A 106070-nucleotide genomic window follows, 5' to 3' on the forward strand; every position below is an offset into this window, starting at 1 on the left:
TTTCTCATTAAACTAAGTCTTGGCCTCTACGCTGCCGGATATAATAGCTCTCGTCTTACCTGTAATATCATTAACAGTGAAAAAACAAGATAATATTTTGCAGTTTTCATCCCACACTGTCACTGTCTTCACTACATCACACACACACACACACACACACACACACACACACACACAGTCTTTACTGTAATAAATCATTGCCAGAATTTCTTGTGAAGCAAGTGATTGGTTCAAGCAGCTGACTTTGAGACCCTGATCCTTTGTATAGCCATGGCAGTCAGAACTGCTATGAATAGGTCAATGCAAAGCCCCATCCCAACTCCCCCCTGCATTGCATGGGGCGTTTGGGTGAGAAATGGCTCTGTCCAGCACTGACTTGTTATGGGTTGTTTGTCGCCAACATTGTCCCAGCCCTGGATCTGGTGCTCGGCCACGGTCTCAGAGGCTCTTGCTGGGTATTCGTTCAGCTGGATCTAGGCAGAGCAATTGTAAACCCAGATGGACCGAACCCCGTGTGTGTGTGTATGTGTTTCTCTCCATTAACACCTGCAGTGGGTTTAGAAGCACAGGATCCCAGGGAGCCAAAGGCACTAACCCAACCCTCATGCCCCTACACAAGGGCTTGTAGAAAAGCTTAGGGGCCCCAACCTGCTATCAGCCCCGTGGCAGCCCATTATGGGGCCTGGCCCCCTCACTCTAGGGTGAGTGAGCAGGAAAGCAGGATCAGAGGGCAAAGGAAGAAACTTTCCCCCAAAGCATCAGTTGGACCAGGCCCATTCTGTTTGGACTCAACCCTGAGGAGCCCTGGGGTGAAGGGGATCTGTTCATCCCAAACCCACCCTGCCGAACCCCTTGGTGCCAGCAGGACCCACAGGCCATAACCCAGCAGGACGGGGCCATTGGGCCAGTAAGAGCCAGCACTGAAAAGAGTCCCATTGGTTCTTGATGGCCCTTTGGCTCATGGGGTGTCATGTGACTTGACTAGAGGTCCCAGTGCCCTGAGGAGAGGGCTAGAGGGTGTGGGAGAGTTAGAATCATAGAATATCAGGGTTGGAAGAGACCTCAGGAGGCCATCTAGTCCAACCCCCTGCTCAAAGCAGGACCAATACCAACTAAATCATCCCAGCCAGGGCTTTGTCAAGCTGGGCCTTAAAAACCTCTAAGGATGGAGATTCCACAACCTCCCTAGGTAACCCACGGCAAGGGGGGGAGGGTGAATGTGAGGGGTGCACTGTGTAAAGGGGCACACAGTGTGGGGGAAGGGGTGGATGTAGGGCACACAGAATGGAGGGAAGGAGTCTGTGTGGGGTGCACAGTGGGGAGGAGGGATGGGTGTGGGATGGAGTGGGACTCGGTGTGGGGTGCACGGTGTGTGGGAGGGTTGGGTGTGGAATGCCCACTGTGGGTGGGAAGCATGGGTGGGGGTGGGATGGAATGTGTCCCTGTGGTTTGCAGGGCAATGATTCTTTCAGGGACACATGGGGTGCATCTGCACTGCAACGGCGGGAACCTCCCAGCCTGGGCACACAGGTTCTTGCTAGCTGGGCCTAAGCCAGTGCCCCAAAAATAGCCATGTGGCCCTTGTGGCTCTGGTGCAGACCTGGGCTAGTTACCTGAGCTCAGACCCAGGGGACAGGGTGGGCTTGAGAGCCCACGCAGCTGCCTGAGCCACAAAGTCCAAGCTGCTATTTTTAGCTGCTAGCTCAAGAAGAGCTAGCTCAAGCCTCTGTAACCGGGCTCACTCCCCCTGCAGCATAGACATGGCCACGGTTCCCTGTGCCTGCCTTCCTTCCTGGATTCCCCTCTGGCTGAAGCGTGTGGAGCTGGGCTGGCTCTAGCAGCTGTGCCTGCATTCGCACGAATGCCCTTCCTTTTCCCACCACTCCCTGCCCTGTGAGTGGGTGCACCAGTGGGTGATGAGGTCCCATGCTGGGGAGACAGTGGCCCCCTTTGCCCCACCCCCCAGCTGGAGGAGGCTTATTTATTAAGCAGGAGCTAAGGCCTTCCAGCTGAGGTTGGTGTCACTAAGGATATGTCTATGCTGCAATTAGACCCACTCGGCTGGTGCATGCCAGCTGCCTCAGGCTGCGGGGCTGTTTCATTGCAGTGCAGCTGTTTGGGCTCAGGCTGCAGCCCGGGTTTCGGGACCCCCCACCTCGCAGGGTCCCAGCAGCCTATGAGCCCAAGTCAGCTGGTACAGGCCAGCCCGGGTGTCTAATTGTAGTGTAGACATGTCCCAGAATCCCCAAGTCTGGGGGAGGCAGAGAGGGGGGCATTCTGCTCCCAGGGGCTGCCAGCTTGCTGGGAGTGCACACTGATTCCAGGACTGCTGCAATTCCAAGCTTTCAGCTGCCCCGAATCAGCATGTAGACACAGTTCAGCACAAACGAATAACAGCAACAAGCTGCTCTCCAGAAGCAGCTCCCTGCCTAAGGCAGTGCTACAGCAAAGGCCTCTCCTAGCCCCATGCTGGGGTCACAGCTGGATCACTGGGGGTGCCTGACACTTCACAGCCATGACACTCAGGGAAGGGCAGATTTCATAATGATGCTTGTCCTGCCAAGAGACCTCAGCCAACCAACCATCTTCCCGCACCACCCGCCGGTCCCAGCAACTGCCACCAACTGTGATAGCTCAGAGTAGAGCCTGACACAGCCTGAAGCCAGAGCCCTCTTATTAGCCAAGACACAGGGTCTGATAGGACAGGCAGGAGGAGAGGGGCTGGTACATGCCCTCATCCTGGGAAGGAAAGAGCCAAGGGAACATACAGCCAAGGAGACTGGGGAGAGGGGACGCTCAGCACAATCCCCTCTTCCTTTATTACTGGTGTGTAGACGGGATCAAATCTCCTCCCCTAGCCATGGTAGAGATGGTCTCTGTCTTCTTCTGGGCCATTGATGGCTTCAGCATACGGTGCCACTGTCTGCATGGGGCCTTCCTCTTCCAGAGCAGCGTCCGGGGGGTGGTAGATCTGGTCTTGGTCTTCCTCTGGTACCGCTGCAGACTTGGCACCCAGCGGGGCTGGCGGGTCTCCAGCGCTCCTGGGTGCTGCAAATGGAGGAGGCAGGGGGAGCGTTAGATTTCTGGGCATGCTGAGGACGCCAGCGGGAGAAGGAGTGTCATCCCTCAGCTTGCTTACCTCTTCTGCCTTGTGCGTCACTAGACAACAGCCTCATTCCAGGATCAATATCCGCCATTTGTTCTTCATTCTTGGGTGGCTCAATAGCTTTTATGCCCAGAATACTGAAAAAAAGAAATATTAATAATAATAGCTTGGTCTTATATAGCCCTTTCCAGTTGTGCTTTACAAAGGAGGTCAGCCTCATTGTACAGCTGGGGAAACTGGGGCACAGAGAGGGGAAGTGACTTGCCCAAGGTCACCCAATGCATCAGTGGCAGAGCTCACAATAGAAGCCAAGTCTCCTGACTCCCAGAGTTTTGTAACCCCTCCTCCCCCTCCCCAGTTTCAGCCAGGAAATCCCTAACCACATACATGTTTGAAATGCTAATGAGGCAAATTTCTCCATCTTCTTACAGGAACGTTTCACCAAATATCCCCTTGGAAGAGGCCTGGTTCCTTCCCAAGACCTCTACACACTGGTGAGTCCCCACACACATGACCAGAGCAGTACTGCCCTGTTAGGAACATGTTCCAGCTCCTACTGGCCGTGTGATATTCCCTCACCCTGTGACTGGACAGGAGTAAAGCTGGGTGCATTATTCATTGTGAACAATATTAGATGCACCAGAATTTACTCTGTTTTGTTTGCATAGTCACAGATTGTAGCATTGGCCTAATATGCTATTTGCTGCATCGCTTGGTTGATAATTTTCACGGAATTCATTCAATGCTATATTTTTATTCGTAATATGTGATTGGGTACCTAAGTCACATGGCATTGTTCCTACTCCTTGACTGGCTACTGAAACCTATTAAACAGGAGAATAAAGAGTAGCCAATAAGGAGTGTTAGGCCAAATAACTGTTAGTGCTACAATTGGTGACTATTTCAGGATTCAGAAACATTTCCATGGAAACCCAGTGGTCATCTGAATTCTTGCAACTAAAGAACAAATAAACATGAATAATGCTTGGGAGTAGCAGAGACTTGTGATTTGGATTCATAAATTCATGAACTAGGATTTTCAAGACTCAACCAGCTTAATTATAACCAGGAGAGAATTCAAAAGGCAAAATGATGACCAGAGGATTAATTTTGGGCCAGTACCAGATACACCAGCATGTTCATTCAAGCTGATTGTTCCTGTGATGCTTGTGAAGAACAAAAATGCCACAGGCAAAAATAAACAAACTCTTTTTTCCACATAATAAAATTACAAGTGTTAGCCACCTGTGAGGATGCAAACATCGTGACTGACCCCGAGGCAAATAATGAGATGAAATTCACTAGACTATCATAAATCTTAACAATGACTGATATGGAACCAACGGCTCAGTGGACAAGGGGACTTGTGTCTGTTTAGGCCTTTGGTGAATTTGGCCCAATATCTCTGTTGTTACATATATCCTGATTTCTGAAGGGCACCCCTTTAAAGAGGCCTCTACCCCACCTCTAATTTTGTGCTTGCATCAGATGGCACGTGCAAGTAACAGGATTTAGACCTTTTCCTATCTGCCTGGCAAATACAGAGAGGGAGTGAAACACACAGATACAGACCCCACCCCCCGACTTATGCAATTGTTCCATTCCAGAAAGCCTTGAGTAACTCGAATTTTGCATAAGTCGGAAACGTATACCCGTACATTACGCAAACATTTCCACAACTCGAAAATCCTATTTCTGGCTTATGGAACTTTTTCTGTAAGTGCGACTTTGTGTAAGTCGGGTCTTGCATAACCCGGGGAGCGTCTGCATATATTTATTTTGGCACAGAAGCCAATTAGGAGACAGTTATTTGCATATATGATCTAATTAATTAATATTGTCCCAAGACTCAATACACTGCTATGCCCCTGTGAAGGGGTAAATAGTTGTAATTTATTGATATCACATGACTGTTTTCAGCCAATCACAACCCAGGGTTTTCTGCTCTTCCAGGGATCGCTATTAAAAAATATGCCAAATTTTGGAAAACAAGCCTCTGACAACCCCCACAAAATCAATATCATTCTATTAAAATTTCCTGCAAATTTTATTGTGGTTTTTTTTGGAAAACAAAAACACTTTTGGTTTTCATTTTTTTTCTTTTCTAAAACCATTTTCAGTAAAAAATGTTACTGAAAAATATTTGGTTTTTCAGAAAAAAAAAGGGAAATTTGATTGAAAGTGATATTTTTGCCATGACATTTTCATTTTTGACAAAAGCCATTTTTTTGGTAACGTTACTTTTCAATGAAAAAACTTTGTCATGCTCTAAACAACCCTAACTAACCCCAGATCTTCCACAATTAACAAACAGGCAGGATATGGCCAAATGGAAAGCAGTCATTAACCCCCCATGGCAAGCTTGGCCTCACTCATTTTTGTCTGACTGAGGAAAATCTGGGATTACCCAAGAATTCCCTCCACTACAAGAATCACTGGGTGAGGTTCTCTGATCTCTGTAATGTAGGAGGTCAGGCTAGATAATCATATGATCTCTGAATCCATGAAGAATGTGTCAAATAGATATTCATTCAAAAAAGAAAATGCAGAATTTCTTATGCATTGTAGCAGGGCATGCTCCCTCCTACTGGGGTTTTTCCAGGCTGCACAGTTCCCAGGCCTCCACAGCTCCTCCTGCTGGGCCCTGAGCACCTTCCTGCCTCCCTAGGTTCTGGGCACTTCTGCAGCTTGCAGAGCCAGCCATCCCTTCTCTGGGTGCAGCTTCCAAAGCCTGGATTTTTGCATCACCAGAGGTGGGGAATTGCATTCACTTTCTTAGGCAATCCATGCAACACTGTCTACCCCAAAAGTCCATTCACATCTGGCTCATTGTTCAGTACAGTTCTCTGCAGTTCATAACATTTCCCAGTGGTCATATCCCATCACCCCCTACAAAGAGGGTTACATTAAATCCCGACCCACAATAAAATGTAACCTTTGCATTTAATACAATGGACCTAAGAGATGCTTAAACTTAATTAGGTAAGGTTTTTCAAGGCTATTGCAAGAAATTGCCATATCAGTCACAGTGTCAATGATGATAATATTAACAATAACCATCTTACATTTGCTTCTTAATGTCCTGTTCCAAGGAAGCCTCCATTTCTTTGCCTTCTTTCAGAACCTGGAACCAAAGAGCAAGGCAGCAGCAGGGGACCTTCCCCCTTCACTGGACAGCTAACGGCCTCCAATGGGCACAGAGACAAGCGAAGCGAACCCCTCCCGCCTCCCCTGCCCTGGCCAGCAGTTTTGGGCTTTGCTGTAAAATAATCCAGTCCTAGGTGGGTCAGCAGCTGTACCCGCACCGCCCCCGTTGCACTGCGGGGGTGACCAGTGCACAGAGTGGCAGTGGGACCCATTCAAGGTTGCACATTCAGCCCGTGACAGATCCCGGAACGAAACGCACCTTCCTCCCCTCCCAGCCTGGCGTTCAGCCCATGCACCCAGACCTGCCCTGGCATTACAGCAGTGCAGCGCCAGGGCTCTCTGCCAGAGGTAGTTTAGGTGGTGGAGACAGCCATATTCCCAGTGGGGAGCTATCCAGAGGGGCCTTGTGTGGCGGAGGGGAACTGCTGGATCTTGTTGTGGGCCAGGAGGGTGGGGGACCAGGAGAACATGGAATAACTGTGACACTGGGTATGTTGGGTTATTTTATGTTAGGGAGTCAGGACAATGGAATATGCACCACTGTATAAGGACCAGACGGGTTGGGGGGGAGTCCCAGTGCACCAGCACAGCAGAGGTAACTGGCATGCCTGGCCACCCCATCCCTGCCAGTGGGCAGCGAGTGATGCCCTGTCTCAGGCCAGCAGCGTGCTCCTCTCATGCCAGCAGGCCTAGGGCTCGCAGAAGAGAAATGCTGTCTTCTCACAGCTCAGCCAGTACCCACTCTGCCTCTTGGGCTGGGGAGCCAGGACTCCTTCAGCTCCGATCTGGAAGGATCTGCCTTTGCTGCATGCAGGCCAGGGCGACGCAGACTGCAGTGACCATCATTTCAAACTTGTGCAGGACTTTCATCGGGTCAGAGCAAGGCCTTGGCCAGGTCCTGCCAACACCACAGTCGCTAGCAAGGCTCAGGCCAGGCCCCGTAGTGGAAGGGGGGACTCTCCAGCTGGCCTTGGCGCTGGCCTGGCGCACCAGAACATTCATCCCCGTAGCAAAGCAAATCTTATGAACCAAGCCAGCATCCTATGCTTGTCCATGGGCACAGACCCCAGGTACTTTGCCTCACCTGTGCTGTGTGAGTGAGAGGAGAGACTGTGTGGGCTGCTACGAAGGCTGGGGCCAGGCAGCAGCTGCGTCTGTCCATGCTGAGGGGAATGATGAGCTGTATAAGGCGGGGGCTCCTCTAGGGTTCAGACGGGCACGTGCTAGGGCAGAGCCAGGCCCCACGAGGCCCTGTGAGCAGCCTGTGATGAGCGCTGGTATTAAGTAGAGGGACGGCAGGCAACTGGCACATTACCCTGCTCGCAGCCTGGCCGCAGAGCCTGCAGTCGCTCCACGTTGGTGGTGAATGGCCCTGCTCCCGCTGCCTGCTGCTGGGGTGAGTCGAGGTGAGGCGCTAGCGCTTCCCCTGCATCCTCCCTGGACTGCGGCGCATGAAGCGAGAGGGTCCCAGTGCATTGGCTGCACCCACCATCTCTCTGCGCTCCTCCCCCAGACTCCCGTCCCCTGTCCCCATGACTCACTATCCCAACAAACCCTCTGAACCCCATGACCCCTCCATAGAGCTCCCTTCTCTCTGCGCCCTCCAATGGGCAGCCACCCTATCCCACACCACCCACCTCCTTTCGTGGGGCATGGCAGCTCTGCAGGCTCCTGACTGCTCCTGCTCCAAGTGCATACTCTTCCCCTTTAACTTACCAGCTAGCGGGGCCTGCAGAACACTTGCTGTGGGAAACTGGGCCCAGCAGTAGGGCCGCATCATGGGGAATGGGGTGGAGGTGATTACTAAAGGGCTCGGACCCTGGAGGTTTGGGTGGCACTGGGCATCACAAACCTTTGGACACGTATCTGAGCCAAACCTCCAGCTGTACAGTAGTTAGCCCTCATCCGGCCTCCCATTCTCCTGGAATGGGCACTCATTTTGGAGGGGAGGAACCTGCTTTTGAAGCACTTGTTGCTGAGAGCCAAAATAGCTGGCCATTTGCAAGTCTGATTAAAACTCAACCCCATGATGAATCCCCCTCCTGATGGGCAGTCTCTTCCTGAGCAGGAGAAGTCATCGGGAAGAGTTTTCTTTCTCCTCGTTTCAATAAGGAAGTAAAGTAGTTGGGGTACAATTTCCAAACGTGCCTAAGTGCACACAAGGACTTGCTATGACACTCCAACTCTAAAGTGCCTTTTGAAAAACAGGACTTGAGGTTCCTAAGTCAGTTAGGTGCTTTTGAAAATTTTCCCCTTGATCTCATCCACAGAGGTTCCTCTCCTGCTTGGCCTCAGGGAACTGTGTCCCCTCCAGAGATTTGCATTATTTTTGGTGTCGTTATTTTCACTGGCCAATGAGACGACTTTCTGGTCTCTGAGCTCATCGGCAGCTCAGCTTTTGTGGGAAAAGAAATGACGCAAAAGTAAAGTTCAAGGCCCTGATCCAGCAAAGGAACGACTCCACCATTGTTCTAACATGATGAACTCCAACCCTTTGATCTCTTCGCCCAGCACTGCCACCTGGGGCCAGAGTTCAGTAGGACCCAAGAGGGACATTTCTGGGCAGAACTGCAAGGACTGGCCAACCCACATGGGATCTCATGGTAGGTAACGACTGACCGCAGAGGACACCGCTCCAAAAATCTGTGTCTGCTGAATGCGTTTCCTCTTGCCTTGAGAGCCCATCGTGGCTCAAGGTCTCACTCATAAACACCACTGTGCTGTGCAAATAACTGTCAGGGGTTTGGTGGGAGATGGAAAGCTCTTAAGGGAGATGGGAAGCGCTCTCTTACTGTCTAGAATAGTCTAGGTATACTTAATCCTGCCTCAGCATAGCGGAGTGGACTAGGTGACCTCTTGAGGTCCTTTCCAGCCCTAGATTTTTATGATTCCACTAGGAAGGTGCCTTGCATTCCTAGCTTGCTAGGGAACTCAGGTTCACCCTACACAGGGAAAATTCCTGTGTCTTTTGGTCTCTCTTTGTGGTCTCCTCTCTGCCCATTGAACCCCTGGCTGCAAAGCCAGGAGTTTTCTGTAGTGCAGACTGTGTGGGGAGTGCATAAAACCTAAGTGGTACTGTGTCCCAGATAATGGATGGACTTGATTCTGTGCACTCCTAAAACCTTAAAGAACAGGCACCTAACGGGCTTAGAAATGGTGGTGTTAATTCTAGTGCTTGACTGATGCTGTTGGTTTTGTTTTCCTCAATCAGCCCACCTCACTGCTTTGCTGAGCTGCTATCGCCTCTGTGAGTGGCGAAGAGATGCTTGCCCTGAATATTCCGGTGTCGTGGAGACAGGCTCATGTGTATGGGCACGATTTCACTATCTCCCATTGTAGAAACATGACCCATTATTACTGGGCTCCATGTCTGTGGGACTGTCATGATTTTGCTCTGCACCACACAGTTACACTGGTAGGTGTTTGCTGTTTGTAGGGGTTATGGCCATTTGGTGGGGCAGGGTCAGTGCAGCCTGTTGCCGAGCAGACTCGCGCTGTGTTGCATTTCAGAGCCACATTTTCAGCTACCACAGCTATCTCTGCACCTCATACTGGAGGACTCAGCCGTCCGGCTAGCAAACAATGCCATTTGTGACATGGGGACTGTAATGTCACACTGGAAACCAGTTTCTAACCAACTTTGATACTGGTATAAGAATGAGGAGGAATATTTTTGTTTAATTTGTAAGTAAGGGTGTGATGGAGTGGACTAGGCCCAGAAGCCCCCTGCTGGAGGCCTTAGGATCCTGCCACACCCATCCCAGAAAAGGAGGAGTAGAGGAGTCTTCCAGGCAGCCTAGAGTGGCTGTAGGGGAAGCAGCCAATCAGAGCCCAAAAAGGCCATATAAAAAGGAGCTGCAGTGCAGTGCACAGGCAGTTCCTTGCTGGAGTGTAGGTGGTATCCCTGGCTGGTCAAAGGGAACTGCAGTACCAGAGATAGCTCAGTGCTGGCAGGGACTGGGGGAGTGAGGAAGAAGATCTCCTGGCTAGATGCTGGGCCTAAACACATAAGAGCCCTGAGGTAAGGGAGAAGCATTGATGAAGGCTTGGGCTGTGGGGAAGTGGCCCAGGAAACTGAGAGCAGTTTGTTAAAAGGATGTGGTGGCATTTGGCTGCTATTCTTAGGGCCCCTGGGCTGGGACCCCATAGGCCACTGGGGAAGTGTCCTATAATTAGACAGCAAAAAATCCCCAGGAGGGGATCTGAACTGGATCCAGAAGGGGCCAGAGAGGGTGAAACCATTTCCTCCAGGGAGGAAGCTCTGGGGGTAAGGTCTGATACCAGAGCTGGGACTGTTTAAAGATGACAGACACACCCAACCAGAAGGGGTGCTTGCTATTACACAGGGTCCAAGGTCAGTGTCTCTCTGGGCCAAGTTCACTGATGTCTCAAGTAACACATGAGGCATGATTCTCATTTGCACTGAGGCCCCTTATGCTGCTCTGGCTGTGTAATGGGGCCTTTCAGTAGGTGTATGTCACCTTTACGTGCACTGTAAGGCCCAGGAAAGGGGCTTTAGTGTAAATGAGAATCTGGCCCATTGAATGTTAATGAAGGGAGCGGGGAAGGTGTGTTGCCCATACATTCAGTGGGTGAGCAAGAGGCAAGGACCAGGAAAAGCAGCAACCAGCGGGCTGTTATCCAGCAGCCATCCCACCCACCTTCCCTGGCTTGGGGAATTCCCCTAGTCTCTGCTCCCCAGGGAGCTTAGGTGGCTATGGGGAGCTGTGGATCCTCCATCTGTCCTGGGCAGTGAGCCCTTGGGGGCAGGGACTCCTCTTGGGCACTCCAGGGCAGGTGGAGGATCCAGGGCTCCCCACAGTAGCCTGGGCTCCTCTTACCACTGCCCAGCTCTGGCCTGGCTGTGGGTGGGGCATCAGGGGGAGGAGGAAGAGTGGGGTGGGGCCATGGAGGTGGGTGGAGCTCCTGTATGTGTCCCATTTTTGCATTTTGAAAAGGTGGGCACCCTTTCCTCGTGTCTATTCTGAACCAAACCAAAGGCCAAGCTCTACCTGAACTCTGCTGCACTTGGAATCCAGATCTAGAGTCATAATTTGCACCTGGGACTCCCCTTCATTTCCTCAAAAGAACCCAAGCAGCTGGCCCTCTGGGGAGTGAGGCTCATAGCTGCTTTGATGGGCTGGAGCACAGCTGGTAAACTTACAAGTGAAGTCAGCCAGAGGGGTTTTGCCCACATGCTCAGGGTCTAACTGATCACCATATTTAGCACGGGGAAGGAATTTCCCCCAGGTTAGATTGGCAGAGACCCTGCAGGGTTTTCACCTTCCTCTACAGCATGGGTCACCTGCTGGTTTGCACAAGAGTAAACGAAGCCTTTAAATCAAGACTTCAGTAACTCAGCCAGAGGTTAGGAGCCTACTACAGGGGTGGGTGGGTGAGATTCTCTGCCCTGCAATGTGCAGGAGGTCAGAGAAGATGATCATGATGGTCCCTTCTGGCCTGACCGTCTATGAGAGTAAGAACTAAGGTCGTTCTGCTTCTAACGGCTGCCTTGAGCCCTGCTCTGCAAGACAGTGCAGGCAGGGGCCCTGTGACTCTCTGCACTCTCTCACATGCTTGGTAATTCAGAGTGACAGAGGTGTTAAGGAGAGAATAAAGCATTCATCGGTGCACTGCTTGCATCACATGCTTCGGCAGAAGCATTTGAGCTGAACAACAAATGCACTGCAGCTACCAGCATTGGCTGTGGGGCAGTCAGGGATAACCAAGGTTGCCTTTTCACATGAACCAGGGGATGTATCAGTCCAGGATCCTACTAGGGTTTGGCACAGCGGATGTTACTATATCTGCTACGTTACCCTGAGTCAGCAGGATGGAGAAGGAATTGCAGATCCTCCTGAGCTATTGTGTGGGCTTGAAGGGAAGTTCCTGCAAAGTGGTGCCCTAGCCTATTGTAAGCACATGGTGGGGCTGTGATCACGGTGCGCAACAGACCGAACTGAGAGGAGTTTGGTGCAGACCTACCTGGGATGTGCTGTCGACTCGCAGAAGAACAGCCAAGCCGATGCCAATGAGGAGCCTGGAAGGATTCCCGGAAGGGGAAGGTTAATTTTGGCAAAACAAATCCATTGGTGCTGCATGGCTGTATCTGTCTGCTCCATTGGCTTCCACTAAACAGGTTCAGAAGTTCTAGGGCTATCGCTGTTTCTAGCAGAGTTTCCCCAGGATGGCTGACACCAGTAATATCCAACTCTCCATGTGTCTGGGGAGACGGCCTCTCACTGACAGTTTGCTATATGAGCAACTCCACAGTGAAGGTTGTACTGAGTTTCCATTTTAAACCAGGGCTGACCCTTTGTGTGTGTGTGGTCTGGAAGGGAAGATGGACTCTAACTTTGACATAACTCGAGTAAGTAGTTGGTGGTGAGTTGCTATTCCTCTGAAATGGGCCCTTTGGGAAAACTGTTCTGGCATGTCAGCCCACTTTTGTGTCACGCTAGCTAAAGCATATAGCCAGGCCCCCCTCCTCCCCATAGACTGAGAACTGCTCAGACATGGGGTGTCCACCCTGGGGGAGCAGTTTAGCGTAAACACTCAGAGGAGCAGTTTGTGGAGAGCACCATGGGGAAGCTGTTTAGGAGGACAACCCAGGGACAGAAGATTAGGGGGCGCACCCTGGGGCAGAATGACAGGAATGCTGTAGAAAAATGTCTGATCATGTCATTAAAGATTCTCATAATGAATATGCATGAGGAGGCAGAATTAAGGTTGCATAAAGAAAGGCAGCCTTCATTCTGGCATCTCCTAGCTTTTCAGAGCCTGGCTTTGCAGCCTTAATTCTTTACACATAGGTTTTTTTGTGAGTAGTAACCTCGAGAGCCTTGCCTGCCAGGGCTGGAGAGTGCAAGGTGGAGTCAGGTGTTCACCACGTGACAGCATGGCCCAGGCCCGTATCTGTTTAAAGCCTTACGTTGGTGCGGAACGGAAGTCCCCTAACGCAGTCCGATCAGAGTACAGCCCCGTTCCCGGTGGAACTGACAGGGCAAGAGAGATTGGCAGGCTGGCCTAAGTTAACTGTGATGTCCCCTCACACATACACCGCCCACTGTTACTAGAAATGGATGAACCCCACTCCCCTACCCCGTATGGCAGGAGCTTAGCAGTGGCACCTGAAGGTACAACAGTGTAAAATTGTGGCTGCTGCCCCCAGGGAGGTGGGGTCAGAGGTGCAGGGTGGAGGCTGGCTGCCCTATGCGATACCACTAACCACATGGCTAGCAAGCGCTCACACTAAGGCACTAGGTCTTCCAGCAGCTTGGCAGAGGGAGAGTCCGGCCCTGAGCTAAGCTCTGTGCCGTGGGAGGTGGCAGTGTTCCTAATGAGAGCTTTCTCTCTGAAAGAGGGGAGGGGGAGCCTTTGCCATGGGTGTGGCTGCATGTGGGCTCACACTGCCCTTTGTAACTGCAGACGCAATAGGACGCCAGTCACCTGATCAAAGTGCTAAAGCAGCTGGCTGGGTAAGGGTGGAGGCATGCCCATAGCTCAGGTACGCAGCTCCTGTCTCTGCTGTAGGAATGGCTGCAGGGCCCTGCCAATGGCTGCATAGCCTGGCTGCCAGACAGGGATGTTGGATGGCAAATAGCACTTGCCAGGACCTTGCCATTGGTTGCCTTGCAGACTTGGGGACACATCTGGCCAGATGCTAATGACCTTCACCACTGTTAGGGAGATGGGCCCAAGCAGCAAAGTACCCCAGGTCAGGGCCCCTCTCCAATTACCACCAGGGCACCTGCCTGTACATGCGTCATCAGGGCAGGCGGGCCGTGCTGTCCCCGGCTGGGGCTGGGTGGCGGGGGGGACAGAGGCACATTCCCACTGAGCCTGGCCCCAGATGCTGCATGGGACCGAGCCCCCAGCAATAGACTGTCAGTCTCCAGGATACCAGGCGCCAGATATCAGCCGGTAACTAATTGCTGCTCAGCTGTCAGCATCAGCTCATCCTATCTCCCCTCCACAGACTGAGGACCCCCGCCTCCCGGGTGGGAAGGTCAGGTGCATGGCGGCATGGAGTCTGGTGTGAGTGGTCTTGGCTCCCTGGGCTGAGCCCCCTCCCCTCACAGAAGAGCCAAGCCCCCTGAAGGAGCAACTTCCCTGTCCCAGCATGGGTCTGGTGTCACAGACCCAGAGAGGTTAGGACCAGAAGGGCCCATTCTCATCATCCTGTGTGAGCTCCTGCAAGATAGGGGCTGGCTGCAGGGTTCACGGGGTGGGCTCGTGCGAAGACTGCAGTCACCCAGGCCCGGTACCACCTTGTTGTGGAACCTGGCTCTAAGCAGGGCTAGAGGCAAGGCAGATGTGGGGCTGGGAGGCCCCGGATTAAGTCAAGTGGTGCTGGGGGGGAAAGGCACCGAATTAATGTGGGGCTGGGAGTGCCTGGGCTGGCTTCTGGGCAGGTGTGGGGCTAAGGGAAGGCACAGCTGGACTCAGGGACACCCTGACACCATCCACAGGGCTGTACCCCATGGGCTGTCAGTCAATCTCAGGCAAGGGGCCGAGATCGCATCCTGTGGTGCGCAGGGGGGACTGGCGATGCTGTGACCATCACTTACACTGGGGCGGAGGGGGCTGTGTCAACAAGCAGGAAACTCCAACCCCATGATTTCATCATTAAGAAATAAATCTGATTTTGGGGGTCTGGCTTGTGATTTCTGAGTGCTTGGGGCTGGGGCTTCTATGGCCATGAGGGAATTATGGCTAATGGGTCCGAGGCGCCCCAGACCCCGAGCCCAACGCGCTGCCCAGCCCTGTGTGCTAGAGAGACATCACACCTGCTGTTCCCCGTGGTCAATACAAGAACCCATTCACCAACCCACTGGTGGCCGTTCTCCAGCTGCTGTGCTCCAAACCAGCGCCACCCAGTAAGGAAGGGAAGGGTCTTACCAGGCCATGTCTGTTTTCCCTGCAGCAGCAAAGAGAGAGAACTCCGGTGGCTGGGTCGGATGTGCAGCAGCCGCTTGCTGCTTCCTGCCTTTTACGGCGCTGAGGGCTATGCAGACTGTCCAAAGTCCAGGAGCTGATTACAGGCCCTGATCTGCAAGTGCTGAGCTCCCTTCGCTCCCAGGAAGGGCAGGTGGGCTGGAGGTGCAGAAGCCTCTTCGCAGGCACATAGCTCTGTGCAGGATCCGGCCAACTACCCTTTGCCCCTTGGGCTGCGCTCTGCACAGGGGCCTATTCTGATCCCCGTGGATATTCTCCCTGCCCTGCCTTCCCAACACCCTGAGCAGCTGCTCACCCCTTCCCTCACAGCAACTCCTTTGCAGAGTCAGCAATGCAGCTGGAAGGAGCCCAAGACACATCTCCCAGCAGGCTTGCTGTGGCTGGCTCGCAAGGAGGCCGCTGCCTCTGCAGAAAGCCCTGGTGGAAATGGAAGGGCCCACTCCGACTGTCAGACCAGCCCGTGCACAGGGCGCTCCTGCCCAGGCACAGCTCCCGCTCAGAAAACAGGACACTGGCCTGGGGATCTGCTGCGTGGCTCTAGGAGCAGAGCTGGGCCTGAGCACCTGGCTGTGTGTGTGAAGATGGGAGGGAGAGGCAGTTTTGCTGCCATTAATTATTCCACAATTAATTTGCATCTGTGCATGAAGAGCAATTTTCTCATCTTACAAGAAGTGAGGTGTAGATTTTTCTGGCATTGCACACACTGCAGGGCAGGATGGGGTGCTGGTTTGAAAGGGGCGATGGTCACATTGTCATGGAATAATCTGATCCAGGGGCAGGAGCTGGGGATCGAGATATGGGGGATAGAAGATGGGAGAGGAAAGGGGGCAGAAGCTGTGGAGAAGGAGAAGGGAGGGGCAGGCGCCAGGGAGCAGAGACAAGGAAACCAATTAGCCATCAAGAGAGGGAATGATGGACAATCACAGCAAGTGACTAGCCAGCTGTGACTGTTAGTCTGGTAATCATCCATCTGAGCTGAATGAACAGACTGCCAGCAAATAGGCCTGGCTAGCACATGATCTGGGACCCCCAGGCTAGACAGACTCCTTCAGGTAGTTTGCTCATTTGCCAGCTCCTCTCGAGGGGCACAGGCGGAACCAAAGCAGGCAGGTTTAGCTTGTTGTCAGCCATGCAGAGACGGGACTGCTCAGCACCAGGAATGAGCCCTAGTTCAGGATCTGAGGCTGAGATGAACAACGTCTCTGCTTTTGTGGCCTGCCTTGCTGCGCGTCGCACATGTTGCGTTGGGCGTTCAATGACCGCGCCATTTGATGGCTCTGTGCTGGCTTCCTACACAGAGAGCAATGCTGATTGTCAATAACGTTCCCCAGCCAGGATTCCATCTTTCTAGTTACAAGATGCCCCTATGAATATTTTATGAGCTACGCTAACCAAAGGGGATAGAGGCATTAACTTGAAAGCTTGAGAACTTGATCAAAGAATATAATATGCCTGTGACCGTACTTCAAACACGGCTTAACCCCAGGGTAGCTGCTCATAAATATGTGCAAAGAAATCCCAGTTCCTGTTTACTGCACATTTCAATATTTATATTTAGCTGCTAACAGCCATAACATTTGCGGATTTAAAAATACGATAAGACTTTGTATTCTGGAGAGATGAATGACTGTAATAGAGTTGCAGTTATGAAATGCTCTTGGTATTTTTATATATTCTGGAGTCACCATAAGTAGCTCCATAGTTAAGGTTGAAATGAGATTTGCACTTAAAGCAGGAGATAAATGTCTTTATTTTGTGCAACGAATACAGTGTATTTCCCCCAAATTCACAGCACATAATCGGAGAGTAAGGACTACATTTTCTAAGGCTACTCAAGTGACTCTGTTAATTAGTTTCTGAGTAAAAATTAAATAAAGAGGGCCCTTTAAGACTTATTTTTGTGATTTTTAACAGTCCCTAAAGAGGCAAAAATTCACCATCATCATGAACCGCCAGGCCAGGATCCTACAAAGATCTATGAACATAGTTAATTTTACACTCTGTGATAGTCCCATTGATTTCAATAGGACAACCCATGGGGTGAAGTCCTGCCCCACTGAAGTCGGTGACGAAACTCCCATGGTTTGTGGAGTGTAAAGTTACGCACATGCATAAGTCTTTGCAGGGCCAGAACCACAGTCATTGCTGGCACAAGTCATAAGTTTCCTTTCAAGAAAACGGGCTGTGATTAAAGCTGGTTGGAAAACAACATTTGTAATGAAAAATGTTGAAATTTCACATTTATTTCCATTCCACTGGGTAGGAAACCAAGCTGGTTTTTGTTTTTTCAAAAGTTGTAGTGAATTTTTTAAAATAAAATATTTATTGAAATAACACAAACAACGTGGAGTCCGGTGGCACCTTAAAGACCAGCAGATTTATTTAGGCATAAGCTTTCGTGGGTAAAACCCCCCACTTCTTCAGATGTATGGAGTGAAAATTGCAGATACAGGCATAAATATCATATTAATTATCAGATGTTTATGCCTGTATCTGCAATTTTCACTCCATGCATCTGAAGAAGTGGGATTTTTTACCCATGAAAGCTTATGCCCAAATAAATCTGTTGGTCTTTAAGGTGCCACTGGACTCCTCATTGTTTTTGTGGATACAAACGAACATGGCTACCCCTCTGATTATTCAAATAATGTTGTTTACAGGAAAAATGTGGCTTTCAATAAACAAGACATGTCAATAACCACGTAGAGAATGTTTTTACACAAAAATTTCAATAAAAATATAATGAAAAATTTTTATTTTTTTTCAAAAAGGCCACTTTCAGGTGGATAATTCCCAATAGTCTAATTGTAACCAAGCCAATCTATTAATGATTCTTGTATGCGGTTGTTGTGATTATAATCAGGGCCAGGTCAATAGTTCAGGTCATTCTTAAGCCGTGTCATTGCTTGTGATATCAGAAGTCACTCAGCCAAACCTCGCAGTTCTTCTCCCGTTAATTTACATGCTCCCTCCTTCTCTCGCTTGTATGCTGCAGGGAGTGTGGGAAGGAGAGGCCCCAGGACAAGCCAAAGGATGCAAAGATCCAAATGGAAGATGTCTGGCCTCATCTAGGAGGCACAGGACAACAGCCCTCTCTGCAATCACTTTAACATCTGCTACGCTTTCATGGCATTGCAATCTGATGAAGTGAGCTGTAGCTCACAAAAGCTTATGCTCAAATAAATTGATTAGTCTCTAAGGTGCCACAAGTACTCCTTTTCTTTTTGCGAATACAGACTAACACGGCTGCTACTCTGAAACCAATGTAATGATGATTTTGCAATGCAAACAGAACCAGACATCATGGCTTAAACATTTATATGCCCAATGGCATAATGTGTAAAATGTGGAGCAACTAAAATGTGAAAAAAACCCGACCTTTACGAATCTGCAGATCACTCCTCCCTCCCCCTGTGTAGAGCCAGAGGCCAACCGAAAACCAGCCACAGCAACCACCAGCTTTATCTGGCCCAAAGTCACAGCAGACCGCTCTGTGCCTCAGTACATCCTCCGTTGTCTTGCCTTGGCCAGTAACATTTCCAGTGCTCCTTTCACTACTCTTTAGTCCCTCTAAGGGCACAGCTTTCCCCCCCTCCTTTTTAACAAATTTGCCCTCTCTGTGGCTCAGCTACTGCATGCAGTGTACATGCTTATGGTTCCTGCAGACTGGGAGCATCTGGATCTCACTCTGTTTGGATAAGGACAAAAAATGGATGGAACAGAATGGAATGATCCCATTTCAGTTTCAAAGGCTGGCTAGCAACCCCCGTCCTTAGCTACCTGAGGCCTGTCAGGTAGTTTACTCATGGCACCTCTTTATTTTAGAGTGTACATTTGTTTGTCTTTATCATTAACTTTACCCAGCGTCCTTCCAATTAGAACATTGTATTAATTAACCCTTGAGCATGTGGAAGCTGTACACTACAATGACGTGGAACTTTCCAGTCTGAAATTCATAATGACCAAATGAATACCAGGTTGCTGTTTCAACTCCAACATTTCATTTTAGAAATGGTCAATTTTCAAACGAAACGTCTGAAATAACATCAAGCTTCCATGCAACGAACTCTCCTACTGCCTGACCTCTCACATCACAACATCCACTGCCCCACGTGGCTAATGGGAGGTTGGTGTCCTGCTGGGCTGCGGTCTCATGGTCAGCTTCCAGTGCACCATCGCATCCAAACCTGACACCCCCTCCCGCCCCACCCCCAGTTCAGCCTGCTGCCTAGACCTGAAGCCCCAGCTTACACGTGGTGCTGATCCAGACGCGGGTGTTTGTCCTTTCGTTGCTTTCTCATCATATCACCCAGGATGTTACTTTCTATTCTGGTTTCTAGTCACGTCGCTTTCGGCACGACTGGCGGGCGCTCCGATATTACAGTGCTGAGCATGTTACTAGAGGAGAATGGAGACAAGACAAGCCTGTGATAAATGGAGCATGTAGTTTTGTGAATCAACATACTGAATTTAGTTCAGATCTGGAAAGTTTCCCAAATTTGTCCCAAAAGTTCATTTTTTATTGTTGTTGCTGTTCTCCTGTTTCAAACAGGATTGAGGAAGCAGGTGCAATATCACGTGAGCTGGGCAACCAATTGTACGACAGCAATCTAAATGAGGGATACTCAGTGTGACCTGTTTGCAAACGGTTACCGTCTGGTGACAGGTTTCAGTGTGGTAGCCATGTTAGTCTGTATCAGCAAAAAGAACAGGAGGACTTGTGGCACTTTAGAGACGAACAAATTTATCTGGGCATAAGCTTTTGTGGGCTAAAACCCACTTCATCAGATGCATGCGGTGGAGAATACAGTAGGAAGATATATATACATAGAGAACATGAAAAAATGGTGTTGCCATCTTCCTGGGGAATCCTCACAAATGATCAAGCTGGTTGCAGAAACCAGGGCTGTCTCCTGAGCCATTTGGAGCCCAAGAAAGGGACTCCTGTCAGGTGGGTTATTTTTTGAAAGGTGTATTGGGATCAGCTCCATTTCCATGCTTCCTTTGCCTGTGGTTTGCCTATATGTTGTTCTGTGATTGTGGGGTTCACCGTCCATGTCTAGAGCTTTTGGGAGTCATTCTGTGGTAGAGGAAAGATGAGGTGTCCAAAGAAATTCAGTGGTTGTTGGGTACTTACCCCCCAACCTCCCAACAGTTCCGGATGTCTCGGGACTCCCCCAGCCCCTCTGTCCCAGCTGAAGTAGAACATTTCCTGCACTCCGGCCTGGATTAACCAATCCGCACTCAGCACACTTGCACAGGGCCCAATTTTCAGGGGGCCTGCGACAGCCAGATTGGGTGGGAGGTGGTGTGATGGTCCAATCCTGAGTGGTGCTGCGACCCCATGGATCAGGTCACAATGCCACTCACTGAGATTTGGCCTGGCAGCCCTTCCATGTGGGGCAGGTGATGGGAGCAAGTGGAGCCACTGGGTGGCAGGGATCGGGAGGAGCCACCCTGACCCAGGATGGAGCAGAGCACTGAGCTGTGGGGTGGGGAGGGGGAGGAAGATCCCAGGGCAGTGAGTGAGGGGCTGGCAGTGAGTGAGGGGCTACAGGGTGAGGGGTTGGAGGCTATGGGGTGAGTTGCAGGAGCTCTGGAAGGAATGGGGGATGTTGGGTGGTGGTGGGGTGAATTGTGGGGGCTGTGAGGGAATGGAGGGTGTTAGGGGCTGTGGGGTGAGTTGTGGGGACTGGGAGGAATGGGGGATGTTGGGGGCTTTGGGGAAATGGGGGATGTTGGGGGCTGTGAGAAGAAATGGGGGTGTTGTGGGGGAATGGGGGGTGTTGGGAGCTGTGGGGAGATGGGGCTGTGGGGTGAGTTGTGGGGGAATGGGGGATGTTGGGGGTGGTGGGGTGAGTTGTGGAGGCTGTGCGGAGGAATGGGGGATGTTGGGGGGGTGGTAGGGTTGGGGGCTGAGATGTTTGTCAGTGATGGAGACAGATGAAAAATATTGCTTTCATTATTTTGAATGTGTTAATGTTATAGGCATTATACCAACCCTTCCCCAGAAGCATAATTACTGTATTGATGGTTTTTACTCTGTCCCGCTTTAGCCACTTGCAAAGTTGGGAGATGTGACTCCCTTAGGCACCCTTTAAATTCCCAGCCTTAGATATCAGTTAGCCAGTTCTTAATCCATTTAAAGTGTGCTATGTTAATTTTATATCCTTCCAGTTTATTAATCAATATGTTGTATGGTACCAAAGCCAACGTCTTACGGAAGTCTATTACATCAACATTCTTACCTTTATCAATCAAACCTGTAATCTCATTTAAAAAAAAAAGATATCAAGGTAGTTTGACAGGATCTGTTTTCCATAAATCCATGTCAATTTGCATTAATTACTTTATCCTCCTTTAATTCTTTATTAATAGAGTCCTGTATCAGCCACTCCATTATCTTGCCTAGGATCGATGTCATGCTGACAGACCTATAATTATCTGGGCCTTTCCATTTACCCTTTTTAAAAATTGGCACAATATTAGCTTTCTCACAGTCTTCTGGAATTTCCCCAGTGCTCCAAGACTTATTGAAAATCAGCACTAACAGTCCAGAGAGCTCATCAGCCAGCTCTGTTAAAACTCTTGCATGCAAGTTATGTGGACCTGCTGATATAAAAATGTCTAACTTCAGTAGATTCTGCTAACATCTTCCATCAATACTACTGTAATGGAAAGAGTGTTATCACCATATGATGAAGCTATATCATGCTTTTTCCCCAAATTCAGAGCAGAAATATTTACTAAACACTTCTGCCTTTTTTGCATTATAATTGATAATTCTACCATTTCCATCTAGTAAAGGACTAATACCATTATCAGGATTCATTTTGTTCCTAATATATTTTTAAAACTCCTTATTGTCCTTAACTCTCCTGGCCACAGATTTCTCCTTGTGTCCCTTTGCTTTCCTTATCAACTTTCAACAGTTCCTAACTTCTGATTTATATTTGTTATTATCGACTTCTCCTTTCCTCCCTTTGTTATATTTTATAGCCACCTTCACTTCCACTCTAACCCAGGTCATTTTTTTTAAAACCAGCATGTCCTTCTTCCTCAGTTGTAAGACTGTGGCTTTTTGAGCATAGGAAGGTGTTCTTAAATGATTCCCAATGATCATTTACATTTTTCTGGTTAAATTCTTCCTCCTAGCTGATTTGGTTCAATTATTTTCAGCTTTGTGAAATTGGCCCCATTAAAGCACCAAGTACATATATTACTGGTCTGGACTTTATTCTGCTTGCACATCATAAATGTGATCAAGGCATGCTCACTTGTATCTAAGCTCCCTTTAATTTTTGTTCTGTTATCAATTCCTTTATCTGTTAGGATAAAGTATAAGAAACAATTTCCCTGTGTTGGCTGCAACACTTTTTGAATTAGGAAATTATCCTCTATAACAGAGGTGGGCAAACTACGGCCCACAGGCCATATGCGGTCTGCAGGCCATATCCAGCCCGCGGGACCCTCCTGCCTGGGCCCTGAGCTCCTGGCCTGGGAGGCTGACCCCCAGACCCTCCCCCACTGTCCCTCTTCCCCTGCCGCCTCAGCGCACTGCGCTGCCGACACAACGCTCTGGGCAGCCACCAGTGCTCCAGGCAGCACGGTAAGGGGGCAGGGAGCAGAGGGGGTTGGATAGAGGGCAGGGGAGTTGGGGGTGGTGGTCAGGGGGTGGGGTGTGGATAGGGGGAGGGGCGGTCAGAGGGCGGGGAACAGGGGGGTTGGATGGGGCAGGGGTCCTGGGGGGCAAGTCAGGAATGAGAGGAGGGGTTGGATGGGGCGACGGGGGGCAGTCAGGGGTGGGGCTTCCTGGGGCGGTCAGGGAGCAGGGTGCGGTGGATGGAGTAGGAGTTCCAGGGTGGGGGGTGCGTCAGAGGATGGGGGGCGGTGTTGGATGGGGCAGGAGTCCTGGGGGAGCCATCAGGGGGCGAGAAGCGGGGGCAGGGGATGTCAGATAGGAAGCGGGGGCCGGGCCACGACTGGCTGTTTGGGGGAGCACAGCCTCCCCTAACTGGCCCGCCATACAATTTTGGAAACCCGATGTGACCCTCAGACCAAAAAGTTTGCCCACCCCTGCTCTATAATGTTTAGAAAGTCCAAGGATGTTTTAGTACTGGGAGCACAAGACTCCAGCCTACATCACTCAAATTGAAGCCCCCTGTGATCACCCAGCTTTGTTTCCTACACATTATAAATAGACACACAAGGAGGCAGTCATCCTGTTTCCTAGTGTGATTTGGTGGCCTGTAGCAGATACCAGCTAGCACTCCATCTTGAGGTATACCTGCTAGGACATAGAAGAAAATTATCTTGAATGCATATGGATCAGAGTTATTAGTGACTCAGAAACAGGTAATGCCATTTTTGACATGGAGTGCCACCCTCCCCCCTCACTTTTTGCCCACTTGATCCTTCCTAAATAAGTTATAACCATTGATTTTAACATTCCAATGGTGCAGATTGTCCCACCAGCTTTCAATAATAGCAACTAGAGTGAACTGAAGTGCATGAATGAGCAATTCCAATTCCTCTGATTTGTTACTCAAGCTCCAAGCATTGGTGTATAGGCAAGTCAATATTCTGACTCAGTTTGTTCTGACTGTCTTTGTTTATAGTGTGACAGTTCTCGGGGTGCCCAGGACTATGAGTCACTTTGTTACCCCCTTGCCTCTAGCGAGACTTGCTTGTGTTTAACTGGGTGTCAGTTCCCTGACCTCATCAGCATGTGTGCCACCCAAACACTCTCCTCTGGGCAATGCCAGCCCTTACTATGCTTTGCGGGTTAATGATCGGTGCACCCCTTTAAACATTCTCCAGTAACATCCAGCCTCTACTCCATTGAATACTCAGAGAAATACCAGGCCAGCTGTTCCCCAGGGACTAGTGTGCACCCCAGCTTGTATGAGTCACTCAGGACCAGCTCCTTGTATAACATCGCAGTGCTGAGATAGATTTATAGTGAAGACAGCCCTAAGTTTATTATGAAACATTTGAGATTCAAGAGATACTAAGGCCAGAGGAAAACCCACATATCCTCTGCAGCGTTTCAACCATGGTTGTGATCCTGTTTTCATGAGTGTAATTGCCCCACCAGATTACTTCTGAGGTGCAGGATGGAGGGCTGCCTTCCCCGCATATCCCCCAATGGTCTTTGTCTGTTCCTGAGTCAGGATAATCCTCCATAGCTTATTCTCCAGAGCGCTGCCTCCCTGGTGATTTCACATCACCGCCGTTGATGCTGTATGTAAAGGGGCCTCCATGGTGCCAACTTACAATGCTGATGTAAGCAGTGTCAGGATGAGCTCCACCCTGACATCTGGTGGTGAGGTGTGGCAAGTTGTGGAAAAGAACTTCAGGGGCCGATCTCATTTGCATAGGCACACCCACCCCGCCTAGAATGAGGCCATAGCTGCCCAAGTGGTCACTTTGGCTGCTGTGGGATCCCCAGTGTCTCTGTTATTGGGGCAGGAAGAATAAATTGTTATTACCCTGATTATGGGAACTGTGCTTGGAACTGTACTTGGCCTTTTGTTATGATGGAGGGACTCACCATCAACTAAGTGGCACTCGCTAGGCAAGGGTCATGGGTTCCAAAACTCTGTAAATTGAGAGAGGCTGGGGATAAGTATTAGTACTTGGTGGCATGGGCCCCTTGATGAGGGCCTTACATGCTAATTGCACTTCCTTCTCTCTCCACTGTGGAATATCAGAGCTAATTTTGAGTTCATTAGAAGTCTAGTTACAGGCTGCTGAGCTCACTTTGGGCTAACAGTGCACCAGCACTGAGGCTCCCCTACTACAAGCTGAATTCACCTAAGAGCTGAAATCACTGAGCGTTGTGTTAAGTAGTGGGGGAGCCTGAAGATATATTGTGGAGCAGTTTGCAGGACGGCTGGAGTGCCTTGTGGACAGGCTGGTGGAGCAGTTCATAGGATGGCGGGAGCTGCTGGTGGGATGCGGAGCAGTTTGTGGACCGGCTGGTGGAGCAGTTCATGGCACGGCGGGAGCTGCTTGGGGCCCGCGGAGCGGAGCTGAGCTGAGCGAAGGAGTTCGTGGGGCAGTTGGCGGGGCGGAGCGAAGGCCTATGGAGCTGTGGTACGGTCAGCATCAGATCATGTAAGGTGTCTCTTACCCCCGTCTCATCTCCACCCAGGTTGGGAGGTAAAGCTCCGCAGATGAACTTTCGAACTCTGGGGCTGCCCTGACCAGGGACAGAGACTTTTGGGTCATTGGACTTTTGGGACTTTGGGTGATTTGGGGTTGTTGGACTCAAGAACCAAAGGGAAAGGACATGCCCCAATTTGCTTGGGGTGGGTTTTTGCTCATGGGTTGCGTTATGAATCCTGTTGGTGGTGTTTCCCCAACATAATGCCACATTGTTTCTCTCTGTTATTAAAAGGCTTTTTGCTACACTCAGACTATGTGCTTGCGAGAGGGGAAGTATTGCCTCTTGGAGGCGCCCAGCGGGGGTGGTATATATTTGTCCCAGGTCACTGGGTGGGGGCTCGAGCCGGTTTGCATTGTGTTATTGGAATGGATCCCCTAGATATTGAACCCAGCCCTTGTTGCTGCCAACTCTGACGGGCAGAAGGGTTACACTTAGTTTACATAGCTGACCGAAAGACAGGTGAATAAACACCTTTTGTCTGGCAGAAACCTGTTTGTCAGCTCTGCCTTGATCCAGACTTCAGGAACATTTGTTCTGTATCTGTAGATAACTCCTTACATAGGATCTGTACATACCTGTCACAACATTAATGGCCAGCATGACCCCAGCTTTCACTTGAGACCTCAACCACATTCTGTGGTGAACCAGCATGTACAGACAGCCATCAGGACATTCCGGTAACCCCCTTGCCAGCAGGCATTGGGGGGCTTCTCAGGATCACATACAGGGACAGGTCTGAGACAGACACAGCCCCAATGTTGTGTGTGTGAAAGCAGGCGCAGGCATATGTGCCTGTGTATATATGCAGGTATTTGCATATATGTATGTGCTCATGTGTGTGTCTGCATAGGTGTATATCTACTCCACCAGGTCCCAGCCCAGGGCCCTAACAGTGGTGGATGGTTCCACCACTGGGTCAGCAGGGATCTCACCAAAACACAGCGACTCATTTTCCGGCAGCACAACCAGAATAAAGCCTGGTTTCCCTGAGCTACTTCCATCTGGGAGCAGGGCTCCATAGTCCAAGGGTCCGCCATCTCCTTAGGATACAGAGCTGCTGGCAATCCTGGCAATTCCTCTCCGTGGACAGTCTCCTCCAGGGGCAGGGTGTTGCACAGTGCAATTTTGGCTCCAGAGTTCTGCACCAGGCTGGAGACATCTACCTTCTTCCCAGGCTCCAACCCAACTGAGCTACAGGGCCTGCCTTTTATACTTCTTGCCATGCCACTCTGCTTTGGGCATAGGGGGTGGGGCTGGTTTGACTCCCCCCACCAGGGGGAGTGGCATGGTCCCTCCCTGTCATGCTCAGATGGAGGCCACTCTGCCTCACTACAAGAGGCCTTGGTTTAAAAAAAATAGCATTTATTTTAAAGTTGAAAGTTTATTGATTAAACATAAGAAATTAAAAGAGGTTTTTATACTGAATTAGAATAAAAAATACTTAATAGGTTTTAATGAAATTTGTTTTGCGTAATCACTTTGTTTTGTTTTTGGAGGCAAAATATTAAAGGTATTTTATGTTATTAACAGCTTTTTGTGATGAACAGGAAAGAGTTCATTTTCCTGCCAGTCCTGATGGGCGAAGGGTATTTATGTCTCCTGTTTCTAACACCCAGACTGACACAAGGCGGAGGAGATACAGGATAGAGAAGGTGGGGGCAGCAGGGCTTTTGGGGACACTGTTGGAGTGCTGGGCTGTTACAAATGGACACTCTGGCTGGCAGGTCAATTACGACACCTACTGTTTGGACCCTGATTCGTGTCCCAACCAGGGACGTTCTTGGGGTGGTTTTCAGGGTTTTTTTAAGACAGGGCAGGACTGGTCCTCTCAGCTGGCTGTGCTGATGCAGTGCAGTTGTTTTCAGGAGATGCTGAAAAGGCAAGAGAGTGAGAGGGAGGCTGGGAGGAAGGAAGGTGGGGGGCAGAATGTAACCCAAGGGAAGGGAGGCAGAACAGGCTCTCTGTCTCTGCAGTGCTGTCACGTAGGTGGGTGAGGTGACAGTGCTGTCACCAGTGGGTGAGGACTGGATGCCATGATCATATGATGACTTTTACAGCTCATACGTGAAAAACCAAGTTCCTTGAAGAAGAGCAAGGCCTGTTGGCATTCTTCTCTGGAAGAAAGTCCTCTGGCCTATTGCTCCTTCTGTCCGGAGTCAGGGAAGATGAAGTGGGAGAAGATGAGCTGGGATGCACTGGGAAGATGAGAAAAGATGTTTTTTTTCACAGTCTCCTTGTTAAGAACCCCAAAAGGGACCAACCACATAGTTCACCCCCTGGCTACTTTGTCCAGTATCGCTGGTTGGAAAATGAGTATTGTTTAGCAGAACAGTTTGACAAAAATGAAAAAAAAACAAAAACTGTTTGTCAAAATTGCTCATGGAAAATATTTGTCTCTCATAGGGTGAGACCAACATAGCTACACCAGCCCTGCAAACAACATGGGAAATGTTGGCTTTTCAGCAAAAAAATGAACACCAACATTTTTTATTTGCAAATATCACTGCAGTGGCTCATGGGAGTTGTAGTTACCACATTCTCCTCTATGGGCTAGGGTCCCCAGCCGGACTACATCTCCCATATGGCACAGTGATCTCTGCTCATGGTTTGTCACTGGGGTGCATCATGGGAGTGCAGTGGCCATGGTGCATAGTGCCATTTTCTTGTACTTTTCACTGCTCAGGTATGCACTGTGGCTCACGCTCAGCATTTCTGACCTTGTGCTGTGTGGCATTATGACACACTGGCCATTGTACAGAATCCCAGCACACAAAACAATCTCCTAGCTTGCTATGCCTGGAGGTGCCTGGCTGTGTCTTGCACCAGCCATCCAGAATGACTCCCTAAGAGAGAGTCATTTTGGGGTTCATGGTTGAACTGGTTCCATTCTGTTTCAGAGATGGGCAGCACTTGGGTCAGATCAAATCAGACAGAGCTAAGGAATCTGAATTAAAAACGTTTATAACTGGACACTCGCAGTGCATGTTTTGGGGGGTGTTAGTGTGTGGGGGTGACAGGTCAGAGGTGGGGAGATGAAGGTGGAGAGAAAGTACTAGAGTGGAAAGAAAATGGTCTAGTGCATGATGGGCAAAGGAGAGATTCATAGATGCTAAGACCAGAAGGATCCATTCTGATCACTCAGGATACATCTACACTGCAATTACACACCCGTGGCTGGCCCGTGATAGCTGACTCGGGCTTGCGGGGCTCGGGCTAAGGGGCTGTGTAACTGCGATGCAGATGTTCTGGCTTGGGGTGGAGCCCAGGCTCTAGGACTCTGTGAGGTGGGAAGGTGCCAGAGCTCAGGCTGTAGCCCAAGCCCAAACATCTACACCACAATTAAACAGCCCAAGCCCCGTGAGCCCTGCTCTCTGTCTTGCTTCCAGATCTGCGAGCGGTGAGCAGGGTTACTGCTTTGGCTCAAGAGGTAGCAGTGTGTGCTGCGGTGATGAAGAGCTGGGTGTGAACTTCTTGGATGGCATAGGGAGGGGCAGAGAGAGGGGGACGGGGCCATCACAAATGATGGAATTTCTTGGCGGTTTCAGTTAGTTTTATTTTACAAATCTAGGAAATTCCCCTACAAAGAGCTATGTTAAAAACATTGTTAAGGTTGCCAAGTTTGGCCCCAACCACTGCTTCCAGGGAGGTCTGGCAGCGCTGCAGCCCCCAGCTCAGCCCCTGATTGAGAGCCCGAGGGGGCTTCATTTGCCCCAATTCTGTCATAGGTTCAATTTTCTTCTGAGCCCCAGGAATAAGGGGGTGATGGGAAGAGACAGCGGTATGCCCTGGCCCCAGTCACACAGCAGGGTCAATCGCTCCACCCCAGGACCAACGAGGCCCGTCTCCATTGGCCCCAGGTGCACAGTCAGCTCGCTGGGGAGCTGCACTGCAGCAGGACCCCAGTCCAGCAAGGCAGGGGATTGTGCACTCAGCTACCAGCAGCCCGTGAGCGGGGCTGCTCCCTCGCTGAGGGCCTTTGTGAGGTCAGGGGAAGAGACGTGGACCATGAAGCAGCATGATCACAAAGGGCCAGAGGGCACAGTGAAGGCCCCAGGTTGGCAGTGAGGGCTTATATTACCACCCTTTGGAGGCATGGTGCCACCCAGAGCCTCCCTGGACACAGGCTAAGCGGGCGCATGACACTGCCATTCAGGAGGTGGAGGACAAGCCCTGCCCTGCAGTGCCATGGCCCAGCTCCTGCCCAGCCCTGTCCAGGAGAGGGCAGGCTGCACTCGCCGGTGCCACGGGTGCACAGGGACGAGGAGGGCACTTTGTACCTGCCCCTCCTGCCCGGTCATCACTCAGCTGCCAGAGCCCTGCAGGGAAGGGCAGGAAGGCAGCGTTCAGCCCTGGGGACAGCCCCGGGGGTCACTGTGAAGACCAAGCCCCCTGTCCCTGCCCCTGGATGATGCAGGAGACCAGTCACAGCTGGGAGCGACAGCTGTTTGGGGCTCTCAAGGGCCTCATGCTTCAGGTCCTTAACTGGCAGGGAGCCAGCAGGGGCTGTGAGCAGCTCTGCTCTTAAAGCGCCAGGCTGCTCCTTGAAGCTTTCGAATTCTTCCCACAGCCCTGGAATACATCACCTAGGTAACCAGTCTTAACCAGCCAGCCTGCCTTCACCCCAGCAGAGCATTTACAGGCAGAATCCTTGCAGGGAGAACAGCAGCGTTTTCCACCACGTAAGTGATTTCTGAATCCTTCCTAGCAGGCCGGCGGGGGTGGTGGGAATGGTCCCTGTGGAGCCGGGGCGCTGTGTCGGTTGCATGTTAATTGCATAGATGGGGATTGGCAAGGTACCCCAGGTGGCTTTCTCTGTCCTTTGCCTTTGCATCTAGCCAGAGGAGACAGGAGTGGTGTGTGGCTAGGTTTCAGGGCTGGGAGGGAGGCAATGTAGATCCAGGCGGCAGCCCGGACAGCGTGGGCTCAAGGCTGGGAAATGATGTTGATACATCCATGGGTTCGGTAGGTGAAGTTTGGAGGAACTGCGGCACCATTGCCTCGCAAGGATTGAAGGGAATTCCCTGTCTCCAACAGCAAGCTGCTTTTGCAACAACACACGGGGACACAAGATGGTTTGGAAATAGCCCACAGCAGAATATTTGCTTTTTCTTTCTATTGTACTGGCTGGTGTTTTCAGAGTGCCACTCCATGGGATTATAAACCTGGCTCTGTCAAACTTCTCTGTGCATGGGTGTCCAGCACACTGTGCTCTCAGCCTCCGCCCTTGCAGAGCTCAGAGACACAAAGAGGTGGGGATGTTGGAAATTGATCAGATGAACCTGGATTTTCCTTCTCAGTGGCAGTCCACACTGAGATGCCGGCTGGCTGGTATTTCTGCTATCCGTGGCAGACTGCATCTCTGAGCAGCAGCCACTTTGCTACAGGCAACGAAAATGGTGCTATTTTCCCCCTCTTAGCCAAAGGTTCAACCCCTCCCCCATTTAATGGCTCTGGGATCCGGGACTGCGGCATGGGCTGGTGTGTGTGGCTCACTCAGGCTCTGTACGCCTAGCTGATGAAATGCAGAATGCCGACGGACATCTGCACATGGGCTTTGTGTGTTTGCGCAGGAAAAGGCATTCACTTCACTCGACTTCTACCTCTTCCCCTCTGCAATAAGCAGCGACTGGTGCTCTGTGTCCCCACCAGAATGGCTAAGGCTGGAGACATCGCTTCATGTCGTTATTGGCAAACCGTGATTCCTATTTTTAGGCGCTCTGCTTCCCTGCCCTACCTTTCGCTAGCGTGCTAGGTCTCAGAAATAACCTGAGGCTCTTTTGCATCATGGGTGTGGGGCTGGACCTTACTCACACAGCTGGTGTAGCAGGTTCGGCCGAAGCAGCAGATCTAGCTTGTTTCCACCCAGTCGCTGACAAAGGAGTCAATATGAGAGGTGTCGAGCCCCGGCTGTCAGCCCAAAGCAAGGTTGCCAGGAGCTCTGTCTCTGTTCTGTCCCTTCTCAGCCATTGTGTTAGGTTTGGACAAGTGCTTTGGTAGCATCAAATGGGGGAAAAAACAAGCAAGCATAGTGCAGCCAGCATTACTGCAGGTGCATGGAACTCTAGCATGATAACTGCCGCTCTCGGAGTCCCCCAGCAGCCGTGTTCTGTGCCCATCTTCACTGGCTTAGCATTGGAAGTGGGCCAGTAAATGTTTCCCAAGTGTTGTAGAGAGCATTGCCTGTATGTCTTCCAGAGGACAGATGTCACATACAGATGGATACGAACCTTTAACGCACTCATGAGATTTTGGAAAATCCTTTGGCCTGGCCAGAGGCTCCATGAGCCAGGGCGTGTCAGATAATGGTGCATGTCTGCTCACCTCTGAGCAGCCCGTGCTGGCTGGCCAATCAGATACCTGGACACGCCAGGCCCCCTGTCGCCGGGGAGCCACCACAGCCAGCATTATTCACAAGCATGTGCTACGCACAGTGATTGATGTCTGTCGTGACACAAAGGCTGCACCTAGGCCAGGTGTTTCCTGCTGGGACAGTGAGGGAGCAGACTTGCCTGATGCCAAAGCAACTGATCACTCTGGGCTCTTTTCCAAGGGAAGTTACTATTGGACCAATTTCATACCAGGTATAACTCCTTTGAAACCCATCTGTGGCTTTCCCCAGGAGAGGGGTTTGTGGACTAGGCTCCGTGTAGAATAGCCAAGGATATCGGCCAGGGCAGCCTTGAATGGGCTGGAAAACATGACAGTGCCCTAGAGAATGCCAGTTTCCCAGGGCATGCCCTCCTCTGCTCTCCCTTCCGGGGGGGGGGGGGGGTGTTTCCCAGCTCGTTGCAATCAGCTCCCTGCACTGCTGCATTACTAATGTTGCTAGCAAGCCCTAACTGGCAAAAACCAACAGTGGTGTGGCATTTTATCTGTAACTGTACCCCTGCCTGGCCACTGTCGCCTTCGCTCACCACTCATGTCCCCTCGTCTGCACGAGGGCTATGTTGCACCGACCCACGGACTTGGCTGCTGCTGAGCTCTTGCCCCCAGAGAAGCCGGCTGTGCTGGCCGAGTGGCCTGGGCGAAAGCTGTGAAGGGAAGCATGACAGTCTATATGAGACCACACAGCTCCCATGCTACAGCTAGGGCTCCCAATCCCGCCTCTGTCGCTCGCTCTGGCTTTGGTCAGATCACTGACCCCCCCCCAGTTCCTCATATATAAACGAATATGCAGGGCCGGATTTCCAATTAGGCACAGTAGGCCCATGCCTCAGGGCGTTGGCATTCTAGGGGCACCTAAAAGTTAAAAGTGGGTTAAAAGTTAAAAAGTGAATACATACAGCCCCCTTGCAGGCAGGTGGCTCCTGGCCTGGGCCAACTTTCTAATCGCACAAAACCAAATACCCCTGCCCCTTCCCCGAAGCCCTTTCCCTGTCCTGCCTCTTCTCTGAGGCCCCGCTCTCGCTCACTCCATCCCTCCTCCCTCCATCACTCGCTCTCCCCGATCATCACTCACTTTCACCAGGTTGGGGCAGGGGGTTGGGGTGTGTGGGGGGTGAGGGCTCCAGCTGGGGGTGTGGGCTCTGGGGTGGGGGAGTTTGGAGTGCAGGAGGGGGCTCAGGACTGCGGCAGAGTGTTGGGGTGTTGGGGAGGGGACTCCAGGAAGGTGTTTGGGTACAGGAGGGGACTCCGGACTGGGGCAGGGGGTTGCGGTGCGGGACAGGGTGCGGGGTCCCAGCAGCGCTTACTGCAGCTCCCAGGAAGCAGCAGCCAGGTCTCTGAAGTCCCGAGGCAGAGGCATGGCCAGGTGGTTCTGCATGGTGCATGCTACCCTTGCACCTGGAGTCGTCGCCCCTGCAGCTCCCATTGGTCACGGTTCTTGGCCAATGGGAGCTATGGAGCCAGAACTAGGAGCAGGGGCAGCCTCCCTGGCCACCCATGCACTTAGGGGCCTCAGGGTTCTGGCAGCCGCTGTTGGGAGCAGCACAGAGCCAGGGCAGGGTTGTGCTGCCGACCGGACTTTTAACGGCCCAGTCGGCTGTGCCAACCGGAGCTGCCAGGATCCCTTTTCGACTCGGCGTTCCGGTTGAAAACCGGACACCTGGAAACCCTAAGGCTGCTAAGGGTACTGTGAGCCGCGGCCGGGCAAGCCGGCTGCTGAAGGTGCTGGGAGCATTCCAGCACCTTCCCAATCTCGGCCACCCCACTGCCTTCACCTCGTACGGGGAGGGAGAGGGAGGAGTGTGGCCAGAACACCATTCACTTGCATGGGCAGAGTTGGAACATGGCTGTGGGAGGGACAGAAGACACCCGGGGACCACTTGCTATGTGGAGAGGTACAGTCCCCGCCTTGCGCCTCGCCTGGGGCAGGTGGGCTGTGCCCCGACTCGGGCTGGGAGCGCCATGTGTGGCAGAGGGTCTTCTGCCTTCCCGGGGAGGCTGTGTTTACCTTTCTTTTCCTTTCATTTTTTACGGAAGACACAAAAGTCAGCTGTAGGCGGGGGTGGGGGTGCTGAAGATGCTGTGCCTAGGGGTGTATAAGGTATAAATCCAGCCCTGCCAATATGGTACATACTTGGCCAATAAGTTGGGCCAGCTGACTCGGGCGAAGGGGCTGTTTAACTGCAGTGTAGATGTTCCAGTTAGGGCTGCAGCCTGAACTCCAGGACCCTCCCACCTGGCAGGGTCCTAGAGCCTGGACTCTAGTCTGAGCCCAAATGTCTACACTGCAATTGAACAGCCCCTTAGCCTGAATCAGCTGGCACAGGCCAGCCGTGGGTTGTTAATTGCGGTGTAGATGTACCTTGGAGGCCAAATTCCCAAGGTCATTTGGGCACCTGAAGATGCAGACAGACACCAAAACACCTATAAAAATTGGGCCCTGGGAGCCTGTCCAGTGGTTCTGCCAGAAGTGATGGGAAAACCCACCTGGCCCCTCAGACCAACTCACCTCTCTGCAGACACGGGGGCTGGTCCTCAGAAGGTGGAAATCATCATCGCGCCATTGAAATCAATGGGGCTGTGGACATTTCAGTGGCTGAGGATTTGGCCCATGGTTTATAGCTGATTGCTGGGACTAGCTATAATAATAAATAAGGCAGGTCCCAACAGTCCTTTCTCAGAGTCAAATCGACACCTGAATTTCTCCCAGGTTTAGCCCAGCAATGACAGCTACTGGAGAGTTCACTGATGCAATGTACCAGAGCCCATTTCTGTCCTGACTGATGCTCTGGGGAGTCCCGCTGAAATTAGAAGTGGGTGGGTGGGATTTTGCTTTCAGTTTCACAGGGGTAAACCCAGAATAGCTCTACTGGGTTCTCTTCCTGAAAGAAATACTCTAGCTCAACCTCAAGATATGGGCTGGATGCAGGAATCACTGGGTGAAATTCTCTGGCCTGTGCTATGCAGGAGCCCATATTACATGACCATAAGGCTTGCTGCTGGCCTTAAATCTGTGACTTCAATGGAGTTATTCCATGGAGTTATTATGCACTAGAGAGCAAAATCTAGTGGGGTGTGCATGGAGAGAAAGCAGACAGCAGTGTATGCGAGTGGGTGCACCCAAACTTGCTCTGAAACGGAAGGGGTGATTTCCCATTGTACGTGGCTGCTTCTCTTTGGGGGTACTAACTGGGGAGATGAGCCATGTTCTTTGGAAATGTCAGACAACCATTGTCAGAGAGTGGTTGCTTGGTGGGGTGTCATTGCTAAGCTGCCCTGGGGATCGCACCGCCTTGTATGGTTGTTTGTTGTTGAGGGATTGGTTAGAGCAGCGTTTTTCTTTTATGAATATATAACAACAAAATGCTGATTGATAAGGAAATCGTTCTCTCCTCTCCAGCTGGGGAGGGCTGGCCACACAGGGAAGCATCATTAACAGATTGCCCTGCTCTGCACGAACAGATTAATACACCGAGATTTAGAGGTGATCGATGGGCGCCTAATGAAATACTTTGAGTATGAGCGTGGGCACCATAGAGTTAGCCCCAGTGAATGGGGAGTTGCTGCTGGAATCCTTGTAATGAGCTGTGATTTCAGCACCGGTGCCCCATGTCTGGAAACCCCCCAGGGAGGAAGCTGCCTGGTTGTTACTTCCGTGGTGGCATTGAACGTTTTCAATCAATAATTGTGATCGTCTTTAGACATAGCTCTCTGGCCTTAGTTACAAATGAATCCTGATTCCTGGTTGCTTGTAGGGGCAGTGTGCTGGGAGAGAAGCTGAGCCCTGATTAGGAGGCGGGGTTTCTCTGACTAGGGGTCCCATAAAAGTAGCTAGCCAGTCAGGCAGCCACACAGGAGCCAGCAAACAGAGCTGTAAACAGGGGAGTTTGAAAGGGGAGTTTTGGGGGAAGACTAAGAGCCAGGCAAAGGAACAGACAGGCTAGTGAAGTGAGTGTGTGGTGTTCTGGTAGCGTTTTCGTGCTTGTTGGGGGTTTGTTTTGCGGTGGGTGGGTGTTTTGGTTTGGTTTGTGTTTCCCAGACTAACAGGACTTAGGTGAGAAGGCTATGGCAGACACCGAGGCAGCAGTGGTAGTGACCCAAGTAGTGGAAGACACTATGAAGATGACTGGATGTAGAAGCTGTGGCATGTACATGATCCTGGAGGAGGTACCTGTAAAGAATTTCGTCTGCATGAAGTGCCACCTGATAGAGCTGAAGGAAGAGAAGATCCTAGGATTGGAGATGCAGGTGGAGACTCTGTTTGAGTTTAGAAGGGGGTTCGAGCAGATGATAGAGCAAAGACATGAGGAGGCTGAAGGGAAAAGCTCAGACTTGCAGATGGAAGCAGGACCGAAGAACTCTGAGGGGATACTGCTGGGTGAGGAAAGTGGACAGGGGAAGCATGTGACTAGGAGAACCAGGCAGAGGAAAAGACTGGGCAGTGAAGGAGAAATAGAGCTCAGGAACAGGTTTGCAGAGTTGGAAAATGAAGAAGGGGCACAGCAGGTGGTCACTGAAGGTGAGAGGGCAAGGAAAAAGAGAAGAGCAGATAGTCCTATTGGAAGAGGGCAAGAGTCAGTGGAGATAATAACACCAAATATGAGCCCCAGGAGGATACGAGATGCGTTGCAGAGGGTTGCAAGGGACAATAGGAATCGAGAGGACTTGTGGCCAGACGGGACAGGGGATAGACTGGAGAATCGCACCATTGCCAGGAAAAGGCAGGTCTACGTGTTTGGGGACTCATTACTGAGAAGAATAGACAGGCCTGTAACAAGAGCTAATCCAGAGAACAGAAGGGTGTGCTGTCTGCCGGGTCCTAAGATACGGGATGTGGACCTGAGGCTGAAGAGGATCCTAATGGGAGCCAGAAAGAATCCACTGATTATCCTTCATGTGGGAACAAATGATACGGCTAGATTCTCGCTGGAATGTATCAAGGGAGACTATGCCAGGCTAGGGAAGACGCTAAAGCAAATCGAGGCTCAGGTGATCTTCACTGGGATTCTGCCTGTTCCTAGAGAAGGGCAACAAAGGTGTGACAAGATTATGATGCTCAACAGATGGCTCAGGCAGTGGTGCTATAAGGAGGGCTTTGGTATGTATGGCCATTAGGACACATTCATGGACAGAGGACTGTTCTCTCAGGATGGACTTCACCTGAGTAAGGAGGGAAATAGACTTCTAGGATGGAGGATAGCACAACTGATCAAGAGAGCTTTAAACTAGGAATTCGGGGGAGATGTCCAGGTAATCTCCACGCCAGTTATTCTCTTTGAGAGGGAAGAAAATGAAGTAAGAAAGGATACAGCTGTGGGTAGGAGAATGGACATAAGGCGGAAGGGCAGTGTACATACCGATCTAATAGGTAATATTGGCGGTAGAATGTCTGTGCCCAATTGGGTACAGAATGTGAGCGAAGCCAAACAGCAAAAATTAAGATGTTTGTACACCAATGCGAGAAGCCTAGGTAATAAAATGGAGGAACTAGAGCTACTGGGGCAGGAAGTAAAACCAGATATGATAGAGATAACAGAAACATGGTGGAATAGTAGTCATGACCGGAGTACAGGTATTGAAGGCTATGTGCTGTGTAGGAAAGACAGAAATAAAGGCAAAGGTGGTGGAGTAGCATTGTATATCAATGATGAGGTAGACTGTAAAGAAATAAGAAGTGATGGAATGGATAAGACAGAGTCTGTCTGGGCAAAAATCACATTGAGGAAGAAAGCTACTAGAGCCTGCCCTGGGATAGTGCTTGGGGTGTGCTATAGACCGCCAGGATCCGCGCTTTGCTGAATCAGGGCCCTGGTCCTGCCCAGACACAAGGGTGACTGGTGCCAAGTAAATAAAAACACCAATGAAGGCTATGTGGAGTGACAGTACAGGTGGCATCAGGACTTGTCCCCAGCTGAACCCCTAACAGCAGGAAATTCTTCAGGGAAGGAAAAATCTCCTTCATTCCTTGCCACATTCACAGCCACACCCCACTATCAATGCTGCTCACACCTGGCAACACTGTCAGTGGGCTCCCACACTCCAGTCACACCCAACCACACTGTCAGTGCTCTCTGACACTCTATTCATGCCCTGACAACATCATGACAATGCTGTCAGTCCACTCCAGTCACACCCAACAACACTTTCAGTGATCTCTGACACTCCAGTCACACCCCGACAATGCTGACAGTTCTCTCCCAAACTCCAGTCACACCCAACAACACAGGCAGGGCATTCTGACAGCCCAGTTGCACCCAGACAACACTGTCCGTGCTCTGTAACACTCCCTTCACACCCAGACAACACTGTCAGTGCTCTCTGACAATCCAGTCGCACCCCAACAAGGCTGTCATTGCACTTGGACAGGCCAGTCACACTCTGAGAACACTGCAGTGTACTCAGACACTCCAACCACATGCAAACCACACTATCAGTGCACTCGGACACTCCAGTCACACCCAGGACCACACTGTCAGTGCTCTCTGAAATGAAAATTTGAAACATTTTGTTTCAAAATTATCACACCAAAATGTTTCAACTTTTCCAAAATATATTTTCCTCCTTTGTCATTGGGCCAAAAGTATTCACCAGATTGGACCCAAATTCACAAATAGTTTCATTTGACCAAAAAAAATGCATTTTTCAGGAATACTATTCACAGAAATAAATAAATATTACCCAGCTCTGGTTGGCGATTAGGCCTAACTGGTGGATAAAATAACGAGATACTAGCCAAGGACCTGGGGTTTAGAACCCAGGACTGTAGAGCCTTGGGTAACTGATGTACCCAAAGTACCACCAGGAGCCTATAAAGAAGCATAGCCAGGGAGCACAGTGAAGAATAGGCACCACAAGAGGTACCACCCACAAGACCCAGATTGACAGAACCCTGTGCCACTCCGATTGGCCAAGTGTCCCTACTTAACCCCTGGGGTTGGCCTAGGAAGTTGTTGGGGGCAATTTCACAGACTTTGCCTTGTCTCTGAATCCAGCCTGACCCCAACTTCTGCCTCCCAATTCTAGCCTGGTACTGCCTCTGGTCTTTGACCCTGGCCTAACTCTGACTCTAACTCTGATTTATGGGACCCGGCTTTGTGATCCCTCCAACTCCTGCACAGTGATGCCTGTCCCTAGTGGGCAGGACCTCAGCCCAGCTGTGACTACTAGGCCAGACTGCCTGTGCCCTGGTCCCTTACAGGTAGGCTATTCTGCCTATTGCTCCCTTTTGGGATCCCTAAAAAGAGTCTTTGGAGTGAAGATGGGTGGACTGGAGGGAGCCACTATTATCATCATGCCACCACCACTGTATCCTGGGATCCACCATGATACCACGGGCCATTTGTACTCCTTATCCTGAGAGAGGACCCAATCAGATGAGGCCAGAGAGAGGGCCCAGATGACATCTCCACCTCTACTAGCACTGGCTGAATCCTGAACACCACATGGGCTGTGAGACTTGGTCTATTGCTGTCACCCCTCCATGTGTCATGTTTCCTTCCCCACCTGATTTCTTCTTTCCTGTCTTTCTTCCTTTGCTGTTTGTTTAATTGACCGGGCAAAGTGATGCCTAACGCTCAAGTCGATGGCACTTCTGTCTGTCCACACTTCATTGTTTAATGTTGTACCAGTAAATAAGGCTTTTAGTAACATCTTATCCCTTTTTGGGCCAGAGACAGTCCTTCTTCAGAACAACACTCCTCCTGTTCACGTCCCCACACACAAACCTCTCACCTGAGTTTGGTCGCTCGTTCAACCTGGGCATGGGGGTTTGAGTGAAAGCAGAAGTCAAGCTCTGGCTGATAACACCTCCTACTTGGCATTAGCCAGTTAAAGCTTCATCTATGTGAGGAAACTGGTCAGCATAACTATACTTGTGTCAACAAGCCTAAATCATTGGAGTGCTGATAGTCCTCCAGTGCTTTCCCACAATTCCTGGTGTGTGCCCAGGAGGACTAGCTCTCCCATAACTCAATGGGAAAGAATCATAGAGTGGTTCCTCTTGCTGCAGCACAGACAACCATGGGATATTCCCCACAGTATTTTCCACTGCATGCATCCGATGAAGTGAGCTGTAGCTCACAAAAGCTTATGCTCAAATAAATTTGTTAGTCTCTAAGGTTCCACAAGTACTCCTTTTCTTTTTGCGGATACAGACTAACACGGCTGCTACTCTGAAACCTGACACATGGGGGAGTGCATCATCAGTTAGGACCCAGTAAATCAGGTAGGGCTTTGCAAAGTGACTGCTCATACCCTCTAGACTCACCTGACTGCTGATCACCTGAGTTAACTTTGCAGTGAAGACATAGGGAGAGAGAAAAGAATCTCCATCTATTAATTTATCCAAGAGAAAGTTCAGAGGTGACTTGATCATGTCTGCAAGTACCTACCCACGGAGAGGATTTCTGAGTATAAATGGCTCTTTCCTCTAGCAGACAAAGGCAGAATAAGAGCCAGTGGTTGTCATCCCATTTCCTGATTCCAGCAGCCAGGGCTTTAAAGAACACACCACAAATCATGAAACCTGCGATAAAGTCACCAGAGATGCAATGCGGAAGCAAAGAATGCTGTATACAGCTGTGATTTCCTGGGATATTTAGTAGAAAGGAACTTAAGCCACAAGATTCAGATCCAGATCATTTTCTTAAACTTTTCTATAAAATATCTGCAAAATGCAGCCCAAAGTTTCCTTGTCTCTAGAGAGCTGGCTGTTTTAGGAAAACAAAACCAACTAAAGTTGGGCCAAAATTGAGGAAGAAGGTCATACTGGTTTAAAAAAATGACTTGGTTTAGAGGGGAATTGAAGGCAGCTATATTTTAAAAAAAAAAACCATAATAAATAGAAGAAAGGAAAAGCTGATAGTAATGAATATAAATCAGAAATTAGGAATTGTAGAAAATTGATAAGGGAAGTCAATGGAACCAAGGAGAAATCTATGGCCAGCAGAGTTAAGGACAATAAGGAGATTTTAAAACATATTAGGAACAAAATGAATCCTGACAATGGTATCAATCCATTACTGGATGGATGTAGTACAGTAGAACCTCAGAGTTATGAACACATCAGGAATGGAGGTTGTTTGTAACTCTGAACAAAACATTATGGTTGTTCTTTCATGTTCTTTCAAAAGTTTATAACTGAACACTGACTTAATACAGCTTTGAAACTTTACTATGCAGAAGAAAAATACCGCTTTCCCTTTATTTATTTATTTATTTATTGTAGTTTACATTTGACATAATACTGTACTGTATTTCCTTTTTTTTTTTATCTGCTGCCGCCTAATTGTGTACTTCCAGTTCCAAATGAGGTGTGTGATTGGCTGGTCTGTTCGTAACTCTGGTGTTTGTAACTCTGAGGTTCTACTGTAGAATTATCAATAATAATGCAGAAAAGGCAGAAGTATTCAATAAATATTTGTTTGGTACTTAGAGAAAAACAGATGATATACTTTCATCATATGGTGATAACACTCTTCCCATATCACTAGTATCTCTGGAGCATGTTAAACAGAAACTACCAAAGTTGGACATTTTTAAATTAGCATATCCACATATCTTGCGTCCATGAGTTTTAAAAGAGCTGGCTGAGGAGCACACTGGACAATTAATGTTGAGTTGCAATAAGTCCTGGAGCACGGGGGAAGTTCCAGAAGACTAGAAGAAAGCTAATATTGTACCAATTTTTAAAAAGGGTAAATGAGATGAGTTGGGTAATTATTGGCCTGTCAGTCTGACATTGAGCCTGGGCAAGGTAGTGGAGCAGCTGATATGGCGCTCAATAAAGAATTAAAGTAGAGTAATGTAATTAATGCAAATCATCATGGGTTTATAGAAAATAGATCCTGTCAAACTAATTTAATACCTTTTTTAATAAAATTGAAAGTTTGGTTGATAAAGATAATAGTGTTGCTGTAACATACTTAGACTTCTCTAAGGCATTTGGCTTGGTACCACACGACATTTTGTTTAAAGATCTAGAACAATGTAAAATTAACATGGGGCACATGAAGTGGATTAAAAACTGGCTAACTGATAGGTCTCAAAATGTAATTGTACAAGGGGAATCATTCTTGAGTGGGTGTGTTTCCATTGATGTCCCACAGTGATGGATTCTTGGTCCTATGCTATTTAACATTTTTATCAATGACCTGGAAGAAAACATAAAATCATCATGATAAGTTTTTAGATGACACAAAAATTACTGAGGGGGGCTGCGGGTAAGTAATGAAGAGGACAAGTCACTGATGCAGAGTGATCTGCATCGCTTGTAAATTGGGTGCAAGTAAACAATATGCCTTTTAATATGGCTAAGTGTAAATGTTTATATCTAGGAACAAAGAATGTATGCTGTACTTACAGGATGGGGGACTCTATCCTGGGAAGCAGGGACTCTGAAAAAGACTTGGGGGGTCAAGGTGGATAATCAGCTGAACATGAGGTCCCAGTGCAACACTGTAGCCAAAAGCACGAATGTGATCCTGGGATGAATAAACAGGGAATCGAATAGGAGCAGAGAAGTTATGTTACCTCTGGATTTGGCATGGAGTGCGACCACTGCTGGAATCCTGTGTCCAGTTCTGGTGCCCATGGTTCAAGTAGCATGCTGATAATTAGAAAGGGTCAGAGAAGAGCCACGAGAATGATTAAAGAATTAAAAAACATCACTTATCATGATAGACTCAAGGATCTCAGTGTATTTAGCTTAATAAAGAAAAGGTTAAGGGATGACTTGATCATAGTCTATAAATACCTACATGGGAACAAATATTTAATAAAGGGCTTTTCAACCTAATAGAGAAAGGTCTAACACAATGCAATGGCTGGGAGTTGACGATAGACAAATTCAGATTGGGAATAAGGTGTACATTTTAACAGTGAGAGTAATTAACCTTTGGATCAGTTGACGAAGGGTTGTGGTGGATTCACTATCATTGACAATTTTTAAATTGAGATTGGATGTCTTTGTAACAGATCTGGTTTCAGAATTATTTTGGGGCCTGTGTTCTTCAGGAGGTCAGACTAGATGATCACCATAATCCCTTCTGGCCTTGGAATCGATGGTTCTGAGTGCACCTGGCTCATGGCTCTGAGGAGAGCAGGTCTGGGTATCAGACACTGACCAGATGATTTTTCTGTCTGTTGAAGGAATCAGCCGTGTAAATCCCAGTGTCTCATTCACTGGGTGGCGTTCACCATAAAAACATAAAAACGGCCATATTGGGCCAGACCAAAGGTCCATCTAGCCCAGTATCCTGTCTTCCGACAGTGGCCAACGCCAGGTGCTTCAGAGGGAATGAACAGAACTGGTACTCATCAAGTGATCCATCCCCTGTCGCCCATGCTCAGCTTCTGGCAAAGAGGCTAGAGACACCATCCCTGCCAATCCTGGCTAATAGCCATTGATGGACCTATTCTTCATGAACTTATCTAGTTCTTTCTTGACCCCTGTTATAGTCTTGGCCTTCACAACTTCCTCTGGCAAGGAGTTCCACAAGGAGTGCGTTGTATGAAGAAATGCTTCCTTTTGTTTGTTTTAAACTTGCTGGCTATTAATTTCATTTGATGACCCATAGTTCGTGTGTTATGAGAAGGAGTAAATAACATTTTCTTATTTACTTTCTTCACACCAGTCAATATTTTAGAGACCTCAATCATATCCCCCCTTAGTTGTCTCTTTTCAAAGCTGAACAGTCCCTGTCTTATTAATCTCTCCTCATATGAAAGCCGTTCCATACCCCATATCATTTTTGTTGCCCTTTTCTGAACTTTTCCAATTCCAATATATCTTATTTGAGATGGGGCAACCACATCTACACACAGTATTCAAGATGCGGACATACCATGGATTTATTTAGAGGCAATATGATAGGGATATTTTCTGTCTTATTATCTTTCTTAATGATGCCCAACATTCTGTTCACTTTTTTGACTGCCGCTGCACATTGAGTGGATGTTTTCAGAGAACTATCCACACTGACTCCAAGATCTCTTTCTTGAGTGATCACAGCTAATTTAGACCCCATCATTTGGTATGTATATTTGGGATTATGTTTTCTAATGCGCATTACTTTGCATTTATCAACATTGAATTTCATCTGCCATTTTGTTGCCCAGTCACCCAGTTTTGTGCGATCCTTTTGTATCTCTTCACAGTCTGCCTGGGACTTAACTATCTCGAGTAGTTTTGTATCATCTGCAAATTTTGCCACCTCACTGTTTACCCCTTTTTCCAGATCATTTATGAATATGTTGAATATGTGACAAAGTTCCTGCTCTACCTTGGTGGGTCTTGCGCTTATTGGCAGATTTGCTCGCCTTGGAGCTTCATGGCAGCCCTCAGCTTGACCGTTTTTCTGAACTCACAGTACAGGTCGACTCCTCCTGTGTCTGATCAGGAGTTGGGAGGATTTGGGGGGAACCCGGGCCCGCCATCTACTCCGGGTTCCAGCCCAGGGCCCTATGGAATGCAGCTGTCTAGAGTGCCTCCTGGAACAGCTGTGCAACAGCTACAACTCCCTGGGCTACTTCCCCATGGCCTCCTTGCAACACCTTCTTTATCCTCACCATAGGACCTTCCTCCTGGTGTCTGATAACGCTTGTACACCTCAGTCCTCCAACAGTCCACGTTCTCACTCTTAGCTCCTAGTGCCTCTTGCTCCCAGCTCCTCACACGCACACCACAAACTGAAGGGAGCTCCTTTTTAAAACCCAGGTGCCCTGATTAGCCTGCCTTAATTGATTCTAGCAGCTTCTTGATTGGCTGCAGGTGTTCTAATCAGCCTGTCGTAATTGTCTGCAGAAGGTTCCTGATTGTTCTGGAACCTTCCCTGTTAGGAGACGGAATCGTTTCTTCGCTCGCTCCTGAGCTATCTGCTTTCCTTTCTTTCCTGAAGCCCCCTGGCCCAGATTTTTCACACTTTTCCTTTTGCTTAGTTTCCCCCCCCGCGTTTGGGCCGGACGCCTTGTTTTTTTGGTTTCGTTTTCTCCCGCTTTTCTGAGCTGCGTCAGTGTGCTGGCCGGTCGCCAGCACCCCCCCCCAGACGCCTGCTTTTGGATTTTGCTCTTTGCTTAATTGAAACCCCCAGAGGAGGGGGGGAGGACTGCCGACCCGTTGTCCAGAGAGGGGAGTGGACGCCCCCAGACCCAGCCGTTTTGTTTTTTGCCTGGACTTTTTTCTTATCATTACAACATTCCTAGCTGCCGAGAGCCTTGGGACAGAGCCAACAGCTGCAACAGATGCCAGAGGCCGGAGAACTCGCCCGAGCAGCCGTGAATCATCGTGGAGAGAAGCCGTAAGACTGAGGGATTTCCTTTGAATTATACCCTCGGGGGGGGGAGTTGACTGCGTTCCAGCTGCGTCTGTGGCGGCACAGGGGTGTAGCAGGGAGCTACCCCCAGATCCACCGGTGCCCCCAACCCCCCCACCACTACTACGACTATCACGGCCCCCGCTGCCTCGTCCCTGCTGGCGATCTGCCATCTGCCTTCGGATCCAGCTGTTTGCTTTGGACTTTGCCTTTCGGACCGGGCATAACAACCAACCAAACGAGACTCTTTGGACAATTGTGGTGGGTTGTCCTCCCTCCACCCCCACCCCCCGGATTGTTTATCCCATAGTTTACCCCTCCTACCGGACCCCGATTTTTCCCCCCCCCCCTTCTTCCGGTGTCTCCCTGTCTCTCCCTGCTTACAATGGCAGAGATGGAGAGACGCAAGGCCCCTCCAACGAAATTGGTTGTCCCTTCCCCATCTACCCCCCTGCCCACCCCTCAAGATTTTCCCACCGCCTCCATTGTTAGAACCCCTGCCCCCGCCCCCGCTGGGGCCTCGGCAGTGGGAGGCACCGGGGCAATTACTACTGCTGCTTTGGTTCTTGCCCCATTAGATTCTAGGAACCCCCCCCCAGTTCGACGGAAGGGTCGGGGCGGGCCGAAAGGAAAGGGCCCCGCTAATGCCGCTGGGCCCTCCATGGCAGAGGCCGCCCCCACCACTGTGGCCTCATCATCGATTGTGGCACCCCTCCCAGCTGTTCCCTCCACCAGCTCTGCGACCGTCCCTCCCCCGGCCCCCAGGACGTATGCCCGGGCGGCGGCAGGCTCCCCCTTGCCTGCCGCCTCCTCATCTCGCCCACCCACTACCTCCGCTACCATCACTAGCGCCCGGGGCCCTCTTCCCGCCCTGACCAGGAAGCACGGTGTCCGTTGCCTCCTGGTGCCCGCCTCGCCCCACGTGGAAGCATACGTGCAAGCGTTGGCGAAGGTGGTAGGACCCATGGCCATTGTGGCGGCCTCCAAGATGTATGGGAAGGTCGTTTTCTTTCTGGCTTCGGAGACTGCCGCCCAGGAGGCGGTGGAGAAGGGCCTAGTGGTAGGAGGGGTGTTTATCCCCCTAGAACCGCTAGAAGATCTGGGCGTTCGCCTCGTCCTCACCTCCGTTCCTCCCTTTTTACCTAATGTTGCCCTGTTACCCGCTCTTTCTGCCCTGGGAAAACTTGTTTCTGCTATTAGCCCTCTCCCGTTAGGCTGCAAGGACCCCGCCCTCCGTCACGTCCTCTCGTTCCGCCGGCAAGTGCAGATTTCACTGCCGGCGGGGGTGCGTGACGGAGAGGCGCTTGAGGGGTCCTTCCTAGTTCCCTACCAGGGAGCCCGCTATAGGGTCTTTTATTCCACCGGAGAGGCCCGGTGCTACCTCTGCCGCTCGGCGGGGCATGTCCGTAGGGACTGCCCTTTGGCCCGGGGGAGAGAGGCACCTGAGACCCCCGAGACCCGGCAGGATATCGGCCCTGTCGTTGCCGACACCCCTGGCCACCCGGCACCTGAAACCACCCCTCCTCCCACCCGATCCAACGCTGCCCCCGTCCGGGCCCAAGAGGTATCTTTCCAACAACGCCCGGGCGACCACGGGAGTCCCGCTCTTGCTGTAACCACCTCGGCAGAGCCTCCGGAGGAGAGTGTGGCACAGCTATTACCAGGTGCAGGAGAGGGCTCGCCCCAAGGAGAATCCCCCGCCCCTCCTGCTGCCTCACCGCTATCCCCCCGAACCCCTGAACCTTTGCCTCCGCGCCCCGCTCCGCCCCCTGCTACTCAACCCCCAGATGATGCTATGGAGGGCTGGACTGTAGTCCAGGGGAAGCGAGGCAAGCGGAGGGCTCGAGCCCCGCTGCATCCATCTGACGCGGAAGCCCCCCGGAAGACCAGGAAGGGAGGTACTGACCTTGAGCCTCCCGCCTCGGCCACGAGTGAGATCCATTCGCTGGTGTTGGGAGGTGAAGATAGATTGGCATTGGAGGGAGGAATCCCCCCTCCGCGAGGGACCCTCCCCTCCGAAGCCCCGGAGGAAGCCCCTTCTAACCGGACACCACCTGAACTCCCTACGAACCCCGACGTGACCGTTGAGGCGGGCCCTAGCGGAGAGGCCCCCAGGGTAGTAGGAGTCGGCCTCTCCTCTGTGTATGCAGAGATTGAGGCCCTAGATTTGACCCCGGTCACCCAGGGAGGGGATGATTTACTGCCGGCCAGCCTCGTTTTAGGCAATCTCACCCCAGGCCCCCTTTCCCCGTGTTCTCTCCCCCTGACTGCCTTTCCGGGTGAGCACCCCACGGAAAGTGGTTTATCACCTGATGCCATGGCTGCCACGACCACCCCGAAGCCAGCATCTAGCATTGCTCGGAGCCCCCTCCCTTGCCCCTTAACCCCCGACCCTGCTCAGGAGGCATCTTCTTTTTGCTGCTCGCCTCCTGAAGCCCAGGGCCTTACCTCTGCCCCTGTCCCCACCCCTGTCCCGGTTCAATTTCCCTCCTCCTGCAAGGCTACTGCCGCCCCTGGGGTTATTTCTTTTCCGCCTTTTGCAGACCCCCCCCAGGGAGCAGTCTTTACGTTTTCTAGTTGCGACTCATTAGGAGTTGCGCTTTTCCCCCTGCCATCCCCTTCCACTCCAAGGCACGAGATGGATTTAATAACCCCAGCCTGTCAGACGCCCCGTCGGCGGTCCGCACCCTGCCTACCCGCCTTAGCGGACCTCGAGGCTGTATTAAGAACCCCATCGGGGAGTACCCCGGAAACCGTAACCCCATCCCCCCATGAGCTGCGGCATGCACTACGGCAGTTCTTAGAGCACACCCGTGGTGCCCGCAATAGGGCACAGCTGGCTCTCCAGCGATGGGGGGACTTCGATCGACTTGTTCAGGCCGCAAGGGCCCTTATGAAGGAGGGCAGAGGGCAAGGGAGGCGCGGTGCTGCGGCCTACGAGCGGGCCCGCGGCTTCCGGAAAGAGCTACTTACTTATGGGATGGGACACGGGTTGCTACGCGACCCGCCGGGGGCCATGAGCACCCCCACCAATGAGAACTCCCCACCCCCCCGGCCCTCCGCATGACACCTCTCATTATTGTAACCCTGAATACCAGGGGCTGTAGGATGGCTCTCCGCAGGTCCCAGGTGCTCTCCTACCTTCGGGAGGGGGGGTACTCTGTGGTTTTCCTGCAGGAGACCCACACGGACCCAACCGCCGAGGATAGGTGGCGGCTGGAGTGGGGGGACGGGGTATACTTCAGCCATTGCACGACCTGGCAAGCTGGAGTGGCGACCCTGTTCTCCCCCGCCCTGCGGCCCGAGGTGCTAGGGGTCACTGAGGTCGTACCGGGCCACTTGTTGCACCTCCGAGTTCGTCTGGAGGGGCTCGTGGTCAATCTTGTTAATATCTATGCCCCGCAAGTGAGTTCACAGCGGCCACAATTCTATCAGCAGGTGTCCGATTTTCTCGGCACCCTAGACTCGCACGAGTGCCTGATCCTGGGAGGGGACTTTAACACTACCCTCGAGGAGCGGGACCGCTCGGGGGCCGAGCCGAGCCCGGCCGCCGCGACCATTCTCCGAGACATAGTCGATTATCACTCCCTAGTGGACGTCTGGCGTGACCATCACCCAGATGACACTTCCACGTTTACCTTTGTCCGGGTGGAGGCCCATCGGTCACACCGCTCTCGGTTAGACCGTATTTACCTATCCCGTTTCCATCTTTCACAGGCCCACTCCTCCACCGTGCGGCCGGCCCCTTTTTCCGACCATCATTTAGTTACCGTCACGGTCTCCCTCCGTGCGGAGGGACCGGGGCCGGCCTACTGGCACTTTAATAACAGCCTGCTGGAGGACGAGAGCTTTGTGATGTCCTTCCGGGAGTTTTGGCTGGCCTGGCGGGAGCAGTGGCGTGCCTTTCCCTCGGTGCGGCGCTGGTGGGATCTAGGGAAGGTGCGCGCCAAGCTCTTCTGCCGCAACTACACTCGGGGCGCCAGCCGACGGAGAAATGCAACGATAGAGCAGTTGGAACGGGAGGTCTTAGAGCTGGAGAGGCGCCTGGCCGCCAGCCCCGGGGACCCGTCCCTCTGCGGAGCGTGCCGGGAGAAGCGGGAGGAACTTCGAGCCCTCGAGGACCACCGGGCCCGAGGTGCCTTTGTCCGGTCCCGCATCCGCCTCCTTCGGGAGATGGATCGCGGCTCCCGCTTCTTCTATGCCTTGGAGAAAACGAGGGGGGCCAAAAAACATGTCACCTGCCTTCTAGCGGAAGACGGCACCCCCCTCACGGATCCGGAGGAGATGTGTGGGAGGGCCCGTGACTTCTACGCAAGCCTTTTCTCCCCGGATCCGACCGATCCTGGCGCTCGCGGGGTGCTCTGGGAGGAACTCCCCACGGTCAGCGTGGGCGACCGAGACCGGCTAGAGCTGCCTCTTACCCTGGCCGAGTTCTCGGAAGCCCTCCGCCGCATGCCCACCAATAAATCTCCGGGCATGGACGGGCTGACCGTGGAGTTTTACCGCGCGTTCTGGGACATCCTCGGCCCAGACCTAGTCACTGTCTGGGCTGAGTCTTTGCAGGGCGGGGTCCTCCCTCTGTCGTGCAGGCGAGCGGTGCTTGCCTTGCTGCCGAAGAAGGGGGACCTCCGCGACTTACGAAACTGGCGTCCCCTCTCACTCCTTAGCACGGATTACAAAATCGTAGCGAAAGCAATTTCGCTGCGGCTAGGGTCCGTGATGGCGGACGTGATCCACCCAGACCAGACCTATACTGTCCCGGGTCGCAGCATTTTTGACAACCTCTTTCTAGTCCGAGACCTTTTGGAACTCGGGCGGAGAGACGGTCTGTCGTTCGCCCTCCTGTCTCTCGATCAGGAGAAGGCGTTCGATAGAGTGGATCATGGGTACCTCCTGAGCACCCTGCGGGCGTTTGGATTCGGACCTCAGTTTGCGAGTTTTCTCCGGGTGCTGTACGCCTCCGCGGAGTGTTTGGTTAGGCTCAACTGGACCCTGACCGAACCGGTCAGCTTCGGGCGAGGGGTGCGGCAGGGGTGCCCCCTCTCAGGCCAGCTGTACGCTCTGGCGATCGAGCCTTTCCTCTGTCTCCTCCGCAGGAGGTTGACGGGGTTGGTGCTGCGGGAGCCGGAGCTGCGGCTGGTCCTGTCGGCGTACGCCGATGACGTCCTCCTCGTGGTCCAGGACCCGGGCGACTTGGCGCGAGTGGAGGCATGCCAAGCCATCTATTCAGCAGCCTCCTCCGCCCGAGTCAACTGGGTCAAGAGCTCTGGCTTGGCGGTGGGGGGCTGGCGGCAGGTAAGCTCCCTCCCACCCGCGCTTCAGACCATCCGGTGGAGTGCCGGCCCTCTGCTCTATCTCGGCGTTTACCTTTCTGCCACGCACCCTTCTCCGCCGGAGAACTGGCAAAATTTGGAAGGCGGCGTGATTGAGCGGATCAGGAAATGGACGAGGCTACTCCGATGTCTCTCCCTTCGGGGGAGAGCACTGGTGCTTAACCAACTAGTCCTGTCCACGCTCTGGTACCGGCTCAACACCCTAGCCCCGGCCCCGGGTTTCCTGTCCCACCTCCGGAGATTGATTCTGGAGTTCTTTTGGTCAGGATTGCACTGGGCCCCTGTTGGAGTTCTTCATTTGCCCCTGAAGGAAGGAGGGCAGGGCCTGAAGTGTCTGTACACTCAGGTCCGCGTTTTCCGCCTCCAGGCCCTGCAGAGGCTCCTTTATGGTGCAGGTAGTTCGACGTGGAGCATATTGGCGCACGCCTTCCTACGCCGCTTCCATGGGCTCCGATATGACCGGCAGCTCTTTTATCTTTGTCCGAGAGGTTTTCCGCGAGACCTCTCCGGGCTGCCGGATTTCTACCAGGACCTCCTCCGGACCTGGAAACTGTTTTCAACCACCAGGTCTGTGGCGGCCATCGTGGGGGCAGATCTCCTCACGGAGCCCCTGCTACACAACCCCCAACTTCGTGTGCAGGCGGCGGAGTCCCGCACGGTGCGCCAGAGGTTGGTCCTGGCGGGAGTTACGAGGGTCGGGGACCTCCTGGACTACGACCGGGGAAACTGGCTGGATCCCCTGACGCTCGCTCGACGCATGGGGCTCTCCAGCCTTCGTACCCCCCGGCGCGTGCTTCAGGAGGTGGAGGCCGCTTTGACCCCCGCTGCTCGGGCTTATGTCAGCCGAGCCTTGCGCGAGGGCGCACCCCGCCCATCCTTTACCCCAGGCCCACCGGACCTTTCCATCGGGCCCCTACCCTGCCGATCCCAACACACCCCTCATCCTTTCACTGCAAGCCGGCTGCATGAATTGCAACCGGTCGGTTTTCAAGTTGCACCACGGCAATATTTATATACACTCACGCTCCATACCCTTCACGCCCGCACCCTGGTGTCCCGCCCCGACACAAAGTGGCGAGATCTCCTACCACCCTTGGAGGGGGAGCAACCTCGGTGGGCCAGCCTGTACTCCACCTTGGTCCCGAGGCCCGTCGGGGACATCAGTTGGCGGCTCCTTCACGGGGCCGTGAGCACGGGCGTGTTTTTGACACGTTTTACCTCCGTTCCGGAGACTTGCCCCTTCTGTAACGTGAGGGAAACCCTGGCGCACGTCTATTTAGAGTGTGCCAGATTGCAGCCTCTTTTTCGGCTCCTCACAAACATTCTTTTGCGCTTTTGGCTTCATTTTTCCCCTCACCTCTTTATCTATACACTCCCCATCCGTGGCCCCACCAAGTCGCGGGATCTCCTGGTTAGCCTCCTCCTAGCCTTGGCTAAGACAGCCATTTATAAGACCAGAGAGCGGAGGTTGGCTCATGAGGCGTCCTGCGATTGTAGGGCCGTTTTCCGATCCTCAGTACATTCACGCATCCGGGCGGAGTTCCTCTGGGCGGCGTCCACCGACTCCCTTGACACCTTCGAGGAGCGGTGGGCGCTGTCCGGGGTTCTCTGCTCGGTGACCCCGTCCGGTTCCCTCCGTCTGACCCTCTGATTGAGGGACAGAGCGAGAGACGCCAGCCACAGCCGTTAGCTGCTGTGAATACCATCATTATTGTTATTTAGGAGGGGTCTTATAATACATGGATGTGCCCCCCTCCCTCCCAGCCACCCACCCCGCAGCCGTGCCCATCTTGTCGGGCACTCTCAGGAGAGGGAGGGTCGGTGACCCTGGGCGCGGCACTAGGTAACTCGAGGGGGTGGAAGACCACGAGTGTCGAGGAAGCCCCTCCGCTCTAGGCCACCAGGTAACTCAGGAGGGTGGAAGACCACGAGTGTCGAGGAAGCCCCCCCGCTCTGGGCCTGGGCTAGCCTGAACACCTCTCCCTCCTGAAAGCTGTTGTGTTATACCTTCTGATTGCGTTGTTTTGTTGCTAAGTTTTTCCTTATCTTTTTGTAATCTCTGTAACTGTTACAAATAAATTTCTTTTTTGTTTCAAAAACAAAAAAACCTTCCCTGTTACCTTACCCAGGGAAAAGGGACCTACTTAGTTTGGGGCTGATATATCTGTCTTCTATACTTACCTGGCAGGGGAGACACCATGATCATGAAGGTGGTTTTCCCAGGGTGAGGCTCATCCATTGCACTGCGGGTGTGCTGACCCCTGCGATTTCCCCAAATGTGGGAAACTCGACTGCATAATTTGTGGTAGTGGGGGACTGCGTTCACGCTGTCCCCTGGAAAAAAAAATTACTCTCCTATAGCCATCTGGCCTGACCCTGTCACAAATAGGATTAGACCCAGTACAGACCCTGGGGGATGCCACTATTTACCTCTCTGCATTCTGAAAACTGGCCATTTATTGCTATCCTTTGTTTCCTGTCTTTTAACCAGTTACCAATCCAACTACACCGGTCCTCTCTGTGCCATACGTTAGTGCAGAGGTACAGGGCAGAAGGAATCACTCTCTCATCATGCATCAGTCTGTGTAGATGGCGCAGAGGTTGTTTATAATTGTGGAGTACAGGGGAGGACTGAGGTTTATTACAAAGAAGGTCTTGTAAACAGGAAGAGCATGTGGCCCGGGGGGCAGGTTTAATAGCGATGCCTGATGCACTCGGGAAGTGGATATAGCTGGTTAATGACGGGTCCCTGCTCCTGGCACCCCTGTCTGTGGCTGGGACCCCAGCTGGTACATGCACAGTGCTGGGTCGCAGGGAGCACACATCCAGCACTTTCTGACTCTAGAGAGGTTGTGTGGCTTGTCGGGTCACTGCTGAGCTTCATGGGTCAGAGTAGTTCTGGGTGCTGGATGTGACCCTGGATGCTAAATAGCCTTCCCAGCCATGCCCTTCTCCCACCTTCCTGTCTTGCCGTACACCAGAGCCAGCAGCTGGGATTTGTTATCTAACATCCCATAAGGCCCAATAAGGAATCAGAGGGAAGGAACATAAACAGATGAATGACTCCACCTGGCACAAGCTGCTCTCTTTCTCCTAGAGTGGAATCTGATTCTGGACTGACCCTGTGACACTCCCCCAATGACAAAGGAGAAGGAAATGGACAGAAAGACAGGGAGAGCTGCTGGGACCCTGTGTCAGTGGAATGGGAGGGTTGGGAGCCCTGAGCACTGCTCAGGCAGGAGAAATGTATGGAAATTGCCTGTGAACAAATAACTGACAATAGCAATTATGGCGGAGCTCTGAACTGGGGGCTGTTCTGTGCCCCAGCCGCTCCCCATCCTGATCTCTTAAGCCATTCCCAGGAGAGGGAATGTTCTGTGGGAGTGAGGGCTGAGAGTACATATTAGTGGTTTAATGATGAACACTTTCCCAGGGACGTTGCAATTATTCCCTAAACAAGAATCAGGAATCCTGGGAACTCAGAGCTAATCTTAAATGTGAAAGAATCCCAGAAGGTTGGGAAATGTGCGGTGAAGGTGCTCAAACAGCCGTAACTGGCCCTCCTTTTTTTTTTTTTTTTTTTTTGTTCTTTTCTTGTTTAAGGACTGACCCTATGACTGATGGTTTGTGCTATTGGAGGTGGGAATGGACGGCTCTCATTTAGGGCTTTAAAAACTCATGGACAATGGCAGGGCACAGCCTGAGGCCAGGTGTAGCCTGAAAACTTTTGCCAGTATAGTAATGATGGTCTAGCTAGTTGGTATAGTTACATGGCAATACCCTCACTCGTGTAGACAAGACCTGAGTTTGGAAAAGACATGGGGGGTAGACGTTTGGAGAATCAGCTGAGTACGAACACCCAGTCCGATGCTGTGACCAAAAGGGCTAATGCGATCTTTGGATGCATGAACAGGGGAATCTTGAGTAGGTGTAGCAAGGTTATTTTACCTTCATATTTGACACTGGTGCAACCGATGTTGGAATACCGTGTCCAGTTCTGGTGACCACAATTCAAGAAGGATGTTGAAAAGTTGGAGAGGGTTCAGAGAAGAGCCACGAGAATGATTCGAAGATTAAAAAACCTGACTTATAGTGATAGACTCCAGGAGCTCAATCTATTTAGTTTAACAAAAAGGTTAGGGGTGATTCAATTATAGTCTATAAGTACCTACATGGGGAACAAATATTAATAATGGACTCCTCAATCTAACAGAGAAAGGTATAACGTGATCCAATGGCTGGAAGTTGGAGTTAGACAAATTCAGACTGGAAATAAGGCATACATTGTTAACAGTGAGGATAATTAATCATTGGAACAATGTACCAAGGGTCGTGGTGGATTCTCCATCACTAGCAATTTTTAAATCAAGATGTTTTGCTAAAGATCTGTTCTAGGAATTATTGTGGGGCAGTTCTCTGACCTGTGTTATGCCGGAGGTCAGACTAGATGGTCACAGTGGTCCCTTCTAGCCTTGGAATCTAGGAATAATTGTCCCATGCCCCAGTCCCTTCCATCCTCATGTCTTTGACATCTTTTGTCACCATGTCTCTGAGGTGTTTGCATCCTAGGGCTGAAAAAGTCAGTTGTTTTGAAAGAGCTCTTTGGGGCTGATCTTGTCTCTTTGAGCTGCTCACATTTCTGAACGACATCACAAAACCATGCTGAAAATACAGCAGACACTTGCAAAGCAGAGTGCTTAAAGTCAGGCTCCGAAGCCCACCCATATCTAGGTACCTGGGGCCAGATTCTCAAAGAGTTCAGCATCTGACAGCTCCTATTTAAAGCACCTCAATGGAGCAGACAGATTTTTGAAAGTGACCAACCCTCAGCAGAGTTTTTGAATAATAACTGGAGAGGCTGAGCAGCCTGCAAGCATGGCCTCTGTATTTAAGTGCTGAAGAGCTTGTGCTCACTAGACGTTTGCATATCCTATGAACTGATTGCCAATTATCTCAAAATACTTAACATCTCTGTATGGGCTGGTTCTGCTCTAGGGGCCTGACGCTGCCCTCAGAGCACCTGCTAAGCTCCTGCCGAAATCCATGGACTTCCTGTCTTGCCAACTTTGGGAATTTTGCCACAAGTCTTGCAGTAGTTGGTGCTTTTTGTAAAGCCCCAGCTCCTGGAGTCAGAGGAATCCCAGCTTTCATTTTTAAAAAAGTTTTAGCCCTTCTGATTGCGGAGGGAAGCATGACCCAAGTGTGTCCTAGGGGCAACAAAAACAAACCCAGTATTGACTATTAAACAAACCTCCTGGTTTTAACCCAGTACCCTGACTTTGGGACCTGACTGATGGGTTTTGAACCCTTGGAGACACTAGCACATGCATGCATGAGCCCTTGCTCCAGTCAGGTTGGTTCTGAGCTGTAGTTTGTCTCTGGCTAGTTCAAGAGAGCTGCGCTCCGGCTGTGCTGTGTGTGTTTTTATGGCTTTGAGAGAGATTTTGGGAGGCTTGGGCAGCTGACCGGTAGCACATTCATAATGTCATGGCAGGAATCACCGGAGGTGCTGTTACATACAGCCTGCAATTTCCTGTTCTCAGCCTGCCAGCAGTGTTCAGTCTTGGAAGGAATACAGTGTAGTCATTCCATCAGTGTTACAGTTTCTTTGTAGGGGAGCTGTGCAAGCAGCAAGAGGCGGAGGGATTGCTCTGCCCCAGTCACTCCGACTAGACCCCTTCCATGGGCCACAGTTGCTCCCCAGGCACTGGGCGTCAGTGTTGGGCACTTAGCTAAGGGGCCGGGAAGGGGAGGCTGGCAGTGGGTGGAGTCCTCTTACTGCTGTTCAGATATGCAAACAGCTGGCAACAGGCATGGTACAAAGTCCCCGATCCACCCAGCTCTGAACCTGGTGGCACTGGGTCCAGATCTGAACGTGTGGACCCAGCCCCTCTCTGGGAACACAGAGGGACGCTTCAGTGATCACGGCCTGACAAAACGGGTAACCCGCAACTGTCTCTGGAAACTGAGCAACTGTCTGACCTGTTGCCTCTCCCTCCTTCCCTCTCAGCAGTGTTATCTGACCATGGTGAAACTGGGCAGCAATCTCTGTGAGAAGCCGGACAAGGAGCAGGGCGCCGGCAGCAGCGATGACAGCTTTGACAACATCCCTTTGATAACACCACTGGACGTCAATCAGCTACAGCAGCCCTTCCCTGACAAGGTAATACCAGCGGCGCCCCTCGGTGGCCAGCACCAAGCGCAAGTCCCCTCTGCCCCTGCTGGCCCCCTCACACTGTCTGATGGGGCAGCGGTGGTGCTTTGCGGCCTCATTTGCCCCTCAGGAGGTATTAATCACTTCCTGATTTTCCCAGGGCCCTGTGCTGTGTGTGAAACCAGCAGCCAAGCCCAGCATGCCCCCTGTGCCTGCAATCCCACTGCTGGGGCTGGGTTTGCTCAAGGAGAATTGGACTGTGCCAGTCAGGATGTGCGCAGCCATGCCCCAACGCGTGCAGGGAAACTCAACGATAGTCAGCGCAGCAGAATCCACCCCGGGCCAATGACAAAGGGGCCGCGGTTTCCTTCGTGAGTGAAAATTAACTCATGCAATTTTTTTCCGAAACGGAAAAAAAAATGAAGTGAATAAAATTGAGTTTCTTATGGATTTGGTTATGTGGGGGCGTGATTAGCCAGGGGCGCCTCACCTTTTTCCATAGGAGAGCCAAGCTCTCAGACAGTGTAAATTGGGCTCTTTGTGCCAGCTGGGGACCTGGCCCAGAATTGCTCTCTGGCCATGGTGTCTGTGCCTCTTTATTTGCTGGTTCCAGAACATGGACAGATGCTGTGCTTAGCCCGTAGCTAAGCTTTGAGACTAAAGCTAACATTCAGAACTGGCAGCACCCTGATAGCAGCTGCATCTCCCCATCACTGCAGGCCCCTCGGTCTCCCAAGGTAGGTTCGTCCCCCTGGGGCTCACTGAGCAAACATGTCATCTACATGCTGGCTAGCCAGTGTGTGCAAGCCAATGTGTGCAAATAGGTCTCTGGTTCTGTGCAACACTTTTGTTTCCCAGGAGTGAGGGATGGACACTTTTGTAGAAACGAACCAATCCAGGGAAATCCAAACTTCTTTGTGAACAGTTGGCAAACACAACAATGGGCTAGAGCCACCAGACAAGCCATCGGTTGTGGCAGAGGTGAGCAGCCCATCTTTGCCTGGGAAATACAAGGAACAGCAAGTCTTGAAGGCCCTGGGCCTGAGTCTCATTTGCACTAAGGTCGCTATACGTTGCTGTGCCACTGTAAAGGGGCCTTACAGTGTGCATATGTACCCTGCCAGAGCAAATGATGGAAAGGCTCCTTGGTGTGAATGAGATTCAGCCCCTATGTGTTTGCTGGGGCCTCTGTGGAGGGCTGGAGGACAAGGCTGGAGTGAGGCAGGAAGGCAGGAAGCAGGACCGGGTGGGAAGGCAGGGCTCAACAGTCAAGCAAATAGGCAGGGTCCTATTTCCCATAGTAGCAGCTAATCAAAATTCTAATACTTGCTCAGAAAAGTTCCTGTATCTCTTTCTGGTTTATATAGAGCTTCCCAGCCAATCGGTGGGCTTGTGAGCTTTGTGAGTCAGGAGCTTTGTGGGCGGGGCCCTTTGTGAGGTAGAGCTTTACTGGCCCCCTTCTCCAGTCATTCAGGGGAATGGCTGGGTAGTGGCCATAGTCTGAGGAGTACTGCCTGGGTTCGAGGCCTACCATCTCACACCTCATTCCTTCTCCTAGAGCACCCTTGGGCGGTCATGGGCCAGGTTTTCCAGTGTGGTTTTTGTGGAAGGCATTGACCAGGTCCAGGAGCATGGACAGTGTCCACCAGTTCCCAGGAGCGCTCTTCAAGACCATAGCCTTTCCAATTCACAAAATAACCAAGTCAACCCCATCTGATTCTGGCCTCAAGGATCTTCTGGACAATATACTGCCCCTCCCACCAGTACGTGTGGGAGGGGCAGTTTGGAGTGGTGAGGGAATTGATCCTGAATGTGGGGTTTTAGGAGTGAAATATGGAAAACTCTTTTATTCAGAGAGAACCGGGAAAGTCGAGTTCAAGTTGACTGCATTGATTTGCTGGTGAACTTGGTAGGGGCCAAGGAACTGGTAGTTCAGCTTATGAGATGGCCTGTCTGCGTGTAGCTTTTTCACTGAGAGCCATACTTTCTGGTCTAGTGGAAGGGCGGGACCCTCCTGTTGTCATCGGTCTGCATGTTGTTTCTAGCTCTTCTAGGTGTCCTCCAGGCAAACTTTTGGGTCACTTTGGGTTTGATATATCTGTTGTATCCAGTCCAGGGCTACTGGGTTGTGGAAAGTTGCAGGTAGCTCTGGGTAGAACCAAGGGTGGAACACATAGTTTGGAAAAAAAAAAAGGGTGGAGGGGCTTTGACCCATAGATACGTGTTCTGAGTTATTGTATGCAAACTCTGGATGAGGTAGGAGCAAGGACCAGTCATTCTGGTGGAAGTTTACGTAGCATTAAATCTACAGCTGCAGGATGTGGCTGGTTCTCTCTGCTAGACCATTTGTCCAAGGGTGGTAGGTGGAGGCAAGGCAGGACCAGATGTCCAAAATCCAGAGAACTTCTTGCCAGAAGCAGGAGATAAATTGCACACCACACTCAGAGATGATGCGCTGTGGGAGACCATGGAAGCAGGCAACTTGGTCCACCCAGAGCCGGGCAGTTTCCTGGGAGGAGAGTAGGCCAGTGCAGGGGATGAAGCATGCCATCTTTGTGAGGTGGTTCACAATTGTCAGGAAGGTCATGAACCCACTAAAATTGGGTAGTTCTACTACAAAATCTAAGGCAGTGACTGTCCAGGGGTCAGGTGGAGTGTGGAGGGGTTGTAGGCATCCAAGGGGATTATTGTGCAGTGTTTTGGAGCAGGCATTTACATTGTACAGGCCTACACTGTAACCCACATGTGAGGCCACCAGAAGACATGAGAGATGAGATGCTGAGTTTTAAAGCAGCCAAAATGTCTGCCAGGAGGGAGTCATGACTTACCTGTAAGACTATAGTCCTCAGAGGCTGGGGTGAACATATATACACCTTTTTTGTAGGTTATGCAATCTTCTTGGTGGGAAGCTGCACCCAGAAAGGTATGAGGCTTGAGGATGCATGAGGTTTTCGGGTTCAAGTCCTTTAGGTCAGTGTAATATTTGCCCTTCGAGGACAAAGTGTCGGCCTTGCTATTTTTCCTGGATGATAGGAGGTTATGAAATCAAAGTGCAAAAAAAAAAAAAAAAAAAAAAAGGCCCGCTGAAGTTGTCACTGGTTGGGGGCCTTGGCACTGCACAGATATTCAAGCTTGTATGATTAGTATACACCTGGACAGGATACCAGGCCCCTTCTAGATAGTGACGCCACTCTTCAAAGGCAGTCTTAATTGCTAGGAATTTTATCCAAAAGCTCATTATTTTGCTCTGTGAGTAGGAGTTTCCTGGAATAGAAGGCGGGCACGGATGTAGCAGTTGCTGAGAACAGCACTTTGGGATAGCACTGCTCTGATTGTCACACTGGAAGCACCCACTGTGGTGAAGAAGGTGTGCGAGGTGTCGGGGTGGACCAATATCGGAGCAGAGGTAATTGTGAGTTTGAATTGCTTGAAGGCCTGCGGGGCCTTGGGAGACCAAAGGAACCTGGTGTTTTTGTGGAACAGGGCAGTGAGAGAGGTGATTCTCTCTGAGAACTTTGGCATGAACCCCAGGAGACACTGTCGTTCACAAACGCTCTGTGGCACCACCCACTGGAGGACTGCTGTTACCTTGCACACGTCCAGGCCAGTACCAGCAGGGGATAGGATGAACCCCAGGAATTTTATGGGGGCTGAGGAAAGGGCTATTTTTCTAGCTTAGCCCATAGGCCATGTTGGCATAACCCCTTCAGGACAGAATGGACGTGCATTCTATGGTGTTCGTCCTTGTCTGAAAAAATAAGTGTGTCATACAGGTTTGCTACCCTGTATTGGTCCACAATGTCTTGGAGCACACCATTAATACAATGCTGGAACATCACAGGTGTGTTTGTCAAACCAAAGGGCATCAAGAGATATTTAAAGCGACCTTAATGCGTTCAAAAGCTGGTTTTCTATTCGTCCCCAGTTCTAATGCGTACTAGGCTGCATGCCCCCCAGACTCTAGCGTTGTGAATACCCAGGTGATGCTCATGCAGTCCATTAGCTCAGGAATTAGTGGTAACAGGTATCAGTTTCTAATGGTGACCTGATTCAGGGCCTGATAGTCCATACGTAGTCAGAGGCTTCCATCTTTTTTTAAACAGAGGACTAGTGCCCCACCAGTCAATATGGACTTACAAATAAAGCCCTTGGCTGGGTTCTCCTGAAAGTAGGTATGCAGCATGGCTAGATCGGACTCCAACATGGCGTAGAGGTGCCCGAACAGAATGTTTACTACTGGTTGTAGCTTGATCGGGCAAGCTGAGTCCCTGTGCGGGGGCAAGGTGTCTGCGTTCTTTTTTTCAAAGACATCTCTGCAGTCACTGTATTGGGATGGCAGTTGAGGACCAGAATCAGTGGGTGGCTCTGCTGGGCCAGCTACCCTGGCATGAAACTGCTGGGAAACTACTGCCCATTTCCTGGGGTCAAGCAGTGCTGGAGACAGTCAGGTGCCAAGCCAAAGATCACAGCTGGAATCGGTGTGGAGGTAGGGCGTAGGAATGGGGACTGGGAACAGACACCGATTTGGGATAAGGAGAACAGGAACCAGGAACAGGTGGGAAGGCAGGGCTCAGGAGAAAGGCAAGTAGGCAATGTCCATAGTAGCAGCCAGCCAATGATTCCTCTGCTTGCTCAGACAACTTCCTGTGCCTCTTTTCTGGTTTAAGTAGAGCTCCCCAGCCAATCGGTGGGGCTGAACATCTCCCCCAGTCAGGAGCTTTGTGGGTAGTTGGGGCCTTTTGTGAGCTATAGCTTTGCTGGCCCCTTTCTCCAGCCAGTCAGGTGAGCTGCTGGGGGGTGGCCATGGTCTCAGCACTACCTGAGGACTCGTGGCATGTGTTCGAGGCCTGTGTTCCCTCACAGCCCTCTGATCGGACCATCCAGGAGTGTCTGTCAGGAATGCATGTTAAACCATCTTTGACCAGAGTAAACCTGATGGGACTCAGCCTCCCATGTCGGCCTTATCGAAATGCTCATGCAGTTGGCTTTTTCCAACCAAAAACCATTGTCGGAAAAATGGCCGACCAGCGGTTGGCTGAGCGCCCTCTGCCTGATGGCCAGAGTTGGTGCCCTTGGGTTGGGGACTTTGGGCTGTCTCTGGCGTCTCTCCCCTTAAGCCCAATTTCTCAATTGTGTTTTGGATGGACAGTCTTTGCTCCTCTCTGCTAATCTGGGGTCAGTCACTGCGGGGAGCGAGTGTCTCTGAATTTCAGTCTCCCCTGGCCCTGGCTTCTCCATCACTCCCCTCGCTTTGTGCTTCGTGGCCCCCGTTCTCCGCTGCAGCAGAGGAGCGCTTGGACAGAGCGGAGAGTGGGAGTGCAGAGAGCCAGCGACAGTTTCAAGCCCCTTGGCTGCCCAGCCCTGGAGAAGGTTAGACCCGAGGGGACTTATTGTAATGTCACCAGAATAAGCCTGGGCCCGCAACACCCTGGCCCACCCTCTCCTCCCATTGGTGTGGGGAGAGGGTGTGGAAAGTGGCTATGTGATCAGAGAGTCCCCAGCATGGGGAGCTCTGCTGGGAATCTCTAGCTTTTCCACGCTGCATAAGAGGCTGTATCAGACCAGAGAATATGGCCCAGTGTCTCCTGTGTCCCACTTCTCCCTCGGCATGTGGTGAGAGTTTGCCTTGGCTTTGCGCACATCTCTGTTGGGGCACCGATGCCAGGCTGCCGGTCATGGGTAGGGAGCCATAGTTTGCTGTTGCCTTATCTCTGTTGGTGCCAGTCACTCATGTGTTGGCCTCCAGCGTCACTGGTTCTGGAGATGGAGAGGAGCCGAGTTTTGGGGTGAGGATGTACAGAAATGAATGAGGGCTCGCTCTGGACTGAGTGTGTGACTTTGGGTTGGGGGGTGTTTGCTGCTGCAGCTGGGGTGGTACCAAGGGGCTGATGTCCTCAAGCGGTGTTGATCGGGGGATCACAGCTGTTGTTACCAGGAGTTCAGGGCACAGACTTTGTTGGCACATTTGCTTTTGGGAGTTTTCTCCCAGTCAGGGTGATCGGCTGTTACCATTGGGCCCAGACCTCGCTCCTTATTGGAGAAGGAGTTGGGTGACGTGGCAGAAGGGCATCAGCCAAGGGCTGTATTCATCCAGTGGTTTCTTTATGGCACAGGAGGTCTGTAGGGCTTCTCTGGGGCCATGACAGACAGTCTGCAACTCCTCCGGCCATCTCCACACTACAAAATTATGATGACCTAACTTACGTCACATACAGCCACCACGGTTATTAAATCGCTTGTGTGTGTGCACACTCGACTTCTTGTGTCAGCGGTGCATGTCCTCACCAGGAGTGCTTGTGTCGATTGCATTGTCAGCATGGGGACGGCTGCAGGAGGCCAGTAACAGTCGACGTAAGCAACACAGTGTCTACACTGACACCTTGTCAACCGAATGACGTTGAGCATGACTCCGTGCTGCTCGGGGAGGTGGCGTTACTAAATCGGCATCAAGAGGCATTGAAGTGGGCAGGAGCCAAATTGAAGTGAAGACACTTCCACAGCTAGGTTGATGCGAGGCAGCATACGCCAACCTAACCGCGTAACATAGACCAGGCCTCCATCCGGCTGGTGAAGTGTGCGTGTAGCACACGTTGTGATCAGCTGCTGCTGGGTGCCTGCAGGCAGAGAGGACTTTCGTGGGGACCCTTCAGGGCTTGACTCTGAACTATCCTGGGGTTTGTTATTTTCCAGGTTATCCCTGGTTGGCACATTCTCCTGTGAGCGGTCACGAGAAGACACTAGTGTAACGTGCTGGGGAGTGGGTGTGACAGGTCCCCACTGCACTGATCTGCTGAGGCTATGTGCCTGTTACAGCCCCAGCTACGCAGCCTTTTGCTTTTTGCCCTGGAGGTCCCCACTTCAATCCCCAGGGTGCTGACTGTCACAACAGCAGGACCCCCTCACCAGCATTCTGCACACCCTGTGGCCCCAGTTCTTGGCTGCCTGGTGCCCCGACTGAAGGGAGGGCAGAGTGCTCACCCCCAGTTTGTGCTGGGGTCTGACCACATCAGGTGCAGGGAAGGCTTTTGGGCCAGTTTCTCAGCCCCACTCCATCCCATTTACATTGCTCCTGCAGAGCTTCAGGGACAGAGAACTGCACCAACAGGCCAGCAGGCTAATCCCTTTGTACAGTGACTCCCTGGCAGGTGTGGACCTGGGTGTGCCAGCCGAATCTCATTTCCTCTTGGCCTTCCCAGAAATAAGGTGCACTTTTTTAACAGTGAGGGTAATTCACCGTTGGATCAACTGACCAAGTGCCATGGTGGATTCTCCATGGCCCGCAATTTTTAAATCAGGCTTGGATGTTTTCCTACAAGATCTGCTCTAGGGGCAGGGGCAGGTCTCTGGCCTGTGCTGCACAGGTGGTCAGACAAGATGATCACAGTGATCCTTTGGCCTTGGGATCTATGACCCTGTGAACATGAATCCCCTGTTGTGATGCAGTGCCCAGGGCGGTCAGCCTCTGCAGGCTCCACTGTGCCTCTGCAAGCTAGCGATGGGCCCACTCCAGCCGCTGAGCCCTCCAAGCGTCCCCTGGAGTGTCCAGCCCCTGGTCCAGTGGACACTCACAGTATTCACAGATACACTGCTCCCAAAGGAACAGTGCCCCCAGCCTACCAGTTCCATCTCAGATCACAGTTCCGCCTAACACACAGCACTTAGATCTGACTATCGTGAAAACAAGTACAAGTGTATTGAACAAGGTGTAGAGAGTCGAGTAGCAGCAAGTCAAAGTATTGGAAACAAATGGTGACACATCAAATCAAATCAAAACACGCCTCTGGAGTTCAGATTGAATTAATAAGATGCTGTCCTGTCTAATTCATTGTACCTCCCATAAAGTCTTTGCAGCATTTGCCAGCCAGGCTGGCTCTGATCCCCACTCCCCTTTCTTAAGACAGAAGATGCTGAGGGTTTGGCTCCTTGGCAAAGGATGCTGGCTGTACCTCAGTATTCCCAGTTACACCCCAAGAATCCATTGTCTTTGCTTGTTAACAGATCGCCCCCTGCTGGTTTTGTATTTTCCTGCAGCATTCCTCTCATAGGTTTTGCACTCTTTTGATTAGCATCAGGCTCGGTAACGCAGAGAGGCCTCCATTGTGATACATGCAATGCATGGGACACACCTGACCAGCCAGAGAGATAAGTGTCTCTTGCCCCTGCCTGAACAGAATCTATCCAAGCCCTGTCACTTCCTGGTGACCTGCTTTTAATATCAAGGCTTTAAGGACATAATTCCCACTCTAAATACATAACTTCTTAACTATTACCCGTACATGCATTTCACTATGACTATGAGGACCGGTGGGCTACTGGCGCTCAGAAGAGACCTGACATGCCACCCTTGGTGAATTATTAGGGATGTACCTCAACCAGGGGATCCCTGTAAAGCTCCATGCATCCCCTCTGCCAGCTGGCATCAAGAGGCCCCTGGGTCACTCTTGGTGTAGGGGTCATGTTGAGGGTGGGAGAGGCATGGGGCCTTTGTTCTGGTCATCACCAGCCAGTGGCATGGTCCCTAGGAGGCTGTTACCAGAGTGTAAATAGAGCCCTGTGACTGCTCTAATTTATGCTGTGCTCCTGGCTGCCCCTAGGGTAAGGGTGATGGCTTAAAGCCGCCTTTGCTCCCTCCCCTCCCCTCCGGTTCTGAGCCAAGCACTGCTCAGCCAGACCTGAAGTTCTGGCCCTTTAAATTCGAGTTGTTTAGCAGGAGCCCAGGCAGAGGAATCTGTTTCACGAGGTTCGGTCCGGACTCAGTGTACATAGTGGAAAGAGCAGGGCTGAGGTTAGCTCCCTGACTGGTTCACGTGGCTCGTGTTTGCACCATGCCATTCTGACTCGGTTCATGGATTTAATCAGCTCGTATGTTTTCCCACAGAGTCAATGTTGTCATGATTTAAGATTCAGGTTTCAGTGCCGGAATAGACAGAGTCTTTCTGGAGCCTAGAAAGCCAGTGCAGAGCTTTACCTGGTGCATGGGTTTGTAGCGTACACTGTTGTTAATGAGCACCATGAGGCCCAGCCATGGATGCTAGCTGGTTTCTCTGGCAGGGATCCATCTGCTCGGCTTTCCCACATTATGTCACTGCTGGTCAGTTACCTGGGATTCTGCAGCAGCCTCTGCAGAAAGTGCGGTTACCCCAGCTGTCTCTGTGGGTCATGGGCACTCTCCTCCTTGAACGTTGGGTGACGAGCCCTTCTGACCACCTCTCAGGGAAGTTTCCCGACTGGGGGGCTGGTTTAAATGGGTGGGATTTGCCAAAGTGACTTAAAAGCCATTGAAAGTCAGTGGGAGCAGGGGGCCTTGCCGTCCTGTGCACCTTTGAACGTCTCCCCGTGGCGCTGGTGTACCTACGCCACTTCTGCGCTTGTGTGGATACCACCCACTAGCTTCGATGGTGCTTCTTGGAGGCGCCCAGTGCTGTGTAACCGTGTCCGGAGTGACTGGCCCATCGAAGGTGGGTAGATCTCGATGGTATGTTCGGGTGCAGCGAGGGCTCTTTTTAATGAGGCTGTTTGGGTGTCAAACCAAGTGTCTTTGGCTTGGATTCCTTTGTGGAGGCTATGGACGTGTTCCCTTGAGATCTGGCCATCCCGCGTTGCTGTCTGTTGGGTTTACGTTCTTTCTAGGCCTGCCAGAAGGACCCTCTCCTGCTGGAGCAGGGTGCTGTGTTGTAGGGAGCATATGCAGTGGCTCTCCCTGCTGGAGGCTGGAGGGTTCCAAAGCTTTCTTCATCTATGGCAGCATCTAGGCAGTCATTTTACCGCGCAAAGCATGATCCTTCCTCACTGGCTGGGGATTGCCTGGCTGTTCTGCTGGGGAATCTGTGTCGCTGTAAGATGCCTTGTGCCCTAGTGTACATTCAGAAAGGTCTTTTGGGTGCCCGGTTTTAGATGTGAATTGCTACCCCTCCACACCACGGGCTGCAGTCATGGCTGTGAGTGACTCTGCCAGCACATCATCGCCTTGGGGAATCCCCACCCCCTGCTCCCCACAGAACTACATACCTTGCACTGGGGGCCTTGCAGAGAACGGGGTAGGGCATTCAGTTGTTTCCTCTAGTGCAGTGATGCATCAACTTCAAGAGATTGTACTCATGGCTGGCGGGCCCATTGTGTTCCCACTGGCACCGCTCGCTAACCATCCGTCTCCATTGATGATTTCCATGTCATTCTCGCTCAGCCGGCAAGTACAGAAAGAATGGCCCACTCTGAGTGCCTCCCTTCTGGGGCCTGGAGATGCCTTGCGGAGACCCGATTTCCGGAGAGCGACTGCTCAGAATTTGCTGAAAACCAGCCCCTCAAGTCGGGTTCCCCAAGTCATCTGTGACAATAATGACCATGGTTTCTGTCTCTTGCTAGCCCCAGCTCAGCCTGGCTCCTGATGGCCACGGTGTGTTTTCTCTGCACCCCACACCGTATCTGCAGCCAACCACAGCTTGCACCATGGAATCTGAACTTAGGCCGGCTTTGGCAAACGTAGGGACCAGAAGTTCGGCTCCTAAATCCACACCCAGGCATGTGATTCAGAGATTGTAAGCGACACTGAATAACTGGCTCCTGCTGGCTTCATTTGGTAGGAGCAGGGTGTACACAGCACCTCTGACAACCAGGTCACATATGGAGTTACTTGCCTATCTTTAGGCATCCACGCTAGCAAATGGTGATCTGCCCTGGACTGAATCTGGCTGGAGGTCAGCTTGCTTTTTGGCTATTGGCCTCACTACCAAATGAGCAAGACTCTTGGGAAGCCACTTATTGCAGCGTCACTGGGAGCAGAACTCCCTCCTGAAATATGCTGAGCCCTCCTGGAAATGCCAGCAGCTCTGGGCTGGGGGGATTAGGGCAGGAGGAGGCTACAGGTTGCTCTCTCTTGGTCTGAGCTTTGCTGCCTTACTACTTTTTCTGCCCTCGGCCCCCGAGCAGCCATGATGATCCATTAGGGAAGCCCCAAACATGGTGAGATCCCACAGCAAACTCAGGGCAGCATTGGTGAATCACTCCTTGCAAGTGGCCCAGGCCCGTTGCCCCAGGCCTTGTGAGCTCAAATACCAGGCATCTTCCAGCAAAGAGTCTGCTCTGCTTTTTGCCTCTCTGAGCAGTTGTTCCATGCAGCCTTGTCCAGCTGTATACAGGTCGCCGCTCACTGATTCCTCTCCTCACAGGTGATTGTCAAGACCAGAACGGAGTACCAGCTCCAGCAGAAGAAGAAGAGAAAGTTGCATGTCCCCGGAATTAAAAAACTGAACATAAACCTGTACGATGAAGTATCAGAAAAGGTCAAGGTAAAGCATTCTCCTGTCTCCCCTCCCACCCCACCTCAGCAGGGATTGTGATTTGAGGGATTGTCTCTCACATTGACACTGAAACGGGGAAAGTGAATAATCCAGATTAACTCAGACCAGCCCTGTTTTAGCCAGGAGAGGGGCCAATGTGTCACCTCTGTCCTCAGGGGAGAAGCCAGCAGCCTGAAACCAGAGCAAGCCGATTTACATTCCTTACAGAACAGTGCATGGGCTGCTCTGTGCTCTCCACGGGCAGGAGGCTGGTGGAGATCCTGCCTCTCTCATGGGTGGTGTGAGGGCAAAAGGGCAGAAGAGGAAGAGGGACAAGGGAGGGCCTGTCGCTGTAGAATGGTCTGTTCCTGGGGTTGCTTCCTCTGCTGGAGAGCAGAAAGGGTTCACAACAGTCCTACAGACAAGCCAGGAGGAGGTGGCTAGCATGGGATTCCCTAGGGATGGCCAGGAGGCCCTGGTGCTGACCAGCCCCCCAGGAGGTCACTGCAGTGAGTGTGGCAGGAAGGGGCCCTAGTCCAACAGCACAGATGGGGTGCAGGGCTGCTCCCAGGAACAGGATCTGGTTTTCTTCAGGAGATGCCACCCCCCAGCATCCCACAGAGGCTCAAGTGGCAATGGAGGAGGGAGAGGGAAATGGGGCTTGCTGGGAAAGGGCTTGTTCAGGGGACAGCAGAGGAGTGGGGCTGTGGGTGAGGGGCAGACTCAGACAAGCTGGGTTTAAATTTTCAGTGCTCGGCCAAACCAAGTGCCAGAGCTGCAGCGTTTGCCCATCTCTTGAGCCCCTCCACCTTGGGGTCCTTGGGCCTGTGGCAGTGCCATGAGCCTGGACACCACAGATCCCTGTAGTTCATTCACCTCAGGCTTAGAGGAGAGGCACGATGAAGCCTGGGGACGAGGGGTTTGTAACCATTTCAGCACAAGGGTGTGGCTAGCTGGTCACTGCTGCTGTTCCCACCCCCCAGGCTCACACACCCCCTGGCTCTGACATGCACTTGGCAGGGGCGTCTGCAGGGAACACCAGGTGGAATGGGCAGTGACAGCAGAATCCCTTCCACACGGCTGATGTGGATTGGCATAATACACTCCATATGAGCCGGTCTCACTGCTACTGGGTTAACCGGCTGTCCGGTGACTTCTGCCTCCAGACATGCAGATTGTTTGGGGGGCCCAAGTCCAAAGGCTCTGCAGTGTCCCAATTTCCCTAGCGTACTTTGTCTCCGGTCCCTTGAGAAGCCACACTGGTTGTTTCTTGTCCCTCTGATTTTTCCAGGATCATTGTCCTTAGCTGCACGTTATTTAGGGCCCGTTTTAGGACTCAGCTGTCTTACCTCTCACTCCTGAATTTCGATCCTTCTCCCCATTGCATGTAGAGGTCTCTGGGGGCCATATTCTGCCCTCCCTATTCACACTGAGTAGCCCCTGGCTCAGGGGGAATCTGACCGTAGCTTTCTTCATTCCCCCACATGTGCTTTGTGGACACTTGAAACCCTTGAGCTGTGTCAGACTGTATAAGCGCAATAACGTTCCCAGTAAGGTACAAGAGACACACACCCTCAGGCAGGGCATTAACCAGACAAGATGGGTCAGGAAGACACCCCCACTCTCCTCCCGGACACCTTATTCCAGACATGCCCATTATGCTTTCTTGCCCCTCCCTCTGCAGCCTCTGATCCTGACTATTGTTGGGTACCGGACCCTGGGCTGTTGGTCCGGTGTGCTGAGGCCATAGCCACATCCGCACCTGTACAAACACAGCCTGGTTTTCAGTCCAGTCTCAACCTGACCACCTCTTTGACAGCCATGGGTTAGTTCCTGCGGTGACATGTGGCCAGGGTTGGTTAAAGCTGTTAGGTGCATCTAGCTGTGTCTTTGCATCCACAAACCGAGAGCCCGGTCTGAAAACCAGGCTCATGATGCATTTCCTTTGCCCCCTCCCCCTACTCAGATTCCACCTCATATCTTCTGAGGGGAAAAAGAAAAAAAAGAAAAGAAAAAGAGAACGAGCTAATGTGTCTCTGAAGATCAGCTTCATCTTATCTGGGAGTAAATCCGCTAATGTGCATAAATGTAGGGTGATTGCACGGCATCTCTGCACAGCCGAGTTAAGGTTGTTTGGATGCTTTTCCATATCCTATTACTATGGTAGGATTTCTGTTAAGTTAAACTTTCCCTCTGAATTTCCTGGATTCATAACACTTATTTGGGGGATAATTGCACCATCCCTATAATGTTTTTACCCTAATTACTGATGTACTCTTAGCCTTAACTCCATCTTGGGGTATCTTTTGGTTTCAAAAAATCACAACAATTAGATACAACAGCCTCAATAACTGTGTTTAATTATAACCTAATTTCTTCAAATGGAGTCTATGCACTAGATTTCAGTGAGTTTTAACTACATGGGAAGCCTGAAGAGGCTGGGCTGTTCTAATAAGGCCATTTGGGACAAGAACATGTCGGATGCAGCATGTTCCATTTCCTAAAGGACTCATTTGTAGTTTAATTTTAACTTCTACACTAATGAATGGGTACACCTGTAAATTCCCAGGCAATCCGTTCGATACTCAAAGGCTGAGTGCTGAGGATATGGTGTGCTCTTCCAAAGAGGATGTGTCCCTTGTGTGAGCGCAAAACGCAGCTCGGCCTTAACTCTGGTGTCCTCACCAGCATCTTCCTGGTGTACTGGTGTATTCTGTTCATTGGCCTGGTCCCAGAGGCCCATTTCTCCCCCAGGTTCCCGTGGGATATGGAAAATTCCCTCTCGCATTATAAAAACCAGGACCGTGACCTAGTCCCTCTACCCCTTCTCTTTGATAAGTCATGTACCTGAATGCAGCATGCTCTGGTAGTGGGGAATTCCTGCTTCCCGTACGGAGCTCTGCAACACGTCTAAGCATCAAGGTGAAATAAACGGCCATGGGATCCACGTAGCACTCACCTAGCATTACCTAGGAATCACAGTGAAGGGAGTGGGCTGGCTGGCCACTCCCTGGAGAAACAGAAGGGGCTGTGTTAGAATTCATTGGGTCTGCCAAAGGAGCTGGGTCTGCTGGGGAGTGGAGGAAGCCCAAATCATCTTCAGAAGCTGTGTGACCCTCACAAAGTTTCCACTGGCTCTGAGTTCCACCTGTGAGTTCCTCATAAGTCTGGGAGCTGCAGCACATCCCCGCATGGAACGGGGTTGCGGGGAGGTCAGTCCCAGAGCTGGGTGAAAATTTCCAGTAATTATTTTACTGAAAAAGGCAGATTTAGATCAACCGAAACATTCTGTGAATTTGTGTTGAATTCGCTTAATTGTTTTGATAAATAAAAATCCCTCCAAATAAAATGTTTCCTTTTGAGACGACGTCTCATTTTGAAATGGATTTCAATTTTATTTTGGAAAAAAAAACAACTGAAAAAGGTTAAAGCTCTAAAAATGAAACTAAACGTTTAGTTGGACTCAAAACCATTTTTTGGGAACAGTTTGGTTACAGCAGCGAACTGGAAAATCAAGTGTTTGCAGAGCTCTGACTGTGCCCTCATCTACAGTATACAACCCTTGTGGGATCAGGGAGTTTGCACCGGTGCGGGTGACGGAGAGGCCAGAGGCTGAGCCACAGAGGCTGGCTCTGCACAAGTGGCACAATCTGGAATGGGCAGAGATGATGCAAGAGATCCCTGTCTTCACTGTCTGACTCACACCTGGGCCCTGGTGCTTTAATGCAGCCGTAAATAGCAGCTCTCACACTATGAGTCACAGCCAAAAATAGAACTTCAGAACCAACAAGCCAGCCCCCACAGGAAGCTTTCTGTTGGAGGAAGCAGGGAAAGTTCTTTGCAGCCACTGCTGCAAATAACATCAGACCTTGAACCGCCCAGAGCCAGCCAGGCAAGGTCTGGAAGTGAAAAAGAGCCTTCTCTTGCTGACTTTCTCTCTTCATATCCATGCAGACTGGGTGCCTGGTCTTAGCCGGTGTGCCTGAGGCAGGCACTGTGACACTGTCCATGCTCTGCAGCACCAGCAGCAGCGGGCATTTCCATCCCATGCTGTGGAAGGAGAAGCGGCTTCATTGAGCGATTTATAAATGATGTCACACACGTTCTGTCAGGGCCAGTTCCTGGGGGCCGTTTCTCCCCCAGCAGGGTATGAGTAACTTGCCAGTGATGTCACTCTATCTACTTATCTTGGGTCGACATGTATTCCCCACCCCGCAGCTGCAATGGCCATTTGCTTCTCTCTGGAATCCATAAAGACCAGAAGGGACAGTTCTAACCATCCAGTCTGTCCTCCTGCCCACCACAGGCTAGCGAGCACCCCTCCCGCCAGTGACTCCTGCAGGCAGCCCAGAACATACAGTGGAGTTAGAGCAAATCCCTTTGAAAGAGACATTCTTTCCAGACTCCAAGTGATGGAGAACCCTCCATGTCTCTAGGTGAGCTGTTCCAGGGGCTAACTAACCTCCATTTAAAATGTGCTCCTTATTTCAAGTTTGTCCGGCTTTAGCTTCCATCCACTGGATCTTGTTCTCCCTTTTCTGCAAGATTAAACAGCCCTCTATTATTAGAAATTTCTGCCCCAAGGAGATAGTTGTAGACCATGATCAAGTCACCTCTTAACCTTCTCCTAGATAAACGAAACAGACTGAGTTTCTTTAGTCTGTCACCGCAAGGCAGGTTTCCAGACCTGAATCATTTTTGTCGCTCTCTTCCAAACCCTTTCCAGTTGGTCCAATTAATTAGAAGTCCAGACACCAGACCTGGACGTGGTATCCAGTGATGGTCCCACCAGTGTCATATACAGAGGTAACACCTCCCCTCTTGCTATAAGGTCTGTGTGGACACCTGGCCTGGCTATGGTCATGGTCTCACCAAGGCAGGGTACCCTCTCTCATCGTCTGTCAGTGCCTTCAGGTTTGGGGATTTTTGCCAAAAATTTTCGTCTGGGTTCATGCCAGTTGTTCTGTTTTGTTCCCTTTCCTTCCAGCTGACAGGGTTGATTCTCATCACGGTGGCCTTCCTGGCCTGCCTGCTCATGCTGGTCATGTACAAGGCGCTGTGGTATGACCAGCTAAGCTGCCCAGAGGGCTTTGTGTTTAAGGTAAGATGACCCCTGTCTCCCTCCGGCCTGTTTCAGTTATCGCCTTACTGATGGTGGTGCTGGGAAAGGAAGAACGCTGCTATCTCCTCAGTGTCAAATGTTCGCATTATGCTGAGCCCAGGCTCATGTATGGGCCCCGATCTTGCCTGGTGCTGAGGGCCCTCAGCTATCCATGCTCTCGGCTTTGCAGGATGAGCTCCCTTTGGGACTGTTGGGAGAAGGCCAATTGCCGAACCTCGACACTGGCCTGTCTCTCCCAGTAAGTGTCTTGTAAGCGATGTTCACATGGAGGTGGAGTTGAGCGTGGGTGAGCAGTGTAACCAGCTGGTCACAGCCGCTGGCTGTGTTCTTCCTTGGGACACCCCACATCCGCAGGCATCCTCCAGAGGGACCCCGGCAAGCATCTGACCTGCAGAGCAAAATGCCTGTTCCTCTTGACTGGGGCGAAGTGTCCCATGAGCGATGTGAAGGAGAGATCTGCTGATACAATCTGCCCAGTGGTACAAGCATATGGATTGGTGTAGCGATTTGCCTACCTTCTTCTGCTACTGTGATGCCCAGAACTGAACTTGGTGCTCTTGTGTTGTACCTGTCTATCCCCAGGGAATCTGAATCAGCTCCCTCTTCTGATTTGATATCCTTTTGTATGCAGCCCAAAACGTAGGGGCTATTTTACTGCTTTGTTTGGCAGCTCGCTGGGGCTGTGCTTTCCAGCACACTTCTAGCTCTCCCCCCAGGGCTTTTTTCCAAGCTCACGAAAGCTTACGCTCAAATAAATTGGTTAGTCTCTAAGGTGCCACAAGTCCTCCTTTTCTTTTTACTGAGTACTTGTGTATCACGCCCTCTCCCTACCACTGGTTAGCTTGCATTTGCCCAGGATCAGTCCAGTGTATTATTTCTCCCCCCTGACAGCGCTCTGGCTTTGTGAGCCGTTTGCACACCATTGCTGTACACACCCAGACTGGCCTCCAGCTGGTGCCCCTGCTGGGCGATTTCAGAGCGCAGTGCAGAGCTGCAGGATGCCACTAAGTCTGGCCCTTTCCCAGTGGAAACATATTGACAGCTTTGGGAAAAGAAACCCTGTGTCTGTGCCACAAGCAGCAGAAGCCAAGTGGGTGGTTTCATGGGGTGGAATATCCCCCCATCTTCAGGCCGGCAGGCTGTGACTGCTGAGCAGCCGAGGTACAAAGGGCGGGGGAGGGGGGCCTCCAGGGTGTGTTGTTGGAGCAGAACTCTCCTTGCGCTTCCTCCCGGTGAGCCTTGACTCCTGTAATTGGCCTGTGGGGAGGCGAAAGGGGGGAGGGCAGAATATCAGAGGGATGCAGCCTGCCATGTCGGGCTGGGGGCGGGTGGGGGGCGGTAAGGAGAGACCATGCCGAGGGCCCAATTCAGTGCAGGGCTTTTTGCCAGTGGAAGCTGGTGCTGACCCAGTGGGAGGAGCCCACCTGGAGGAAAGTTCACAAGGAGGGGACAGCAGTGGCACAAGGTACCAACAACTCCGGTCCTGCCAGGGGCCCATGGCCACCCTCAGTGCTGCTGTTTGGGGAGGGGCATGGCCAAGGCAGCTGGGGTAGGGCTGGTCAGAAATCTTTTTTGATGGAAAATTGGGGTTTTGATGGAATGAAATATTTCATGGGAAGTGCCTGGTTTCCAAGGAAAGGTCCAGAAACGGGCGGCCTGAAAACCAAAATATTTCCATTGTGAGGTGCTGCCATGGTGCCTTGTGGGCATTGTAGTTCGGGTGCCTCTAGCTCCCCATTCTCCTTTCTGGTCAGGCCACATTTCCCTAAGTGAGGGGTGTGAAGGTCGAGTGGTGACGCTCTGTGTGGGTGGGGCGGCACATGCTCACACCGTGAAGAGAGCACTGTGAAGCTGGGATGAACTGTGGGGTGTCACCCAGATACCCCTGCTTCCCGCCTCTCTCGCTGATCACACACTGTAACCCACCAGCCAGTGCATTCGCTTCGTGTCCCCCTCCATGCCCAGTCCACACAGGTTATGAGTCTGTGACAATCCGGGCCTGCGGAGTCTGGCTTCTCAGCCCAGGCTACAAAGATTCGTGTTTAGGGGCTGTGCAGTAGGCAGCCCGGCAGGTGTAATGCAGGGCAACCTGCTGCTGCAGCCTCCCCTGGCGGTACCTAATTCTGGAAAGTCCGGGAGAGGCAGGGAGTGTTTCGGGGAGTGATTAATGGCACAGAGGGTGCCACAGCAGATGACACTAAGCTGCGGGGAGAGGTAGATACACTGGAGGGTAGGGATAGGGTCCAGAGTGACCTAGACAAATTGGAGGATTGGGCCAAAAGAAATCTGATGAGGTTCAACAAGGACAAGTGCAGAGTCCTGCACTTAGAACGGAAGAATCCCATGCACCGCTACAGGCTGGGGGCCGACTGGCTAAGAAGCAGTTCTGCAGAAAAGGACCTAGGGGTTACAGTGGACAAGAAGCTGGATATGAGTCAGCAGTGTGCCCTTGTTGCCAAGAAGGCCAATGGCATATTGGGCTGTATTAGTAGGAGCATTGCCAGCAGATCGAGGGAAGTGATTATTCCCCTCTATTCGACACTGGTGAGTCCACACCTGGAGTACTGCATCCAGTTTTGGTCCCCCCACTAAAGAAGGGATGTGGACAAATTGGAGAGAGTCCAGTGGAGGGCAATGAAAATGATTAGGAAGCTGGGGCACATGATTTATGAGGAGAGGCTGAGGAAACTGGGGTTATTTAGTCTGCAGAAGCGAAGAGTGAGGGGGGAATTGATAGTAGCCTTCAATTACCTGAAGGGGGGTCCCAAAGAGGATGGAGCTCGGCTGTTCTCAGTGGTGGCAGAGGACAGAACAAGAAGCAAGGATCTCAAGTTGCAGTGGGGGAGGTCTAGGCTGGATATTAGAAGGGTGGTGAAGCACTGGAATGGGTTACCTAGGGAGGTGGTGGAATCTCCATCCTTAGAGGTTTTTAATGCCCGGCGTGACAAAGCCCTGGCTGGGATGATTTAGTTGGGGATTGGTCCTGCTTTGAGCAGGGGGTTGGACTAGATGACCTCCTGAGGTCTCTTCTAACCCTGATATTCTATGATCCCTCCAGCTGACCGCTAAACAGGGAGAACTGCTCTTTCAGTAACTTTCCAATGGGATACAATGTTAATAGACACAGAACTGAATGAGGCATGTCATTCAGCTACTCACACCCTTCTGAAGGGTCGACCTAGAAGCAGTCCCAGCACCATAGCTTCTCCCTCTGATTCTCAGGCAGGGGCAGCTCCCCTTCTCCTCGATTCTGGGAACAGCTCAGCTACTCCAAAGCTGGATAAAAAAACATGTGAAATTAGCAAACAAAAACTACATTCAGTGGCAGTTAATGTTGCATTAAGACTTGTCACTAACCCAAACCCTTTAAATGTGACCTCATATCTATTATATGACCAAATCAGCCCATCTGACTGTCACACATTCCATGCATTCGGGAACATATTCTGTCTTAACACAGCTGAGATCACTGGTAAGATTTTGTGTTAGATGCAAATTTGATGCCGTTGGGGCCTGTGCAAGTATTGGCTGAAGACGGAAGTGAGCTCTGTGGAGCGTTGGAGGTGGCAAGGAATGCAGGAGTCTTTCCACTTAACTGCTTATTTCCAAGCTTTTAAGTTTTTGGACGGATGGGATATGTCCTGCATCAGCCTGAACTGTCACTAAACGTAGATTTTGTTTGTTGTTAACATGTATGATAAGTTACACACACCGATGCACAGACAGACAGACACACACAAGTTAAAAGAAAATTAAGGTTGCAAAGCCAAGCACCCAAAAGTTAGGAAATGCCAGAATGAAGACTGTCTGTACAACCTTAACTCTGCCCCCTTGTGCATATGCATTCTGATACAGTTTGTAATGACGTGATCACAGACTGTTTTTTCCACAGGAGGCAGTGGGGAGATGTGAGGGGATGGAGCATGCTCAGTGGGGGCAGAACCTTTGGAGATTTTCCTGCTAACATCTATGAAGTTTCTATGGAGCATGTGTGAAATGCGATTTTCTGAAGCTTTATAACTTGGCCAAATTTAAAAAAGAATTTGCTAACCTGGGCAAAGCAATGTATTTCCCCTCCCTTTGTTCTCTGAAACAGCTGAACTGTTTTGACTGAAATTTCCCACCCAAAATCAGCCTGAGGCAAACAGCTGGCAGGGGAAATGTCAGGCCTGCTTGGCCAGCGTGTTGAAAAGAGTGGGAGCTGTTGGTTTGTTGTGACGCTTCCCCAGCAACAGGCTCAGGGAGCAGTGGCGGGGGCAGGCTGTGTTGGGCGCTCCATCAGCACAGCACAGACTGGCCTGTTGGGAGGCAAGTCAGCCAGGTGAGGGGTGGACAAGGGCAGGCCCCAGCTCAACATCTAGCCCCCTGGAGAGTCCCAAGGGTCAGAACTATGAGGGGGCATCTAGCCCAGCTCATTGGGACCAGTCTCAGATTCCTCCTGTATAGTGTGCCATGCAAGACCCATAGAGCTCGGGGTGATACAGGGGGTCCTGGCCCCAAAAACTGCCCTGGCCTCAGTGGGGCCGGGATTTCAGCCCCGGGGTCTTTTGGGGGACTTGTCTGTCCCCAGCAGCGTTTGTGTGGGGATCCCTGCCTAACTCCAGCAAGTCCTATGGGACACCATTGGCTGCCCAGTTCTGCTAAGCCAGTCTGTGGAGACTGCAAGGTGCCAGCAGTGGCCCCCTTCCCCCACCCTCCTCCACTTGGCCAACATTGACAGCATAGACCATCTTCTCATGGGTCCCTGAGCACAGGGTGTCCATCTTCTCTGAGGGCTTCAGAAAAGGGGCAAAAGCAGGGAAGATGCACTGAGCTGGGATCCAGGAGCGCATGAGTTCAAACCTCACCAATTCCAGTCACTGCTATTGATATCTGTGTGCATGTCACAGCCCTGATTATTGGCCAGTGCTGGGTGCCTCGGCTGCAGTGAACAATCACATGCCTGTTACAAACAAAGGAACTGAGAGCTTGCTGGAGAGGCTCCCCCGCCATGTGACAGCACTGCTGGGGCAGAGATGAGGCAGAAGGTCCCCCCCGTCCTTCCTTCCCCCTATAGCCCCCCTACCCTTCCCCATCTACCTCCCAGACCATGTTGCCTCCCACGCTGACACCGTTGAAGCTAATAGTTTAGGTTTACCCCACTCAGGCAGGCAGGATTTGGCCCATCTAGCACATTAAGGACATCTGAGGCCTCTCCCCACTAGGATAAAAGGCAAGTTTTAAAGACACGCTCCCTAGCAGGCTTGAACTAATATGTTCTCAAACTATAGGGCAGCCGGGGCAAGCTGCAGTTAACAGGTGTTAGCTGGTCAAGGTGAACCCTAGCGGGGAGCCACCACCAAACATGGGTTAAAATGCAATCTGCCCTGCCTGCACGAGAGTTTTAAACCGGGTTAATTCAAAGGGGCTGGCTGCCGTGTTTAAACATACGCTTGCTGTCCTGGCATGGAAAGGCCCTATCTGATGTAGGACAGCAGCTGGGATCCTGCTACTAAATCACTTAGAGGCTTTTGAAATTCCCCACCCTGCTCCTTCCCTGGGCGGGCCCAGCCTTTCTCTTGTCCTAACTCCTGCGTGTGCTTCCTGTGGGGAGAGCGGCTCGACGAGACTGGGGACCCCTCAGAAGCTGGAACCAGCTCTGCATAAGATGTTTGCCATTAAATCCCAAACTCAGTGGAAATCACCTGGCTTCAGGAATTTGGGATGGTCAAAAATTCTCAGTTGAAATGATTTTTGACAGAAAATGGGGGTTTGGGCTTTTCAAGAAAAGTGCCTGTTTTCTGTGGAAAAACCACATACTCCCAAAATGAATATTTCAGTGTGGGGATCCTGATGCAGGGCCTCAAGAGAGTTGTAGTTAAGATGCCTCAGGTCCCAACTACTTCATATCCTCTATGGGCCAGGCTCCCTGACCAGATGATATCTCCCTTAATGCAATGCAGCCACCAACTCCCATGATGCGGCTGCCTCCCAGCACCAAGAGAGGGATCATGGGGGACGTAGGCAGGCCAGGGAACCCAGCATATATAGGGGAATGGTCACCGCAGCAGAATTCAGAGCCCACCCACCCTGTTTCCCAGCTCGGACAATTGGACAGGGAGCAGAATTCTGCTTCCTGGTGCAAAACCAGAGGAACCTGTGTTGTCAGTGGAGTTATGCCAGTGTAAAGAGATGCCGCCCCAGGGAGTGGATCAGCAGGCACTGCAGTGGGTTGAGCTATCTGCATCCTTTCTCTTGCCGCATGGAAGAGCATGACCCAGCACAGTTATTGGTTACAAGGGAGCTTGGGGCCCAGCCAGTGTCACTTCTCCCTCTGCTCTCTAACCAAAGCCTGCAGGTCTCATTTGCTCATGGCGTTTTCTGTTCTTTTCACCAGCACAAGCACTGTACTCCCGCTGCACTGGAGATGTACTATTCGGAGCAGGAAGTGGGACCCCAAGGAAGTCTCTACACGGCCATTAACCACTTAAATCAAGGCAAGAAAACCATCCCTGAACTGCCATCCCCTTGGTTACCGGTCATTAATGCCTTGAAGGAAGGTGAGAAAGGCAAAGAGGATCCGGCTGGCATTCAGCAGTAAGGGACAGGAGCCAGACACACCTGGACTGTGGTTCCGGGAGTGCGTGTATTAACTTCAAGGAGAGTATTAACCCATTCAAAGCTAGTTTTGTGTCCCAAATCAACCAACAAAAAGACAATGCTGAAAGGGCGCCTAGGGCAGGAACAAATTGTTTTCTTTTTGGCACAGAGAAGAGATTTTGCTCCATTCTGAGAGATGCCCCTCCCCCAATCTCTTGAGCATAAAAACGTTGTCCGAACGGTTAGTCTTTGCTTTTCTTTATTTCTGTGTATTTATAACGGGGGCTGCAGGGGGAATCTGTCGGCGCGGTGGCCGAGTAGCCATTAGAACGCCATGCCATGCCAAGGCTGAGATGCGTTGCTAGTGTTTTTCTGCACCTCCATGGATAATTTGAGATGGACTGAAGTAATACTCTTCTTCGTGCTATACAGGGGTTAGCTTTTGTCTGCACACATTGCATTAGCCCCAGAAGGACCTTTCGGTCCCTGTCCAGTCGTGTTTCGTTAATGGTTTTTTGACACGGTGGTTGCTGAGTGCCCATGACCACCTTCATGGCAGGAGGGAAGAAAATAGGCTATGGGCACACCACAAAAATAGCAACCTTTTAGAGCAGCTAAGTGCTTCAGCGTTGCTATCCAGTGCTGTATGGAGGCAAATGTTAACACGCATTGCACTTTAATTTGAGTAAGCTTTTAAATGTCATTTATGCTTCGCTAGTCTCGGTTGCAATTTGATTGCTAATTACCAGGCTAAATCTGACACCATTTAATTACATTGCTGCTGGCTAGGGTACCTTTTTTGTTTGGTCATTAACACATCTTCAAGTCTGTAGGATCTGGTTGGTGTGAAATCATTGTACCACTCTCGTTTGCACCGTGTGTTTGTCTGTCTGTGTGTGTGTGTGTACTGCTTTTAGGCCCTCGCGTTGTGGAACATCATTGGCGATTTTACACCACTTTGTACATTTTTATAGAGATTGTGATTTGTCACCTTGCAGCAAAGCACTTCCAAGTGCCAAAATGAATGTGGTGATCAGCAGCTTTTCTGTAAGTAAAAATAAATGTTCATCTTCACCGTGGCTTATTCATTCTTCTCCCGGTTGTAATTGGTTTGGGGGGTTTTTTTTGAGTCTTTCTTTGCAAGAACTCAGCAATGCTGACAGCTGTGCCAAGTCCAGCCACCTAACGCGGAAGTGTAAACAGTGATAATCAAATTCACTGTCACTGCAGCATGGTCCTGTGACAAGAGCCCAATGCAGTCATTGCTCTGGCATGGGGAAAAGTGCCATGGAATTTAATAGCTTCAGAGCGTCCTAGATTTTAAGGCCAGATGGGACCATTCTGATCACTCAGTCTGACTTCCTGTATAGCACAGGCCAGAGAGCCTCACCCAGCGACTCTTGCACCAGCCCAGAACTCCTGGTTGAACTAGGGCATGTCTGATTTTAAGGAATGCCCCACACAATTGGCCTCCCTGTTGAAACATCTGTGCTGTTAAATATTTCATTTGCACGCCCCCAGGATCTTGGTTTTGGGTTCAATGCAAATCTGAAAAGGGCCAATTTTGCTCGTTTGGAGTCTGAACCCAGACTCTGTCCAGACTGAGCCTCAAAATCAGAGCCCAAACCCTGGGCTTGCCCTATTCTATATTCAAACACTTCCTTACTCCCTTTCTGCTGTAGGAGTTGCTTGTAAAACAGCGTGGTTGGGAAAATGCCCAAGGAGAATCAGCCTCCCCAGCCTTTCCCCAGTAGCAACAGGCTCTTAGCACCTCTGGGGCTGCCAGGTGCCACAGAGAAGGTTTACAATGCTGCAGGGTTGTCAAGATTTTTCAGTGCGTGCCGCCGTGTGGGCTGTCTCTCTCTCTAACCTCTGGCTTCGTTCGTTATTATCCACATTTGGCACTAGGACAAAAGTCATCCGTGACCGTGACACACTCCTGGCTCTGATGCTGCACAGCACTGAACAAAGGAGCCCAGTGCTGTCACTCTGTTTCACAGAGAGGGGGTGTGGCAGAGGTAGAACTCGAACCTACGTCTCCTGCCTTAGCCACGGGCCCACATGCTGCCTGTGTTATTTAGCTGTTCCCTGGAGTGATGGAGAACCCCTAGCTCCATGGTGCTGACCCACGTAACAGCTAATGCAATAATATGAGACCTTTCCAATCATCAGTGTGCCCTCTAGGGCCCAGTACAGTGCGGCAGGGAAAGAACAAACACTCCCTCAGCCAGCCACTAAAGTCACTTCCTGCACCTTTGGAGTTTGTCGGTGGGTTCTCCATCTGGTTTTCGTCCTTTGCCAAAGATGACAGACCAATCCAATTGCACTCTCTCCCTGTGCGCAGACGGAAAGGCTTTGAGCTGTACTTGGCAGGGAGACTTTCCGAGTCTTGGTAAAAGAGCCCAGCTTCTTGAGTCCGCTTTTGATTTTGCATGTTTTCATTGATCCCTCCATATGGTGACCCAGAAGGGAGTCCCTCATCATCTTCCCCTGGGCTTGCAGCCAGGAAGAGCCCACTCTGGGTCCATCATTCACCTGTGGGGGAGACACCCCGCTCTCTGCAGTGATGGGTGGAGATCAAGATTCCCTGTGAGACTCTCTGGTCTGTCAGCTGCCTTGGATGTCCCTCCTCAACAGGGTTAGGTATCATTCATGTTTACATGGAAAACCCTTCTCCCAGCATCTGCTGAACTCCTTGTCCCCAAAGCAGAGTTCAGCGTGCTTGTGCAAAATCCTGGTTGAGCTGGTACAGTCATGCAGCAGTTGGGAGCAGGGGGGTTTCAGGCAGGTGGGAGATATGCACAGCTTGCAGAAGTCTCCACTTCTTGCTCTCTGAAGAGCACCATTCAGGTGCCCCGAGAAGGGCTGTGGCTAGAACACGGCTCCCCTTTGGAGTTCCAGGCACAATCCACACAGATGTGTGCTCTGTCCTCTTGGCTGCCTAGTGAATGAGGAATAGAGAGCTTTGGCAAGTGAAGTTTTTTGCACTGGATACAGATGACCTTGCTGAACCTCAGGGCTGGTGGAGAACCAGGAAGTGACATATGCGGGTAGCTGCGTTTTGTCCTGTATGCAGAGATTGTAGCTACAATTCCCAGCAATCTCCCCTTCTTTTTCTCTTCTGCAGAAGTTCCATGGACTTGCACAAATTTCGGGCCTTCTTAAATAAATAGTTCACAGTGGAGCAAGGTAAATAGCAGGGTCCCCCAAGGATCTGCACTAGGACCAGGGCCGTTCATCATATTCATAAGTGATCTGGAAAAAGGGGTAAACAGTGATGTGGCAAAGTTTGTAGATGTCCAAAGCAGACTGTGAAGAGTTACAAGGGGGGGTCTCACAAAACTGGGTGACTAGACAACAAAGTGGCAGATGAAATTTAATGATGATAAATACACATTGGAAAACATAATCCCAATTAGAAAGATAAGGTGGGTGAGATAATATATTTTACTAGACCAACTTCTGTTGGTAAGGGAGACAAACTGTCGAGCCACATGGAGCTCTTCTTCAGGTCTGCTTTCCTATTAGGCAAAATGGTTAAGGATGCAACCCCATGCCCTGGGTGTCCCTAAAACTCTGACAGCTACAAGCTGGGAGTGGACGACAGGGGACAGATCACTCGATAAATTGTACTGTTCTGTTCACTCCCTCTGAAGCCGCTTGCACCAGCCACTATCAGAAGACAGGATATTGGGCTAGATGGACCATTGGTCTGACCCAGTCTGGCCATTCTTATGTTCTTATTTCTTTCTATGTACAGTTATATTTACATGTAAATAGACAGGAAATGGAGATAGGTACCTGATACTCCATGTAATGACATGAGTGCAGTAAAAAAGCAATTTGAAGTACTCTGCTCAGAAATATACACTAACAGAATACAATTATAGATGTGAGTACATGGCCCAGTCAGGAATTAGACAGGAACAAAGGTTCACTTTCAGCTGCAGTACAATTTCCAAGGGGACCTTGTAACACTTAAACATCAAGCCTTCTTCCAGGAGTTGTTTCTTTAGCTGTGCCCAGGGCCATGTCAGTACAAAGGAAATGGAAGTATCTGCCTGGGAATTCCATGTCAGTCTAGGAGAGTGTGGTGGGAGGGTAATTAACAGGCACTGCCATGAACCAAGTTAAGCCCTGGGGTTAAACTTTGGTTTGTAGGATTTTGCAGTAAATACATGTATCAAAAAGAATAACTCCGTAGTAATTACCCTTTGGCTGCAATGTAGGTAATGTACCAGCATTCTTACAAATATGTGTTCAATATGAGACCAAAGGGGTAATATTAAGTAATTCAGGCATTAAAGTGAAGTTTCTCATTATCTGCAATAGCGTTAATTACAGGTATCAAAAATTAGAATCGCCCTGAATTACAAAGTAACTGTACTGTGATCAGTGTCCCTGTATTTCCAAATCTCTATGGCACTGGAAGAATACATGGATAAATACAAGAATAAATAACAGTTACTGTTCCAAAGAGCTCAGAGCACTGGAGTTACAGGCGTTGTTATTCACCTTGTACTCAGATACCTACTGATTGTTTTCTTTAGGAAAATGCTGAGTTTTAAGAAAGCATACTCCAAACAGACAAAGTAGATCCAATCCCTGATAGCTGAAGAGCCATGCACTGCAGCTTAGCTCTCCACCATGCAGTTCCTACACTTCCTTCTTTCTCCAGAAAACAGGGGCATGGAACATTATTCACTTCTTGAGTGTGGGACTCCTCCCTCTCTGAGCATCGCCCTTTTATACACAGGCTCTGTCCTACCCACCCCACAGAATGTCATAAGAATGGGGCTCACATACTAAAGCTCTCCAGCTGCATACGCATGTAGTCCATGCCTCCATGAGCTGTCCCTAGGATTGCCAGGCATCCGGTTTTCGAGCAGAACACCCAGTCGAAAAGGGACCCTGGCAGCTCTGGTCAGCACTGCCGACCGGGCCATTAAAAGTCTGGTCAGCGGTGCTGCAGGGCTAAGGCAGGCTAGTCCCTACCTGTCTTGGCACCACGCTGATCCCCAGAAGCAGCCAGCATGTCCAGCTCCTGGGCAGGGCAGCCAGGGTGCTCCGCGCGCTGCCCCTGCCCCCAACACTGTCTCTGCACTCCCGTTGGCCAGGAACTGTGGCCAGTGGGAGCTGGCGGGGGCGGTGCCTGCAGGCGAGAGCAGTGCGCGGAGCATCCTGGCCCCCCTGCCTAGGAGCTGGACCTGCTGGCTGCTTCCGAGACCCAGCGTGGTGCCAGGACAGGCAGGGACCCTGCCTTAGCCCTGCTGTGCCGCTGACTGGGAGCCAACCCAGGTAAGCCCACACCCCATCCCCAACCCCAACCCCCTGCCCCAGCCTTGAGACCCCTCCAAACCCAGAGACGCCTCCTACACTCCAAACCTCTCATCCCCAGCCAGATCCCTCACCCCCCTGCACCCTAACCCCCTGCCCCTGCCCCTGCCCCTGCCCCAGCCCAGTGAGGGTGGGGGAGAGCGAGCCACCGAGGGAGGGGGAATGTAGTGAGTGGGAGGCGGGGCCTCGGGGGGGCGTGGCAGGGGGTTGGGGCATGGATGGGGCTAGGGTGTTCGGTTTTGTGTGATTAGAAATTTGCCAGCCCTAGCTGTCCCACTAGGCCAATGAGATGAGTAAGAACTGCCTGGCAGAGTAAGGGGTGCAGGGTCAGGCACAAATTGATCTGAAAAGTTCACTGGGGAAAATCAGTTAAGGTGTAGGCTGCATAGCAGAATAAACAGACCCTTCAAGTGCCGTGGAGAACTCACTTCTCCATGTGCATCACACCGCCATGCTGGGCTGAGTTAGAAGGGACATGCTCAGGGCTCTGCTCAGCATGGTGTGTAGATATCCCAGGAGGTGGAGATCAATGCTGCGGAGAAGGCAGGCTGTTAGATCTACAATGCAAGCAAAGGGCCAAGGCACAGCATAGGGAAAATCAATTTGAAATGGTGAGTTTGCAATACAAGCAAACATTGGCTACTCTTTGAACTATTGCTGAAGGAGGCCACAAGAGAAAGTTCTGACTTCAGCATATATGGCTTAGCTACACCAGCCCACCTTTACTGGTTGATCCTCGAAGCTCCTAATGACTGAGAAGTGAACAAGCAAGTGCACAGGTCAGCTGTTTAAATATTTAATTTAACACAATCCAAAAATCAGGAAGCCTCTGGCCATGTCACATGAGACCCTCGTTGTTCCTATAATCATCAGATGGAAAACCAACCACACCTTCACATCTTCTGTTGTCTGAGATTTCTGAGGCCTGGTCTACGCTACAAAGTATTTTCACCATAGCTACCTTAGTCAGGGGTGTGAAAAAATCACATTCCCCTAGCCGTCATATCTATGCCATCAACCCCCACCCCCACCCCCACCCCCCCGGCCCCGTAGCAGGGTGCTGGTGCAAAAGCACCTAATTAGCCCATGCCCAGTCACCTCCAATCAGGGGAAATAGATTGGGGCTGATGGAAAAGGCCTCATGCTGGCCTGAGGATTGGCAACACCTGCTGGCCTGACAAGCCAATGGCTATAAGGGGGCAGCCAGGGAGGGAACTGGAGGCCTCCCAGCTGAAGGCTGATGTTGCCTGTAAATGAGACTGAATAATCCTGTAAAGCTTGTATATTGATAGACACTGATGGTGGGATAACCTTAAGTAAATAAAGACAAAGGTGTTGCACAACGCTGAAGCCTCTCTAAGCCTCATTGGGGCAGCAAGCAGGCCCCAGGAAGAGAGGTGGGTTGTGGACCCTATTATATATGGGGGCTTGTCCAGGATCCTTTGCTGGTGACCTGGAGATGGAGGACACTCTGAAGTGGCTCACAGAACAACATAGGGAGATGCAGAAGACACTGCAGGCCTTTCAGCAGTCCCACCAGCTGGAGAGAGCAAGCTTTACTGGCTTGGCAGGCTGAGCAACAACAGACTTTGCAGGACTCAAGGAACAGGCAACGGTGCAGCAGCAGCTCCTGCAGAAACTGGTGAGTCCTGTGAGGGGAGATGGCACCTGATCCCTGGGCCTTAGCCTCTGTAAGGTGGCCCCGGCAGATGACCCTGACTCCTTTTGGGGCAACTTTGTGCGGGTGGCCCTGGGTGCGGGATGGGACAGGACAAGCTGGGCCCTGTGGCTAGCCCCATATCTTGCTGAGGAGGCGCAGGTGGCGTATATGGCCCTGACGGATGCCCAGGCTAGAGACTATGATACAGTGAAGGCAGCCATCTTGAACCGCCTGGGGCTTTCATCAGAGAAATACCAGCAAAAGTTTCGGGCAGCCCCAGGCCTTCGCCTAGAGATTGACGGACTGGGTGACGTGGTGGTTGAGGCCCAATGCCCAAACAGTGGGGCAGATTATGGATCAGGTGATACTCAAACAGTTTGTACAGTGCCTCCCAGATAGCATGCGGGTCTAGCTGTGGTAACTTTAGCCTGCCCCCACAGAAGCCACTGGGGAAAGGATGGCGGAATATGCAGAGGCAGACTTCCCCTCGAGGGAGCATCGGACCCTGTGAGATACAGAGGGAGGCAAGAAACCCCGTGAGCACCCCGCTGGGAAGCTGGTAGACAAGCGACGGGAGGAGCACAAGGGAACCCCTAGACGCCCGGGACAACTTGTATGCTGGTGCTGTGGACAGCCAGGGCATAAGAGCCTTGACTGCCTGGTGATGAACTGTGGGGACACTGAATTTTGTGGTTGGACCAAGGTTGTGGGGCAGAAGAAGAGGCATGGGATAGCCTCAGAGGGGTCTAGTGGATACGGCCTTAACCCGCTCCCTCATACAGTGGCACTTGGTAAAGCCGCATTGGCTTATCCCTGGGGAAGGGATGGTGGTAGAATGCATCCACTGGGATGGGAAGTATAGTCCTGTGGCCCAGGTACCCCTGGAGGTGCAGGGAAGGTTTGCCTGGAAGCCGGTGGGGGTAATAGAGGGGTTGCCCTACCCCGTGGTCCTGGGGTTGGACTGGAACCCTTCCCCAAAAGGGAAAGAGGGCAAGGGGGGCAGACCAATGGAGAAAGCAAGAGAGAGGACCCTGGAGGGAGGGGGCAAGGCCCCTATGGGGGTGGACCCTGAGAAAGGGGAGTCCCCACAATCTCAAGGGGAGAAAGATACAAACCCTAGACAACACAGCCAGGATAGGGACCCTACGGGAAGGACCAATGAAGGAACAAATGTCCCAGGACGGGACCACCCAGGGGAGGGAATCCCTGTGATAGAGGCAGAGAAGCTAAAGAAAGGTCAGAGGATAGAAACCCCACCAGGGGGAAGGCCTAAACTCCAAGAGGGAGAGGGCCCGAACCGGGGACTGGGTAGGCTCGGGGCAGTTGGCTCTGATCTTTCTTTCCCTGGTGGGGGAGACGGAACATCTGGGGTGACCCCGCCCAAGGTTGTGACTGGTGTGATGACTTCTGGGAGGAGGTAGACTTGTGGCGTGGCCCACCCCCTTTTGTGGGTGGGGCATGCCAAAACCCCACAGGGTTGAGCTCAGGGACCACCGAGATGGGCAGGGAGGCCACTCCTAGAGTGGAACCCCAGCCTGAGAAAAGCAGGGCCGAGGAAGGTCAGCCCTGGCATTGACTTAAAGGGGGAAGTATGTAGCAGGGTGCTGTTGCAAAAGCACCTAATTAGCCCCTGCCCAGTCAGCTCCAATCAGGGGAAACCGATTGGGGGCTGATGAAAAGGCCTGATGCTGGTCTGAGGATTGGCAACACCTGCCGGCCTGACAAGCCGAGGGAGCTGTAAAGCTTGTAAATAGATGGACACTGGTGGTGGGGTAACTGTAAGGAAGTAAAGACACAGGTGTTGCACAACCCTGAAGCCTCTCTGAGCCTTATTGGGGCAGCAAGTGGGCCCCAGGAGGAGGGGCAGGTCATGGACCCTGTTACACCCCCATATAGACACAGCTGTGCCACCAGAAGAGGACTTCTGTCAGCATAGCTAATGTCATAAGAATGCTGGGCAAAAAACGCCTTCTGTTGGCATAAGTTGGCCCTACAATAGAGGGCTCTGCCAGAACAGCTTAGTACAGATAGTATAGATGATAGCTGTACTGGCAAAGAATTTCTTGTAGACAAGGCCTGAGACTCTAGCTGCATCAGATCTTGAAACACACTCGTAGAGCTGCCTGGAAAGCAGGAATTCTTCCCATGGGGATTTTTGAATCCCCTTTCAAGATTTTCTGATTGTGAGTTTCCAAGTCTTACACCGGAGGATTTGATAAAGTAAGAAATAGGAATCAAACCTACATTTTCATACTGCTTTGCAATCTTAACCAGTTGGAAATCACCACACTTCCTCACACTCTGGAGTTTTCCTGCTGGAATTCCAATTTTCCCACAGGAAACTGTTTTTGATGAAACCATATTTTCCATCAGAAACATTTTCTGCACAGAAAATTCTGACCAGTACTCCAAATTAGGGATAGGGGGTGGATGACTAAAGAGCCCAAGTGAGCTAATGCTAATGGAATCAGACTAAATGCTTGAAGGGTATGTGTACACAGCAAAAAAAAAACCCATTGCTGACCCAGTACAGTGAACTCAGTCCTGCTGCCGAAGCCCCATGAGTGTGTTTCATTTCTGCGTAGACTTCTGGGCTCGGGTTGGAGCCCGAGCTCTGGGAACCGCCCACCCCTGCAGGGTCCTAGAGCCCTGTCTCCAGCCCGAGCCCCGCAAGCCCGAGTCAGCTGCCATGGACCTGGGTTTTTCTTTGCTGTGTAGACCTACCATCGAGATTTAAAGGGCCTGGGGATTTAAGGCTCCACCTCTTCCGGCTGAGGCCACGCCCCCTGCTCAGGACTCTGGCATATCGGTAAGTCCTCTAACTTACTTTCACCCCTGCCTAAGGGTAGGCATTAATAGAAACTGGGCACCTAAATTCCATAGGTGTCTTTGGAAATCCCACCCAAGATGTCTAGCTAGCTGGTATAAAGAAGCAATTAGTTGTTAGAAGCCTCACTTTGAATATTTGCACCTGCCTTCCAATGACTGCCTGCAAAAATTGCAGCCAGTAGGAACTGAGAGAGTGCAGCTGCAGGAGCAATCTTAGAGGATGTCTTTGGAAATGGCTCTCTACGGCTTTTTGCACTGCTAACTTTGATGATTCTAGGACACTTTGCTACAGTGAAAGAACAGACCATCCAAGAGCTAAGTGAGATCAATAAATATGAACCAGGACAATATGGAAGCAAATGCTGGTGAAAACTCAAGGCCTGGTAGGGTGTGACTAGACTGCTTGGTAAGTCTGATGCATCTGTGTGCTGGGAATTAGCTCGAGCTTCAGACTCATTCATGACTCAGGGGTCTGCTTGTCCTTCTTGACATCCCCCTGACAGCAGTGGAAGCTCATGCTGAAGGGAGAGGAGCAAATATGTGATGTCTGCTACCTTCTCCCATGGCTGTTTAAAGAACCTAAGGAAAGAACTCGGATCAATGCATATGGAAATGTAAACCCTATGTATGTAAACAAAAACTATGTTAATAGAACATTATTAAGTTGCAAAGTCAAGCACTGAAAAGTTAGGAAATGCCAGGATTAAGGTTGCTTGTGCAGCCTTCATTCTTGCCCCCTATGATGGAGTGGGCTAGGCCCTGAGGCCCCCTGCTGGAGGTCTCATGTCACTGCCACACCCTACCCCAGAAAAGGGCTGTGGAGAGAGTCCTCCAAGCTGCCTAGAGTGCTGATGTGGGACGCAGCCAATCAGAGCAGCTGCAGGGAGCAGCCAATCCGGGCCCAGCAGGCCCATATAAAAGGAGCTGCACTGCAGCACTCAGTTTCTTACTAGAGCTGGAGGAGAGTGGATGGTGTGCCTGGCTGGCTGAGGGAGCTACAGGACACTAGAGAGACTAGGGCTGGCGGGGAACTTGAAGGTGCACTGGGCTGGCTGCTGGGACTCAATCAGGACAAGGCCCTAAGGTAAGGGTGAAGAATGTGCTGGGGCCATGTGGAAGTGGCCCAGGGAATTATAGCAGTGATGCTGTTTATTTAAAGGGACATGGTGGGTGGCTGCTATCTATAGGGTCCCTCGGCTGGGACCCAGAGTAGAGGGCAGGCCTAGGTCCTCCCCACTGGCAACTGGGAAAGTGGCCTGGAATTTGAGGAACCCCAGAAGGGGAACTGAACTCCTTTTAGTGGTCCAGCTGAAGAGCTGAGGCCAAAAAGGCCCAAACAGGTGAAGAGTCTCCAGGGATGGAGCCCTACACCAGGGCTGGGACTGCTTGCATAGCAGGGACAATTTGAGAGATCCCAGGAAAGGGCTGAGATACAGTTCGACCCAGGATACTGCGATAGGTCCTGCGGGACTGATTGAGGAGTGAGCCCAGAGATAGGACTGAAGATCGAGGGACCTTATAGAGTGTGCTGAAATAGGCCCCCTGTTGGACATATATCCTGGAAGGGGTTTAATTTTTATCTCGCATTCAGACTGTGCGACTGTGGCCTGAGGGCTGAGTCATCAAAGACCCACCACAAACTGAGAGTGCAGGCTTGTGAGAGGTGAGTACACCCCATTACATCACCTATGTGTGTATTATGATAGGTTTCAGAGTAGCAGCCGTGTTAGTCTGTATCCGCAAAAAGAAAAGGAGGACTTGTGGCACCTTAGAGACTAACTAACTAATTTATTTGAGCATAAGCTTTCGTGAGCTACAACTCACTTCATGCTCAAATAAATTAGTCAGTCTCTAAGGTGCCACAAGTCCTCCTTTTCTTTTTGTATTATGATAGTCACTCTTCTTGTCCTATGATTGCATAGGTGTTAATGGGCCTCTCTACCTTGAATGGTCCCTTACAATGTGTGTTAACTGTTTAGCATAAATAGTTTGTTCCATTTTGTGTTCCTGGGGGAATTCTGCTCACAATATTTGAAATTCTGCAAATTTTATTTGTCAAAATAACACTCTATAATCCCACGTGTTTCAATTATTTTGGTAATTTATTTCAAAATATCTGACTGCAAGTATGTTTGTGGCAATACAGACACACACAAATTTCCCACAGGAGTGGAGAGTTAAAGAAACCCCTATGACAAAGCAGTTCCTGTTTCTCGGCCCTCCCCCAAGCCCAGCAAGAAGTCCAGACACCTGCCCCCCCTCCCTCCCAGAGCCCATCCATGGAGGGGCCCCCAGCCAATACACCCACACTCCCTCCTGCCCCAGGGATCCAGATGAAGAAACAGCCTGATGTTCCGTCCCAAGCTTGCATGGAGCTTCCTGCGTGCTGCCCTCTCCTTCCTTCAGGAAATGCTGGGAACTGCAGCTGCCAGGAACTCTCTAGCTCCCTCCCCTTCTCCCTGGCAGTGTCTTCTATATGCGAGCTGGGCTCTGCTGGGTCCAGTGGCCCCTAGTGGTGGCAGTAACACTGTAGCCCATTTCTGTGGGGAAAGGAAATTCTGCGTGCACATTAATTCTGTGTTGCGCAGTGGTGCAGAATTCCCCCAGGAGTAACCTTGCATTTTGCAGTGCAGCTAGGAGTTCCTTTCCCAGACCTGAAGATGAGCTATGTTGTTCGAAAGCGTGTCTCTCTGTCCAACAGAAGCTGGTCGAATAAAAGAGAGTGCCTCACCCCCCTTGTCTCTTTCATACCTTGGGACTAACACGGCTACAACTACCCTGCATACAATAATCATATACTGTTTTTTCCACAAGACCCGCCTCCTTCAGTGCACAGGATGGGTGATGTGCACTTACTGAGCACCTGTTCAACGTTTTGTTTTGTTCTTGTTCCGTGTATGGTTCTTGGCCGTATTTACTGCTCACTATTCAAACCCTGCTCTGAAGACAGACTTATTAATTTCTTCATGAGAGAGTCCACTTAGTGGGAAGACAGTTTATATTAGAAATTGATTGTCTGCCCATTTTGGGCCTCTATCATTGACCTACTGAGCGTGAGGCTGCCATGGTGGGTTATTCAGTTATAAAATATGTATAAATATGCTGGTCCAAAAGTGCTCAGGCACTATGTTAACTCAGCTACCCAATGAAAGGGCAGAACTAGGGCTGCCTCACAAGCTATTCTTTCAGAGCAGACTCTACTGTACAACTAGCTTGGACTCTGAGGAATAATTCAGCAAAACCTCTAAACAAGGAAAAATGCTTCCAGCTTTTTCAAAGGTTCAGTGTTTTTCTTGGTTCGTTTCCTGGCTCAGGCTGTTAGCGTTTTCATAATCCCCAGGAGCTATCTTCTTGCAGGCCAGATAGTGCACAGAGGCCTGTTCGTTATGAAAGATGATGATTGTATGAAATGTTTTAGCACCCTTACAATTTACAGAGCTGCACTGTTACATATATGGATTTCAGAACTCAAAAGATCAGTCATTTACTTCATCTTCTAGCTCTCCCGAGGAGATCCACGCCTCGCTGGCAGCCTCTCTGTTCTGTACAAATGCTACCTTTAGGTTTCTGAAGTATAATGCCTCATTTTAAGGTGCAAGGTTTTGAATGCTGAGCTTTATAAATCTGTCTCACAGCATGGACCTCTGCAGCGCAGAGAGCTACAGTTCTCATCTGTTCCAAATGGCAGAATATTTGTCCCTGGATTGCTGTTGCTGTTATACTTGGTTTGCTGCTCATTGAAAAAGACGAGAACAACCTTTACCCAGCCAGTATTTATGGAGCATGTTACAAGCCAAGGATTTCAGACAAATGACGCCCAGAAAATTCAGGGCCAGGTGCTGGAGGAGAAGAAATGGGTGGCTGTCAGGAAGCCAGTCACTGGCGAGCTCTGCCTTGTCTTGGCCCCACATGTAGGTGGAAGCAGCATGACCTTCACTTGTTAACCCCCTTGAAATGGAATGTATCCAGAATACGATGCAGACAGGAATAGCTGGCCTAAGAGGTTCATGGGGCTGATCCCCTTCCCCCACCTCCCTTCAACATCCCAGCTCTATAGTGGGCTGATCTACTACAGGGTGCAATACCACCTGCTGCCCCAGGGCAGGAGTGGGAGCGCTCAGACTTCAGCAGGCAGCAGAGAGAGGAGAGACAGGGCAGTGAATGCCACTATAAGGGCTGATTCAGAGCATGTGGTGGTCTGTTCCCATAAGCCTTCCCAGCTGCCTCTGCTCCTGCTTCAGATCCAGCACCTAGGCATGGAGTGGCTCTGCAAGAGGGAGGAGTGTGTGCACAGTGGGGAGGTCCTGGGCAGCTGGTTGGATCAGGGTGCAGAGCTGGGCCTACCCACAGCCCCACCAGTGCTTTTGGGCCCAACTATTGCTGGAGGCAAAAAGTGGCTCCCCTAGACCCTCAGGGTGACATGCTCTAGCCTGTATGCAAGGGCCATCAACTGGAGTCACAACCCAGGATTGACCTTTCCAGGGTGGGGTCAGATCCCACATGGAACGCAGCTGGCAGAAAGAGCCAGTCAGAGTTGATCAATCCCACCATGGCGGTGGTTCCCCTGAGTCGTCATCGTGGCCCTGTCTTGGGGCCAATGACTCTCACCAGCTGCTTCAAGGATAACACCGTCCAACCCAGACCGAGCCTACTCCTTGGCCTAAAATCAGTACTCGTGCAGAGACCTCAGGTGGAGACTCAGGGGCTGCCTGCAGGCTCCTCAGTAGAGGGGGCCTGTTCTGGAGGGGGGTCCAGTATGCCATGACTGCAGAGGGAGGTACAAAAAGGGCTGGTCATTAGGACACCAGCTCCCATGGAAATCAAATGCTGGCTTGTCATAGATCCTTCCCCTGCCAGGAGCTTGGAATGGAGGAGTGAGCACTAGAACTAGAGATTTGCAGAAATCAGGGCAGATGCGCAGACAACTTGTGAACAGAAAATTGGCTTGAATTTGTAACCAATATTGGGCCTGACTCATCTCTATATTACTCACTAAATTTCAGTGCAGTTGCATAGGTATAAAACTGAAGTAACACACAGTGGTGAATCACAATGAATAATTTAGCCCCCCTAAGATATTCTCATTGTCTATTGCCCCCACACACACTATCAGCAGAATTTCTATGCCATAATAACTGTTGCTTTAAATATCTTAATATAGCCTTAAGATTACTAAAAAGTTGAAAAACTAGACTAACCCCACAGTTTGGATTCATTCATGTAACTTTGGTATTGTGACTGCATTTACTTACTTTGTTTGAGTCAAACATGTTAGTGTAAGTGTCTTAACCAGTCAATAGCTGAGGGAAGGGTATTGTGCAAATCCATGAAGGAATCTTGCTAATCTTGAAGGCTAGACATAATATAGCCTATATCTTCTAACCGCACAGCAACCAAGGGGAAAATCATGAAAGCCCCACTTAGTATCATTTGTCATACCTATGATCACTTTACATCTGAAGTGATTGATCTTTGTCCAGAGATGGCATGCAAGGTCAAAACTTGGGGGCTGGACTATCGGGTCTGTCATGAGATAGGCATTGGCTATGTTTGAAGCTTGTTCTTGCCACCTAGTATGCCATCTGGAGGTGACATGAAGGCTCTTTACAGGAATTATCCAAATGGAGTGTCTTGTGCTAAGATGGTAGATCAGTGGGTTAGATGCATCTATAAACTAGGGTAGATGTGGCATGTCCTGTACCTTAAGGAACAGATTCTGCAAGGTTACTTGGCACCTTATCTGAGAAGGGGCAATGTTGGACAGGACCAGCAGCCAGGCCAGGTTCATCAGTCTCATGGTAATCAAAATGGCTAAGGCACAAAATGAGTTACGTCTAACGAGGGACACAAAAGGCAATAAGATATTCTTTAAATACATTTGAAGCAAGAGAAAGATGAAGAAACATGTAGGCCCTCTACTTATCAGGAAAGGCAAGATAATAATGGATGACATAAAGAAGGCTCAGGTGTTTAATGCCTATTTTGCTTCAATCTTCATTTAAAAATTGTGACCAGATACTCAACACAATTAATATTAACAACAAGGTGGAAGGAATGCAAGCCAAAACAGGGAAAGAACAGGTTAAAGAACTTTTAGGTAAGTTAGATGTATTCACGTCAGCGAGCCTGATGACATTCATCCTCAGGTACTTAAAGAAGTAGCTGATGCAATCTCAGAACCATTAGCAATTATCACTGAGAACTCAAGGAAGATAAGAGAGGGCCCAGAGGTCTGGAGAAGGGCAAACATAGTACTTACCTTTAAAAGGGGGAACAAAGAGGACCCAGTGAATTATAGGCCAGTCACCCTAACTATGATATCTGGAAAGATACTGGAACAAATTATTAAACAATTAGTTTGCAAGCACCTAGATGATGATGAGGTGTTACATAATAGCCAATATGGATTTGTCAAGAACCAATCATGTCCAACCAACCTTTTTGCCTTCTTTGACAGGTTTACTGGCCTAGCGGATAGGTGAGAAGCAGTAGATGTGATCTGTCTGATTTTTAGTAAGGCATTTGACCACAGTCCCACATGATATTCTCATAAGCAAAGTAAGGAACTGTGATCTAATTACTATAAGGTGAGTGCAACACAGAGGTCAATTAGTGATTCATTACTCTGTCAGCAACTCTTGTCAGGCTTGGCACGCTATCTACACTTAACATGCTGTTGTCATGATATATACGAAAAGGTGGCCTATATTATATAACTGGAAAACTAATAACTTGCTGATCATTAATATTCTTGTGTAGGATGTGTACAAAGTTATGGATATGTGCTAGAATTATGTTCTTAAAATGTGTTTGGCAAGTAATGCATCATCCAATGTGCCTGTGACCATGTGGACTAGGCCCAGAGGCCCCCTGCTGGAGGCCTCTGGGTCCTGCCACACCTGTTCCATGAAAAGAATAGTAGAAGAGTCCTCCAAGCTGCATAGAGAGGCTGCATGGGAAGTGGCCAATCAGAGGCTGCAGGGAGCAGCCAATCTGGGCCCAGGAGGGCTATATAAAAGGAGCTGCTGAGCCAGAGTCAGGTAGTTGCTGCTTGGAGCCTGAGTAGTTAAAAAAAAAAAAAAAAAAAAAAAAAAAAAAAAAAGCCACTGGGGAAGTGGCCTACAATTGGCCAGTGATAAATCCCCAAAGGTGATCTGAACTGTTAAGAGGCCCAGGTGGAGAGCTGGGGTCAGAACAGGCCAGAGTGGGTGAAAAGTCTCCTGGGAGCATGGCCCCCTACTAGGCCAGCAGTGCTTAAAGATTTTGTTGAACTAAGATCTTAGAAGGGGTCTGCTTGAGTTGTGTTCCATACAGACTGTGTGAGACTCGGCTGGAAGGCTGAGACATGAGAAACTGCCAGAAGGGGTCACCATAGACTGAAAGAGGTGCAGACACATACCCGAACATTGGGGTACTTGCAAGAGGTGGGAGCCACCTCATTACAATGCCCCTGGATAAGAGAATGTGTATTTGCTTGTCTGACCAGCCTGGTCATCAGGCAGAGACCATGAAGGTGGTATTTACATAAAAGGTAAACAAAGCCATCAAGCTAATTGGGGAGGAGGTAATCACTCAGCTGTTACTAGCAGGGGAGGAACTAGTATAAAGTCTTCACCAGACCACATGGCAGCTCTTCCTAGCAGGAGAAAAGGAACTTTTTTTGAGGATACATTTCAAAGGTTTACTGGTCTATAAAGCCAGGGGGTCTGAACCCCAGAGAATAAGCAATTGAATCAACTGATTATATATAATAAACTGTAGTAAAGTGTCTCAAGTAACATCTTTTTCTGAAAGCTGGTGACACACTGGTGATTAATATCTGTGAAATATCAATTTTAATACTATAGGAGGAATTATTGATGCTCATTGATATTATGCTTTGAAATCTGTGACCAAATATAGGTTTCTCCCAGATAGGAGTGGAAGGTAGCATGGTGGAATCAAAGAAGTGGAAACCCTATTTACATATGAATAAGCAGGAGGATGGGAAGCCCACAGGAAGGGAAGAACACATGAGGTCCTCACACCTCTTGTTATAGGGTTAATGAAATCTGAGAGAGATAAGGGGAAACAGTCATTCTGGCATCTTTCCTCTAGGAAGACCAGAGAAACCAGCACCTTGTACTTCTGTGGATGGTCCTGTGTGTGAGAGTCAGCCATGGCTGGAAAGAAACAAGTTTGTAAGGAATCTACCTTGAACCAGACTGTAGCCTGAGTTAAGTCTTAGCCATTAGGAAGCATATTTTCACTTTTTTATTTGCTTGTAACCACTTTTTCTTTATCCCTTGTACTTAAATGCACTTAAAACCTCTCGCTTTTGTTAGTGAACGTGTTTTACTTTTAATCTAAACCACCTCACTGCTGTTTGACTTGAAGTGATTGTTAACTCCAGTTAAAGGAATAAGCTGAGCTTCGGTCTCTTTAAACCTTATTACTTCTCTGAGTGCTCCAAAAGGAGGCTGGGCACAGCAGAAAATATGGTTTTGAGGAAATTCAGGACTGGGGATATGTTGGGGTTACCCACAAGCAACGTTCCCTCTAATTTTTGACAGGCTGTGTGCGCAAAAAATTTCTTCTGTGCAAATTGTTGTGCTTCTGTGCAAATCTTTGTGCATGCGGTGTTTCCCGTGTGTGTGGGGCTTAGGATCTGTGTGTGCGCGCACATGCACACAGCTTAGAGGGACCAGTGCCCACAAGTAGAAACCCAGGTTGGCAGAGAGCAGGGTGGGGCTGTTGTGTTGTAGGCAGGCTGTTGGGGTTGGAGCGCTGAACTAGGGCGTTTGTGTCAGGGCCAGTGAGCAAAATTACAGATGGGGTTTCTGTTCCCAACTATTGACAGTTGTGTGTCTCAGAGAAAGATCCTCTAACCCCTCTCTCCAAGAGACGTACCCTTGTCTCCAAAACCAGGGAGGTGGCAGAGCGCATGCTGGTTTATGCCTATGCTACACATTTTCTGGCCAGCCTTGAACTCTCCAATTCCATGATGAATGTTCTTTTGACACTTAATGGCTTTTATATTTTTGGTCTAGCAATTATTCAGACACTCAGCCCAATCGGCCAGGTCCTGCTTCCACGTGCTGCCTCACTTTCCCCCTCTCTGAAGTGGGGATAATCCTAACTGACAATTAGACAGTGTTTGATCCTCAGGTCTTGCTTCCCAAATCCCTGCCCTCCTTTCCCAACACCAGCCTCTCCCCCATTTCCCCAAACTTCCATGTCTATGTTGGTGCCTGTCTCATTCCCCCCAACTGCAAGTTCTCATACACAGTCGCCTTCCAGCAAGCTGAAGCTGACCCTGGCTCTGGAGCTGGAATTGCATGTCCTGAGAGCTTCCCTTGCATGGTGTATTCACCGTGGGCATGAGAGAGGACAACAACCATGTGCAGGTAGAACATCATCCACCACTTCTGTCCCAGCAGCAGGATGGCCTCTGATCCCTGCTCCCTCGGACAGCAGGAACTACTGAGAGGTGGGGTTGGCAGAGCATGAGAACAGCCCATGAAGTTAAGAAATGGGGTGGGGGAGAGCCTCTTCCCTCCATGGGACATTACGTTGTCCCTCCGTGGGCAGTCCTTTCTTTCTGCAGGCTGTGCTTTGGTTCCTGGATTCTGCCCAGAAGCCCAGCTCCCATTCCCAGCAGCTTGGCTGTTCCATGCCCTGCTGTGCACCAGACCCTCTGCAGAGAGCTGCTTTGGGCACGGACTGCAGAGCCAGCTGTAATCCTGGCAGGTGTAGCTCCAGGTTCCATAACCCTGACCCATAGTCTCCCTCCGCTGGCAGGCTCTGAGCAAGGCCTGCCCAGAGAACATGGATGATGAGCTGTAGGTCCTGCTGACAGCAGCCCCCAGCACAGACAAACTCCAACACATCTTGGAGGTGAGCAGAATGGGGAGGGGCAGCAGAGGTTTTACCTTAGCCCTGGGGACTCCTAGAAAGAAGAGACTGGAAAATCCATGTTTCCATTGGATCCTTCCAAGTATGTATTTGTGATATAAACTCACTGGGTGACTGTGGGGTTAACTCACTTCCCCCTTATGGCATAAGTCTTCTCCACTATCAAATCTACCTTGGGTACAAAGGACATAAGCCCTGACAATCACCTTCACCTGTGGCTGTCTGGTCCTGGAGCCTAAACCAACCGGACTATCTGCCCCATCACCTAAACTGCTCTGTCTTTCCCTCCTAGGGCCTTGTCCTAAGTGCTCAGCCTGGCCCCTTCCTGGATCGTCCCTGACCTTTAACGGATTCTCCAAGCCCCTCCCATGCCTGCTCCCCTTGGCGTCTCTCTCCTGGCTGAGCACAGGCTGCCCTTATATCTCTCAGCAGGCCTGGGTCCTAGGCGCATGCTGCTGCTTGTCACATGACCCCCACACTTATTCCCTTCAGCCTAGGGAGCTGCATAACCTGGTCTAGGTGCAGTTGAGCTCCAACCCCTTTCCTGGCCATCTCACCCTGGGACAGGTTGAAACTGGAGACCTGTGGGCTAACAGTAACTGTTTGCTCTCGAAGGTGCTGAACACACAATGGAAGAGGAAATCCTTTGGCCTGGATTTAAATTATTCCAACTGAAAGTGAATGAGAGAAAATAGGTCCAGAATTATCTTCCTAGCAGCAGAAAATGTATAGGTTGACAGATGTTAAGGTCAGAAAGGACCATTATGTGCATCTAGTCACCCCTCCTGTATAACTCAGGCCCTAGAATGTCACCAAGGGGTTCCTTCAGACAACCATAACGTGACTGAGCCAGAACACGTCTTTTGGAACAACATCCACAGGCATTAGAGCCAGTTGGCGAACAAACTCTTTCTTCTGCAGTGACGTGAGGTTAAGGTACATGGAGGAAAAGACATGGAGGCTGTGACTAAAGTTAGAGCAGCGAGGCAAGGAAAACTAGGGCTAGGTACCAAGACTGGCTATCAGAAGACCTGCCGTTTTCTATTCCTGGCTTTGGGACCATGAGCGAGTCTCTTCACAGCTGGGTGCCTCGGTTTCCCCAACTATCAAATAGAGCGAATCAAGGTTTTTTTCTTCCCCCCCATTTTACAGGGTGGGGAAATGAGACACAGTTGGGACTTGTCTACACTACAGGTCTGTAGTGCATTTCTAAGCTGCTGACCCCCATATTTTGTTCAGAGCCTATGGACAACACAGCTCCTAAATGTGTGTTTGTTCTGTGTTTATCTCCTATGTACCAGCAGGGCTGGACAGCCTTTTCTCACTGTGCAGTTGGGAGCAGGTCCTGCATACTAAGGGTCTGAAGAAGCTCTCAAGGACAAAATTATTTTAAAAAATTAATCAGTGAACTGGGAGAAAACGTACAATCACTGCTCATAAGATTCGTGGGCGACAAAATACTGGCAGAGTGGTAATTACTGATGAGGAGAGGGCAGTGATGCAGAGCAATCTGGCTCATTCAAAGAAAACAAGTTTGACCAGAGCCAAATGCAAGGTCCTATACCTAGCAACAAGGCCTGCTGGCCACACCTACGGAATGGGGAAGTGTATCCAGGAAAGCAGTAACACTGAAAAGGATTTAGGGGCCATAGTGGAGAAGCCACTCAACACAAACTCCTAGTGTGATGCTGTGGTGAACAGGGCTAGAGCTATCATTAGACAGGAGCAGAGCTGTGAGTAGGATAGGGAGGTGACACAGCATCAGTGAGGCTGATACTGGAATACTGCATCCAGTTTTGGTGTCTTCATTTGAAAAGGATGTTGAGAAATTGGAGCTGGGGCAGTAAAGAGCCACCATATGTTCTGAGGGCTGGAGAAAAATGCCTTCTAGGGAGCGATTGAAAGAGCTCAACCTGTTTAGCTGATCAAAAGCAGATTGAAAGGTGACTTCGTTGAAGTGTTGAAGTGCCTTAATGGAGAGAAACTATTGGGTATTAAAGGGCTCTTTAATCTAGCAGAGAAAGGCACAACAAGATCCAATGGCTGGAAGGTGAAAAGAGGCACATTCATGTCACAAATAAGGCACAAATATTCAACAGCGAGGATGATTCACCACAGGAACAAGCTACCAAAGGAAGTGGTGGATTCTCCATCTCTTGATGTCATTTAATGAAGACTAGATGCCTTTCTGGAATGTGTTTGCCCCAACAGTAGCTATTGTGGTATACAGGAGGCTTGTGATATGTAGGGGGTCAGATTAGATGCTCTAATGGTCTCTTCTGGCCATAAAGTGTACTAATTTCTGAAAAACTGAGTGTAGCCTTGGGAGCAGCCTCTGATGTTTTACTGTCTAGCCGGCTTGCTTCCTAGAACGAACACTCATTGAGTGGGGTGATCCAGAGGGAGTAGCTCAAACCTCCAAAGTGTCTAGCCAGCGGCAGGACATTAGCATTGCAGGGGAGGGGTGGGTGTGGCAGTGACATCACAAAGGCCTTTTGCAGGACCTCAGCCTATTGGTCAAAGGTGGTGGGGAGTTGGTGACCTCACAGAGAGATAGTGACCTCAGCCGGCAGGACAGGGGTGTGGGGCCAGGGAAACCTCGGAGACCCCTGTGGCTTTTGCTTCAGCAAGTCTCCTTCTCGAGGTCTGTCTTTGAGGACTGAGAGAGTATTTGTGTTCACATATGTGAGCGCGAGGAGGAACCTCTTTCGAGTTTTCTCCTTTCCTTTGACTGATTTTACTAGAAAACAGACGTCCCTGTTTAGAAGGTAAGAGCCTCCGAGAGGTTTGGAACCTGTTCAGTCTGAGCCATCTGGTGCCAGCTGAATGCTAGGCATGGAAAACATTAGCTTAAGGTGGCAGAATTTTATTCGCCACCTAGGATTTTGTCCCTTAGAATCACTGGGGACATTAGGGTTTGTCCTTTGTGTTTTACCTTTTCCTCCATCCTTCCCTCCTTTCTCTTCATCTCTTACTACTTTTGTCCTTTCCCCTGTTCCCCTCCCACCACCGGGGGGGGGGGGGTGGGTGGGTGGGTGTGTGTGTGTGTCACAGGGAGGGGGAGGGGCTCTGCAGCTCCCACTGTGGGAGGTCCACCCAAAAATGTGGGGATGATATAGTGTTCAGACAGTGATCCCCACTGGCGACCTGGGCCATCCTTTGGGCTCTCTGGTTAGAACCCTCAGCTTCTCACCCCGCAGTCTCTACTCTGATTGGCTGAGCAGGGGGTTATTGACTGGGAGGAGACTCGGGTCCTTGTTGTTCTCTTTGAAGACCAAGTAAATAAGTCATAACCAGTCATATGTTTGATGAATTTTGTTGCTTCTCTGCATTAATTGTCTCTGAGCAGTTCATGATTCTCTCTAACATTCCAGTTCTCCTAAAATACTTGCTGAATAATTGCTATGAACTGCTGTTGGTCTGGAGCTCATTTGAGAGCACTTTATTCAGGTCATTCAATGTATGAAATTCAAGATGCGACGGTTAGTTTGAAAGTCGGGGTTCTGGGGTCCTATTCCCAACTCTGCCACTGACTGGCTGTGTGACTTAAGACAAGTCAATTCTCCTTTCTCAGCCTTAGCTTCTCCCTCTTTCAAGTAGGGATTGCAATCCACTCCTACCTGTCTCACAGTGGGTGGAGGATGGGGATCCATTGAAGAGAGTCACTAGGAGCAGTGCATAATATGAGGTGTCCTATCACGTTTACTCAGATCAGATTATGACATAATAGAAGAGCTGAAATATTCTATTTTATTATTTTGAAATTAAGAGCAGCAACTACTTAGCTCAGGCTGAAGCAACTTATCTAGTTTTTGAGATCTAAGTGTCTCCTCTTTGTGTGCGATGAGACAATTTAACACACTGTGCCAAACAGGAGATGCTTTTGTTTTGCAACAAAATATTTTTGCGAAGAATTTTCATCCCACTTGTTATGATTTCAAGAAACCAACTGGTTTAGTCTGAATGGGATTTTCTGACAGAAACGGTTTCAATGAAATTTTCCCAGAATCTCAATTCCTGGGCTCTATCCCTGCCTCTGGGGGGGTTGTCTGTTAGAATAGGAGTCAGGACTGGTGGCTTCTCTTTCTGGCTCTGCCACCGCCTTGCTGTGTAGGCCCTTGGGTAGGTCACTTCCTTTCTCTGGGAACAGGGACAATTCTCAAACTCTGGGCAGTTGTGAGCCTGGGTGAGATAAGGGGCGTTAAAACCCTCTGTGAAAGAGAAAGGGGAGTTTCACGGTGTTGAGCACCAAGGAATTCTAAACTTTGCTAAAATGTCTAGTCTGCGGAAACAAGAAATGGTCGGGGGCCAAATTTTAATAGTGTTTTTTAAAGCCCATTCAGGAAAGAATTTTCTGTAGTATCTGGCTGGTGAATCTTGCCCATGTGCTCAGGGTTTAGCTGATTGCCATATTTGGGGTCGGGAAGGAATTTTCCTCCAGGGCAGATTGGAAGAGGCCCTGGAGGTTTTTCGCCTTCCTCTGTAGCATGGGGCACGGGTCACTTGCTGGAGGATTCTCTGCTCCTTGAAGTCTTTAAACCACGATTTGAGGACTTCAATAGCTCAGACATAGGTGAGAGGTTTTTCGCAGGAGTGGGTGGGTGAGATTCTGTGGCCTGCATTGTGCAGGAGGTCAGACTAGATGATCATAATGGTCCCTTCTGACCTTAGTATCTATGAATCTATGTGAGTCCCACTCTTTTAGGTACCTGGGGTTCTTTGCCATTTTGCCACTTTTGTGGCCTTAACAAACCAGGTGCTGTGCCCCAGTTCTTTTTTGGGGATCTCAGACGAGAACATCTTCCCATCCATTAACAAGACAGGACCTATCTTTAAAAGGGGAACAAAGAGAGCCCTAGGACTTACAGACTAACTAGCCTCACTTCCATGCCTGGAAAGATACTGGAACACATTATTAAACAATCAGTTTTTCAGCACCCACAGGATAATTTGGTTCTTAGGACTAGTGAGCATGGATTTGTCAAGAACAAATCATTCCAAACCAATCCGATTTCCTTCTTTGACAGGGTTACAGGCCTAGCGGAGGTGGGTAAACAGTAGATGTGATCTATCTTGGTGTTAATGAGGCTTTTGACACAGTTCCATAGGACATTCTCACAAGCAAATTAGGGAAGTGTGGTCTAGATGCAATTAGTATAATGTGGGTGCACAGCTGGTTGAAAGCCCGTACTCCAAGAGTCCTGTTCCATGTTTGGCTGCCCAACTGAGAGGGTGTATCTAATGGATCCAGCAGGGATCAGTCCGGGGTCCGGTACTATTCAATATTTTCATTAATGATTTGGAAAATGGAGTGGAGAGTATGCTTCTAAAATTTGCAGATGACACCAAGCACTTTGGAGCACTGGACTGGACTTCAGCATGCCCTTAACAAATTGGAGAATTGGTCTTCTTGAGTCAAACTCCATGGCTGGGCCCTTCTCTATAGACTGGGCTGAAGTGAAACCCCAGAGCCAAACACTCCTTCTCCTGGACAGTGCACTCCAACCTTTAATGGTCAGATGCTGCTTAGCACTGTCAGAGCAGCTTTTGCTGGGGGAATCTCCCAGCACTTTCCAATAGTGGGAAAGTATTAAATCCCCATTTGACTGCTGGGGACAGAGCCATAGAGGGGGGAGCAACTTGCCCAAAGTCCCACAGGTCAATAGGAAAACCAGCAATGGAACCCAGGAGTCCTGACTCCCAATCCCCTGGTCCAGTCACTACAACAGAGCACACTCCCTCTCAAAGGCAGGGGGACCGGACACGAGGGCCTGGTTGTAATTGCCAGCTGTGGGAGGGAGTGTGCAGCAGTGGTTAGTGAAGGGGCCTGGAAATAAGAACTGCTGGGTCCATCCATGGCTCTGACACTTGGCATGACACTGAGCCAGTAGTTTCCCCTCCCCAGGCCTGTTTCTCACCTGTAGGGTTGGGGCCGCAGTCCCTACAGCCCAGGGGGGTTGGGAGGCTCCAGGAAGGTGTATAAAGTGCCGGGATGTCAGGAGTTGGGAGGCGCTGTCACCCCCACACTAGGGCAGTGTTCTGCACCCCCTGCTGCTAGCTGAGTTTCTCCATCCCTTGGGAATAAGACAGACTCTTGTTTTCACAGCTAGTCGATCGCTTAGTGTCATCACCCTGCCTGCTGGCTGGGCAGGGTAACTCCTCAGGTCACCACCCTCTCCAGCCTGCCTTGGGCTTGGAGAGTGAGGAGGAGGGCAAGAGACAGCTGGCGACCCTGAACATCTGGCATCCTTCGCTCCATCACCTAGCGTAAGTGAGTGGCATTAGGGTTCCTCTGTGGCATCCCCTGTCTGTCTGGGGAGAGGCAGAAAGAGGGGGAGAGAATCTCTTCCCGCGGAGAGAATCTCTTCCCAAGGAAGTTGGATTTGCAAACTGCTCCCAGGAGCCCCTCGCTCTCAGACCGGGGAGGGGCTTCTCCAGAGCAGTCTCCGGTGTGTTTGGAAAGGGCCCAGCACTGGGGCTCCTAGCCCTTCCCTTGTGGGAGACTGTTCCCCAGGCTGAGAGTCTCTCAGCTGGGCCAGACCCTGTGAGCTGCTGAGCATGGAAATCAACGGGCAAGGAGGGGGCCCTGGGCTTGCTCTGCCTAGGGACTCTGATGTGGGGAATGGTTTCCCAGGAGAATTGCCGACTCCTGGGTTCTGTTCCTTCTCTAGCCTGTAGGGGAGTGTGGCCTGGGACGGCAGGAGGGAGCTCCTTGTCCAAAGTGACCAACGGTCTTTGGGACTGACCCCAGTGCTCAAAAAGGAGGAGACTCTCCGGGTATTGCAGCACCAGGGATGACGAGGAGGAAAG

The 106070-nt window shown here is 50.7% G+C and overlaps 2 protein-coding genes and 1 non-coding gene across 5 annotated transcripts; 2 read left to right on the plus strand and 1 right to left on the minus strand.

Annotated features, from left to right (window-relative positions):
* Positions 1-2794: 2794 nt before the first annotated feature.
* Positions 2795-15287, minus strand: PRAP1 (proline rich acidic protein 1). The gene is made up of 5 exons (XM_074958601.1): positions 15155-15287; positions 12239-12293; positions 6172-6230; positions 3140-3243; positions 2795-3048 (listed from the first exon to the last, which is right to left on the minus strand). The coding sequence occupies exons 1-5, from the start codon at positions 15160-15162 to the stop codon at positions 2855-2857; spliced, it is 420 nt and encodes a 139-aa protein (XP_074814702.1). The 5' UTR covers positions 15163-15287; the 3' UTR covers positions 2795-2854.
* Positions 15288-29824: 14537 nt separating this feature from the next.
* CALY (calcyon neuron specific vesicular protein) lies at positions 29825-80614 on the plus strand. 3 transcript variants are annotated; one of them, XM_074958604.1, is made up of 5 exons: positions 29825-30061; positions 56423-56572; positions 67729-67848; positions 72827-72940; positions 79338-80614. In XM_074958604.1, the coding sequence occupies exons 2-5, from the start codon at positions 56435-56437 to the stop codon at positions 79539-79541; spliced, it is 576 nt and encodes a 191-aa protein (XP_074814705.1). In that variant the 5' UTR covers positions 29825-30061; positions 56423-56434; the 3' UTR covers positions 79542-80614. The 3 variants fall into 3 exon arrangements, with proteins under 3 accessions (XP_074814705.1, XP_074814704.1, XP_074814703.1); XM_074958603.1 differs by having other exon boundaries at positions 29830-30061; positions 56420-56572; XM_074958602.1 differs by lacking the exon at positions 29825-30061 and adding an exon at positions 31713-31963 and having other exon boundaries at positions 56420-56572.
* On the plus strand, positions 52583-52746 carry LOC141991752 (U1 spliceosomal RNA). Its single transcript, XR_012640446.1, has one exon. It is a non-coding gene; the product is annotated as a U1 spliceosomal RNA (small nuclear RNA).
* Positions 80615-106070: the final 25456 nt, after the last annotated feature.

The sequence above is a fragment of the Natator depressus genome, chromosome 7, assembly GCF_965152275.1.
Source record: "Natator depressus isolate rNatDep1 chromosome 7, rNatDep2.hap1, whole genome shotgun sequence".
NCBI classification, from domain to species: domain Eukaryota; kingdom Metazoa; phylum Chordata; order Testudines; family Cheloniidae; genus Natator; species Natator depressus.

What these genes read in the sequence shown, in the direction of transcription:
- PRAP1 (XM_074958601.1), bottom strand. An exon ending in GAGTCGACAGCACATCCCAG is followed by an intron (nt 6,231 to 12,238) that starts GTAGGTCTGCAC and finishes CTTTGGTTCCAG; the next exon opens with GTTCTGAAAGAAGGCAAAGA. An exon ending in TGACGCACAAGGCAGAAGAG is followed by an intron (nt 3,049 to 3,139) that starts GTAAGCAAGCTG and finishes CTCCATTTGCAG; the next exon opens with CACCCAGGAGCGCTGGAGAC.
- CALY (XM_074958602.1), top strand. Translation starts at nt 31,820, where the DNA reads ATGTCTGTCGTGACACAAAGGCTGCACCTAGGCCAGGTGTTTCCTGCT. An exon ending in TTGGACCAATTTCATACCAG is followed by an intron (nt 31,964 to 56,419) that starts GTATAACTCCTT and finishes CTTCCCTCTCAG; the next exon opens with CAGTGTTATCTGACCATGGT. An exon ending in CAGAGGGCTTTGTGTTTAAG is followed by an intron (nt 72,941 to 79,337) that starts GTAAGATGACCC and finishes TCTTTTCACCAG; the next exon opens with CACAAGCACTGTACTCCCGC.